General features: G+C 38.9%; 1 protein-coding gene across 4 annotated transcripts; it reads right to left on the bottom strand.

Annotated features, from left to right (window-relative positions):
• Positions 1 to 48,812: 48,812 nt before the first annotated feature.
• EPSTI1 (epithelial stromal interaction 1) lies at positions 48,813 to 139,836 on the bottom strand. 4 transcript variants are annotated; one of them, XM_082701375.1, is made up of 12 exons: positions 139,407 to 139,716; positions 122,447 to 122,505; positions 120,454 to 120,537; positions 116,707 to 116,780; positions 115,704 to 115,787; positions 105,783 to 105,856; positions 89,019 to 89,112; positions 79,151 to 79,183; positions 76,961 to 77,044; positions 63,133 to 63,206; positions 58,748 to 58,847; positions 48,813 to 52,671 (listed from the first exon to the last, which is right to left on the bottom strand). In XM_082701375.1, exons 1-12 carry the CDS (start codon positions 139,583 to 139,585, stop codon positions 52,663 to 52,665), a joined length of 948 nt encoding a protein of 315 aa, XP_082557501.1. In that variant the 5' UTR covers positions 139,586 to 139,716; the 3' UTR covers positions 48,813 to 52,662. The 4 variants fall into 4 exon arrangements, with proteins under 4 accessions (XP_082557501.1, XP_082557502.1, XP_082557503.1 ...); XM_082701376.1 differs by lacking the exon at positions 79,151 to 79,183 and having other exon boundaries at positions 139,407 to 139,836; XM_082701377.1 differs by lacking the exon at positions 115,704 to 115,787.
• Positions 139,837 to 144,179: the final 4,343 nt, after the last annotated feature.

The following is a 144,179-nucleotide window of genomic DNA, read 5'->3' as shown; positions in this document are numbered from 1 at the left end:
TTGTTGAACTCTTAAAAATTCTAGTATTTCTCTCTACATTTTATGGGTTTTTCTATAATAATTTCAACCACAAGTAACAAAATTTTTTTCCTGCTTTAATAATATTTACATCTATTATTTATTTTTCCTTATGAGTACTATTCCTGAAATTTTTAATGCAACATTGCACCTAAATTGTCATAGTGGGTGTCCTTGTCCTACTACTCTTTTTGAAGGAAAGGCTTTGTGCTTGACATTGAATTAGCTGTTGGTTTACTGTCTAATGTTTGGTATCTTAGATATCCTTTATCAGGTTAAGGAATTCATGTCTATTTCTACTTCCCTAACAGCATTTTACCAAATGCTTTTTATATATTTAATATTAAATCTGTTAATGTGGTAAAATAAATTAACTATTTTTCTAATGCTGAACTTTCCTTTTCTGATACAAACCCAACTTGATCATATATTAGCTTTTTGATGGATTCTTGAATTCAATTGCTAATATTTTAGTTGCTACTTTTTCATCTTTGCTCATAAATATACTTAGCCTACAGAGTTTCTTTCTCATACTCTCCTGGTCATGTTTTCATGCCAAGACTTTGCTAGAATAACAATTAGGTTCTGCTGCAAATAAAAGAAACCACTCTAATTATTTTAAGCAGAAAGAAGATTAGGTCCTTATAAATTTGTTAGAAGGGCTGTCAAAACAGGTTTTAGGCTGAGGCTCTAAGACAGACTTCTAGAGAAATCTTGCACAGGTGGTACAAGTTAATTGTTATTTCTGCTACAATAAAAATAACCCACAACAATAGAAGTGATAGTTAAATTTTATGTGTCAACTTGGCAAGGGTTTGGTGCCCAGGTGATTGGTCAAAACTAGTCTAGATGTTGCTGTGAAGTTGTTTTGTAGACATAACAACTACAATCAGCTGACTTTAAGATTACCCTCAGTAATATGGGTGAGCCGGACTCAATCAGTTAAATGCCTTAAGAAGAAACTGAAGCTTTCTAGACAATAATTCCATCTCAACACTGTACCATACATGTCCTGCCCTAGTTTCCAACACATCAAGTCTGCCCTACAGACTTCAGACACAAGATTAACCTCTGTCTGAGTCTCCAGCCTGCTGTCCTGATGTCCTACAAATTTTGGATTTGACAGCCCCAGATACTCACATGAGCTAACTTCTACCAAAAAAAAATACATATCTAATATATATCTAATAAATACTTACATATATCTTTATCATATATGTGTATATATATTATATATCATACATTGCACATATAATACACATATATTACCTTTTACATGTATGCATGCATACATATGTGTGTATATATGGGAATGCAAATGGTATAGTCACTTTGGAAGACATTAGGCAGCTTCTTATAAAACTAAATATACTCTTAGCATATAACACAGAACTGCATTTCTTGGTATTTATCCAAAGGAGTTGAAAACTTAATGTCCACATAAAATCCTATACACAGATGTATATAGCAGCTTTATTCATAGTTGCCCAAACTTGGAATCAACCAAGATGTTCTTCAGTAGGTAAGTGGATAAAGAAACTGCGGTACATCCAAACAATGGAATATTATTCAGCACTAAAAAGAAATGAATTATCAAGACAGTAAATGATATGGAATATTTTTGTATTCTTTGGGTAAGCATCTAGTAGTACAATTGCTGGATCATAGGGTAGTTCTATTTTTAACTTTTTGAAGAATCTCCTGCACCCCAATCTTGTAGCAGGATTATCTACAATAGCCAGATTATGGAAACAGCCCGAGTGTCTATCAATTGATGAATGGATAAAGAAGAGTTGGTAGACTCTGGAAAACAGCATGGAGTTCCTCAAAAAGTTGAAAATAGAGCTACCCTATGACCCAGCAATTGCACTACTGGGTATTTACCCGAAAGATGCAAATGTAGTGATCTGAAGGGGCACATGCACCTGAATGTTTATAGCAGCAATGTCCACAATAGCCAAACTATGGAAAGAACCTAGATGTCCATCAACAGATGAATGGATAAAGAAGATGTGGTATATATACAATGGAATACTATGCAGCCATCCAAAGAAATGAAATCTTGCCATTTGTGACGATGTGGATGGGACTAGAGGGTATTATGCTTAGCAAAGTAAGTCAATCAGAGAAAGACAATTATCATATGATCTCCCTGATATGTGGAAGTTGAGAGGCAACATGGGGGGTTTAAGGGGCAGGGAAAGAATAAATGAAACAAGATGGGATCGGGAAGGAGACAAACTATAAGAGACTCTTAATCTCACAAAACAAACTGAGGGTTGCTGGGGGTAGGGGTGTAGGGAGAGGGTGGTGGGGTTATGGACATTGGGGAAGGTATGTGCTATGGTGAATGCTGTGAAGTGTGTTAACCTGGCGATTCACAGACCTGTACCCCTGGGGTTAATAATACATTTTATGTTAATAAAAAATATTTTTAAATTTTTTTAAAAAAAGAAGAGTTCATAGACACACACATACACACAAACACACACACAATGGAGTATTACTCAGCCATAAAAAATAAAATCTTGCCATTTGCAATGACATGGATGGAGCTAGAAAGTATAATACTAAGTGAAATAAGTCAGTCAAAGAAAGACAAATACCATATGATTTTATTCATACGTGGAATTTAAGAAACAAGAACAAATAAGCAAATGGGGGGAAAAAAAGAAAGGTAAACCAAGAAACGGCACTTTACTATAAAGAATAAACTGATGATTACCAGAGGGAGGTGGGTAGGAGGATGTATGAAAGTATTGAATAGCTATTGAAACCAATATCAGATTATATGTTAACTGGAATTTAAATAAAAACTTAAAGAAAAAGAAAAAGCAATATAGCTTCCACCAAACTCTCCTTTTGGGATACTCACCCTTGAAATATAATTTAATATTATATAATATAATAAATTATAATAAATATAATATAATATATAATAAATTATAATAAATATAATTTAATTATATGAAATGATTGTATTTTTTCTCTTTTATTTAAATTCTATAGTAAAATTGGTTTCAGTTGTAGAATTTAGTGATTCATCACTTGCATACAACACCCAGTGCTCATCACAAGTGCCTTCCTTAATGCCCATCACCCACTTAGCCCATCCCCCACCCACCTCCTTCCATCAACCCCCAGTTTGTTCTCTATAGTTAAGAGTCTCTTATGGGATCTCCCAGGTGGTTCAATCAGTTGGGGGTCTGCCTTTAGCTCAGATCATAATCCCAGTATCCTGGGATCCCTGCTTGTTTAACAACCTGCTTCTCCCTCTCGTTCTGCTGCTCCCCTTGCTTGGGCATGCTCACTCTCTTTCTGTCAAATAATTAAATAAAATCTTTTTTAAAAAAAGTCTCTTGGGGCGCCTGGGTGGCCCAGTGGGTTAAAGCCTCTGCCTTTGGCTCAGGTCATGATCCCAGGGCCCTGGGATTGAGCCCCGCATCAGGTTCTCTGCACAGTGGGGAGCCTGCTTCCTCCTCTCTCTCTCTCTCTCTGTCTACTTGTGATCTCTGTCAAATAAATAAATAAAATCTTAAAAAAAAAAAAGTCTCTTAAGGTTTGCTTTCTTCTCTTTTTTTTCTGATATTACATTAATTTTTAATTAATAAATATATTTGCTCATTGCCATCCCCCAAAAAAAGAAGACATGAGGAGTCTTAAACGCATATTACTAAGCAAATGTAGCCAGTCTGAAGAGACTACATACTATGCAATTTCAACTATATGACATTCTGGAAAACTCTTCCACAGAGACAGTAAAAAGATCAGTGGTGCCAGGGATGGCAGGAGACAGAGATGAACAGGCAGAGCTTAGAAGACTTTTAAGGCAATATTCTGTGTGAAATATACTCTATCTGATACCATAACGATGGACAAATATCATCATACATTTGTCCAAACCCACAGAATGTATACCACCAAGAGTGAACTCTGAAGTAAACTCAGAACTTTGAATGATTATGTATCAGTGTAACTTCACTGACTGTAACAAATGTACCATTCTGGAGGTGGGTGTTAAGAGCGGAGGAGACCACGCATGTGAGTGGGGTTATGCATGGGAAATCTCTGTACTTTCCTCCCAGTTCTGCTGTGAACTTGAAAGTGTTCTGAAAAAATTAAGTCTTTAAAAAGAAAAAGAAGTCACAGACTCACCAATCAGGGCAAGAGACTGAATTTTTGTCATAGAAAGGAAAGCCATCTCTCTCATCAGAATGAAGATACGTGATGAGATGAACCAGTAGTATGAACTTGGATAAGACACTTATTCTCTCTAATCCTCGGTTTCTTACTATTTAAAATGAGGACAAATGTACCTAAATCATAAGAATTAATTATATTCAAGCCTCTTGCATTGAACTAATAAAGTGAACTGAACTCAATTAAGCTAAGGTGAAGCTATTCTCAGCAGATAGAGGACCACAGAATTATCCTAGTTGGCATGTTATGTTCTCCTTGTTATTCCTGTACAGGGTCATGAGGCAAGGCTGCTTATACTTCTATGGGACATGCTGCACACATACTACCTCTGGTTAGATTCACTCGATGTCAAGATCAGCCACTATCAGATGCTTCACACAATTGCTGAATGATCAGAAAAGCTAATTTTAAATACACACACCTTTACAGTCTTGTCATGCACTCAGTGATACTCCCTCCTCCAAAGGCTGAGTGCAAAGCCACCATCCCTACCACTTCCTCCACTGGGCCAGCTGACATCTGGAACATCCAGGCAAAATGAGATTCTATGCTATTAAATATTTTCCAAGACAAAAAGCCTTCGGGGCTAGATAAAAACAAAACACAACAAAAAAAAGGAAAAAACAGAATCTAGAAAAAAATACATGAGAAACTGGTTTCTCTCTCTCTCTCTCTCACACACACACACACCCCTTTAAGCCTTTGGGATTTGGTTACCTTCTCAGCTGTACAGAACCTATTTCTGAATTGAGCACTTTCTCCAATACTGATCAGAGGCAGATAGCATGCCTTATATCCTGCATATGCCAAGGGCAATGTCAGCACTCAACAAATAAGAAAAATGATGATAAAAACGAGAGGCTAAAACCCTATGCAACCTTTTGCCAATTCTTGCTTTTGAAATTCTAAATTGCATGCTGAACCATATGGTTCCACATACTAGTGGCTTCTCTGGGGAAATGACTCAAGCATACATTTGTCTTTCTGGGGAAGGCTGAGTTTTCTACAAGCCCTCTGTCTTCATAAGCCTACACACTTTTTGTTGAAGGAAAATCTTGTGAAAAGCAGAACATTCAAGAGTCATTAGTAGTCACACTCATAAGCTTTCATACTTACCCACAACCCTCCAAACAGGCCTCCCCGTGGTTACTAAATTTTTCCTCTTGCTGAGATCTCCCAGCATGCCCTAGGTTTATCAAGTAAAGCCAAATATTAAGAGGAAAATCTTGAAAATCCTTCAGTGCCTGGGGTGGAATCAAATCAGACAAGCTCTCCACTCTGGCACCAGCCAGCTGAGCTACAAACACTGACCCAGCCCACGCTGAGAAGACTCATCATGAGTAGAAACCCATAATGTAGCCAGAATACGTTGTAGACTCACAAATGGGGGAAATGAAGTATATAAAACAGTGGGAAAGTTTGCAGAAATAACAGTTAATATTTATTTCAGGCATTCATCTGTACATAGCAAGGTTGAAATGTGTTTTTCCCCCAGCATTTCTTTCTACCCTCAAGGCCTAATACTGGATAAAGATTCCGAAATCCTTAATCATGGCAGCTACACACCATGTCTCAATTTGTAACTAAATGTGCTTTTGCCAAAGTGAGCACTGGACCCCAAAAAAAGTTGACATTAAAAATGAAAAGAAAAAAAGTACTGAGCTGGAGACAAAAATATGGAAGCCCATATTCCTGGTCAAACGAATTTTATTATGCCACGTTTTTAGTGTCTTCTTTATGTATTCTACTTGGTTGCTCAGATTGTGAAGATTACAAAATAAAAATTAAGTGGCTGTGTAATGTCTGACTTGTCAGTTTTTCCACCTGGCATTTCTTTCTTTTGGAGCATTAACCCTGTCTCACAGAGAGGATGCATGAAATATGGAAAGCCACCTGTCTCATTTAGCTAAATGGGAAGGGTAGAGGGCGGGAAGTTTAGGGGGCTGATTTCTAAGCCCACACCTGCTGTTTTATGCTATGTGTCCTTAAGTAAATTGCTATATGACTCCCTGAACCTTACCTGTGTTTAGGCTTTTACAGAAAATGGCATTCTCAATTAAAAAGAAGATTATCTCTGCGATTGCTGTCTCTGAAGGAGAATCTCTGGACATGTCTGCCGAATACCCAAGTCTGAATAAAATGAATGACCACGAGTCTGCCAAATAAAAATGGTGTTCTTGGGAAATGCTACTAGTTCAGCTCAGAACTCAACCACACAAGTAGGGTTTTGTTTTGTTTTGGTATTTTTGTATGTGACAGAAGGATTTATTTGTACTCCCATGTCATCACAGAAAATGCTAAAACAAGACATGTTGTCAAGAATTAAGATTTAACAAAATAAATAAGTTGGCTTCTTCACCAAAGGTCATTCTTTTCCTAAAAAATCAATTAATTAGCATATAGCATATTATAGGTACAGTTTAGTGATTCATTAGTTGCATGTAATACCATCAAGTGCCCTTCTTAATGCCCATCATCCACTTACCCCATCCCCCCATCCAACTCCCCTCCAGCAACCGTCAATTTGTTTCCCCATAGTTACTAGCTTCTTACAGTTTGTCTCCCTCTCTGAATTTATCTTATTTTATTTTTCCCTCCCTTCCCCTATGTTCATCTGTTTTGTTCCTTAAATTCCATGATGAGTCTTTCTCTGACTGACTTACCTCACTTAGCATAATACCCTCTAGTTCCATTCACATCATTGCAAATAGCAAGATTTCATATTTTTGATGGCTAAGTAATATTCCATTATTTATATTTAAACACACGCACAACACAAACACACACACACATATACCCACACACACCACATCTTTATGCATTCATCTGTGAATGGACATCTGGGCTCTTTCCCTAGTTTGGCTATTGTGGACATTGCTGCCATAAACATTGGGGTATAGGTGCCCCTTCAGATCACTACATTTTTATCTTTTGGGTAAAAACCTAGTAGTGCATTTGCTGGGTCATAGGGTAACTCTATTTTAAACTTCTTAAGAAACTCCAAACTATTTTCCAGAATGCTACACGAGCTTACCAACAGTGTAAAAGGATTCCTCTTTCTCCACATCCTTGCCAAAATCTGTTCTTTCCTGACTTATAATTTTGGCCATTCTGACTGGTTTGAGGTAGTATCTCATTGTGGTTTTGATTTGTATTTCCTTGATGCCAAGTGATGAGAAGCTTTTTTTATGTTTCTTGGCCATTTGTAGGGCTTCTTTGGAGAAATATCTGTTCCTATCTTCTGCCCATTTCTTGACTAAATTACTTATTTTGGGGGTGTTGAGTTTGATAAGTTCTTAAAGATCTTGGATACCAGTTATTTATCTAATAAGCCCATTTGCAAATATCTTCTCCCATTCTGTAGGTTGTCTTAGTTTTGTTGACTGTTTCCTTTGCTGTGCTGAAACTTTTTATCTCAGTGAAGTCCCTATAGTTTGTTTTTACTTTTGTTTCACTTGCCTTTGGAGGCAGATTCCTGACTCACATTTAGGTCTTTCATCCATTTGAGTTTATCTTTGTGTATGTGTAAGAAAATGGTCCAGTTTCATTCTTCTACATGTGGCTGTCCAGTTTTCCCAGCACCATTTGTTGAAGAGACTGTCTTTTTTCCACCAGATAGTCTTTCCTGCTTTGTTCAAGATGAGTTGACCATAGAGTTGGGTGTCCATTTCTGGGTTCTCTGTTCTGTTCCAGTGACCCACATGTCTGTTTTTGTGTCAGTACCATACTGTCTTGATGATTACAGCTTTGTAATAGAGCTTGAAGTCCAGAACTGTCATGCCACCTGCTATGATTTTCTTTTTTCAACATTCCTCAGGGTCTTTTCTGGTTCCATACACATTTTAGGATGATGCGTTCTAGCTCTGTAAAAAATGTCAATGGTATTTTGATAGGGATTGCTTTGAATGTGTAGATTGCTCTGGGTAGCATAGACACTTTAACAATATTTGTTCTTCCAATTCATGAACATGGATTTCTTTCCCTCAATTTCTTTCATAAGTGTTTTGTAGTGTTCAGAGCATACCTCCTTTACCTCCTTTGTTAGGTTTATTCTTAGGTGTCTTATGGTTTTTGGTGCAATTGTAAATGGGGTCAATTCCTTGAATTCTCTTTCCTCTGTCTCATTGTTAGTGTATAGAAATGCAACAGACTTCTGTGCATTGATTTTATATCCTGCCACATTGCTGAATTCCTATACAAGTACTAGCAATTTGGGAGTAGAATATTTTTTAAGATTTTATTTATTTAGGGACCCCTGGGTGGCTCAGTTGGTTAAGCAGGTCATGGTCCTTTGGCTCAGGTCATGGTCCCAGCGTCCTGGGATCGAGTCCCACATCGGGCTCCTTGCTCGTCAGAGAGCCTGCTTCTCCCTCTGCCTCTGCCTGCCATTCTGTCTGCCTGTGCTCGCTCTCTCTCTCTCTCTGATAAATAAATAAAATCTTTAAAAAAAAAGATTTTATTTAAATAAAATCTTTAAAAAAAAGATTTTATTTAAATAAAATCTTTAAAAAAAAGATTTTATTTAAATAAAATCTTTAAAAAAAAAAAAGATTTTATTTATTTATTAGACAGACAGAGAGCACAAGTAGGCAGAGCAGTAGGAAGAGGGAGAGAGAGAAGCAGGATCTCCGCTAAGCAGGGAGCCCAATGCAGGATTTAACTCCAGGACCGTGGGAATCACAAACGAAACTGAAGGCAGATGCTCAACTAAGTGAGCCACCCAGATGCCCCTGGGAGTGGAAACTTGTGGGTTTTCCACATAGAGTATCATGTCATCTGTGAAGAGTGAAAGTTTGACATCTTCTTTGCCAATCTGGATGCCTTTTATTTCTTTTTGTTGTCTGATTGCTGAGGTTAGGACTTCTAGTACTATGTTGAGCAATAGTTCAGTTCACCAAGGTCATTCTTAAATGATTTTTTTTTCCCTGCCAGTGCATGTGGATAAAGAATACAATTTGTCCCAGTGCAGCTGATGGTACCCCCTTAATCCACCCTAAATTGTCTGCAGTTTCAACAACCACCACTGCTTCTGTAGTGTCACTGCAAATGTCAACACAGTGAAAGAAGCAAAACTGAAAGTGGTCTGATCTCACAGATCCCCTGGGAGTGTCTCCAGATTACCAAGCATACATGGATAATACTTCGATGTCCACTGTGGTCACATATTAATATAAAGACATGACAACAGCATATTTGGTTTCAGGACAAAGCAGAGAGAAACAAGGAGAGAACAAAAGGGTAGGGATCCATTTTTTAAAACACAAAGTTTCATTCCAGGCCCTAGCATTCAGACATCTGGTTCTATAATATAGATACCTGTATTTTCCCCTTGTTAACAACTTTTTAAAAAATTAGAGTATACTAGCTAATGAAAACATATTACTATATGTCAGTTTCCAAGGGATGATGTAACAAAGAACACCACTGGTATTTCAAAACAACAGACTTATTCTCTAACAGTTCTACAGATCAGACCTCTTAAGTCAAGGTGACAGTAAGACCTTATACCCCTTGAAAGCTCTCAGGAAGAATCCTTCCTTGCCCCTTTCTAGCTTCTGGTAGCTCCCCCAAATCCTTGGTGGTACTTGGCTTGTAACTATATCACTCTAAGCTCTGCGTCCATCTACACATGGCATTCTCTTCTGTGTATTGGTCTGTGCATCCTTTCTTATAAAAACACAATCATTATATGTAAGACCTATCCTAATCCAGTAAAGCCTCATCTGAACTCAGTCACATCTGCAAAGTCCCTTTTTCCAAATAACATCACATTCACAGGTACTGGGGGGTTAGGACTGAATATATTTGGGGGGGGGGAGCAAAATGAGCTGTGTGAATTGCTATTAATTTATTATCACTATGTGGTATAATACATTTGTGTCCCTTATTCCCTCTACACTGCATAATAATAATGAATTAACAGAAATTAATGCTTCTCATTTGCTTTTGATCTTCAAACAGAAATATTGGGCAACAGGGCACCTGGGCGGCTCAGTGGGTTAAAGCCTCTGCCTTCGGCTCAGGTTATGATCTCAGGGTCTTGGGATCAAGTTCTGCATCGGGCTCTCTGCTCGGCAGCGAGCCTGCTTCCCCCTTTCTCTCTCTGCTTGTGATCTCTGCCTGTCAGGTAAATAAATAAAATTTTTTAAAAAATATATTGGGCAAGAAATTTTACCTTTTGAAACCATTTAATTGAGGTATAACTGATATGCAATAAACCACATTTTACAGTGTATAAATTTAGTAAGTTTTGACATATGTTTATCCCCAGGAAACTATAACAAGTCAAGATAGTATACATATCCTCACCCTCAAAAGTTGCTATGTGCTCCTCTGTAATTCTTCCCTCTTATCCCTGCCCACCCCTACCTCATGTCCCCAGGCAACAACTGATTCACTTTTTATCACTATTGCTACTTTACATTTGTAGAGTTTATGTAACAGAAACATGGAGTATGTACTCTTTTTTTTTTGTTTGTTTGTGGGGTTTTTTAATATTTTTTAAATTTTTATAAACATATCTTTTTATCCCCAGGGGTACAGGTCTGTGAATCGCCAGGTTTACACACTTCACAGCACTCACCAAAGCACATACCCCCCCAATGTCCATAACCCCACCCCCCTCTCCCAAACCCTCTCCCCCCAGCAACCCTCAGTTTGTTTTGTGAGATTAAGAGTCACTTATGGTTTGTCTCCCTCCCAATCCCATCTTGTTTCATTGATTCTTCTCCTACCCACTTAAGCCCCTATGTTGCATCACCACTTCCTCATATCAGGGAGATCATATGATAGCTGTCTTCCTCCACTTGACTTATTTCGCTAAGCATGATACGCTCTAGTTCCATCCACGTTGTCGCAAATGGCAAGATTTCATTTCTTTTGATGGCTGCATAGTATTCCATTATGTATCTATACCACATCTTCTTTATCCATTCATCTGTTGATGGACATCTAGGTTCTTTCCATAGTTTGGCTATTGTGGACATTGCTGCTATAAACATTCGGGTGCACGTGCTTTTTTGGATCACTTCGCTTGTATCTTTAGGGTAAATATCCAGTAGTGCAATTGCTGGGTCATAGGGCAGTTCTATTTTCAACATTTTGAGGAACCCCCCATGCTGTTTTCCAGAGTGGTTGCACCAGCTTGCATTCCCATCAACAAGGTAGGAGGGTTCCCCTTTCTCCACATCCTCACCAGCATCTATCATTTCCTGACTTGTTAATTTTAGCCATTCTGACTGGTGTGAGGTGATATCTCATTGTGGTTTTGATTTGTATTTCCCTGATGCCGAGTGATATGGAGCACTTTTTCATGTGTCTATTGGCCATCCGGATGTCTTCTTTGCAGAAATGTCTGTTCATGTCCTCTGCCCATTTCTTGATTGGATTATTTGTTCTTTGGGTGTTGAGTTTTCTAAGTTCTTTATAGATTTTGGACACTAGTCCTTTATCTGATATGTCGTTTGCAAGTATCTTCTCCCATTCTGTCACTTGTGTTTTGGTTTTGTTAACTGTTTCCTTTGCTGTGCAAAAGCTTTTGATCCTTGATAAAATCCCAATAGTTCATTTTTGCCCTTGCTTCCCTTGTCTTTGGCGATGTTCCTAGGAAGATGTTGCTGTGGTTGAGGTCGAAGAGGTTGCTGCCTGTGTTCTCCTCAAGGATTTTGATGGATTCCTTTCTCACATTGAGGTACTTCATCCATTTTGAGTCTATTTTCGTGTGTGGTGTAAGGAAATGGTCCAATTTCATTTTTCTCCATGTGGCTGTCCAATTTTCCCAACACCATTTATTGAAGAGGCTGTCTTTTTTCCATTGGACATTCTTTCCTGCTTTGTCGAAGATTAGTTGAACATAGAGTTGAGGGTCTATTTCTGGGCTTTCTATTCTGTTCCATTGATCTATGTGTCTGTTTTTGTGCCAGTACCATGCTGTCTTGATGATGACAGCTTTGTGATAGAGCTTGAAGTCCGGAATTGTGATGCCACCAACGTTGGCTTTCTTTTTCAATATTCCTTTGGCTATTCAAGGTCTTTTCTGGTTCCATATAAATTTCAGGATTATTTGTTCCATTTCTTTGAAAAAGATGGATGGCACTTTGATAGGAATTGCATTAAATGTGTAGATTGCTTAGGTAGCATAACATTTTCACAATATTTATTCTTCCAATCCAGGAGCATGGAACATTTTTCCATTTCTTTGTGTCTTCCTCAATTTCTTTCATGAGTACTTTATAGTTTTCTGAGTATAGATTCTTTGCCTCTTTGGTTAGGTTTATTCCTAGGTATCTTATGGTTTTGGGTGCAATTGTAAATAGGATTGACTCCTTAATTTCTCTTTCTTCTGTCTTGTTGTTGGTGTAGAGAAATGCAACTGATTTCTGTGCACTGATTTTATATCCTGACACTTTACTGAATTCCTGTACAAGTTCTAGCAGTTTTGGAGTGGAGCCTTTTGGGTTTTCCACATATAGTATCATATCATCTGTGAAGAATGATAGTTTGACTTCTTCTTTGCCGATTTGGATGCCTTTAATTTCCTTTTGTTGTCTGATTGCTGAGGCTAGGACTTCTAGTACTATGTTTAATAGCAGTGGTGATAATGGACATCCCTGCCGTGTTCCTGACCTTAGTGGAAAAGCTTTCAGTTTTTCTCTATTGAGGATGATATTTGCAGTGGGTTTTTCATAAATGGCTTTGATAATATTGAGGTATGTGCCCTCTATCCCTACACTTTGAAGAGTTTTGATCAGGAAGGGATGCTGTACTTTGTCAAATGCTTTCATCTATTGAGAGTATATGGTTCTTGTTCTTTCTTTTATTGATGTGTTGTATCACACTGATTGATTTGCAGATGTTGAACCAACCTTGCAGCCCTGGAATAAATCCCACTTGGTCGTGGTGAATAATCCTTTTAATGTACTGTTGAATCCTATTGGCTAGTATTTTGGTGAGAATTTTCGCATCTGTGTTCATCAAGGATATTGGTCTAGAGCTCTCCTTTTTGATGGGATCCTTGTCTGGTTTGGGGATCAAGGTGATGCTGGCCTCATAAAGCGAGTTTGGAAGTTTTCCTTCCATTTCTATTTTTTGGAACAATTTCAGGAGAATAGGAATTAGTTCTTCTTTAAATGTTTGATAGAATTCCCCTGGGAAGCCATCTGGCCCTGGGCTTTTGTTTGTTTGGAGATTTTTAATGACTGTTTCAATCTCCTTACTGGTTATGGGTCTGTTCAGGTTTTCTATTTCTTCCTGGTTCAGTTGTGGTAGTTTATATTTTCTAGGAATGCATCCATTTCTTCTAGATTGTCAAATTTGTTGGCGTAGAGTTGCTCATAGTATGTTCTTATAATTGTTTGTATTTCTTTGGTGTTAGTTGTGATCTCTCCTCTTTCATTCATGATTTTATTTATTTGGGTCCTTTCTCTTTCCTTTTTAATAAGTCTGGCCAGGGGTTTATCAATTTTATTAATTCTTTCAAAGAACCAGCTCCTAGTTTCGTTGATTTGTTCTATTGTTTTTTTCGTTTCAATTTCATTGATTTCTGCTCTGATCTTTATGATTTCTCTTCTCCTGCTGGGTTTAGAGTTTCTTTCTTGTTCTTTCTCCAGCTCCTTTAGGTGTAGGTTTAGGTTGTGTACCTGAGACCTTTCTTGTTTCTTGAGAAAGGCTTGTATCGCTATATATTTTCCTCTCAGGACTGCCTTTGTTGTGTCCCACAGATTTTGAACCGTTGTGTTTTCATTATCATTTGTTTCCATGAGTATGTACTTTTTTTTTTATCTGGCTTCTTTTACTCAGCATAATTATTTTGTTATTTGTCCATGTTGCCACATGTATCTGTGGTTCCTTCCTTTTAAGTGCTAAATGGTATTTCATTGTTGGATGTACCACAATTTGTCTGTTGACCTACTAATAAAAATCTGGGTTGCTTCTTGATTTGACTATTACAAATACAGCTAAGAAAAGAACTTTCAAATCTCTGAAATGCAGGAATTTTTTTTTTTACAATATGCTATGAATTTTATTTATTATGGGTCTAACAAAATATTTGTTGTTCTAAGTAAAACTAAGCCTTTGTGGTTTCCAAGAAGCTTGGGTTTTCCACTGGTATGGACTGGTAAGCTTTTTGTAAAGGAAGAGCATGATAAATTAAGAGCCAAAAGAAGCTAATTTTCTCTTTAATAATCCTACTGTTAAGAACTTAGGCTAAAGAATCAATTTAAAAAAGAGAGAAAAAGAAAAGATAAGCTGATGAAGATAAGTTATTCAGACCTCTCTAGAACAGTAAAACTCAGCAATGATCTAAACATATAATAAGGAAATATTGAAAAAACATGAGAGTGTTTTAAATATAACATCTATTCAAAAAAGCACAATATAAAATTATGTCTGGATTATGATTATAACCATATAAAATTCATATATGTTTGTGGATGAGGGAACTTAAATTATTAATGTGTTATAGTTACATAATTGTGAATAATTTTTTACAGTCTTTATTTTTGTCATAAAACTTGTATAATAATAAACATCAGGAGGAAACAGTTGGCTGCTCTTAAATCACTAAACCTATAAGCTTCCTCTCCTTGCTGATATGCAAAGCTGGGTGTATCCATCTGACCCATTCTCTATCATCAGTGAAACAAAGCAGGATATTGTCAGAGGCCCAGTCTAATCTACCTCAGATGTATTGCTACACTCAGACAGAACCGGAGGCTTGATTTAGAAAGTCCTCTCTAGGGACGCCTGGGTGGCTCAGTCCTTAAGCATCTGCCTTCAGCTCAGATCATGATCCCAGGGTCCTGGGATCGAGCCCTACATCAAGCCCCATGTTGGGCTCCCTGCTCGGCGGGAGGCCTGCTTCTCCCTCTCCCATTCCTCCCGCTTGTGTTCTCTCTCTCACTGTGTGTCTCTCTGTCAAATAAATATATAAATTCTTAAAAAAAAAAAAAGAAAGAAAGAAAGTCTTCTCTATTCTGGGAATCTTCTTTCAACTGAAAGCATATACATATAAATGAAAAAGATGGAAAATACCAAGTTGTGATGAGGTCTTATCTACCTGCTGGTGGCTGTATGATTTGGTTCTACTGCTTTGGAAAATTGTTTTGTATTTTCTCATAAAGAACCTACTGTACACATTATGGCCATAAATCCCCCTTCAAATGCATATATATGTTCAACAAAGATATGTACTGGTATGTTGACAGCAACAGTATTTGTATAGCCCCAAACTGGAAACTATTCCAGTGCTCATCAACAGAGAGTGGATGAAAAAAATTATGGTAGAGACACACATCAGACACATAAGAATCCCTAATGACAAGTGAATGAACAATTTACAATTACATATATTCATATAACTGAATGTCACAAATGTTGAGAAATAAGCCAGATGCAAAAGTATAAATACTATACAATTCCGTTTAATAAGTACAAAGCCAGGCAAAATTAATCCATGCTTTTAGGAATTAGGATAATAGTTGTCTTTAGAGGTAGAAGGGGAGATACTGAAAGGAGCATAAAGAGACTTCTGGGGTGCTTAGCATGTGCATCTGCTATTCATTGATCTAAATGCTGGTGACATCAAGTGTGTTCAGTTTGTAGAAATTCATCAAGCTATATATTTATATGTACTTTTCTGCAATGTATATTATACTATAATAAAAGTTCTTCTGTAAAGTCAATAAGTATTATCAAAAGCTTTAAAAGTGTTACCAGGAGCTTTCTTTTTTATGTAGATACTGAAAAGAGGCCAGTTGGCAGAGTTAGGATAGTGTTGTGAATTTACAATGAACTAGAATATCAGGGTTATATAGCACAGTGCATCTGGGGAACTTTGTAACCAGCCAGGAATGGTTATTGCTAGTCACAGAGCTGAAAGCTCTCAATAAATTTTGTTTCCTCCATTGCACACTGTCTGATGATTGGCAAAGAAATAAAATATAGAATCAAGGAGGCCAGAATACCCTCTGTGAGAATAAAATCTATTGCCAATATGGCACACAGCTGCACCTCCATCCAAAGTTGTACAGTGCTGATGAGAGGTCCAAGCTGCTATATGAATTGGAAAGCTAGTGTACATCCCTTTGCCAGAAGCACAGTTAGAAAAGGCAAACAGAAAACATGCTTTCACTAAGTTTCCCAAAAGAAGGAAGGAAAACTCTTCTCCAACCAAGAGAGGAGAGGAGGGAGGAAGGGTATCAGCTTCTCATCTGGCTAAAGATCAGCTCCAGGAAGCACAGGAGAAATTGTCTATCTGCTTGAAGAAGTGTTATTTTTCCTTAGTCCTACTGAATGTCCAAGAACTACTGGGTTCTTGGAAGTTTATATAGGGGAAGTAATGTTGACCACACCTTAAGTTACTGATCAATTTCAGCATCACTTAAAGTAGGCTTACCAATGTTCTATTCTTCCTAATGTGATGCAGCAAGAAGCAGCCCACCACCAGCTGTTTGGTATTCTTACTCCAAGAAATGAACCTGAATCTAGTCAATTCTTTATATTCAAGCATCTGAAGGAAACACAGGGTAGGAAAAGGGTGTTAAATGACATTATAAAGATACCGTAAACCAAATCTAGAAGGTGGGAAATTCTACAAGGAAATTAACCTGGTTTTCTCAATAAATAGAGGCATTAAAGGGGAAGGGGAAACTTGCAAATTTAAAAGATATTTATAAGCCATATCAGGAAAATGTAAGGCTTGGCATTTGAATCCTCATTCAAACAAGCCAACCATAAAAAAGACATCTTTGAGGAAATCAGGGGGATTGAACATAAGCTGAATATAAGGTAAATTTAATGAACTATTATAAATTTTATTTTAAGTGATAATGATTATAACGGTTATGTTTTTTAAACATCTCTATTAGTGACTCATACTAAAGTGTTTATCTGATAAAAATAACACAAAGTGTAGCTTTCCTTAAAAATATTCCAGCAAGGGGCACCTGGGTGACTCAGTGGGTTAAAGCCTCTGCCTTTGGCTCAGGTCATGATCCCAGGGTCCTGGGATCGAGCTCCACATTGGGCTCTCTGCTCAGTGGGGAGCCTGCTTTCTCCTCTCTCTCTCTCTCTGCCCACTTGTAATCTCTGTCAAATAAAATTTTTTTTAATATTTCAGCAAAAAATAAATGAAACTACTTTAAAGTCAGGAAGAAATATAAAATAAAATAAATTGGCAATAATTGTTGAAGCCAGGTGATGGGCAGTGGAGATTCATTATATTATTTTCTCCATGTTTGTGTATATCTTAAATTTCCCATTTTTAATTTAAAAAATAATAAAGGAATAAATTAGAGTTCTGACAATTGGCCTGGAGTAATTTTCATGATTTCTTATTGAGTGAAAAGAGCAAGAGGAAGTAAACTGCATATAGCAATATAATAAACAACCCATTTCTGGAAAATGATGACCTGTTTTGTAATAGATACACATGCGTATTTTACATACATGTTATATAAATACACACATAAACACATATGTATATATAAACATGTACGTATATATAAACACATATATGTATGTTTACATGTGACGTTATAAGATGAGTACTGAGAATTATTTGCAAGGGCACAAGCTAAATTATAAACATGGAGTAGCTGGGGGTAGAGGCTGTTATGGGTTGGGAAAGAGTAGAGAAAGCTAGATGAAGAAAAATACTTCACTTTTAAAAAAAAGGCATTATGGGGGCACCTGGGTGGCTCAGTCATTACATGTCTGCCTTCGGCTCAGGTCATGATTCCAGCGTCCCGGGATTGAGCCCCATATTGGGCTCCCTGCTCAGCAGGGAGCCTGTTTCTCCCTCTGTAGCTCCCTCATGCTTGTGTTCCCACTCTCGTTATCTCTATCACAAATAAATAAAATCTTAAAAAAAAAGTCATTATGCAGTATTACCTTGGTACCCAAACCAAAGACCCCACCCAAAAAGAGAATTACAGATATCCCTGATGAACATGGACGCAAAAATTCTCACCAAGACACTAGCCAATAGGATCCAACAGTAATTCAAAGGGATTATTCACCACAACCAGCTGGGATTTATTCCTGGGCTTCAAGGGTGGTTCAATATCTGCAGATCAATCAACATGACACATGACATTCATAAAAGAAAGGACAAGAACCATATGATCCTCTCAATTGATGCAGAAAACCATTTGATAAAATATAACATCCTTTCTTGATTAAAACTCTCTATAGTGTAGGGAGAGAGGGCATATACCTCAATATCATAAAAGTAATCTATGAAAAGCCCATAGTGAATATCATTCTCCATGGGGAAAAACTGAGAGCTTCTCCCCTAAGGTCAGGAGCATAACAGGGATGTCCACTCTCACTGCTGTTTGTTCAACATAGTACTAGAAGTCCTAGCCTCAGCAATCAGATAGCAAAAAGAAATAAAGGCATCCAAACTGGTAAAGAAGAAGTCAACTCTGGCTCTTCACAGATGATATGATCCTCTATGTGCAAAACCCAAAGGATTCCACCCCTATATTGCTAGAACTCATACAGGAATTCATCAATGTGGCAGGATATAAAATCAATGCCCAGAAGTCAGTTGCATTTCTCTACACTAACAATGAGACAGAGGAAAGAGAATTCAAAGAATTGACCCCATTTATAATTTCACCAAAAACCTTAAGAAACCTAAGAATAAACCTAACCAAGGAGGTAAAGGATCTATGCTCTGAAAGCTACAAAACACTTATGAAAGAAATTGAGGAAGACACAAAGAAATGGAAAAACATTGCATGCTCATGGATTGGAAGAAAAAATACTGTTAAAATGTCTATGCTACCCAGAGCAATCTACACATTCAAAGCAATCCCCATCAAAATATCATTGACATTTTTTACAGAGCTGGAACACATCATCCTAAAATGTGTATGGAACCAGAAAAGACCCTGAGGAATGTTGAAAAAAGAAAATCATAGCAGGTGGCATGACAGTTCTGGACTTCAAGCTCTATTACAAAGCTGTAATCATCAAGACAGTATGGTACTGACACAAAAACAGACATGTGGGTCACTGGAAGAGAACAGAGAACCCAGAAATGGACGCCCAATTCTATGGTCAACTCATCTTGGACAAAGCTTGGACCGATGGAAAAAAGACAGTCTCTTCAACAAATGGTTCTGGGAAAACTGGACAGCCACATGCAGAAGAATGAAACTGAACAATTTTCTTACATATACACAAAGATAAACTCAAATGGATGAAAGACTTAAATATGAAAAAGGAATCCATGAAAATCCTAGAGGAGAACACAGGCAACAATGTCTTCGACTTCAGCTGCAGCAACTTCTGGCTAGACATGTATCCAAAGGCAAGCAAAACAATAGCAAAAAAAGACTTCAAGATAAAAAGCTTCTGCAGAGCAAAGGAAACAGTCAACAAAACTAAAAGACAACCTGCAGAATAGGAGAAGATATTTGCAAATGGGCTTATCAGATAAAGGGCTAGTATCCAAGATCTAAAAAGAACATATCAAACTCAACACCCTAAAAATAAATAATCCAGTCAAGAACTGGAGAGAAGAAAGGAAAAGACTTTTCTCCAAAGAACACATACAAATGGCCAATAGATAATTGAAAAGAATGCTCCACATCACTTGGGATCAAGGAACTACAAATCAAAACCACAATGAGATATAACCTCACACCAGTCAGAATGGCTAAAATGAACAAGTCAGGGAACAACAGATGTTGTTTGTGTGTGTGTGTCTGTGTGTGCATCTCTGTGTGTATATGTATAAAAACACAATGAAGTACTGCTCAACCATTAAAAAGGATGAAATCTTACCATTTACAACAATGTGGATGGAACTGAAGGGCATTATACTGAGCGAAATAATCAGAGAAAGACAATTATCACATGGTTTCACTCATATGTGGAATCTGAGAAACAGCACAGGGATCATAGGGGAAGGGAGGGAAAACAGAATGGGAAGAAATCAGGGAGGGAGACAAACCATGAAAGACTCTTAACTACAGGAAACAAACTGAGGGCTTCTGGAGGGGAGAGGTGTGGGGGGCTGGGGTAACTGGGTGATGGGCATTAAGGAGGGCATGTGATAGAATGAGCACTGGGTGTTTTATGCAACTGATGATTAACTGAACTCTACAGCTGAAACTAACAATGTACTATATGTTGGCTAACTGAATTTAAATTTAAAAAAGACATTATGCTATGACTCAGTGCATGGGTTTGTATGAAGTAATATAAATGAATGTACTTCTACATGTACAAAGAAAGTTGTTTTTAACTTAAAAAAATACCAAAATCTGCTCATATTTCTGGAACTCAGTTCTGGCACTGGAGCCTAGTGGCTCTAGTGAAACTCTGCAAGTCTGCATGTAAACTAGGCGAGAACAAACCATGAGCTCTCACGGCGATGTGCAGTGAGCTGAAGAGAAGCAAATAGAAATGGGTGTGTGGTAGGGTGCTTGGGACGGGGGCTGACTGGAAATCAATACTTCAAAAATACACCGAAACACTCACCACTGTGGTGTAGTCATGGATGGCAAGGAAACAAAATGAAATGTCAGTTGAGCATACAAGAGAGAAGGAATATCTTTTTCAGAGCCCAAGTGTCAGGCAGAATGGGCACTAGCATGAGGTAGTATTAGGGCAGAGGGAAAGCACTGCCCTAGGAATCAGGGGCCCATTGTTTACACTTCATCTTGCCTCATATGCATACCAACTACATGACCTTGGAAAAGAAACTTGACTTATTGGCCCAATTTCTACACATGTAAAAATAAGAATAAAAAGAACACCTCACCTGTGATGATCAGATGACAGAATATGCATCTAGTTTACTTTAAAAAGGGCTGTACATTTGGAAGTGCCAAAAAGATTGCACACATATGTACACACCTCACCATTCATACATACATTCCCATAAATATACACAACTGACATATATAAATGCTGTATATATATATAAGTGTGACAGCAACAAAATGTTCCTCCCCACTTACAGATGGGAAGGCCATGGCTTAAAGGCCTCAAAAAGCTAAAGGTTATGTAGTAACCAATTATAATGCTACTGGGATCTAACATGAGATAATCAGACTTTTTAAGTAGTCTCTTTCATAGTTATTAAATATTATTTCTGATCTGAAAAGGGGTCTGTAATCCTTGACCTGAAAAACTTCTAAACCCAGCTGCTGTGGACTAAATTATGTCCACCCCTAAAATTCCTATGTTGAAGCCCTAACCTACAACATGATGGTATCTGGAGATAGAGCCTTTGGGAGGTAACTAGATTCAGATGAGGTCACGAGGAGGGGGCCCTCATGAGGACTAGTGTCCCCATAAGAAGACAGCCCAGGGAGCTTGCTCTTTCACTCTCTGCTATGTGAGGACACAATGAGAAGGCAGCAATTTGCAAGCCAGAAAGAAAGAATGGGAACCCAAACACCTTGATCTTGGACTTGCCAGCCTCCAGAACTCTGAGAAAATAAGGGTCTGTTGTTTAAGCCACACAGGCTGTGCCATTTTGTTACAACAGCCCAAGAAGTCTAAGACACCAGGTCAGGTTCTCTAAATGAGCCTTTCACAATATTCTGAACTTCCCACATCACGACTCTGTCACATTGTATGGTTAGTGCCACTTCTAGCTGTGTGGCCTTGGGCAAGTGACTTAAAGCTTCCTTGTGCATCTGTTTCCTTTTCCGTGGGATAATAATGGAAGCGAGCTCAGAGCTCCCTCGTTGTGTTGTCATGATTCTGTGATAAAATACATGACCTCACCTAAAAAAGTATCTGGCAAGTAGTCAACCCTGAGAAAACATGAGAAGCTGTCATTGTTACTGTTATTTTTTATTGTTGCCTGTCTACTTGGCTGAATTAGAAACTTCATAAGGGCCTAGGGACCTTAATTATCTTGCTCTCAATTGTTACCCTAAGAACAAAGATGGTAACTCAGCCATAAATAAAAATTTGCTAAATGAACAACTAAAGGATGAGAAAAGAGAGAATGAGTCAGTGCGAGGGAAAACACTTCCAGGAATTACATACTGCACCTATAAATAGAAACAAAAGCTATTTTCTCAGAGATTTTAAGCAGAAATTTATAAGTTGCAATTTAATTGATTCAACACACAGCCAAAAAGATGAGGAAAGAACAGTATAATATTCTTGTGCATAATAAAATACCCACCACAGAATGGTTGGGGGTGTGCTCCGTCCCAAAGCCCATTAAAGCTGCTTGAACAACTGCCATGTGGATTTTGGTTTTTCATTTAATTTTAATAAAATATTTTACTGGAGGAAGTTTGGGGTATAATAGCAATGAAGTGTGTCTACTGCTTTAGGTGACATTTCATTTCATTTCTGGACACGTATGGAGATGAATGTACTAATCTTAATGCCTGGGAATTTGGGCTGCTGGTTATCCAAAAGTGAAATGTCATGTACAAAAACTTATTTTTTATTGTTTAATATCCAACCGTCTGCCCAGCAAATCAGAATGACAAAAACAATAGCGATTTCAGGACAGAGCCCCCGCATGCATTATACAAAATGCATCTCATTTGGAACTTCGGTCCTACTCTTGATGAAAGATCAATGAAAGTGTGAACTTTAAAATATTCCTCATTGCTTCCTGAACAAGGGTGATTATGAGCCTTTAATTTTGTTTTGACTGAAATCATAAAGCAAAGGCAGGAATATATTGCAGAGCTGAAGCCACACCATCTGCATAAACAAGCCATATCTCTAGGCAAACCTTTTATAGCCTAAATAAGTCTAGAAGACAATGAGAGCAGTAAGTAAGTTAGATTTAAAAGCGAGATGGTGATCTGTGGCTCAAGGAAGTCGGAGCAGACAGCCTGTTCGTTCTATTACCAGGACCATGGTTGACAATTTTTCAACCTTATCACATATCTCCAAACCTCAGAGCATAATTCCCACCCTGGACTAAATTGCTTAAAGAAATTTAGCAACATCACTCTCCTCTGAAGGACAAATAAGTTGCTCAAATGCATAACTTAGTCTCCCCAAAATAAGGAGGGAAGAAAATGCTCTTCTGGCCCATTCTCGATAGCCTTCGATGAGACAGCCAAGATGAAGCTCCCCAGAGATTTCTTACATGACTGTTTATTTTGGACAATACCTACCTGTCATCTCTGTCAGACACCCCCCACCCTGCCCCACACCAATCCTTATGGAAAAGGATAAAAGAACACATTCATGAAATCTTCAAGCACATGTGCTTGGGGAGGTCAAGTCACATTGGAGGGAGAGTCCCAAAAGTTTATTACTCCTCCTCTGAAAATCCACAGTGGCTATTCCCTGGTGGTTCCAGTATCAAACTTCTGAGCTAAGCTAATTAGATAACATTTTGATCATTCCGCTTAATTTCCTTATGAAAAGGCACTCCTGCATTTTGCATATATTTGTTCAACAGTATTACCTTGAAGCTCTGGCCATGCCACATTGGGGATCATTTCAAAAGATGTATTACCTTCTCTCTTCTAGTGACACTTCAGGTCTCCCCTTGGTACCACCATTTAGACACCTGGCTTTAAATAATATCTATATGCTGATGACACCCAAATGCATATCTCTCTCCATCCCTGACTTCTGCTTCAGTTCCAGACTTTTATACCAAATTTCCCATTTGATGTCTCCATTAGGATGAAGAGCAGGAATTGCAAACACAAGGAATCACAAACATAAAAACAGCACTCTTGATTTCCATCTTACACTTGTTTCTCTTACAGAAGTCTGCTCACTTGCATTTAGGATTCATCCTTGATTATGCCTTTCTTTCTCCATCAGCAATCCCTGATAGCTGTTCTCTCCAAAATAAAGAGTAAACAAGCAAAACATAAATCAATGTGAATTAACCAAGTGGTAAGTGTCATAAAAGACTAAGAAATAGACTGATATGAGCGGAAGGAGTAAGGTCCTACTTTTGATAGGCAGCAAGGAATACCTTTTAAGGAAGGTGACAATTCCACCATCTGGATTTCTGGTTGCAGATGTGCATGGAAAGATCTCAGGACCAGCCATTCCAGCAGAAAGAAGAATGATACTAAGGCAAGAAGGAAGGCTGGTTTGGCTAAGGGGAGATGGGGAAAGTACCGTGAGCTCTGGTGGCAAAGGGAGATGGGAATCAATTTATATAGGTATTTTAAGCCAAAATCAGAAGTCTGGAGTTATCTAAATCCAGTATCAAGTCATCAGCAGGCTTTAACTTGGAAGGTGACTTGATTTATTTCATTTTTAAAAGATCACCCACGATCCTTGGGCAACATGAACCGAGTTCTTCCTCACCCCTCCACTGCCATTACCACCATAAGAATGCCAAGTAAAAGGACAGAACAATAGTACAGAATACATACTCAACTCAGAAGAAGGAAGAAAGGAAGGGAAGTGGGGGAAAGAAGGAAGGAAGAGAGCAAAGACAAGAGGAAAACCTTAAGAAAGCAGGATGAAAAGAAAACCCAAAAGCAGAGTAGTAATTGTGACTACTGATTAGAGAAGAGCCCACAGGAGGCTGGGTCTGCAGAGCCCGCCAAGAAGCTATGGGTAGAGGCTTTACCTTGCATCGGGAAAAGGAGATAATGTCCTAGGGCAGGGAGAGGCAGGAAGCTAAAGAAAATAAGAATTCTGCATAAAGCAAAGTCCTAGGAAGGACTTCCTTCTCTGGAGAGAGAGGACTAGAAAAATTCTACCCATCAGCTCAGTAAAGGGAAAAAAAGCTTACAAATTGCTGGGAATCTGGGTGGAAAACAAACAAAATCTTCCATGAAATTGAAACCCAACACCAGATATGGTATTAGAAGTTATAATGCCCAAGGAATATAATAAATTCAAAAAGGAGAATATTATCAAAACCACTCTAGTACTAGGGATCCCCTGAAGCCCAAGCAAAAGTAAATGCAAAATTGAGCCACAAGGGAGTACGTGACTTACATGGGAAAAGCAATCCCAGTTTAAAAGAAGCTTGCAGTAAAAATTTACAAAACCCCCCAAGAAATGACATTACTTGAAGGAGAACAGCAGACACAACCATTAGTAGATTTAACACCACATGTTCTACAGTAGCTGACAAAATACTCTGAAAGAGATCATAAGAACCAAAACTAAACTGGAAGAGCTGAGAACTAAGAAAAAAGAGACGAGTCAAAAACAAACAAAACACATATTACCTTTAACTTAAAAAAAAAAATAGCTTTCCCAGAACAATCCACAAAACAATGCTAGAGGCCTCAGACTTCCTGACTTCAAAACGTATTACAAAGCCAATAATTGAAATAGTGTGGTAGTGGCATAGAGATGACATACAGACCAATGGAACAGAATGGCCCCTAAACAAACCCACACATACAAAATGCTAACTGATCTTTGACAAGGGTGCCATCACTATACAATGGGGAACGGACAGTCTCTTCAAAAAATGGCACTAGGAAAACTGGATATCTACAAGCAAAAGAATAAAATTGGATTCTTATCCTATACCATACACAATAATCACTCAAAATGGATTAAAGATTTACATGTAAGGGCCTGAAACTATAAATAAAACTCCTAGAATAAAATATAGGGGAAAGCTTTGTAACATTGGTCTTGCCGATGATTTTTTGGATATGACAACAAAAGAACAAATAAACAAGTGGGAATACACAAAGGAAATAACCAACAAAGTAAAAAGGCAACAGCCCACAGAATGGAAGAAAATATGTGTAAGCCACATATATGATAAGGGGCTAATATTAAAAATATATAAGGGACTCCTACAACTCTAGCAAAAAAGACATTAACCCAATTATAAAAATGGATGAAGGACCTGAATAAGCATTTTTCAAAGATGGCCAACAGGTATATGAAAAGATTCTCAACATCACTAACCATCAGGAAAATGCATTCAAAAATCACAATGAGAGTACCTCACATCTGTTAAGATGGCCATTCTCAAAAATCAAAACAGAATAACAAAAAATAACAAGCACTGGTGAGGTTATGGAGAAGTTGGAATTTCTGTGTGCTATTAGAAGAAATGTAAAACAGTACAGCTGCTGTAGAAAACAGTATGGAGGGTCCCCCAAACACTAAAGACAGACCCACTATATGACCCAGCAATCCTATTCCAGGGTATTTATCCAAAGAATTGAAATCAGGATCTCAAAGAGATTATCTGCACTCCCATGTTCATAGCAGCATTATTTACGACATATAAGAGGTGGAAACACCCTAGTGGCTGGGAACAGATGAATGGATAAAGAAAATATGGTATATACAAAAAAAAAAATGGAGAATTATTCAGCTTTTCAAGAGAAAGAAATCCTGTTATATGCACCAAGGAAGTAGAAACAATCATCAGAAGTTATTATCAACAGTTATATGCCAATAAGCTAAGCAACCTAGATGAAATGGATGCATTCCTGGAAAACTATAAACTCCCAAAATTGAACCAGGAAGAAATTGACAACATGAATAGACCGATATCTAGTAACGAGATTGAAGCAGTGATCAAAAACCTCCCAAAAAACAAGAGCCCAGGACCTGACGGATTCCCTGGGGAATTCTACCAAACTTTCAAAGAAGAAATAGCACCTATTTTCCTGAAGCTGTTTCAAAAAATTGAAGCAGAAGGAAAACTTCCAGACTCTTTCTATGAAACCAGCATTACCCTGACCCCAAACCAGGCAAAGACCCTACCAAAAAGGAGAATTTCAGACCAGTATCACTGATGAATATGGATGCTAAGATTCTCAACAAGATCCTAGCAAACAGGATCCAACAGCACATTAAAAAGATTATCCACCATGATCAGGTGGGATTCATCCCTGGGCTACAAGGATGGTTCAACATTTGCAAATCAATCAATGTGATACAACAAATTAATATGAGGAGAGAGAAGAACCACATGGTCCTCTCAATTGATGCAGAAAAAGCATTTGACAAAATCCAGCATCCGTTCCTGATTAAAACGCTTCAAAGTTTAGGGATAGCGGGAACATTCCTGAACCTCATCAAATCTATCTATGAAAGACCCACGGCAAATATCATCCTCAATGGGAAAAAGCTTGCAGCCTTCCCGTTGAGATCAGGAACAAGACAAGGATGCCCACTTTCACCACTCTTGTTCAACATAGTATTAGAAGTCCTAGCAACAGCAATCAGACAACAAAGAGAAATAAAAGGTATGCTTCAAACGGATTAACTCTGAGGACAAAATGCTGAGTGAGATAAGTCAGGCATAGAAGGACAAATACTGCATAATTCTACTTCTAGGAAGTACCTAAAACAGTCAAACTCACAGAAGCAGACAGGAGAATGGTGGTTGCCAGTGGCTGGGGGAGGGAGGAAGGGGGAGTTACCATTCAGTGGTTATAGCGTTTCAATCATGCAAGATGACAAAGTTCTTGGACGTTTTCCATACAACACTGTGCCCATAACAGACAATATAGTGCTAGGCACTTAAAATTTTGCTAGGAGGGTAGATTTCATGTTACATGTTTTTTAACCACAATAAAAGGTATCAGAGGGAAGTTTACATTTTAATAAGCTGTTGTATTTCAAAAAAATTGTTACAATTAAAAAACTCTATGAACAGATTATAGCAGATGAGAACCAGCTCAAGAGAAAATCAGGAAACCCCAAATATATGAGGAAATGACACAAACTGCAGCACAAATACATAGGAATATAAGGACATTGGAAAGGGTATGTGCTTTGGTGAGTGCTGTGAAGTATGTAAACCTGGTGATTCACAGACCTGTACCCCTGGGGAGAAAAATATATGTTTATAAAAAATAAAAAATTATATTTAAAAAATAAATAAATAAATAAATAAATAAAATCTTTAAAAAATATATATGCAGGAGGGATTAAGAAACATAGAACATGAGGAAAAGCTGGATATATATCTAGTAAAATAACAAGAGAGAATGGTGAAAAAGCAGTATTTCGATCTGACTAATCACAGAATTCTGTTCTCCTGGACATAAAGTGTGCTCCAAGGGTGAGCACACACTGACAATTCCAAATATTGATAGGGTAGATAGATGAGGTTGGGAGACATCTTTTCAGTGGGCTGCAAGATACAATGTCAGGAGCAGGTACTGTGTGACTTGGGTGGTGGTAGAAGAATGTGCAGCAAAGGATCACAACCTTTTAACTCCTTAGCTTTTTTCCACACCTATCTTTCTTTATATAAGCAATATGCAGGGCTGGGGAGCTCTAAAACCAAAAGCACACACATAGGAGCACCCACTGTGACCGAGATGCTTTCCTAGGCAGTGGGAATAGAGTGAGTAAGACCTGATCCGTAGAGAATCAGAATGTCAGCACCTGAGAAGGGCTGGGACCCACGCCTCTTGATGTCTAGTTCAGAGCTCCTTCTGCTCTGTCTTGCTCCCTCATATTTCTGCAGCACTGTGTGCCAGCCATGACAATGATTGAGAGCTAAATAAAGGTATTTTAACCTCCTCTCGACCCTGGTTTGAGTTCCTAAGGAAACGAAATACACCAGCCTCCCTCCAGTAGGGAGGGAGCGCTCACCGCATTCTTTTGGCAGAAGCTTCTCATTTGGAACGGCTTGGGGGTCCCTGGACTCTTTGAAAGGATTGGTGGGGATGAGTGTCTGTGTTTTATGCTTGTTGTGAAAAATCCTCTGCTCACAGCCTAAGGGGAAGTAAGGCTGTGTGCAGAGTGGGGGTCAAACAGTGCAGGCACCTGGGCGTGCTGGACCCTGCTGCCAGGCAGCCCTGGACGGTGGCAGGGCAGCAGACAGAAAGATCACAAAGGGGGTGGCAGAAAATGGAAGGAAACACTGCAAAATAAAGAAGCCCTGCCACCCTCCACCCTTGACAAAAGGCAGAAATAATCTGTGTAAACCCTTCTGCATTTAAGGGAAACCTGAATGAAAATTCAAGCAAATCAGCTCAAAAGATTTCTGATCGGGCAGTTCCCCCTCCAAGGCTGTGAAAAGAAGTCCTCCTTTCTCCTGGCAACCATGCCTTCAGCTCCACTAGAGCCAGGGTAGGTGACTCCCCATGGACTGAGGGACAGCCTTCATTTAGAGCTGCGGTCTGGGATGCTCCCTCTTGCAGCATTTGTGTAGGATCTTGCAAGTGAGTGGTAGTGCTGGTAGCAACAGCAAGAATCATGGTGGCATAAACTAGCCAGAACGGGCTCGGTACACTTCCAGGGGGATGACCCACGGGGGGGGGGGGGGGGGGGAATCCCTCAAAGGCCCTGTCAGGACTGCAGGACTATCCCTGCAGCTGCCCCAGCTGTCAGCCAAATCAGAATTGCTTCAGATGAAAAGTGGCATCTCAACATGATCACGTCCTCTTCCCAGGGCCCCATGTCCAGTGACTTGTTTTTGTGGAGAAGCAGAAAGGCCTGGGCCAGCTTCAGAGCTCCCCATGGGGTTGGTCTGCATCGAGGCTGCCTTCTCCTTCCACCCTGCTGCCTCCCTTCCTTCTTCTCCCAGAGCTTGTGGTCTCAAGAGCACTCCCTACAAAGTCTTGCACATCAATCTCCTCCTCAGACGTGGCTTTCCGAGCAGCTCATGGCCTCCAACCAGTGCCATTTGGTGCTTTCACTTTTGACATTAATACATCTGGTGATCCATGAGACACATAGGTAGTGAATGAAGTTCTTACTTGATTAGATCAGAGGGTGCCCAGAGGTAATCTAACTGGCTTCGCCCAGTCTCATCTAGACACCATGTGTGCCAGATTCTGTGATGCCCCAATGCCTCTTTGAGGGAGGACTTGCTTCCCAGATGTGGGCAGCACAAGGAACAGCCAGCCTCTACCTGTCAGCTCCTTCAGGGTCTGCTCAGCTGTAGAGAAGGTCATGCACCTTCCAGGACAGCCCACACTGAGTAAGTGGGTGTGAAAGCCCAGCTACTTGGCCCAACACAAGACACCGCTGAGGGGCCACCCTTGCTCTCGAACTCCCAGCCAGGTTAGCCAAGGTTTTGTCAAACCTGAATCACAGTTGGGCATCTTCTTCCCAGTCCTGCTCTTGCCCCTTCTTTTCCTCTTGATCCCCCCAAAAAACATCACAGACCCCAAACTTCTTCTCAGTGTCTTCTTCTAGATAATTCGACCTGAAGTACCACATAACACCTCCCTTTTGAGGACAGCTTGTGAGGTGCTCACTTGACAAAGAAAGTACCAGAACACGAGCAGCTGGGAAGAGCTCTCATCCATCTGGGATGATGATGAGAAGATTTGGTGCTGCTGCCTCTGCTGGCCTCTTGATACACCAGCCAGTTGTAGGGTGATCCTTGTCTTAATTTGAGAGATGCCTAAAGTCAGCAGGCCATCATTTCAGGGAAGTCAGTGGAAAACCAGGGAAGTTTTAGTCTAGATGTACATGAAATACGGGTACATGTATTTCATGAGCTCCTTCTGAAAGGAAGAGGTTGGGAGATAACCTCTCTGCTCTCTCTGAGCAGTCCTATCACATATTGTATGGAAACAAATCTAAATGCTCTTGCTACAGTGGTTTTAACATTAATGGTATATTGTATGCATCTATAATATTAAATTTTGTTATTATTTGGTAACACTTTAAAAAATGGCAACAAATATTTTGGCATTAATTTGTTCAAAAAAATCAAAGGGATTATATAATGGAAAATTAAATACTCTATTTGTGAGAAAGTTGATGACAAACCTATCAATTCCAAATGCTGATTGACACTTTTCATCTACTATGGGGCCCATATATCACTGATCCCACAAAAACCAGAAGATGAAAATCTGCTTAAGTATCTGTATTAGCTCCCTAGACTATGCTGGAATACAGTGCAGTTGTGGAAAATAAGCGGGAAAGAGAGATTTTCATTTAGGTCAAATAACTGCTGTTCTAAATCAACTTTATTCTATTAATTACTATCATTAATTTATTGATTTCTATTTACTCTATTTATTAATCAATTTAATAAATTAATTTCATTCTATTTTTCTTGTGCACACACAAAAAGTATAGACAGATATTAACATGCTGGCTCCACTGGCAGAAAATCATTTTAAGTAATTAAATGATGCCATTTTTATATAAATGTAATCAGATGCCACCAACTGAAAAACAGTTATTTTCAATAATGATTCCTTTTTTCACATTTTAATTCATGGTACCAAAGTAAAGCACTTGGGATTTTATTCTGTTGAAGGTAAACATCTGACATTACTAAAAGTGAGATGCCATTATAAATTCAGTTAAATGGGGTGTCTGGGTGGCTCAGTTGGTTAAGTGTCTGACTTCAGCTCACATCATGACCCCAGAATCCTGGTATCAAGCCCCACATCAGGCACCCCACTTACAGGGAGCCTGCTTCTCCCTCTGTACCTCTCCCTGCTCATGCTCTCTCTCTTTCAAATAATAAAATCTTTAATATAAGAAAAATAAACTCAGTTAAATGAATCCCTGCTGCTGTAAATTCAGTTCTTAGTCCAAACTAAAGATAAGCTCCCCTTGCATAATAATTCAAGCACATTTTTTCTTTTAAGAGAGAACATACACGCATGCATACACAGGGGTAGGAGCAGAAGGAGGGAGAGAGAGAATGCTCAAGCAGACTCCCTCTTGCAGAGCATGGAGCCCATCATGGGGTTGGACCCCACATCCCATGAGATCATGACCTGAGCCTAAACCAAGAGCCCGATGCTTAACCAAATGAGCCACCCAGGCACCCCAAGTACAAATTCTGATGGAACACAGTACCATGGTAAAACTACATTTTCTCTAAAAAAAAAAAAAAAAAACCAACAATTTATGGAGTAGAAATGTGCTCGGAATTGGGTGTAATACAATGTAAGCTACACTTGCATTCATCATTCATTTCAAAAGAGTAGCACTGGCTACAAGAGTCTATAAATATTACTGTGTGTGTCTACTTAGAATAACTTAACTATACATTTTTTTGTGAAGAGTCTGCTTCTGAATACAAAGCAGTATGTATTTTCTCTTTTTGAAAGAGGATTTTTGAAAAATTTGAGCCTTCGTGTATCTGATGATGGTGTTGAACTCTTGTAACTCTCATAACTGATGATGGTGTTGAACGCTTTATAAACGAGCCTTCTAAATTTGGGTCATATTTCTCCAAATCAGTTTTGGAAAATTTGTTATCAACATTTTCAGTGAATGGAAGATCGAACTTCAGTTTCTCAGAATCTCAGCAAACTGGCATTATTGGTAACAAGGTTTAATAACAGCAAGACACTAAAATTAGTTCCCACAAAAGCAAGAAAAGAGTGAACAAATTAAATAATGACAACCAAATGATGTGTAAGATTCAATTATTAAATTCTGTAATTACATTTGGAATATCCCAATTTGTAGAAAGAATTTTTTTTATTGAGTTCCTATCTTTCATTGTACCAGACTAGGATAAAATCAAGAATTAAATTTTTGCAAAATATAAACTTGGCAAAATAGCGACAGCTAACTTGACAAGCTCTGCCTTGCAAAAATATTTTTTGAAGAAAGGTACTCTTAATGAAAGCAAAAGTACCCTTGAAACTACAATAGAATTAAGAATATCACCCACTTAAAATTAATTCTGATCTTATTAAGTATGGTACAGAAAGTACAGTCTCCAACATAATATAGTCTACAGAAAGGTTAATTGAAAGTTCAACTCAAATTTGTTAGCCATAAAATGCAAATTTAAAGAAAAATTCAGGTAATTTTTTTTTGTAGTTTAAATAGCAAGATCATATGGGAGGAAAAAAGCCCACATCTTCAGAAAAATACAGTGCCATGGTATGTGAGATAAATGTGTTTTAAGGAACTAATTTAAAGGGGTGAATAATGATTCTGATTTTTTTATGTTAACTTTTCAATATAAAGCAGTTTTAAAGTTTATTCTAATGTACACACAAAGAGGTTATATATTTCAGGAAAAATTATATTTAAGTAGTTCTTGAATGTAACTTTTACAGTTCCATCAACATAATGAAACCACTTTATCAGTCATTAAATAAACATTTCAAAAATATGTAGTTATTTTTAGTACCTCCTTTCACTCTCAAGAGAGTGTTCTGGTTTGAATGGTAAGTTCTACCATCACCTTAATTACAAAGACATCAGGCTCTTCACACTTCAAAGAAAATGAGTGTTCTCTAGCTCCCCCTTCTAAGGTCTTCTTCTAAGATCAAAGGTTCCCAAGATGTGAAGTCCTCTCAAAAAAAATATTAACTCTCTTCCCTAAAGTTTTCAATGTACATAAGGATTTCTTTGGAAACCTATTACAAAGCAGATGCCTGCCCCTGCTCACAAAGCCCAGGATGGAGCGCTGGAGTATTTTACCCAAGACCTCCTGTATTTTACCCAAGACCTCCTCATCTCCCCAACAGATTCCTGGAGATCCAAACCACACTTTGAAAAATATACCTGGCCAATTCTCAAATCAACTTCTAGAAGCTTTTATTGGCTTGGAGTTGAAATCTACTCTCTGAAGTCCCCCCCCCCCCCGCCCACTAGTAAGAATAGCCACAGAGAAGGAAAATGGAGCTTTCTTCCTTGTGATGGACCTTCAGATATGGGGAGACAACTATCATCCATTTCTGGACATATCTCTTCTCCAACCTAATTACTTTAGTTATTTCAACTCTTCTTCAAAACTTAAAACCTACACAACATAAATTCATATAATGTTATTGAGAATACAAGCTATTCCAAATAATAAAGATAAGGGTGATATGGCTCAAAAATAAAGTGAGTGGAAACAAAGATTTTAGCTAATGGTAAACTCAACAGGAGGCCACTGTATTAATCATTACAAGAAGAAAGAGCAGGAAGATAAATAGGTTGGAAGAAGAAGGAAAAAGAGGAAAAGGAAAAAAAAAAATCCCTCCCTCTAGCTGTTGGTATCAAATGAAACGATGCTGATTACTCAGACATTCCCCTAACACATTCCAGTTTCTATTTATACTTCTTTGATCAAATATCTCCCACTTCCTGGAATATGAGCTGTATTCCTCCCCCAAAGCAACTATTTTCAAAACCATTCATCTTTCAAAATTCAACTCATGGATTAGGTCCTCAAGCACCCAAGGAGAATTTACTCCTCCTCCCTCTGTGCACCCACTGTCCCCAAAGAGCCTTACACGTCACCATACCCATCTGTTGACACATCTCTTATGGCATGTATACCTTCGAGTATGCTATATAACTTAGATATTATGTTCATTGCTAGTCATCTGTCTGTACTCTACTATAAGCTTCAAGAGGGCATGGCTTTGGTTTTAAGACCCTATCGCCAGTACCTGAAAGAGTGCCAAGCAGACATTGGACCACTTAATATTTGTTGAATAAACAAAGAACTAAATTCATGTTTTTCCCTCTACCTGTAAGAACTATAGGGCAAGAACTATGTCATATTTATCTCCCTAGATAATATAACATAGTATGCACTAAACAAATTTTTATGGAAAGAGAAAAGAAAGGAAAAAAAGAATAGATTATTTGACAACTGTAAAATGACGACAACATTAAGGACTTATAGTGCTAAAGAAAGGGATCACATACCAGACATATAAGCTTGGTCTATCAAAGGCATTCTTGAATGTTCATAAAATACCTACTTATACATGTAATAATGCATTGGATATGGATTAAACTAAGTATCTAGGTCCTTTCTAAATCTGGATTCCATAGTTCCCAGGTGTTAGAATTAACCTATCTCCAGCCAGTTTGCTTTTCTCCCTTTTTCCACCCTCAAAGCTCCCCCTCCTTAGGTGGTAAACTCACTAGCATGTTTTCTCCAAGCCCTGCACTATGATTCATTCAGAGCCAGAAACCTGGGCTCATTTACAGCCAATGCATGCTTTTGCAGAATCTCTTCATCCACTTTGTTTTTTTTTTTTTTTTTTTTAATTTATTTATTTTTTTCAGCGTAACAGTATTCATTGTTTTTGCATGCAATCCATGCCCTCTCTAATACCCACCACCTGGTTCCCCCAACCTCCCACCCCCCCGCCCCTTCAAAACCCTCATATTGTTTTTCAAAGTCCATAGTATCTCATGGTTCACCTCCCCTTCCAATTTCCCTCAACTCCCTTCTCCTCTCCATCTCCCCTTGTCCTCCATGCTATTTGCTATGCTCCTTGGGTTTTAATTCTTCTCTTAACACTGCTCATTCACCCTGCTTAGTCCAAAGACAGCTCTCCTTAACAGAGAAGACAAGAGAAATGGGAGGAAAGGAGTTCTGCTTTCTTCACATTATCCATCAACATCACACTATTGGCCTGAAGCAACCAGCCTCTTCCTTCTTGTTCTTACTCCAAAGTTAAAAGCCCTCCATTATCTGCCCTTCTCTTTTTTTTCCTCAAAGGCCTCAGAATACTCTGGCCTTTGTTCCTTCTGTTCTCTGTTACTGGATCTTGCCTTTCTTTCACATAATCTTTGGTAACAGGCCTCTCTTTCCATTTTTTTCACACATGCCCTTTCCAAATGTGAGTTTCTCAGAAGAGAGTGCTGCCATGTTAGCTCTAGAGGCCTTCACTTTTCATCCTCAATATGAACAACATGTGTAATTGCAAGGATAGACTATAATTCTGACAGCTCACTCACCCCTTTGAATCCCCCCCTTCAATAGAATTATAATCATCTTTTCCTGAATTCATTGAAATCTGCTTTCTCTAAGAGTTGAGTAGTTGTCTTAGCATTCCAAGCCTTCTTTCTGCTCAGCTAGCAGAAATTCTAAAATGATAGTTACTTCCTCACAAGAGTCCCATCACTTCCATGCTACCACAGGAGGGCGGTATAGGGAGCCAGAAAACCAGGTACTTCTATCTAACAATGGTCTCTTTACAATATACCAAGGGACCAAAGTAGATGGCAGTAAATAAAGTGGATTGCGGTAAACTGAAAGAAAGAGGACAACTGCTAAGATACTGTGAAAATATGACAAGTCCTACCAGTAAGTTCTGTGAGGATGAGCAAAGACTATTGAGTCATACAAGAGTTGATGGTATTCTAGTCAGAGGTGTTCTATAAAATGGTGATTAAGTAGGGAGGAGGAAGAGTCAACATTTTCAAGGAAAGAAGACCAAGAGCATTCCAACTGTTGTAGTGAATGGTAGAGCCCAGTAACCTAGTGGTTCTCCTTCCTTTACAAGATGCTACAGCTGAAGGCATTGCTGGTGATCAGCAGGCATTAAAAGACAGGTTTGACAACATCATTTGCCAGCCATTTGGTTTGTGCCAGCAGCAAGTTTACCTGGTCTATCCTGACTGCTCCGTCCCCTGAGGACAGAAACTATACCACTTATCTCTATGTCTCTACAGACTAGAATATAAATACTGTGTCTAAATTTATTTCTGATTTTTCCCAATTCATAATGTCCAATTTCAAATATCCCTCTTCTCTGTCTCTGTCATCTCAATACTAAAGCACAATTTCCGCTCCATTTTGGCACCATTATGGTTTCTAAAATATAAAAATTAAAATGTCTAACCAGTTCATAATACAGGGTTGACCACTTCTGTAGCATTTTGTAGAGAACAAAACAGTCCTCCCTCTGAGGACTGACTGAAAAATTCCTACAGGTTGGCTGTAGCAGTGTTCTTTGGGGAACAAAAGAAGGGCGGCCCTGAGCACATGCACACAATTCTGAGTGGCAAAGCAAAGGGGTGGTAAGCAGCTTGCTGGGGGATGTGAGTGTTGCAGCACCAGTACCTCTGTATCCTCTGCTCCAGAAACTGGCACAATGACTTGGCAATCAATGTAATGAAAATGGTCCTCCATTTGCCCTTATTCGCCTTTAAAAACCCTCACTGTGGAGCATATAATTCCGTGAGGAAAAAAAATATCTTTTTTTTTTTTTAAATCCCTTTTAAGCTCTACTGTTAAAGGGTGGACTATTCAAAAAGGAAAGGATTCCAACACAGAGCTTCCTCCTGAAAAAAATGCCTAACATGTACTTATTCTCCCTGTAATCCCTGTGGTAACTTGAAAGACATAATTTTTCTTCCTCTTGTAAATGTACCAGACTGCATCCCAATCTTATTTCATGCACATCTGTACAAAGCTAGCTTCTATATGCACTAGTTCACAGGGTTAAAAAACAAAAAATCCATAACCTCTTTATGATTTCCTTCTACCTGCTACGGTTCTAACACAATGCCTGCTACGCCTTTGGCAACCTCTTCCGTAGGTCCAGCTAATCATCTGTTTAATATCCTGAAAGTTAAAATTAAGCCTCTAGGCACTATCAATATGATTATGGGTTAAACTAAAATCAATACAAATTTTCAGTTAGTTCCCAAAACTTTGAATTTTAACTTAAGGTCTTCGTTGTCTTATAAATGCCAAGAATTTTATTTTGGAGGAATGTATGTCCACATTATACATACAATGCAATTTCCCCCAAGATGTTTTCTGAAGGACAACCAAGCCTTCAAGTTAAAAATAAGCTGACCGAAAAAAAATAAAAATAAAAATAAAAAATAAAAATAAGCTGACCGAATTTTGTAACATCTAACAAAATCAATGTGAAGAAAAAAATGTTGTTAGGTTTTCTACTTCAAGTGTTCAGGGAATATAGGAAAATTCTCGCTACTGGGAAAGTCCATAAAACAAATGTGAGGGTCTATGCTAGGAATGGAATAAATCACCTGCCCCATATCGTCAGTAACCATTCCCGGCAGTTTTCCATTTTCCTAGGATGAGTCACCGGGTGGGCGGCAGCTTTGCGCGTTTTCAAACCTACCCTCACAGAACCTGCTTCTCGGTTCCGGTTCAAGATGGCGGCGAGGAAGAGCCGGCCCTGGCCTCCTCCGCGGAGCACACCACACTACACCCGCGCAGAGAACCACCGGTCCTGAAGTGGAACGGAGAGCACACGGAACGCCATGGAACAGCCGCAGAGAGAACAGCCCGAGAGATGGAGACCTGGTAAGGAAGGGAACCTCCATTCCCACTCTGCCAGCGGCACTGGGGAGGGAAAGTGGTGGGGGGGGGGGTGCGCAGAGAATCAGGAAAAGAAAAAGCTGGAGTTTAAAAGAACTAGCAGAGAAAAGAGAAAAGCTACATCTCTGCCAAGCGGTGGAGGAGCAATAGGAAAGCCGCTCCAGCTCAGAGGGACCGGAGAAGGACACCATTTACCTTTGCCAACCTACCATACAAGCCCAGGCCGGGGACACAGCGAGCAGCCAGTCGGACTTCCCTGTCCCCAGGGTCGGAAGCCCACCCCCGCCTGGTCATGACGAGGCACAGATGAAGACGGCGGGGTTTTAAAGGGCTCAGGAGCTGTTGGAAAGCTCCCTCGCCCTCCACTTTAAAAGCCCGGACCCAAGCAGCATCTGGGTGCTGCAAGGGGTGCCCTCGGGCACCATAATTAGTGGGTCCCCGTGCCATAACTGGCGGGTCAGATCTCTAAAAAAGCTTGCAGCCTTCCGCAAGCCCAGGGTGTGCGGGCCCACACCTGCCCCGGTTGCGCTGTGGCATAGAAAAAAGGCCAGTGTTTAAAAGGGCCAAGGAAGGGGCACCTGGGTGGCTCAGTGGGTTAAGGCCTCTGCCTTCGGCTCAGGTCATGATCCCAGGGTCCTGGGATCAAGCCCCGCATCGGGCTCTCTGCTCCGTGGATAAGCCTGCTTCCGCCTCTCTCTCTCTCTGCCTGCCTCTCTGCCTGCTTGTGATATCTCTCTCTGTCAAAAAATAAATAAATAAAATCTTTAAAAAAAAAAAAAAAAAAGGGCCAAGGAAGTATGGCAGTGCTCCCCTCTCCCCACGGGAAGAACTCAGAATGGAGCTGGGTGTGACCACCATAGAGGGTGGGCCATTATTAGAGGGTGGGCCATTATTAGAGGGTCTAGTAGTCCCAGGGACCTTGGCAACTTCAGCAAGTTCAGGGCCCTCAAGCCCATACCAGCTCCGTTGCGCTGGAGCTTGGGGGAAAAGGCCACAGTTTAAAAGGGCTGAAGAACTGTGCAAATATTCTCTCCCCTTCCGACTTAGAGGCCCAGAGCCGAGCAGGATTCAGCTCATTGTGAGCTTGGGACCTCAGTGTGCCCACGGCCCACAAGCCCACACCAGCTTCCCTGTGATGCTAGGGCACAAAAAAGCAAGCAGTGATTTTGTTGGGGGGGGGGAGGGGTTAAATTTTACCTTATTTTATTTTACTTTTTAAAGTTTGTCTTTTTATTGTTTGGGTATGGGGGGGGGGTGTTCTGGTTCTCTTTCTTCTTTTTTTTTTTTTTTTTTCTGTTACTATTTTTTCTTTATTCTTTCTGTTAAAAAGCCACAGTTTAAAGGAGTAAGTAGCGTATACAGTCATAGGTGCAGCCAGGCAGCAAAAATCACAAAGCACGCACAGTCTACAGGGGGGACATCATACACAACATCACTTCTTCACCTGTAAAAGAAGTAGCCATTTTGCCTAGTCCATAGAGCCAAATACAGAAAGTGGAGCAAAATAAGAGGCAGGGTAATATACTCCAAATGGAAGAATAAGGAGGGGGAAAAAACCTCAGAAAAGTAACTAAATGAAACAGATAAGCAATATGCCTGATAAACAATTTAAAATGATAATCATAAAGATACTCATTGGGCTGGAGAAAAGAGTGGAAGAACTCCTAGAGACCTTCAGTAAAGAGGTAAAAAATATTTAAAAGAACCAATCAGAATTGAATAACAAATTAAGAAACAAAAACCACTAGAAAGAATCAGCAGTAGATTAGAGAATGTAGAAGAATGTGTCAGTGATCTGGAAGATAGGGAATTGTAAAGCACACAAGCTGAACAGCAAAAAGAGGAAGGAGGAAAAAGAGGAACACTAAAAATTGAGGACCGATTAAAAAATCTCTTGGACACCATGAAGTGAACAAACATTCACATTACAGGGGTCCCAGAAAAAGAAGAGAGAATGGTGTAGAAAAGTCATCTGAAAGAAATAATAGCTGAAAACTTCCCAACCTGGGGAAGGAAACAGACACCCAAGTCCAAAAATCACATAGTTCCAAACAAGATGAACCCAAGGAAGTCTGCACCATGGCACATCATAATTAAAATGTCAAAGGTTAAAGATAAAAAGAAAAATCTCAAAAGCAGCAAGAGAAAAAGAAAAAGTTACCTACTAGGAAACACCTATAAGACTACTATTAGCTGTTTTTTCAGCAGAAACTTTGCAAACCAGAACACAGTGGTGTGATATCACACCATATATTTAAAGTGCTAAAGGAAAAAAACCTACAACCAAGAATACCTGGCAAGATTATCATTCTAATTGGAAGGAGAGAAGAGTTTCCCAGACAAACAAAAGATATAGGGGTTTATCACCACTAAACCAGCCTTACAGGAAAGGGACTTCTTTAAGTGGAAAAATAATTGGCCATAATTATAAGAAAAGGGGATATAAAATATGATAACATATGCATAAAATGTGGAGAAGGGAGTAAAAAGGAAGAGAAAGGAAAAAAAATTTTTAACTTTATTTTCTTTTTTTAATGTGTTTGAATTTAAATGACCATCAAACTAATGTGGACTGCTATTTGCTTAGGATGTTATATATAAATTTCATGGTAACCACAAACCCAAAACCTGTGATAGATACACACACACACACACACACACACACACACACACACACACATACACATATAAGAAAGTGAAACAAAACACTGTAGATACTCATCTGTCACAAAGAAAGACAGAGAATAAGAAAGCGACAAAGAAGAATCATAGAAACAGAAAACAAATTTTTTAAATGGCAATAAGTATATACCTATCAGTAATTACTTTAAATGTATATGGACTAAAAGCACCAATCAAAAGACACAGAGTGGCAGAATTGGTTAAAAAAAAAAAAGACCCATCTAAATGGTGCCTATGAGAGACTTACCTAGACCTAAAAATGCATATATCCTGAAAGTGAAAGGATAGGAAAACATTTACCATGTAAGAGGATGTGAGGGGGGAAAAGGCAGGGTAGGAATACTTATGTTAGACAAAATAGACTTTAAAACAAAGACTGTAATAAAAGTCAAAGGGATTACAATGATAAAGGGATCAATCCAACAAGAAATTCTGGAGCACCTAAATATAAAGCACATAAAGCAAATATTAACAGACATAAAGAGAGGAACTGATGATAATACAATAATGATAGGGAACTTTAACACTCCTCTTACATCAATAAATAGATCATCCAGACAGAAAATCAGTAAGGAAGCAATGTCTTCGACACAATAGCCCAGATGGACATAGAAGATATATATAGAACTTTCCATCCAAAAATGACCAAATATAGATTCAAGTGCACATGAACCATTTTCCAGAATAGATCGCATATTATGCCATAAAACACACCTCAATAAATTGAGACTGAGATCATACCATGCATCTTTTCCAAAAACAACAGTATGAAAATAGAAATAAATCACAAGGAAAAAAACTAGAAAAAACTAACATGTGGAGACAAAACAATATACTAAACAACCAGTGGGTCATTGAAACAATCATAGAAGGAAAAAAATACATGGAGACAAATGAGAATGAAAATGGTTCAGAATCTCTGGAATAGAGCAAAAGCCATCCTAAGAGGGAGGTATATAGTAATACAGACCTCCCCCAAGAAATAAGAAAAACTTAATCTAATCTTACTCCTAAAGGAACTACAAAAAGAAGAACAAATCCCAAGATAAGTAGAAGAAATAATAAAAATCAGAGCAGGTATAAACGACGTAGAGACTAAAAACACAATAGGAAAAAAAAATCAATGAAACCAAGAACTGGTTTTTTGAAAAGATAAAACTGACAAAGCCTGAGCCAGACAAATCAAGAAAAAAAGAGAAAGGCTTATGATAATACTATGAAAAATTATATGCCAACCAAGTGGACAACCTAGAAGAAATGAGTAAATTCCTAGAAACATACCATCTTCTTCCAAAACTGAACCAAGAAGAAATATAAAATCTGAACAGACTGATTACGTGTAACAAAATTGAACTGGTAATTAACTACCAAAAAATAAAAGTCCAGGAGTAGAGGGATTTACAAGTGAATTCTACCAGGCATTTAAGCAAAAATTAATACCTGTTCTTCCTGGACTATTCTAAAAAGTAAAAGGAATTCTTCCAAATACATTCTATGAGGCTAGCTTTACACTGATATCAAAATCTAAGACACCACATACACAAACAAAAACCACAGACTAATATCCTTTATGAACATAGATGCAAAAATCCGCAATAATATTAGTAAACCTCATACAACAATACACTAAAAAGATCATTGACCATGATCAGGAAGGATTTATTCCTAGGGTGCAAGGATGGTTCCATGTTCACATATCAACATGATATATCACATTAACAAAACAAATGATAAAAATTATATGATCATCTCAATAGATGCAGAAAAAGCATTTGACCAAATATGACATCCATTCATGATAAAAACAACTGTCAACAAATTGGGGTTAGAGGGAACATACCTCAACCTAGTGAAGGCCGTATACAAAAACCACGACTCGGGACACCTGGATGGCTCAGTGGGTTAAAGCCTCTGCCTTCGGCTTAGGTCATGATCTCAGGGTCTTGGGATCAAGCCCCGCATCGGGCTCTCTGCACAGCAGGGAGCCTGCTTCCCTTCCTCTCTCTCTGCCTGCCTCTCTGCCTACTTGTGATCTCTGCCAAATGAATAACTAAAAAAAATCTTAAAAAAAGAAAAATGCAACTAATGTCATCCTAAATGATGAAAAACTGAGAGCTTTCCCTCTAAGGTCAGGAACAAGGCAAAAATGTACACTCTTCCCACTTTTATTCAGCACAGTACTAGAAGTCCTAACCACAGCAATCAGACAAGAAAAAGAAGAAAAAGAAAAGAATCAGACATATTGCTAAAGAAGTTAAACTCTTTAACATTTGCAAACAACATAATACTATACATAGTATCCTAAAGATTCCACAAAAAAAACTACTAGAGTAATAAATCCATAGAATGACAGGATACAAAATTAATAACTCGAATTCATACTATGTCTATACATTAACAACAAAGTTGCAGAAAGAGAAATTTTTTAAAAAACTACTTAAAATTACACCAAAAATAATAAAATACCTAGGAATAAACTTAACCAAAGAGGTGAAAGAGCTGTTCTTGAAAACTAGAAAACACTGATGAAAGAAATTGAAGGTGACAAAAGTGGGAAGATATTCCATGCTCAGACTAGAATTAATGTTATCAAAATGTCCATATTACCCAAATCAACCTATAGACTCAGTGCAATCCCTATCAAATACCAATAGCATTTCTTCACAAAACTAGAACAAATAATACTAAAATTTGTATGGAACCACAGAAGACCTTGAATAGCCAAAACAATTTTGCAAAACAAGAACAAAGCTGGAGGTATCATAATTCCACATTTCAAGATATACTACAAAGTTATAGTAATCAAAACAGCATGATACTGGCACAAAAATAAACATATGGACTAATAGAATAGAATGGAGAGCCCAGAAATAAACCCATATTTATATGGCCAATTAATCTCTGACAAAGGAAACAAGAATGCATAATGGGGAAGAGACAGTCTTTTTAATAAATGATGCTGCAAAAACTGGATAGCTACATATAGAAGAATGAAACTGGACTACTTTCTAATACCATACACAAAAATACACTCAAAATGGATTAAAGACCTAAACATGAGACCTGAAACCATAAGAATTCTAGAAGAAAACACAGGCAATAATTTCTCTGACAATAGACACAGCAACATTTTTCTAGATCTATCTCCCAAGGCAAGGGAAACAAAAGCGAAAATAAACTATTGGAACTACATCAAAATAAAAAGCTTTTTCATGGTAAGGAAATTACCAGCAAAACAAAAAGACATCTTAATGAATGAGAGAAGATATTTACAGATGACATATCTACTAAGAGGTTAGTATCCAAAACATATAAAGAGCTTATACAATTCAACACCAAAAAAGCAAAACCAGACCAAAACAAAACCAAGCAATCCAATTTAAGAAATGGGCAGAGGACCTGAGGAGATATTTTTCCAAAGCAGATATATAGCTGGTCAACAGATACATGAAAAGATGCTAAGCACTATTCATTATCCAGGAAATGCAAATCAAAAATTAGATACCACCTCACACTTGTTAGAGTGGCTAAAATCAAAACACGGGGCACCTGGGTGGCTCAGTCAGTTAAGCATCTGCCTTCAGCTCAGGTCATGATCCCGGGGCCCTGAGATCAAGCCCTGTGTCAGGCTCCCTGCTCAGGGGGAAGCCTGCTTCTCCCTCTCGTGCTCTCTCAGTCTCTGTCACATACATACATACATAAATTTTTTTTAAAGATTTTGTTTATTTGTTTGACAGAGAAATCATAGGTAGGGAGAGAGGGGGAAGCAGGCTCCTCACTGAGCAGGGAGCCTGATGCGGGGCTGGATCCCAGGACCCTGAGATCATGACCCGGGCTGAAGGCAGAGGCTTAACCCACTGAGCCACCCAGGTGCCCCCATAAATAAATTCTTTAAAAAATAAAATAAAAATACAAGAAACAACAAGTGTTGGTGAGGATGTAGAGAGAAAGAAATCCTTAAGGAGTGTTGGTGAGAATGTAAATGCAGCAGTCACTGTGGGAAATAGTACCAAGTTTCTTAAAAAAAATTAAAAATAGAAATACCATATAATCCAATAATTCCATTATTGGGTATTTACCCAGGGAAAACAGAAACACTAACTTTGAAAGATATATGTATGTCTGTGTTCACTGCAGCATTATTTACAATAGCCAAGACATGGAAGCTAGCTAAGTGTCCATCAATAGACAAATGGATGAGGAAAATGTGATGTCTATGTGTATACACACACTATGGAATACACATATATGTACATATACATACATATACTATACAACACACACATACGCATACTGTGGGATATTACACAGCTATAAAAAAGGATGAGATTATGCCATTTGAGAGCAATGATAGACCTAGAGGGTTTTATGTTAAGTGAACGAAGTCAGACTGAGAAAGACAAATACCATATAATTCTACTGATAAATGGAATCTTTAAAAAAAAAAAAAAAGTGAAGGGGGTGCCTAGGTGGCTTGGTTGGTTGGCTGAATGGCTCTTGATTTCAGCTCAGGTCATGACCTCTGGGTCATGGAATCAGACCCCAGATCAGTCTGATCATGGGATCAGACTCCTTGTCTGGCTTCATGCTCAGTGGGGAGTCTGCTTCTCTTCCCCTGCCTCTACCCCTTCCCCTTCTCACTCTCTCTCTTTCTTAATAAATAAATAAATCTTGTTTAAAAAGTGAATCAACAAAAATCAGAATCAGAACTATAAATACAGAGAACTGATGGTTGCCAAAGGATAGGGGTATGGAGTTGGGCAAATGGGTGAAGGGGAGAAGGAGATGCAGGCCTCCAGTAAGGAAACTGAATAAGTCACTTAAGTTACATTTTTAAAAATTAAAAAATCTGTCAACATAATACCAAAAGGAAACCACAAAGGACAAAGATTGTTAGATCCAAATACATAAATGTTTAAAACTCTCAATACTAAGTTAAATAATGCTGTATTAAAAGGTATATAAAAATTAGAGTATTTACAACACAATATCTTTACATAGACCTTTTACAAGTCAACTGTACACACACACACACACAAGAAGATAAAGAATGACCAATAAATCTATTAAAAAAGGATTAAGCTCTCAAATGACATTTTTCACTTAGCATATAAGCAGTGATTTACAAAGCATGGACAGTATTAAGTATAGGGAATGCTTTTGGTGGTAATAAATATTTGTGCCACCTTTTGGGAAAGTAATTCAACTATATATATATTAAAACCTCTATAAATTCTAATTCAAGGTGTTTGTCCTTATCCAATCATTAGACAAGTAACTATAAGGATTTTTATTGCAGGGATTTTGATATACATACAGATAGAAAAATATCTAGAATGGGTGCCTGGGTGGCTCAGTGGGTTAAAGCCTCTGCCTTTGGCTTGGGTCATGGTCCCAGGGTCCTGGGATCGAGCCCCACGTAGGGCTCTCTGCTCAGTGAGGAGCCTGCTTTCTCCTCTCTCTCTCTGCCTGCCTCTGCCTACTTGTGATCTCTGTCAAATAAATAAATAAAATCTTAAAAAAAATATTTGGAAGGGTGCATACCAAAATAACTGTGGTTGTCTATAAATAACACCTGAAAAATCACTGGTTTTGCCTTTTTATTACTCATCTGTATGTCTAAATTTTCTATAACACCTATTTTGTAAGAATTTGTCTCATGTATATTCTCTTTTTCAAGAAGAAAGCAGTTCTAAAGCATAGACATTGTGATGGAAACTTTGAGATTCCTATCCAAAGTTATCTACAAGTCAAAATTTTATTCCAATTGATTCAACAGGACAGATTAAATGTGAAAAGCAAACAGTAGGCTCCCTTACACAGCAACTCTTGCTTCTTTTCTGCATCCTTTCACCCACATAGAGAATTGTTCAAGAAAGATGTTTACAACACCATACATATTCTAGATAATTTTAGCCATAGTCACAATTTTCCATACCTGTACTGTGATTTTTTTCCTTTTTTAAAGAGACCAGATACCTAAACAAAATCTTTGGGGGGACGTGGGTGGCTCCTGGGTTAAACCTCTGCCTTCGGCTCAGTTCATGATCTCAGGGTCCTGGTATCAAGTCGCACATCAGGCTCTCTGCTCAGCAGGGAGCCTGCTTCCCCCTCTCTCTCTGCTTGTCTCTCTTCCTACTTGTGATCTCTGTGTGTGTGTGTAATAAATAAATAACTTTTAAAAAAATCTTTTTTTGGGGGGGAAGCAGGATGTGGTAGGCAGTGGAAGGGAAATTAATGCCAGTTGTCCTGAGATCCACCAATGTAAAAAGACATCCCTTTACCCTGTATCAGCTCCTGATTACACACTGGGAAATAGCAGCAAGTGAGGAATGCTGGGCCTACACACAAAAAAACAGAATATGACTGTGGCCTCTGAGGTAGCCAGAGTGGCAGGTGTAAGGCTGAAATGGCTGCATGCCACAGCAGTAAAATGCCCACAACATTCACACATTTATGATTTTGGTGATGCTTCCAATCCAGGCTGAGGATTTGGAACGAAGATTTCAACAACAAAGATTTCAAATGGACCAAACATATTAGTGTCAACAGCACTAACACAGCTTCAGCTGGCAGGAGAGAGGAAAACCAAGCGTATCTGCATTTTATTTACTCCAGAGAAGCTAGCTGAGTGCCATCTGTTCTCAGCTACCCACCCCCACCCAATGCAGCCCTATCTGTCCTACACCTTTGTCCTGCTTCTGTGAGCCCCCTCAGTCTCGGCCCCAGAACCTAAAGTCCCAAGGCTTCCCTGAATACACATTTGGAAAGTTCACTTCAACAATGACTGGGAACACAGAAGATCTCTTAATGCTGCAAAGTATTGAGTTTGGAGGAGAGTTCCACAGGAAGGTGGCATAGCAAGATCCTGACCCCACTTTCTCCCAAGGACCCACCAAATATACAGCTACATATGGATTGTTTTTCTCAGAAAAAGATGAGCACTAGATGAACAGCCTCACTACAACAAGAGATTAGAAGACCAACACTTGAGATGGGTAGAAGTAGAGGCACAATCTCAATGAAAACTCCACCCCCAGCTTGAAACACAACATGGATCTCATCAGTCTGGCACTTCTGCTGGAAAGAGAGGTTGGTGCTCATGTCAGTCACCCCAACCCCTGGGACCTGCACCAGAGTGATGAGCTCCCCGCCCCAGCCAACATCTGACTTAGAAAGTCAACAGGGCTGACATCCAAGGGACCCAAAATGCTGTAGGAACCTGAGACTCTCCTTTCAAAGGACTTGACAGAGTCTCATCTGTCCCAAGACCCAGCAGAAAAGCAGCAGTTTGATAAGCACCTAAACTATATGTAAAGGACATTCATTTACTAATCTAGAAGCATCCACTAGAGGGGTAGAGGACAGCTGAAACTAGCCCCTGGAGATGGAGGTACTACCAGATGCCATTTTTGCACACTTCATCTACCCTGCTAGCAGAGGTGGGTGAGCCTGGACACAGAGCCCTCCTACCCCTTTGCTATGACAGGGGCCAGGGTAGTAGCACTATCTTGCTGCCTTGCTGAAGGATAGGTGGCTGTAGCATTCCCCTACTCCCTGAATGAGGCAGGCAAACTTGAACAGTGGAAGCACTTTCCTGCTTCCTAGCTTAAACCTCTGAAGTGTGGAAAGTTGCAATACTTTCCCCATTCCCTGGCTAGGGCTAGCAAGTGTAGCAGTCATGGCATTCTCCATCTCCCAAAATAAAGCTGGTACACTCTGTTGCTGCATTTCTGAAGCTCCTGGGCACTTCCAGTTAAGATATTTTCCTGCTGCTTTACTGAAGCCAGAGAGTATGCCCCACCCCCTATATTTTCTACCTAGCTAAAGCCAATGGGGGCACCCCAGAATGCCCCTTAATCACCTGGCCCTGGTGTCCAAGGAGGATTGCATTTGTGAGCTTCACAGGAATGTAACAATCAGAAAGACAGTTCTTGGAAGGCCACCAAAGCCCAGGGCACTGTATGGACAGAAGACTAAAAAAATAAATAAATAAATAAATAAATAAAAGACACGACTGTAGTCTTCCAGTGAAAAGGTTTATTTACTTAACCTGGAGCTTCAGCCTGAGGGACAGGCTTCCAAAATAATTTGAGAGAATGTTTCCAAACTCATTTTATGAGGTCAGTATTACCCTGATACCAAAACCAGACAAGGACACCACAAAAAAGCAAAATTACAGACCAACATCCCTGATAAACACAGATGCAAAACTTACCAACAAAGAATTAACAAACCAAATCCAATGATACATTAAAAGGATCATACATCATGGTTAACTGGGATTTATTGCAGCATGCAACGGTGGCACAACATCCACAAATAAATTGCAATATACCACATTAATATAAGATTAAAATATGACCATTTCAATAGATGCAGAAAAAACATTTGCTGTAATTCAACATCCATTCATGATAAAAACTGATGAAAGTGGGGACAGAGGGAATATATATAACCTTAGCTAATATCAAACTCAATGGGGAAATACTTAGAGCTTTTCCTCTAAGACCCAAGACAGGAAAAGGATGTGTACTCTCCCCACTCTTAGTACTAAAATAATAACTAAAGTCCTGTCCGGAGACTCTAGGCAAGAAAAAGAAAGAAAAGACATCCAAATTGCAAAGGAAAAAGTAAAACTGTTACTAATTTGCAGATGATTTAATACTATAAATGGAAAACCCTAAAGATGTTACCAAAAAAAAAAACTATTCTAATACATGAATTCAGTAAAGTTGCAGGATACAAAATTAATACATAAAAATATGTTGCATTTCTGTACACTAATGATCAACTAACTATAAGAGAAATCAAAAAAGCAATTCTGTTTACAATCACATCAAAAAGAATAAAATGCCTAGAAATAAATTTAACCAAGGAGGTGAAAGACCTATACATCGAAAACTATAAGATACTGATGAAAGAAATTGAAGGTGATACAAATAATCAGAAAGATACTCTGTACTCTCAGCTGAGAAGAATTAATATTATTAAAATGTCATACTACCCAAGAATCTACAGATTCAGTGCAATCCCTGTAAAAATCCCAATGGCATTTTTCACAGAAAACAAATAATTCTAAAATTTATATGGAGCCACAAAAGACTCCAAATAGTTGAAACAATCTTGAGAAAGAACAAGCCAAGAATATCATGCTCCCTGATTTCAATTTATATTACAAAGCTATACTAATCAAAACAGTATGGTATCAGCATTAAAAACAGACACATAGATCAATGGAACAGAATAGAGAACCCAAAAATAAACCCACATATATATGACCAATTAATTTATGACAGAGGAGGTAAGAATACACAATGGGTAAAGGACTGTCTGTTCAATAAATGGTTCTGGGAAAACTGGGGAGCTACGTGCAAAAAAAAGAAAAAAAGAAACCACTATCTTATAGCATACACAAAAATTAACACAAAATCAATTAAAGGCTTGACTATAAAACCTGAAACCACAAAACTCTGAGAAGAAACTTCTTTACAGTAAACTCCTTAACATCAGTCTTAGAGATTTTTTTTTTTAATCTGACTCCAAAGATAAGGGAAACAAAAGCAAAAATAAATGGGACTGCATCACACTAAAAATCTTCTGAACAGTAAAGGAAACTAACAGAATAAAAATGCAATCTAGTGAATAGGAGAAGATATTGCAAATCATGTATCCAATAAGGGGTTAATACCAATATATATGTAAAGAACTACAAGTCAAAAAAACAGTCAAGTTAAGAAACTAGCAAAAGGGGGCACCTTAGTGGCTCAGTTGGGTAAGTGACTGCTTCAGCTCAGATCATGATCCCAGAGTCTCAGGATCAAGTCCCTCATTGGGTTCCCAGCTCAGCCGGGAGTCTGTTTCTCCCTCTGCCCCTCTCGCCTCTCATGCTGTCTTGCACACTTTCTCTCTTTCAAATAAATAAATAACAGAAAAAAAAAGGAAAAAGTGGGCAAAAGATCTGAAGAGACATTTTTTCAATGAAGACATACAGATGGCTGACAGGCATATGAAAAGAGGCTCAATATCACTAATCATTAGGGACATGCTAATCAAAACAGCAAGAGATAATCACATTACACCCATCAGGCCATTACCAAAAGACCAGAAATTTGTGTTGGCAAGGATGTGAGGATAAGAGACCTTTGTTGGTAGTAGTGATGTAAATTAGCTCATCCACTATGGAAGACAATGTGGAGTTTCCTCAAAATTTTAAAAATAAAACCACCATATGATCAATTCCACTACAGGGATTCTAACTGAAGAAAACAAAAACGCCAATTTGGAAAGATATAGGTACCCCTCTGTTCATTGCAGTGTTATTCACCATTGCCAAGATATGCAAACAATGCCTAAATGTCCATCAGTGAATGAATGGCTAAAGACAATGTGGTAGATATGTATAGTGGAATACTACTGAGCCATAAAAAGAATGAAAACTTGCCATTTGTGAAAACATGAATGGAACTTATGGTAGTATTCTAAGAGAAATAAGTCACACAGAGGAAGACAAATACTGCATGGTTTCACTTATATGTGGAATCTAAATACAAACAAAACCCAAGCACACAGATACAGAAAACAGAATAAGAGTTGGCAGAGAGGTTTTAGAGAAGTAGGGGACTGGGTGAAGGGGATGAAGGAACACAAACTTTCTATTATAAAATGAGTAAGTTATGGGGATATAATGCACAGCATGGGGAATATACCAAGTATTATTATTTTAACTTGCAAGATGATAGATGGTAACTAGGCTTACATTGTGATCTGTTTGCAATGTATACAAATGTCAAATCACTGTGGTATACACCTGAAACTAATATAACATTGCATGTCAGTTAAATGCCATTTTAAATAATAGTATTAAGTTTCTTAGCTGCAAAACTATTTGCTCTTCCAGCCTTCATTCTAAGACTAAATGTAATGCTCTTCTATATAACATGGAGTTGGGACTAGAACATAAAGCATGGGAAAACCAACCTCTTGCACTCTCAGGTCTATAACCAGGTAAGGGCCTAAAAGTAGAACAGGAAAGCCTGCTGAATTAGCTATAGGACATAGGGTGCATAGAGAAAAGACAAGTTTCCAAAACACCTAAAAACCACATTGTATCTATATTTCCATTTAGTTGATTTTTATACAAACCATGTCCTTTCAGGCGATTAACTGGCCCACTATGAAAATCCAGAGGAATAGTATTAGTAAGTAAATCAATACCAAAGGCAGATCTAATAGTGATTGCGGTCCTACATTTGATCTACATAGACTATAAAGAATATAAAAATGAGACCCATCAAAAGAGAACAACCCAAGAGCTTTTCATTGAAAATAAAAACCATTTATACAGAAGTATTTCAAAAGGTATTTATGAATGTATTTAAAAGAGTATAAAAGATTTATTTTTTTCTTTTGTTCAAGTTTGTACCCTGGATTAAGTAGAGCTTAATCTAAAAAATGCCAAAGCTTCCCCAAGCGTTATCTGGGAATTACATAAGAATTAGCTGCTTTGAGAGATAAGCATGTAGCACCCATAACTCTTGCAAACCCAAAACTATCGAATTATTCCCTCCTTTTTTATCTTACTAACATTGCTGTAATTAGGCTTCCAATAAGATGTGAAATCAGTGATAGAAACAGTGTAACATTTCACTGGCAGTAGAAATTACATCTGAGCTCAGCAATCAGATTCTACAAACATGCATCAATAACAACAGGGGAAAACTGGTCATCCCCAATATTTGTTCAGCTGAGTGGATGGGAAACTGAAGTCAAGGTAAAAACAGTGAAGATAAATAAAGGAGTTTTAAGGAAAATCATCAAGTGAGGTCCTTCAAGGTCAGGTGACAAAGGACAGATGAAGTAAATATTTCTCATACATCCTGGAAAAAAAAAAAGAACAAAAATGAGTATAAGCAGCAAAACAAATTCAGAGCCTCTATAAGTACAAAATGAAGTTCCCTCAGAGAACACCCTTTACTATACTGGGCTTAAATGTCTATTTTGTATTTAATGATTTGTCCCAGTGACATGTTTTAATTTTTAAGTCCCATTGCATTTGATTCACAAAATAGTCTCTGTCAACAATGTAATGGCTTGTTGAGTGACAGCTCATCAGCTGTGTTCTTAGAGAGAGGTTAACATAGGTCACAAACAATAGTATTCACAAATACTGTCACCTACCTCCATAGTTACAGCAAGGACAGGACAACACAGTGTGAAGCAGAGCAATCTAAATGGAAATGCATGGCGTAGAATGGCATTGTATTATGCAGCAGAAAGGTGACTTCTAAGGGGACCTCCAGGAAGGGAACTAGACTAAATGAGTCCCCTGCACCCCCACCCTGTGCAAAGGGTCAAGAAGTCTCCATCAAACCTCCCAGAATGCTGTGCAACATTACACTTGGGATTCAGACTATTGCTGCTCTAACATTCCAGGAAACTAAAATCTCAGGTTGCCTCATAGGTCATGTTGAAAGTGCAAATGCCCTTGAAGACACAGGATTTAGAGTTTCCACAGCATTTAAGGAGTCTCACCTATTGGTATCAGAGAAAACAGAACTTGAAGTGATTCTTTCAAAGTCCTACCCTAGTTCTATCAAAAAAGAGTAGCAGAGGAGGCTAGAAATCCAAAAAAATTTTAATGTAAAAATAATTTTTAATTATATATAAAGGAATATGCAATTAATGTGATTTAATTTTTAAAAGATTGAAAGATGAAGATCAGTCTGTCTACACAAATACACTTATCAAAGACCTATTTAAGTGTTCATATGATGTTCCAAGAAACAAGGTTTTTTTTTCTCTTTGTCTTTCATCATTGTTGTACTTTCTGCCTTCCTCCTTTTCTGCTTCCTCAGCTTTTTACTGATTCCAGTAGTTCCTCCAAGCCCCCTCTGTGAACTCTCTCGTTCCTGGGGGAGCTCAGGTGTCATCTGTCAACTTCTAAATAAATGACACAGTCTAAATACATTCTGTGTATTAAACTTTTGTCCACTTGTTCTTTACAAAACATGTCCAGGGTAAAAATCTTCATATGTGGCTTCTTTCTTTTGTATGGTGTCCTTCATTGAATAGATATTTCATTTTAATGTATATTTATCATTTCCTTTTGGTTTATACTTTGGATCTTACAAAGTATAGATCCAAAGTATATTGCCCTAGCTCAATTTTATAAATAGTCTGTTTTCTTCTAAAATTTGAAAAGTCTTCTTTTCTCCTAATAAGGCTTAATCCACCTGGAGTTGATTGGTTATGATTTCATGTGGGTATTCAACTGTCCCAGTAATATTTGTTGAAGAGTATACTTTCCCCACTGATATGCTTTGCCTTCTGTCATATGTCAGAATTCCAAAAATGGTTGGATCTGCTTGTGCCAGTTCCAGATTGTATTAAATGTTTAAACAAGTCTCCATACATACTTCTTTATTTTTAGTAGTGAATTGGTTATTCTTGGTTCTTTGATCATAATTTAATGAAATCTGTAGATTATTTGAGAGCTCATTCCTATTCCCATCCCTTAATAAGGTATAACTTCATTCATTTATTCCTTAAGATCTTTCTATAAAACTTTATATATTTTTTAAAGGTCATGGCATTTTTGGTTTTATCTTTTTATTAATTTTTTGTTTATTTGCAATTTATAGAAGTTTTTATATATTGATCCTAAATTTACCAAATTTGTAGTCTTCTTATTTATTCTGATAACATAAATATCAATTCTTTTTGATTTTCCAAGTAGGTAATTGTATCATCTGTGATTTATAAATGTTTCTTTTCCTTTCAGCCTTCACATATGATTTAAAGGAAATGCCTTTAATATATTTCTATTATAAATTTTGCTCCCTTTATTAGCTAAAGAAATGTTTTTTCTATTTCTCCTTTCCAAGTAGCTTTTATTACAAATGAGTACTGAAAATTTTCAAATGTTTTCTCTGTATCTACTGAGATGATCATATGGTGTTTCTCCTATAATTTAGGAGGTAAATCATCTCAGTTTTTTGGTCTTGTTTTGTTTATTCATTTGTGATAAATCAAGCTTCCATCTGAGATAAGTCCAATTTGATAAGGATATATTATGCTTTTTAAAGAAACTTATTATTGAATCTGTCAAAATTTTGTGATTTTTTTAAGTCTGAATGAGCCTATATTCATAAATTTTTTTTCTGTGTGTGATCATGATTCAGGTTATAGTTACTTGTTTAATTCTTTGGAGATTATTTTCTCTTTTTTCATTTATCTGGAAAGCTTTCTAGACCTCTAGAATAATCTGTTTTTCAAATATTTAGTGAGCTTTTTTCCAGAGATCATGTTTTTTTCTTCCTTGAAGTTCTGGGTTTTTTTTTGTTTTTTTTTTTTTCAAATCTTCTTGGTTGTCTTTGTCACTTGTTTTTACTCATTGTTTCAAATCCAAAATTTATTACATCATATGTTTTATACATAGCTATTTTAAATTTAGTATCAAAGCATTTCAGTATATCAAATCATTTGGTTCTAAATCTTTGTTGTTTTGCCATCCCTCAGTCACAGCCACCTGTTTCCTTGTGCCTGTGCTAAGTTCCAACCACTGTTGTATGCTTGGGATAGATCAATGAATAAAACAATCAAAGGGCCCTGACTGATGCAATATGGAATGTGTATTACACCTTAGAGAGAGATTAAGAGTAAACAGAAAATAATACATACAAGCAAATAATGTTAGAAAGGTATGTTAGAAGTTGTGGAGTGCCACAGAAAAAGAAGTGAAGCCCAGAAAAAGGATGGCTAGAGCCAGGGATAAGGGCACAAGTGGCAGCATTAAATAGATGGCCACAGAAACCTCATTGAGGTGAGATTCAAGAAAAATCTTCTAGAAAAAAATCATATTAAGAAGTATAGAGGGAGCAACCAGTGCTAAGTCCATAAGGTGAAAGTAACCAGTTCCTTACGTTTTCAAAGAGCAGCAAGACAGCTGATGTGGCTGGGAGGAATGAGGAAGAAGGAAGGGCAGTGTGGTAAGAGAACACCAAAGGGATAAAGTGGGGTCTAGATCAAGGAAGCACCTGGTAGGCTACAGTATGGACTTTGGTTTTTACTCCATGTGATTTGAGAGTCACAAGAGCCACTGGAAGACTTTAAGCAAGGAAGTGACAGGATCTGGCTTCTGTTTCAAAGGGATCATTCATATTGAGAATAGGCTGTAGGTGGGTAAGTGTAGAAGCAAGGAAACCATCTAGAAGACTATCTCAAGAATCTAGATGAGCACTAACAGAGATTGGAAGTAGAATAATAGTGGTAGAGGTAGTGAGAAGCTGCTAGTTTGTACATATTTGGAGGAGAAGTCAAGAAGATTTGCTGATGGATGGGTGCCTGGGTGGCTCAGGTGGTTAAGCAACTGCCTTCAGCTCAGGTCATGATCCTGGAGTCCCAGGATCGAGTTCCACGTTAGGCTCCCTGCTCAGTGGGGAGTCTGCTTCTCCCTCTGACCCTCCCCCCTCTCATGCTCTCTGTCTCCCTCTCTCTCAAATAAATAAATGGATAAATAAATTTTAAAAAAGAAGATTTGCTGATGAATCAATTGTGAGTGATATGAGATGGGCTATACCAATATATAAAAGGATAAAGTGTGGATGGAGCACTCAGGTAGAAGGAATCAAAGGTCAACTTTTAGACATGTTAAGGTTGAGATGTCCATTAGACATGCAAGTAGAGACGTTGAGTGGATAAATGGATATGCAAGTCTAGAGTCAACGAAGAGGTCAAGGCTGGAATTAGAAATGTATGAGTAATAAACATGTAAGTGGAATTTAAATTCATGAGAACAAATGAGGCCACCAAGGTGTTAAGTGAACATAAAGTTCAGAAGGTGATCCAAGGTGGATCTCTGAGGTGCTCCAATGTTGAGATGGAGGGGATGCAGGGGATTCAGCAAAGGAGAATGAAAAGGAGTAGCCACTGGGATTGGTGGAAACCCAAGAAAGAATAATTCCCCAGAAGCCAAGTAAATAGTTTCAGAGAGGAGGAAGTGATTCACCATGACAAATGATGCTGATGGATAACCACTGAACTTTGTAATATGGACATCATTAGTGACCATGACAAGAGCATTATGGTTGGACTGATAAAATCTAGATCACGATTTAAATGAGTTTAAGAGAAATGGAAAGAAAGAAATTACAGACAACTAAAGGATATAAACCTCTTAAGTTTTGCTTGAAAGAGGAACAAAGAAACAGGACAGTAGCAAGAGGGAAGGGGTATCAATATAATTTATATTTATATTTTATGCTGATGGGAATTTTCTAGTTCAGGTGAATTCAGGAGAGAGAAGAATATCATTAGAACAAAGTCCCCCAGTAGGTAGATAAGAGAGAATCTGGTCCCCAAGGAGAAGCAGACATAGAAGTAAGGATGTCCATAGGGATGTAGAGGTGGGGGCCTGAGGACCTTTATGTCACTGCTTCTTTCAAGTAAGGGAAGAGCTGATAACCACTTTGGCCAAGACTGTCCTACTAAGGAAACTTTAGCAACCTTCACTCATATCACAAGAAAATGATACTCCTTTCTTTTTATCCATGAAGAATCTAAGCAGAGATTACAGCTCACTCCCATAAGGCCTATCAATAGTCAGGGGTGAACCAGCTTTCCAAACCCTCATTCCCTTAACAGCAGCCCATGTGGTATTCATTTACTCTCTCCCATCATCTTCCCCTCAATCCCAGGTTATTTTTCTAAGTACTCTCTAAATTTTGAGAGTTGGTAAGTAGAGGAGAAAATACACAGTTTCCAAGTCCTGCCCAAAATCCAAGTTTCAATCATGTCTCACAACTTATAAATTCCATGAATGTGAATGTCTTCAAGTCACAATGCCCCATTTTCCACAGGACTCCTACTCATATATTCTTAAGTCAATAATTTATAAATTGTAACTCCTGATACAAAAATCCTGTGTTTTTATTCTTTTCTCTCTCTTACATGTTGTCCCTATTCTGAATTCCATAGTGATACACAAGAGCATACATTATGGATACATATCCAGTAAAATTCTTTGCAAACTTCCCTACATTCAATTATCTTCAGTATATATACATTTGTGAGATCTATTCATCAATTTTAACTACTAAATGCCTTTCAAGAAAACATGCATAAGATTTCCAACAGACTTTCTCAAAAATTATCTTTTGCCCATGAAGTATTTATTTAAGGGTGATCTCTAGAGTTTCCAGCAAGCACTTGATTATTTTGTTGTATTTTACCAGTTTAAAGATTTCTATCTGCCCCATTTTTTTAGTAGGTATGTATGCACTTGGGTCTCAATTAAATTATGAAACCCAGTAGTAGTTTTGATTCTGTACACATTGCAAAGCCTGCAATTATATACATTCCGAAGATTCAGTGCTGGTTCAATGATATATTGTGCACACAAAACACATTAAACACATATTATGACACAGTTGCAAGGTTTTCTTCACAGAAATCCATAAGGACATTTCATTTCCAAAAAGTGCCTTTTGCTGTAGGGTTTTTTAAAAATCATTTTGTAGTGAAAAATTATATACTGGTTTCTTTGATGTGCTAGTTTCACTGAAAGAATATATTACTAGAGAATGCTTACTATTTATATAACTGTATTGCACTTAAAATCCTCTTGAAAAAAATTTTTTCATTTGTTTTTGTTGTAGTTCTGGGCAAGGGGTGATAAAAAATCTTTACAGTCCAGGCAATCATATTGAGAACAAAGGGCAGGTGTCATTTTTTATTGTGATTGGCCAGCACTGAAACCAGGACTTTTTCCCTCTCTCTAGAAACTATTGTGGAATTTACAGTAATCATCCTGGCTGACTGCCCATCATACAGCTGAACAGCACAACAAAAAAATAATATCTTGGGAGAAAGCCACAACATATTTTTAAAATTCTCATTGTTTTTACTGTTCAACTTTGAAAGATTTTTTTTTTAAGAGAAAAGAAAAAAACTCACCCAGCTGTTACCACTATTCGTATTCCAATGGCCTCCAAAGTGCTCAAAGCCACCTGGTTGACTTTTGCCTTGGAGCCGGTCCAGGAAAACATTATTTACCCTTTAAACAATGAAAAATATGTGTAAGTGGAAAGCTTGCTACAGGGTTAAGAGATTTTTGAGAACCTAACATGCTGTATGAACTGTGAGGATTGCTTCCCTCCCTCCAGCTTAGAAGTAATCTGTAGAGACTTCTTTTCACATTAGCCATATGACATGCTTTTAACAGCCCTTCGCCAGTTGTGACTCCAGCAAGAGGGGACACAGTTCTGAACTCAGAACTTCATTCCTTCATCTTCTACCAGTTCTGCAAGAGCCTTATTCCCCAGAAACCATACCCCTCCAAGACCTGCCAGGTGCGAAATCTAGAGGCTGAGAAGAGATGGAAGCTTCGGAAAGACCTGAAACATGAAGGGGAACTAAAAAAAGCTCTGTGGTACTATTGTTGCAATGGAGATGTCCCTCCCAAATGACCTGTACCCCACTGCCAGTCTTGCTAAAGTAAACCCCATAAGTGCAAATTAGAAGGAAAATGGGAAGAGATTCATATTAGAAATGGGAAATATTAAAAGAGGGAAACTCAAGCTCTCAAAAGAAAGAATGGATATATCCTTCCCTGATGTTTGGTCATACTTGCAGTAACCAATTTCAGAAATTAAGGTTAAGACATAGAAGGTAAAACCTTAAGGAAAGGCAAGAAAATGATTATCATAGAGGTCAGAATAAGGGTTAACAGTAGGGTGGTGGTTATATTCTGGAGCTGGCTACTTGAATGTTCACTCTCTAATTAATCATTCTAAATATTTATTTCATGGACTTTCCTATATGTTATAAAATATTAAAAAATTAAAACTTTCCATGGCCACCATTCTAGTCCAAATCACTATCCTCTCTCATCTTGCTTTCACTTCCACTCCCACCCTCTGTAATTCATTCTCCACACAACTACCTTACTAAATTATAAAAGGGATCATGCCTTCCTTTTGCTTAAAACCCTCCTATGATCTTCCATTAGTCTTTTTACTTTTTTATTTAAATTCACTTTAATTAACATATAGCATATTATTAATTTCAGAGTAGAATTTAGTGATTCATCAGTTGTGTATAACCACAAGTGCTCGTTCTATAAAGTGCCCTCCTTAATGCCCATCACCCAGTTATCCCATCCCCCAAACACCTCCCCTTCAACAACTGTCAGTTTATTTCCTATAGTTAAGAGTCTCTTATGATTTCCCATTAGTCTTAGAACAAAATACTGGCTTGTAAAATCTTGTATTTTCTGGCTCCTGCCAACCTCATTTTATCTTGTTCTCTTCCTCACCGTCTATAATCCAGCCACTTGAGACTCAGGTCCAAACTCATTCCCACTTGAGGGGCCTTTGCATTTTTTCCTACACCTAATAATAGGGGATATCTACAATGTGACTGGCTCTTGTCCTTTGATGTTACCTCTTCATGGGGACTACCACCTTCAATCTCTCTCCTCACAGTACATATCATTGTCTGAAATACTCTTGCTGTTAACTTGTTGACTTCTATTTCTCCTCTTCAGATTGTAATTTCCATGCAGTTAGGGATGTTCTCTGCTATTTTATGCCTATTCCCAATGCCTAGAACAAAACCATCACAGAGCCTTGTCCTGATAGGTAAGAAGAGAATGAATGAATCATCCAGGTGCGTGGTGGTCCCCATATCTGCCTGCTTCTGTGACTACAGCTGCATCAAGAAACCATCAATGGTGGTGAGTATAGGCTGCAGAATGGCCCAATGTCCACAGCTCTCAGTTCGTTCACACACTGTCTTATCATGGACACAGGTGGTACAATTCACTTTTGGCCGTCAGTTACTAGGAGGACAGCACAATGGGTCGACAAGAGCCCATAGGTGGTAAAGAGATTGTGTTTTTTCTCAATTCCTATTGAGAATTCAAAGACAAGAAAAAAGTACCAGCTTATAGGTTTGTTTACTAGTGTTAGAAAGATCATACATTTTATTGCTGTCAAATTACTGCTCTGGCTTTTCTTCTAAGAGTTAATATGGATAAAAACTACTATTTAAGGAGGATTCAAGGTTCAGTAAATCAGTTCAGTTCACTCCACTTTTCAACTCATAGCTCAGATCTTTTCAAGTCCTTGACCCCCGTGCTTTGTCTTTTCTCTCTGAAGTTTCAACTTTCTTCTCTCAGAAAGTTACCATGGGTCAGGTTCAGGTGCAGCCAGGCTCAATCAATATAGGATGCATTGAAAAGCTTGTGAGGAATTCCACAAGCTTTCCGTTACAAAACTCAGAGTTGGGTTTTCTGCTATGTCAACTTCTAAATGGTAGAATACATTTTGTCTTTTTGACTCTAATAAAATTATATCCCTGGAGAAAATCTAACTTATGGCCCTTTCACACACACACACACACATATGAGTGTGTGTGCATGCCCACACATACACACAGAGCTAGTGCTGTTGCCCTCCGCCAGAATAGTCACGGATTTTATTCGTTCAGAGGCTATTGAATGAGTATTTTCATTTAACATGCAAGAGCTTACTTTAAACTCTAAAGGGCAATATAAACATATGCTCTCCTCAAAAACTGACTGAGAACGTAAAATATGTGCTCAAAAACTTGATCAGCTACCTCAAAACTGGATACTGAGGTTATTACCCGGAGAGATTTCCTCTTAGATTAAATTTGCATCTATATTTAACTAGAATCAATAAAAAGAGAAAATAATGTGTAGAAAATAAATAACCCCACCAAGATTTAGGTATCCAGTATTATGGAAATAAAGAATGAGGGTCAAGTTTCCCACAAGGAATTAATCCTTTCTACCTCTTACCAAATAACTTGCATTTTTATTGGATGCCCACTGAACATGAATTTCTTAGCCAAGAGGGCCCATTAATGTAACATATCGCACTATCTTTAAGATGCTTAAACCTTTACAATCTAATCAATCCTCAATCCTCAGAAATCCAGAGAAATAACTGGCTACTACTAACAACCAGTGTTAAAGAAATGCACTATTGGTTTTTTTAGTAGAAAGAATTTTAAAGAGAAAATGAGAAGAACCAGGGGCGCTTGAGTGGCTCAGTCGGTTAAATGTCTGTCTTCGGCTCAGGTCATGATCCCAGGATCCTGGGATCAAGTCTCACATTGGGCTCCCTGCTCAGTAAGGAGCCTGCTTCTCCCTTTCCCTCTGCCTGCTGTCCCCCTGCTTGTGCTCTCTCTGTCAAATAAATAAAATCTTCAAAAAAAAAAAAAGTTTTTAGAAAATGAGAAAAACCATAAGAAAAAAAAAGGTAGCAGTAATTGCTACCCCTCACCCCCCAAAATAGCCTAACCAATGCATCAGAATTCTGATGTTTTCTTTTAGTCAGAGAAAACCACCTAAATTCACAATTGACATTTTAAAACTATTTTGATAGACTATGTAAGTAAAATAATCAGGTCAAAAAAATATGAGTACCCAACCATAGTTCACAGCTCCAGCAGAATTGGGAGCTTCCATTAACACTCTGTAAATTCTCAATTAAAAAATGAAACCACCACAACTAAAAAAATACACATTAGCAACAGTGGGAAGGTTAAACGTGTAAGTGACACCACTCAGTTTCAAAAGAATTTGCTCTCTTAGATCATGAAACCCTTTAAATTCTTCTGAGATTCTCAAGCACATTGCAATAAACTCAGATAAACCAAGCGCCCGCCCCTCCCCGGAAAATCCTAGAATAATGATAGATATGGAGGTTATTAGCAACGGCTGAACATCAACATGATATTTTACTGGGTACTCTTAATGTCTGATATTAGGAATAAGAGAGTACTTACAATGTTAAAAATTGTTTAATGGTTTCTATTTTAAGATATTTTTCCTAATATGTTAGTCAATATAAAATAGTTCTTGTCTGACCTTTCGTATTCAAGTATGAGTATCTCACCCTCTATACGAATTCAGTTATTACTCTAAAGTTGTGTACAAATAGTAAAAGATCATCTCAAAGTAATAAGATACTTTGTCCCATGGGAGGCAAATTAAGTGTCACCTAAATAAACACATAGCTTGACAGCATGATTCTGTTTTCTAGTATGAATTTTTGCCACCTCCCCAGAAAAGCTGGATATTTTATGTATATGTATGAAAAATCAGCTAGTGTATGTGTATGTATATGTGTATACATATGTAGCAGTTGTCATCCTCACATACATAACATGCCCCAATAATATAAAGTTAAAAAGGTAATATAGATTCCAAAACCATATTCAGTATGATTATAGTACTTTCTTAAAACATTGCAAAAACTTTACAGGTAGTTATTTTAATCAAGGATGCTTATTTTATTAGCCATTTATACCTCCTGTGTTCAGCTTGGTGAGTTTTGGTTCTTTCTTCCTCCTGTTGCTGTCGCTTAAATTCCAGTAATTCACTCTAAGAACAATAAAAATTTTAAAATATGGCTTTCAATTAACATCATTGTACAGAAGATACCCAAATCAATTACATATTTAACCTGAGCTGGTATACTATTTCATTTTTGAAACTTTTACTTAAGTACCATTTCCATGTGAAATTATGTTCTTATGTAATTAGGTAGCAAAAATAATTGTACCTTAGTCAAACAATAGCTCTGGGAATATAAAATTGTAAGATTAAAATGCCAATGTGCATGCTCAAGATATTAGACTAATAGGTACAACATACACAGAAGAAAATACAACATGAGTCAAACTCACCTATGTCTTCCAAAGAAAAATCAAATCAGTTCTTCAAGAAATGTCACACAATACTATTTCCTGGTATTTCTCTAGCATTTCTTTCCCAACAAATTTATAGCAGCTTACAAATAAATGCTGATCTCAATTCTGTAGTGAAATTCCCTTAGTAAAATATCCTCCCTCCTGGAGAATAATCAACTTACCTATTATTGACTAGTTACTTCTAATATCAGCGGAACTTTGGACTTCCTGGAGGGGATACGTTGCTTCGGTTAGATCATGTTACTACAACTAAATCTCTGCTTCTGACATTCAGATTATCTTCCTAGAAGACGCAACCTTCAACTTACTCTGTTTATGGTGTTAAGCCAAATTACTAGGTGCTAGCATTTCTCTAGTATTCAATTGCCTTCCTTGAAGCAGACTGATTTTTTAACCTCTTTTCAAAGACAGGAAAAGGCAGAGGGATGAGAATTATCAGAACCATGTCATAAATTAGGGCCTGAGTCAGAGAATTTTCTAGTGGAGAAAATACTGATAAACACATGCCAACACATGTCCTTGATAAAACGTATAAAATAGGGGCTCCTGGGTGGCTCAGTGGGTTAGGCCTCTGCCTTTGGCTCAGGTCATGGTCTCGGGGTCCTGGGATCAAGCCCTGCATCAGGCTCTCTGGTTGGCAGGGAGCCTGCTTCCTCCTCTCCCTCTGCCTGCCTCTCTGCCTACTTGTGATCTCTCTCTCTGTCAAATAAATAAATAAAATATTTTAAAAAAATAAAATAAAATTATAAAATAAATTCAAAGTTCAGATTGACATTTTATTTTTTAACTTTATTTAAAGGCCTTCTAACATTCCACCATCCCCAAAACAAAGAGACAGGTTTCATATCCTGTGGTATTACAAATATATTACTCATCAATCCCTAAAGCACATTATTTAATTCCAATTACTATCTAGCACCACCACCAAAGGAAAAAAATCAGCAAGTTTTCTAAATAAATTAATATTCACTCAATCATTGTATGGACATTTATGCAGTAGATGCCAAGCCTTGTGCTAGAGACTCACTTTCCTACAATGGCATAAAATACTTTTATTTTATTTTTTGTCACTAAAATATATGAACATAGTTTTTAAAAGGCTACCAAGTAAGAGAGCTACTTATTAGTACTACCAAACCTTACACTAAAATAAAAGAAGTTCCTATCCTCCCCCATTGATACCAAAATCACTTTCAGTTCCTGTGTGTGGTTTCATCTGTCAGTTACCTCTTTCTTAATAGTATGTATATTCTATTTCTTAACTTTGAAAAAATATACTATCTTTTGCCTTCCTACTGTGGAAGATTTGGGGCTCTATTACAACCCCCATCCCAACCCCAGCCTCCCTTCTCACTATATCACCATCCTCAGCCCTCATCCTTACAGTGTTTTCCAAAGTTCAGTGGCAAGGGAGGGGCTCCAAGGGTCCTACGGCTTTAGACTTCCAAGTCTTTAGACTTCCAAGTCATCCTTGTCTCTTCAATACCAGCCCTCAAAGTAGCTGGTACCCCAGTTAAAGAACTGCATTGGGACTGCTTCAACTCACAACTTACTACTTCTTGCAAATAAGCTTGGGCTTTCCCTAGCTCTGTGGTTCAGCTTCTGAAATTCTGATGGTTCCTTTTCTTTGCTGTAGTCTCCAACCTGTTATTTTGCTCTTATTGGGTTATGGCTTTAAAAAGAATTTTGGTGTGGGTGAGGAGGGGTTGCTCCTGGGTGGTGCAGTCTGTTAAGCTTCCAGCACTTGGTTTTAGTTCAGGTTGTGATCTCAGGGTTCTGAAATCGAGCCCTATTTGGGAGTCCAGGCTCAGTGTGGAGTCTGCCTGAGATTCTCTCTCCCTCTCCCTTCCCACTACTGCTCATGCGCTTCTCTCTCTCTCTCCCTCCCTCTAAAATAAATAAATAAATCTTTAAAAATTTTTAATATAAAAATAAATTTTATAGCGATCTGAGTTTTTTCTAAGATTTTATTTATTTATTTGACAGAAAGAGAGACAGCAAGAGAGAGAATACAAGCAGGGGGAGAGGGAGAAGCAGGCTTCCCACTGAGCAGGGAGCCCCCATGTGGGGCTCTATCCCAAGACCCTGAGATCATGGCATGAGCTGAAGGCAGATGTTTAATGACTAAGCCACCCAGGTGCTCCAAGGTCTAAGATTTTAACTTAAAAGATGGAGCCACAGGAATTTTCAAAGGAGGCATGAGTGTATTTATTTGTAGGTGTAGAGCAAGAAAAGTTCAGAAATCATAAAGGAAAATGATTGATAAATTTGGCTGCATGAAAATTCAAAGCTTCCATTGGGAAAAATAGCTTAATAGCTTAAAAAATTAGAAAAACAAACTTAAAAACTTTTTGTAACACATATAGACAAATTCAATTATTATTTCACTCATTCAACAACTTCTGACTGCTTATTATGAGCCAGGCTTGGATCTCTATGACAGAGATATAATAATGAACAAGATAGAGGAGAACCTTTCACCTTAAGAGTTTCTACTCTAGAAAAGAGGAAACCCAAAAACAAGTGAAAAATATATCCAGTTGTAATCCTATGTGGAGGATTAAACACACTGATGTCAGACTCAGTTGCTATTTTAGATGAAGATTCTGGGGAGGCCTGAGGAGGTGGTTAAGACCTCATATAAACTAGTGAAAAAAACAACCACCAAACAGAAAGGACCAAAGAAGAGGAAGGAAAAATTCACAAAGTACAGATTGCTTATAAATTCAAAATGTCCATGATATATTCACACACAATCAAAGAAATAAAAATCAGAACAATGAGATAAAATTTTTCAATCATAATGGAAAAAAACTAGAAAAGATCAACAGAAAAACAAGTATAGTCAAGCACTTTTGTGGCATAACTAAATTAGTGAAAACTGATTTCGTTTTTGGAGGACAATTTGGCAACAACCAGCAACATGTAAAATGTACATGTCTTTTGTAGAACTGTTCAGAGATACACATATAGGAATAGTTACAGTTGGATATATTATCATTATTATTATTATTATTGAATTATGTAAGTTCACTATTGAACTTACATAATTGAATTTTTGAAAAATGTAAGATCAAGAGTAAGTCTTAGTGTCCATTAATAAGGAACTATACCAGTAAGTTAAAGCATTTACACAATGGAATACTATGCAGGAGATACAAAGAATAAGGCAGATGGGAGAGAAGGGGAGGCACCAGTAGAGGGATCACTAAGATACATTAAGTAATAAAAGGTTCAGAGAACAAACTGAGCATTTGCCAGAGAGGAGGAGGGTGGTGGGTTGGGCAAAATGGGAGAAAGCTTCCAGTGATGGAATGAATAAGTCACAGGAATAAAAAACAAAGCATAAGGAATTCAGTCAATGATATTGTGATAGTGAAGTATCAGGACAGATGGTAGCCACGCCTGTGGTGAACCTAGCATGGGTATAAATTTGTTAATTTACTAAGTTGTACACTTGAAACTAATGTAACACTCTGTGTCAAATACACAAAAAACTTCCCCTGAGACAAATGGAAAAAAAAGGTAATTTCAGAGCAGTTTTCTTGGGACTATTCCATATAAATAGAAAAGATACATGCACATTGATTTCAACTTTTTTTTAAATTAATTAATTTATTTATTTGACAGACAGAGATCACAAGTAGGCAGAGAGGCCGGCAGAGAGAGAGAGAGGAGGAAGCAGGCTCCCCGCCGAGCAAAGAGCCCGATGCAGGACTCGATCCCAGGACCCTCAGATCATGACCTGAGCTGAAAGCAGAGGCTTTAACCCACTGAGCCACCCAGGCGCCCCTGATTTCAACTTTTATATACAGACGTGTATCATATTTAAAATAATTTTATAAAAAACATACACCAAAATGTTAACTGTAATTATCACTGGGGTAAGAAGCATGGAAGGTGGATAGGCAGGGCAAGCAGCTTTAACACCGCATGTAATTCTTGCTTTCTAACTTTTGATCCTTGTGCTCACATTACTTCCTCATACCATCAACAGAGGTTTCTCCACGTGGGAGACCATTTCTCATTCTTTATATTTTCCTCTTTTTTCACATGTAAAGATGTTAAAAAGCAAAACACTCCATTAGGAAGCCAAGAACTGCCCAGTGGGAAGAAAAGAGGACAGGGAGAGAGTGACACACATTATCCTATGACAGAGTAAGGACAGGGAGAGGAGAAAACCCAGAGCAGGACAGAAACCGGGACAGAGCTGATGAGGCATCACCATGCAGGAACATCACTCCAGATGGCAGAGGGGAGGCTCTGGCAATGCCGCACTCAGGATTATTATTCTGTATCTAGCAAAGCATATTTACTAGAGAGAGGCTGGTTTTCCTTTGGTAGCACGAAGGATAATTTCAACTAATTAATTTGTTCTGCTGAATTGACAGCCATTGCAGATGCGTCCGCATGCCTTATAAGCATATCCTTGGTTCATTTACTGGTTTTTCATCCAGAAGTGCAATATCTAGTTGGACAGATACAAATAAGTTGTTCTTGTTCCAAGGACTGAGCTTTGGACATTAAGGAAATCAAAACACTTTAAATAGGAGGAATAGGACGCATAGCGTCTGAGAAACCATCAAGCCTGTCCCACTCAACACGAATTTGTTAAGCACCAACTGTTTTCTAGACACCTGGATTCATGTGGAAGGTACAGATGGAAATAGACAGCTCCACTCTGACGGAAACCATAGTGTAATAAGGGAGACAGACGCAGGCACAACTCCAAGACGAAGCACAAAGAAATGTACTGCTGAACACCAGTTCAAACAACAGGATCTGAGGCTACAGTGGAAAGGGTGCAGAGAACCCAGGAGCAAATTGTTGTGCAACAGTATGCCTGGGTCATGAAGGCTCCCAGAGGACAGAAACCATGTCTTCTCGCTGCTTTCCACATCTCCCTCCATTCAGACAGAGCTGCCTTCAAAGAGGGCACTGAAGTAATAGGATAAAATAAGATAACATCCTGGAGATGCTAAGAGCAGAATCTTCTGTAAATACTGCCCAAAATGGGATCGGTAAATGCAGACAACAAGCAAACCGTGCCTCTGCCTTGGCTCACCCCTCGGTGGGGTTGCTGTCATTAGGAGACAGGCTGCTTGGCTGGAGAGCTAACAGGAGGTACCAAAGATCAGCACTGGGCCCCAAGCTAATAGCAACAAGTAGAGAGCTCACCATTTCCTGCCCGAGGTTGTAGAAGGCACTTCTCTGTGGTCCAGTGTGCCAAAGGGTCAACCACATGACAGCCAGGTCTGTGCAAGCAGGACACTGGAGAAACCTGGTGTGACCAGAGTGAAAGGGATGCCCCAGAGCATGGCTGTCATGCAGTCACTGAAGAGTAAGAGAGGGTCATTTTGAAATCATGTCTGAATCCCAGCGAGGGGTGTTCCCACATGGTTCAGCTTGACTGCTTCATGTAAACATTAAAGTGTCATCGCCTGGCTAGGATAAGCTTCTCCAAGGGGAGGATGGTCTCTCAACTCAAGAGGAAAGGATAGTGGAAGGAGAGTTGATGCCACAGATGTTAAAGCACCCCTTTCTTGGAATGCTTTTTAATACACGAGGGGAGCTTTATGGGAGGGGACAGTTGAGAGAAGTCCTGATTTGGGGGCTCCTCACAGCAATATCTTTGCCCAGAAGGACAAAGATGGATTCACTAAGGAAAAAAAGTAGAAAGCACTTCAAAAAATTAAGAGGAGACAACCAAGTCAAAAGAAGGAAATATTAATGGGTGAAGTAGGGGAGTAAAAAATAGCATTATTAATGTGTGTTCTCCATTCATTAATTATTTTAGTTCTACCATTTTAACATATAGAGAAATGGACTTCCAGCTATAATAATCATTGAATCCCCAGCTCTCTAGCTCCCAACCCAGAAATACATCCTATCAACTTTCTTCTTTTATCTTTTAAAGATTTTATTTATTTATTTGACAGAGAGAGAGAGATCACAAGTAGGCAGAGAGAGAGGGGGAAGCAGGCTCCCCACTGAGCAGAGAGCCCAATGCAGGGCTTGATCCCAGGACCCTGAGATTATGACCTGAGCCGAAGACAGAGTATTAACCACTGAGCCACTCAGGTACCCCAACTTGATTCTTTTAAAAAAGATTTCTCCTAAAAGTTACTTATTCATTGTGGAAAGTATAAAAAGTACAGAAACTATAAAGGAAGACATGGAGGCATCTGGGTGGCTCAGTTGGTTAAGCATCTACCTTTGGCTCAGGTCATGACCCAAGGGTCTTGGGATTGAGCCCCAAGGCAGAATCCCTCTTCTCCATCTCCTTCTCCCTCTCTGCCCTTTCCCCTGCTCATGCTCTCATTTTCTCTCTCTCAAATAAATAAAATCTTTTTAAAAAATAAAAAAGTAAAGGAAGACATAATAATCACACATAAAATCTCTCTACCCAGGAATAACATGTCAATTTCTTCATTTCTTGATTTTATACACACAGATTATAACTTCTTATCAGCAGCTCAGGTAACATTTGTAGGCTTACCACATGCCAGCCATTAAGATAAACTTTCTACAAGCTTTTCTCTCATTTGGTCCTAGAATCAGTATCATGAGGTAAATAACTATCATACACAATAAGGCTTAGAGGGATGAAGTAATTTCCACAGAGCACAATAAGAAGGGGCATGTTTCAGAACTTGCCTGGAGTCTATTTTATAATTTTTTTTCATTGTTATATAGGTGATCATATGCCTGTATCATTCAGACACAGTAGCCGTTGCTGCATGGTATTCCAAACTTCAAAATCCTCAATCCTCTATCCTTGAACAAACTGTTTCAAACCTTCCAGTAATATTTTTTTAAAAACCACAATGTTATATGTACATCTTATGTACATTTCTGATTTCTGATTATTTCTGCAGAACAAACTTAGACCTTTTATATCTAATACTTTCACATTTTGGAAACTCTCATTTGATGTTGTCAAAGAGTCCTTTTCAGTTCACTTCTTACAAACGGCAGTATGAGGGTGTTTGAGGTATTTTTTAATAGCTAATTCTGTATACTCTCCTTGCCCCAGCAAACACACAAATTATTATCCATATTTTTATAAAGCTTCTTATTTAATTTTGTGATTATTCTCATGGTTGAAATGTAGGAATAGTTTTTCAAACCACCTCATTCCCCTGAAAATCTTATTGGAATTGCACACATCTCACAAATTAATATGGATAGAACTATAGTCACTACAGTATCGAATATTACCACGCAGGAGCAACATCCATCTCTACATTATTCAAACTGACACTTACAGATAATAGGAGAGTTTGGGAGTTTTTTTGGCTTGTTTATTTTTTAAAAAATTGAACACTGTGTTTACATGGTTGCAAGTCACATATGCAAGTTACATATCTTTTTGATAAGGCCTTTTTATTCCATTTTATTTTTTAATTGATGTTTGCTAATATTTGAGAAAGTTCTTGATTCCTGCTGTATTTTGTAACTTTTTAATTTAATTCCATTTGTTCTAATCATTTTTCAGTTGATTCCCTCAGGTTGTGCAGGCAAATTGTTCTCACCCAAAAATAATTTTACTTATTTTCAGTAATTAGAAAAGCTCTGTTTTTTTGTTTGTTTTTTTTTTTTTTTGTCCTATCGAGTTGGTTAAGATAACTCCCAAATCTTGTTCCATACTGTATTAAGAGTTTTAAGTAAAAAAAAAAAGTTTTCCATCAAATAACTTTACAAACTAGGTTAGAATTTCCAGGTCCGGATACTGGTTGGTAGTAGGAGTTAAAGATGTCCTAATATTGTTCACTGCTATAGTATTTCACCATTGAGTTAATGTCGGTTATTGGTTTGGAAGATTGCATGTATCTTAACACAACCTTTTAAATTTCTAGTTGACCGTATTTGTTTTTGTTATTTTTAAATTAGTAACAGAGATTAAAATTTATCAATGCCTTTTTTTTTTAATAGCTAAAGAGGTGGTCCATGGGAATTTCTTTCATGACCTATCCTGTAGTGAAAAGATATAAAAAGTTATAATATATAGTCAGTCACCTTCACATTCCTAGAATAAATCTTACTTTGCCTTGGTAAATTAGTTAAGAGAAAAAATACCATTAACTAGAATTTTCTTTCAAATTTAACCTCTATAAGTTTCTATGTGTGTGTGTTCTCTTTATCAGGCAGTGACATCTTGGAGAGTACAGTTCAATATTAATTCTAAATTACTTCATCTTTTCCTTGCTCTGAAACAACCTTAAAGCAAGTTGTCCCTAAAGCATAGGAAAAAATACTGTTCCTTGAAAATCCCAATGAATTTTCTGTACAATTTTCCAAATTTAGCTTGTTAAGGGAGAATACTTTAGAAATCTCTTTAGAAAGAGAAAACTTTAGAAATCACTTGCATTTTCATTTGTCTTTATTTGTTTTAACTCTGAATCATTTTAGAGTTTTATATTTCCCTGTAAAATCATTCACTTAATCCCCATATTTGATTTATTAGCATAGCACTATCTACAATAATATAAGCTTAATCTTTTCCAAATCTATGGTTCTGGCTCCTCATTTCTAATGTTGTGTATTTGCATTTTTACTGATCTCTTCTTGATTAGACTTGCCATAGATTTGTTCATTTTGTTGACCTTATCAAAAAACAAGCTGTTGGATTTTTATAACAGCTGTTTCTTGAAGTTATTATTAATTTCTGTTCTTATCTTAATTACTGCCTTCACTATCCTTTATGGTTCATGTTCTAAGTTCTTAGATTGGATGCTTAATTCATTTCTTTCTTAATACTGATTGGATTTAAAAGTTATGATTCTTCTTTTCTGAGTACAATGTCTCAGAATACAATTTTGTATGCATTCCCCATAAAATGCTCTCATAATTTTTTATGTATTCTATAATAATTTTCTTTGTCACCCAATTATTTCAGTATTTTCTTATTTTTTGGCTTGTTTTTACTTTCCAAATGACTATAAAAAGTGAATAAACATGCAAAAAGTGCAACTGGCCTATTGGAAATCTATTTAAGTTTCTGAATAGTAGAAAAGAGACAGGATAAATTACACAGGGAAACAAATGTGCAGGATAAGCTGAGCTGAGTTAGCTGTGCCTCTGAAAGAGCTCTGAGAGGTAATACTGAGGTAGTCATTAAAAGGATGAGTTGGAGAAGTTCATTGAGAGCAGCTTGGCCGTGGGCCCTTTTTCCTCCCACACTTGCACTACACAGCAGACAGCCCAGACACGGGCCACTGGGTAACCAGTGAATGGAGGAGGGATATCTGGGCCCAGAGAAACAGGACAGTGTCCCAGGTACCGACTTGACTAGAGGAGAAAAAGAGGCTACTACTCCCAGATGACAAGCTCCTAAATACCTCATTTGGCAGCATGCCCAAAGAAACAAGATGACCAAGAATCATATAGTTGAGAAAGGAAATCACAGGAGATAAAACTTTAAATGGAAAGGAAAAAAAAGTTAAAATGGTAAACAGAAAACTTTAATGTTTGTGTAATTACCATCAATGAAGAAATCAGAAAGAAGATGGTGCTTATAAAGCATAATATTGCTGTGAAAAAGTCAGCAGTCTTGGTAAATAAATTCAATACAAGTGCCAAATAAGCAGAATGGAAACTTATGAAATAAATTAGTAAGCAGGGTGATCTAATTAAAGATTTCTCCCAGAATGTAATGAAAAAGGCCGAACAGATAGAAGTATAAGGAAAACAATATGAGATTTAAAGAACAGTTCTCAGACTCCAAAATCCATTTGAAATTAAATAGACCAAAGGTCATACAAGGTCAAAAACAAAACACTGAAATTTCTTACCACTAGGGAGGGGAGGAGAGAGGGAAAGACAGGAGAGAAAAGAAGGAGGAAAGGAAAAAAAAAAAAATTGAACAGAAAAAATTCAGAAAGTCAAAAAAAACAGAGAACAGAAAACAAGAAAGAAAATATAGCTAAAAAGCAAATTAAGCAGCGAGAATTTGTACAAATGCACTAGTCATCACAATAAGTGAGAATATATTAAATTAAAAGGAACCATGAAACTGGGTAAAAGGAAGAACAGCTACTTTTGTCACCAGAAATATAATTTAAGACAAAAGACACAGAGAGGTTAAATTAAGTGATGGAAAAGGAAATCGCTGTATAAATTCAGACAAAAAAGCTAAAAGAAAATATTAGAATCAGACAAAATAAAAAGGCAAAAAAAAATCAAGCTGAAAATTATTAAATGGGAAGACTAGTATATTTCATAATGGCAAAAATCTGTACTGAACAACAGACTTCCCTTAAGTCTCATTGGTTGGAACAATTTCCCGTGTCCATAGCTAAGTCAGTAACAGTTGAGAATGGAATACCCACGAGCAGTTAGACCCTTTGGGAATAGATCCCTGGGACTTGGATATGCCTGCCTTCTCTGAAACATGGGCTATGCTAAGTAGGATGTATACATGAGAGAAAAAAAAAAAAAAAAAACAGGGTTTTAGGAGAAAGGTAGGTAATCAACAGTATTCAATAAGCCACCCTGAAGTTATCACAATGTGCAATTTCCTTCTTTGCAGCATTAATTACTACAAAGTGATTGGTTGCCATAAATTAAAAATGCAGTTGTTTATTTCTTTGTCTCCTTTTAATTGTTTGTCTCCTCCATTAAGAAGCAAACTTTGTGAAGATCCCTGACGTCCTGTTCTTCATTGAACCTCTAGCATCTTGCAAAAGGCTCCAAATATAGTAGGAGTTCAATACATGTTTGTTGATAGGATGGAAGGTTGGATACTGGGACAGATTACTCTGAGATAGATCCACCAGGAAAAAAAAAGCTAGAAAAGGAAAACTTCAAACTGATATTAAATACTGTTACAGAGTTACAGGGAGATGGGGATTGCAAAATGACCACTGAATTGAATGATCAGAAGGAGTTTACCTTTGGAGAGGTTTCAGTATGAGCACTTCTAAATATAAATCAGAACATAAGGAAGAAAGGGCAAAATTAATAATAAAGATGTGATTATAGTAAAATTACCTTTGTCTTTTTTTTCCAGTAGAAACAGAAAAAATAGTATCTCTAAGGATAGCAGAATCAAGGAAGGGGTTATTTTAGAAAAGCAAGAGTGAATGTATTTGTTTGCCACCACAAAAATGTAGTCAGATGAGAAGAACATATTGAGTATATAAGAGAAAAGGGGAATTATAAATAAGTTTTTGTAAGAAAAGAAAACTGAATTAAATGTAAAATATATATAGGCTAACCTTAAGGAAGAACTTACTGTGTCCAGAGATCAGAGTAATGAAAGAGTGTGAAAGAGATACACAAAGCAAAATAAATGTGCTATCACCTCAACTTAACCTAGATTATCTGCTTATGAATCACTTCATCCTGGGTATTCACTAAGTATTTGTTGAATGACTGAAATAAATAAACACATGAATAGATGTGATGTTATACGTCTGGGTTTGTTTGTTTTTTTCTGTATCTTCTTAGCATAAACCTGATGCTTGTTTTCTTAAGCTAAATCTTAGAAGTGATATAGAATGAGAGACTCTACCAATCAGGAAATGCCTTCAGGGACATGTAAACAACAGACTGAACAAAAAGGAAGAGAAATAAAAATAAGGTAACTACCCTTCTCTATTCTACTGTTATTGAAAACTCTAATGATGGGATTATGTGTATGCCAAAATTATTCATTTTACTGAAAGCTACAGTAAGTAAAGGGAAATAATTTATGCAAAAAATATGCTCAATCAATAACCAGAAAATATGTATCAATATTTGTCTAACTCTAGAAGAAAAACAAGATTAAGAAATAAAAAGCTTGATTTTCACTGTTTAAAATAACTGCTCAACCTGAAAATTAAATCCCAGATCTGATTTTCTAATCTGTTGAGCATTCTCTTTGTGAAATGTTCTACTTTTAATGGTTTTTACATTGTAAATATTCCACCAAACCTTATAAAGTACTATTTAAAATTCACTAAAAGTTATTTTTATATAAGTATATCTTATACCAACTTCACAACATTCTCCTCAGTATCTAAGTACCTCAGGACTTGATATTAAGTTAAAAGGTCACAAAAATAGACTAACATTTACATGTCACTTCACAGACTTATTGAAAATATAACATGAGTGTATATTGGACTTAGCTTCTACATGCTAATTGCTTTAGAATCTTACTATATTAATTATTAAATTGTGGATTTCAATATGAGGCCTTTGGCAAAACAAAAAGATGTTTTAAAAAAACCATAAAGGAATAAAAATGTTTCTTGGTTTCTTCATTGTTTACATAGTAGCTCAGTAACTAAATGTACTACTTAAATTATTTCTTCCAGTGATTTAATTATTATCTGCTATGCACAAAGCAGTTGAGTGACACAAGTCCTCTATAAGATATGCTGATGGGAACAATGAGTAAGGGCTTGACCATTGCTGGAAGGAGGATAGCACTCAAAAGGGTCAAATTATAGCAGTGCCAATTAGTTACATACAGTCTATTTCATAAAGTGATTTTACACATAATTGCTATAATAAGTTAGGTTGTACAGCAAAGACATAAGGAAAATTTTTAAATCAACTCAAAAAAATCAAATGAGAGTTAGAATTCAAGTTAATTGTATAATAAAGAAATAAATTTGAGAGATATTCTGGAAGAAATGACAGGATTTATCAACCACCAATACGGCAAGAGGAGAAGTTGGAAAATGAGAATGATGGGGAAGATAATGGTGTCCAACTACCTAAATAATTTATTTTGTTCTTTAAAAAATATGGAATGAAGTAGCACCATAGAGCTAAGCACTGGTGTTCATTCTTATCCCATGCTGAGGAGCTTCTGGCCCCATCTGAGCAATGTATAAAAGGCAGGTGTGACCATCAAGTCACAACATTGAATGTTTTCAGTTCTCATGCCAGAAATTTTATATTCTAATGAGAATTGCCCTTTAAGCACTGTTCTTAGGAGGCTCTGCATTCATTTCACTCATTTCTATTCTCAAAACATTTGGAATACCTCATATATTTGTGTACATGTATAGAGTATCCTTGTTTTATGGGTATTTTTAGGTGAATATTTAAGCTAGTTTCATAACATTTTATGGCTATTTGTTATGCATTATAGTATTCTCTGAACACTATAGTTTCCTATGTCTTTGGGTTGAAAAATGACAGCAACATTGATATATTCTGTAGATCAGAAGTTCATGAGTATTCGGTTATCTTCTGAATTACTGGCCACCTATAGCAGATACACTCCAGCCCCCTTAGGAAGCTAAGTACCATGAGAGTTGACCACACCCCATCATATTCTTAAAATATGCCCAAATCTCACTTTTTATTTTTAATGCTTTTCTTTATAATTTTCATGTATGTAAATTTTTTTGTTCAGAAATACCTTCAAAATTATCTAGTACTACAAGCAGATAATTAGCAGTGACTAAAAGGTCTTATGAATACCTTCTGATGTTGTTCCTCCTTCATCTTTTGCAATTTTTTGTTTTCTTCTTCCTTTAGAGAATCCTTATAAGCCCGGCTTCTGGCCTGTAAATGTATAGGAGAAAAAAAAAAATCATAGGGAAAAGCATTGCCACAATATACTAGTCTGCCTACCACAGGACTGGTTCTAATAACTCAACCTCTACACCAAGCATACAGTAAGCTCTCCATACACACTTGCTTATGGAGTGATTTATGCATATGTCTGAAGATGTCCCAGGGGATATATAAAAACAAGGCTAGTATATGCATAATCATCCAGCACATTTTAAAGGATGATCTAAATGTTTGTTTAATTAAGCTTAGAAAATACCCCTCAGAGATAATCAACATAGTTTATTCTTCTAGTTGTAAGGATTTGAAAAACATATTTAACTTTCCTCTATTTCAAGTATATTCCAACTAACATCAATTCTAACTAGACTCTGGTAAGCAGAGAGCATGGCGATGAAACTGACTTAGAATAAGCCCATCAAGGAGGAGGAAAATCTATAGATTTTACCTCATTTATAACAGCGCCAATGCATTAAATCGCCAGGCATTTATTTTTAGTACTTTAACCCTTAAATTCTATGAAGTAGATTTTATCCTCATTTTGTGAATAAGGAAATGGACTTGGGTATGTGAACTAATTTGACCGGACCACAAGGCCACAGTGGAGTTTCAGTTGCAGCTTGTCAGACTCGGAAGCCCTGATTCTGTCATTCTCCTCCTTGCCTGGGCTGTCCCTCCTTCAGCCTTTCCCACTCCTTTGCTGCTCAGCTAAAATGCTGTTGTATTCAACATATAGGGAACTCAACTAATGCCTTACACATGTAAATTTTGGAAAGTGGGCCCTGCCTAGGAAAAATATTGCTCTCAAATAAAGCTATATTCTTCTGTAAATTATATAGACTCCAAGTAGCTGATCAGTTAATCTCAGAGACAAGCAATAAAGACAGTGACTTTCGAAGCACTGACATACCTACTGCTCATTAATGGTAGCCTATTAAATAGCCTGTCAGCTGGTGATTGATACCATAACATTCCAGAGATGCATTTATTTCTAAGTCTTTGCATCCTTCATCGGTACCTGAAGCTCATTTTTATTTCTGAGAAGGAAAACAAAGGCTGTTCAGAAGCACAAGGGTCATTACTTCTGGCTGAATTAGAGCCTCAAGGGGCCTTGTTGGGAGAAGCAGCACACACAGTAGGATGCCCTCTAGTCCCACTGACCTAGCACGACAGGGTTTCACACACTGGCATAGTGACCGTGCCTTCTGGAATTTATGAGATTTCAAGTATATTGTCTGTTCATTTGTCGTATACGTTCTTGGCTCACAGTGATTTGTAGCCCACCCTCTGTAAGGTAGAGAGGGCAGCCTGATAAGCTAATATGTAGGAAATGCCATTGTTCCCATAAAACTACCAGCAGCATCAGGGCAGCACACTACGTATTTCAGGCCTTGTTCTTTGGACTAATAACCCATAAAGCTTATGAAGGCTGCCCCCCACTGCCTTACTATAATTTTTCTTCAAGCACTTCTTAATTTATTCCCCCATTTTCTGTCACTATAAAAACCTACATTCCATCAAATAATAAGCACTTGCCAGGAAGGGAGAGGCCTTCTACAGCAGTACTACTACATCTGGAGTAGAACTCCAGATGTGTTCAGGAAGCCCTCACACATTCAAACCCTGCTTCATTAGATGAGCAAAAATATCCTAGGATTTTTTCTTATCTAAATCCTAAGCACAAGAGAACTGTGATAAGACACTGAAGGTGGAGAGTTGTTCTCTAATAAGTGGTTCTCTTCTTTTTACTTAGAGAAGGCTAGCCTTTATCACAGTTATTCCATATAAGACCCGAAAGAGGAAAATGGACCAGGGACACACATCTTCTACTCAAGAGATTAAAAGGAGTAATAAAATATTTAGTTAAAGCAGATATGATGGTTGAGTGAGAAATCTAAATTCTATTTGTATAATTTCCTTTTAACATAACCACTTTATTGGCCTTTTATCAGAATAGGGGTCCTAGTTTTTCACTCAGAAAAAAAAGACAGGGATTAGACACAAAGTGTCATTTATAAGGCCACAGAAACTGGGAAGTCACATGGCTCCTCAACTATGAAGAGTTTAAAGTTACTTGGAATCCTAATTCTTGCTTACCCAGCTGTGATTCCCAGGCAGGACAGGAAGTTTCTGTTCAAAAATAATGGGGGAGGGGGAACTTTTGATCACAATTTTTCTTAGTTCTAAATCCTGCAACTTCTGTCATTGTATTCACATGATTTTTCTATCACTAAGTATTAATATAATATCAATACTAAATTTTTGTTATTCAACCAAAATATACATTTTAACTCACCCTTCCCCAAAAGCTATGCTTATAATACCTATGTTCAATAAATAATATGTAAGCCACTATGTGTAATCACTTCATAAGACATGATATCAGACCTTAAGTGATCAGAGCCTGGTGTGGAAGTCAGACAAGATAACTGATGATTACAGTGCAGCATGATGGGTATTATGACAGAAGAAGCTAAAAGGACATTTAATTAAACTGGATCAGAACACCTTCTTGGGGCATCTAGGTGGTTCAGTAGCTTAAGTGTCTGCCTTCAGCTCAGGTCATGATTCCAGGGTTCTGGGATGGAGCTCCAAATAAGGCTTCCTGCTCAGCAGGGAGCCTAGCCTGCTTCACTCCCTGCCTCCTGCTCCCCCTGCTGGTGCTTTTTCTCTGTCAAATAAATCAATAAATAAAATCTTAAAAAAAAAAAAAGAAAGAAAGAAAGAAGGAAACAACAAACACCTTCTCAAAATGGGTTGACATTAAGTTGTGTTTTAAAGAGTGAGTAGGGGAGCACCTGGGTGGCTCAGTCAGTTAAGCGTCTGCCTTTGGCTCAGGTCATGACCCCAGGGTCCTGGGATTGAGCCCCACCTCAGGCTCCCTTCTCAGCATGGGAGTCTGCTTCTCCCTCTCCCTGCTTGTGCTTTCTTTCTCTCTCTGAAATAAATAAATACAATCTTAAAAAAGAAAAATAGCGAGTAGGAATCAGACGAAGCAGGGGGAAGTTTACTGTGTGAACAAATGAAAAATAGCATGGTATTTGTTTGTTAGGGCTGCCATAACAAAGTACACAGTCTGGGTGGCTTAAATACACAGAAATTTATTGTCTCACAGTTCTAGAGACTGGAAGTTCGAAAATTAAGGTATCTTTAATGTTGGTTCCTTCTGAAGTCTGGGAGAGAAGGATCTAGGCCTGTAGATAGCCATCTTCTCCCTGTCTTATCACATCATCTTCGTGGAATACACATTTGTCTCTGTGTCCAGATTCCCCTTTTATAAGGACACCTCTCCTGTTATATTACAGCCCACCCTAATGACCTCATTTTATTTTGATTATTTCTATAAAGACTCAATCTCAAATAGTCACATTGTGAGGTACAGAGGGTCAGGGCTAAATGAATTCTGGGGTGGGCAGGGAGACCACAGTTCAACCCGTGACAAGCATTAGTTTTCCATTTCAAGATGGTGGAATAAATATGTTTCTGCACCATCCTTCTCTCAAAAATTACCCCAAACAGAGGAAAAGATGAGTCAAACTCTACATTCAGAAACCAAGATACATCTGTATTCCCAGACAAAAACCTAGGAAGATGAAGAAACAATAAGCAAAAAGAGGAAAAGAGCGAAACAAAGGACATGCTGGCTGGGATGGAGGATACCCACAAGAAGCCGCTTTTCTCCACAGAGTAACACGAGGGCCCAAGAAGGATGCAACAGCTGGTGAGGACGACGGATGAAAGATAGGAAAGTGCCTCTGTCTGCTCCCACCCTGGAAATTCAGCCAGTAATTCTCCCAATTCTGACAGTAAATCAGAAGGGTATTCTCTGGATAAACTAAACCAGGCACACCTAGCATGGAAGCTCATGGTGGTCAAACCCCAGATGCAGAGTGAAAGGACTGTATAAAGTCCGGGATACTGAGTAGTGAGCTTCCAGACTCCCTTCTTCAAAGTTATCCTCTGCTCCCTGCTCTGGGTCCTCTGAGAGCCAGAGGTGATATTTTGTCCATGAAACAAGAACAGGCTGCTATTATTTTTTAAAGATTTTTATTTATTTGACAGACAGAGATCACAAGTAGGTAGAGAGGCAGGCAGAGAGAGGAGGAAGCAGGCTCCCCACCGAGCAGAGAGCCTGATGCGGGGCTTGATCCCAGGACCCCGGGATCATGACCTGAACCGAAGGCAGAGGCTTTAACCCACTGAGCTACCCAGGCGCCCCAAGGCTGCTATTTTTAAAAAGCAACAAAGAAGAGAGAAGCTCCTGGAAAATAAAAATATCTTCCCTCTCCACAAAGGCGGCCAGTAAAATATTTAGAAGATAGTTAAGAAAATGTGTGAGGGGGCACCTGGGTGGCTCAGTTGGTTGGGCGACTGCCTTCGGCTCAGGTCATGATCCTGGAGTCCCGGGATCGAGTCCCGCATCGGGCTCCCAGCTCCATGGGGGGCCTGCTTCTCTCTCTGACCTTCTCCTCACTCATACTCTCTCTCACTGTCTCTCTCTCAAATAAATAAATAAAATATTAAAAAAAGAAAGAAAGAAAGAAAAAGACTTTCTTTTAAAAAAAAAAAGAAAATGTGTGAGATAACAGAAAACATAAATGGATAAACACACACACACACACACACACACACATGCACACATACATCTCTGCCCCCATTCCTGGCACAGATATCAACAAAGGTTTTAACCTTTGTAACTTCCTAAGTGATAAGAGCATTAGGAGCATCTCTTGGGTTCATATTTCTTTGATTCCATCCCTTACACAGGGCTCCTAAACCCATATAAATTCCTAAGTGTTAAGAGCGTTATAGCATCTTTTGTTCCAGTGAGGCTTCCTGGATGGACTACTGGATGGGAAATGGTCACTAGAAAGACCAAGCCATGATTAGACACTTGGAATTTCCAGACCTGTCCCCTCCAAACCTCCAGAAAGGGGAGAGGGGGTGAATATGGGATTAATTATTGATCATGCCTATGTGATAAAGCCTTCACAAAATCCCAAAAATATGAGGGTTCTGGGAATTTCCAGGTAGATGAACACATCCACACTGGGAGGGTGACCATATCCCAACCCACAGGGACAAAAGCACCTGTAGCTCAGAACACTCCCAGACTTTACTCTTTGCATCTCTTCATCTGGCTGTTTGTTCATCTGTATCCTTCATCATATCCTTTAATAAACTGGTAAACGTATGTAAGTGTTTCCCTTAGTTCTGTGAGCCATTCTATAAAATTAAGGGAACCCAGGAAGGGGGCCATGGGAACCCGCAATTTGTAGCCATGCTGGACAGAAGTTATGTCCTACTACTTGCAGTTTGGCATCTGAAGGAGAGGGCAGTATTGTGGGACTGAGCCCTTAACCTGTGGGAACCTCCAGGTAGATAGTGTCCGAACTGAGTTAAACTATAGGACCCCCGACTGTTGTCACAGAATTAGTTGGTATGAGGCAAGCCCCCACACATCTGTTGTCAGATGTGTGTGTGTGGCAGTCATATGACAGGAAAGGAGACACTCAGGAGGGAAAGGACTGGGGATTTGTCTAACCCAATATGCCAAGGAGGAGAAAAAAAAAAGTCAAAGATAAATTAAAGGAGAAAAATATTTTTTTTTTTCCACAAAGAAGAAAATAAATCCAGGAGACCTAGAATTTCAATAATAAGAATTCCTTAAAGAAAATGAAGGGAAATGAATCAAAGAAATGACACAAGAAAATCTAGAAAACCTAGAACTAGAAATGAGTTTCCAGACTGAAAATGAATATAAATGACCCTCATACTAGACACATCATTACAAAATTACAGAATACCGATTGGGGGTGGAGAAGGAGATATTAAAACATTTCCAGGAGAAGCAGGGTAGAGCCTTTATATATAAGGATTGAAATTCAAATAGCCTTGGATTTCTCAGGAACCAATACTCAAACATAGAATAGCAATGCCTTCAGAATTCTGAAGGAAAATTATTTCTAATTTGGAATACTTACCAGAAAATTACATGCTAAGTGTGAGGACTGAATATAGTTTCAGAAATGCAATGACGTGAGCATGCTTCTTCTCTTGGGAGGCCACTAAATAATATGCTCCATCAAAACAAAGAAATAAAACAGGAAAATAGAAAATAGGCGACCCAGAAATCAGGGGACCCAACATAGGAAAACAAATAAGAGCAATTCCCTGGATGACCTTAAAACAGCGAGCCTTATCCTAGGCTACACGTTAGAATTACCTGGAGAGCTTTAAATGCCCTGAAGCCCAGGCCATAATACAAGAGGATCTCTGAGGTTATGACACAGGCATCAGTGAATTTTAAAGCCCCCCCAGGTGATTCCCATGTATAGATGAGGTTGAGGACCATTTTGTGAAAGGAAAGTCCCAGAACAACAGCTGTGTAGGAGGCCAAATGAACAACCAGTCCAGGTTAAGGCAGAAGAGTGCTGCAAAGGGGCTGGTTCCAGGAGGGAAAAAAACCCGAAATTGACAGGTTATCTCACAGGAACAAAATGGAAAATTGTGTGGAAATTTGCACCAGACACACTTGTTGGAACAGTCAAAAAATCTGAAGGAGGGCAGTCAGATGTTCAGAGGAAACTAAGCAAATGTTAAAACACAATTTTCGAGAAGTCGTAAAAGAAAGAAAATGCAAAGTATACTAACTGGATTGGCAGTGAGAAAAGAATTATGTAGCCACTGCCTCTTGATAAAGTGGGGTGGGTGATGATGGTGAGTAGTGATCCCAGAGCATCCATCTCCCTGGAGGTCAGAGATCTGGCTGGTGTATTTCCAGGGGTCCCACAGGCAAATTGACTTGACTCGCCAGTTAAAAGCAGAATTCCTCAGGTGGTGGTTGTTGTTAAGCTATCTATAAACTTTTTAAAGGAGACTTGTCTAATAAATAAAGAAATGAAAAAGTTGATTGTAAAAGAATGGAAAAAAGATATGCCAGGAATGCTGGACAAACCAAAGGACTACAGTCTTCAGTACAGGAAAACAGTACTAGGGTTAGAGAGGGTGAGTTCCTAATGATAGAGTTCCATTTTCCAGAAAGCTACACAATTTTAAAATGATATGCACCTATAAAATGAAAATGGTAAACAATAAGAAGAAATTGCCAAATTCACTATTATGCTAGTAAATCGCAAAACTCACTTCTTAAGATTATAAAATATTAAACTGTTGAATATTTGAATAACACAATAAACTTGGCTTAATGGACTTATAAAGCATCCTCTACCCAGTCATGTATTAAAAGGAGTCCAAATAAAACTCAAAGAAGCAACATCATACAGACCATGTTCTCATAATGCAATTACATTGTAAACCAATGACAAAAATAATTTTTGAAGAGCACATAAAATTCAAATTTTAAATTATGTGTAAGTAATAATGGATCAAAGGACAAATCAAATTTTTAATTTAAATATTCTTAAGAGATTATGCTGAGTGAAATGTCAAGGAGAGGGAGCCAATTATCATATGGTTTCACTTATTTGTGGGGCATAAGAAATAACACAGAAGACATGGGGAGATGGAGAGGAGAAAGGAGTTGGGGGAAATTGGAGGGGGAGGCAAACCTTGAGAGACTATGGACTCTGAAAAACAATCTGAGGGTTTTGGAGGGGCAGGGGTTGGGAGTTTGGGTGAGGCTGGTGGTGGGTATTATGGAGGGCATATATTGCATGGAGCACTGGGTGTGGTACATAAAGAATTCTGGAACACTGAAAAGAAATTTTAAAAATAAAATTAAAAATTAAAAAAAAAAAAAGAATTATGTAGCCATAGTAAGAGAAAGCATGAAATACTGAATTTTAGGAGAATGGAAGGGAAGGAATAAATTAACAAAATCTGAACTTAATTAGTCAAGCAATAGTAATCTATACATTACGAGATACATGAATCCAAATAACAAACAGCTAGGAGAGTATGATAGAATGAATAATGGTGCCCCAAAGATGTTCACATCCCAATGCCTAGAAGCTGTGAATGTCACCTTATAGCAAAAGGGACTTTGCAGAAATGGAGGATTCTGAGATAGAAGAGGATCCTGGATGATCCGGGTGAGCCCAGTGTAATCACAAGGGTCCTTACAGGAGGAAGGCAAGAAAGTCAAAGGGAACTGACATAAGATGAAAGCAGAGAGTAGATGCAGCCACGTGCTGAGCAGCCAGAGTGTCGGTAGCCAAAGGGAAGCTAGAAGAAGCAAGGAACGGATTCCTTGAGCCTGCCTCGAGCCTCCAGGAGAAGCTAATTTAGCCCCTTCATACTCATTGCTGACTTCTGACGTCCAGATCTGTAATGGAATAAATCTGTGCTGCCTTAAGCCACTAAGTTTGCAGTCATTTATTACAGCAGCAATGGGAAAAAAATTTTTTTGAGCCACAACTGACATTACATTATATTAGTTTCAGGTGTATAGCATAATGATTCAATGTTTGTGTATACTGCAAAATGATCACAATAAGTCTAGTTAATATCTGTCACCAAACATAGTTACAAAGTGTTTTCCTTATGACATGAACTTTTAAGATCTACTCTCTTAGCAACTTTCAAATACACAGCCCAGTGTTGTTAACTAGAATTACATACAAGGAGTTTAAAATATTGGGAGTGGGCATGAGATGGAAAAGGTGGAAGGGACACATGTCGTTCTTTAAGTGTTGACTTTTTAAAAACATGTGGCACATGAATAAAAGTTTAACCAAACTGCATTAGGACTTCCAAGGAGCGGAAGTGAAAGGAAATGGCTGGAAAGACATGAGTTATGGAGCAGTGCCCCCAAATGTTAATGTGTACACAAGCCACCACAGACTGTTAAAATGCAGCTTCCTATTCAGGTCTGGAGTGGGGCCTGAGATTCATCAAGGCCTCCATAGGCTCCCAGGTGATGTCCATGCTCCTGGTCCATACCCCACACCTGGAGTAGCAGAGACCTAGATTCTGTGCAGAGAAAGGTATCATGCAGGGAGGGAGGGGAGCAGAGGGCAGAAAAGGCTTTGTGTTTAAGCTAAAGAATTTTGACTTTATCTTTAATGATACAGGGAGCCACTGGGCAGTGGCTAAACAAAATGAGACTTTTTACATTATTATTCTCTATGGAGGAGGAGGCCTGAGACAACCAAGTGGAATGGAAACCATTTCTTGTATAACCAGAAACATTCAATGTTAATGTTTAGGGAAGGCATGTTGATGCTGGGACTTCTGACTACACACACACACACACACACACACACACACAGAGTACAGAGAACTGTATCAATCCATGTGTAAGTAAACACTGCATCTGTTGTCTGAAGTTCTTTTGTGTATCAAAGGAATTTTCTTGTGTCTTGATGGAATTATATAGTATTTATTAGATTCCCATCTGCCCATGGAAGATCCACATTTAAGGAAGTATGATTAGAATAATTTCCTCAGAAAAGTTGCATTATGTTAAAAAAAAAATTTTTTTTTAACTTGAAACCTTGCCGCTCATCACATCCCATATAAATGGGTACCACACAGTGCTCACATTCCATACACTGACCATAGGTGAGGCAAACTGCTGGTGTCTTCTCCCCATGTCACAAAAGTGCCCAGTGTACGTGCAGCTTTCCTAAAGTGTTAGAAAATTTTCTGCAGAGCGTCCTCAGAGGCATTCTATGCATATGGATTAGACAGAATGAGAAAAGTACAATATGGGTAAAAAAAAAAATCACTTAAAAATATATTGAACACTGGGGCGCCTGGGTGGCTCAGTGGGTTAAGCCTCTGCCTTCGGCTCAGGTCATGATCCCAGGGTCCTGGGATCGAGCCCCACATCAGGCTCTCTGCTCAGCCAGGAGCCTGCTTCCCCCTCTCTCTCTGCCTGCCTCTCTGCCTACTTGTGATCTCTCTGTGTCAAATAAATAAAATAAAATCTTTAAAAAAAAATATATATATATATATATTGAACACCAACAAATTATTAATAGTTTGTTGTTGAAAGGGGAGCAGCTATTGAATGCAGCTCATAAAGAACCATCCCGGGGGCACCTGGGTGGCTCAGTGGGTTAAGCCGCTGCCTTCGGCTCAGGTCATGTTCTCAGGGTCCTGGGATCGAGTCCCGCATCAGGCTCTCCGCTCAGCGGGGAGCCTGCTTCCCTCTCCCTCTCTCTCTCTGCCTACTTGTGATCTTTCTCTGTCAAATACATAAATAAAATCTTTGAAAAAAAGAAAAAAAAAAAGAACCATCCCAGGTCCAATGCTGCCCTATATTGTCTATTAATAGCTCTGAGGATCGTGTGACTAAGGCACTAATCAATCTACAGAAAACACAGCTCTGGGAGAGATGAGTCATGTTTTGGACAACAATATTAAAATTCAGGATGATCTTGTTAAATTGAAGAAACAAGCCAAAAAGCAATTGAGCAGGCACACACAGTTTTGCCAGGTGTTTCAAACCATAGGATTCGGGAAGCCCTCAAACAAAATCAAGACCATCCTGGCAGCCAAGCACCTAGTTGATAAAGCTATCCAGTTCCTGACTTCCCTTCCCTCCCTAACAGCCACAGGGTATCTGGATAGACATCAAGGACTGTCCCTACACAGGATTTAACTCTACTACCTACAGCTACTCAAGTCTCTCCTCTATGGCCCTGCAGTGAGGGAAGGAATGTGACAGGATTTGTGGCAAGTCTAGACTGGGAACACCATATTAGAAGTGGACCAAAAAAATAAGGAACATTTCAACTTTTGTAAGAGCATAATGACTTTTCCCAACAAGTGCCATAATGTGTTCTTGACATTCTAAAACATGATCACTAAAGGAGGATGGAGAAGATGAAGATCAGGTTTCTCTAACCTCTTATTTACGTATCCAAACTCTGGAAAAGTGAACACTCTAGAAAACTTAAATCCATCTTTTCTTTCAACTATAACCTCTTCCCAGAGGCATCCTTAATTACATTTACTTTCGTGTCCCCAGTTAGCTTGTCAATAACCAAGGCCCTGCCAACTTGACCTTGTAAGTGGTTTTCTGACCTATGCTCTATTATCTCCATCCTCCCACCCACTGACCTACTTCATGTCTTCATTATTCCTCACCTGGACTAATACAGAGCCTCTTAGAGGCCTCTTTATTCCTTTAGAGCCATCCTTCACATGGTTACCAGTATGATTCTGCCGAAATACAAATCTGACCTTGAACCTTCCCTGAAAATTTTTAGTATCTTTAGCACTCAAAGAATGAGATCCAAGTTTTCCAAAGCATCATACAAATGTTTCACTGGGAGCACCACAGGATTCCCAGGTGAGGCATTTCTGGATGGTCTTGATGTCTAGAGGATGCTACTAGCATTTTGTGCTCAGGGGTAAGGGATGCCACACATCCTGCAGTACCCAAGACACCCTAGAGAATGAACTACCCCCACCCAAACTGCCACCTGACTCCCCTCATGATTCCTGCATCCTTCTTCAGCCTTCTCTAGAAGAGTGAGCTACACAACTCTTATTCCCTAACATAAGCTGTGCATTTTCTTGCCATTATGCCTTAATTCTTGCTTTTATGTTCTACTTCCTGACACCCGGAATGACTCCTCATGTTACTGACTCATCCTTTAAGCTCTAACTTTCTGTTATATGCTCTACACTCACCTGTCCACTTTATAACTATGGTTTTCTCTTTCACTTAATAAAAGTCCCTCCAGGCAGAGACTGTATGCACTTGGTAGACCCTATGTAAACATAAAAATCTGAAGGACAGAAAAATAGATGGATGACTAGGTGAGCTCAAAGGCTTTTCGGAGGCTGAAAGGTGCCCATAATGTAGATAACAAGTGGGCATTGTTTTATAGTTTGAAGGAAGCAACAGTTGAAGTCAAAGTTTCAGATCAGGTCATCTGCCTTTAGTCCCAACAATCTATGATAAGGATATTCTATGCCCTTAGTCCTCATTCCCTAAATGCCTCTTTACAAAGTACCAGATGGCAACCCTGCATGGCATCCCACTTACCCAAGTTGAAGACTGTGGGTCATGAAGAGCAATTTGATGGGTACTTCTGTCTGGCAACTCTGCAGCCAGTCTGCTCAGGAACTCAGCAGTTTTGCTAGAAGAAATACAAATAGATATTAGTGCTTTCATGAAAATAGAAATATTATTTATTGTGCCTTTGGATACTAGCATAGACTTTTATTGGGTGATGACTGAAAATCTCCTGAGTAGAACAAAAGGTGAGTTTGAGTACAAGGTAGTATAGAAAACCAAAACAAAATGCTATTGCAAGATCACATTATTGAACAACGTTAGTCTGAAAAAATATAAAATTAGGTTTGTGGAATATGAACCTATGATTTCATATTTTCTACTTCAAGTACCCTGACATGGAGATAAATGCTCTCTCAGATTCCACAGCGTGGGGTTCTAATTTCCCTTCTGAGCATTAAAGCTTGACCCTCAGACTTCACGAAAGAGCTGTGATACAATGGGTCCCCTGTGACTCTCATTCCACACTGGTTTTACATGGCCCTTGATTCACTGTCTCCTCTCATTTCCCTCATGGCTTTGACTACTCTCAGGACACATAGTCCCTCCAATTCAGTAACTCTTTTTTTTTTTTTTTGAAGATTTTATTTATCTATTTGACAGACAGAGATCACAAGTAGGCAGAGAGGTGGGATGGGGGGAGGCAGGCTCCCTGTGGAGCAGAGAGCCCGATGCAGGGCTTGACCCCAGGACCCTGGGACCATGACCTGAGCCGAAAGCAGAGGCTTTAACCCACTGAGCCACCCAGGCGCCCCTCCAATTCAGTAACTCTTAACCAAATATGGATCATGGACCACCTCCCTTTGGGATTCTGAAAGCAAGGACGAACACTCTCTCTCTCCATACACACACATACACGTGCATGCATGTGTGTGCATGCGCGCGCGCGCACACACACACACACACCCTTCACATTGATTTGTACCTCCCGTGGAACTTAAGAAGTGCTGCTGGTCTAGCCTGCATTTCTGATATCTCTTTTTAGCTCAGAAAGATTGGCCTAGAAATATTATCATCAGTTTTAATAAGAAGTTCTTTGATTCCCCCCCCCAATCCCAAACCATTGGAGGCACCTGGGTGGCTCAGTCAGTTAAACATCTGACACTTGCTTTTGGCTAAGGTCATGATCTCAAGGTCATGAGATGGAGCCCCAGGTCAGGCTCTACACTCATCGGGGAGTCTGCTTGAGATTCTCTCTCCATCTCTCTTTTCCCTCTCCTGCTCTCCTTTTTTTCTCTCTCTCAAAAAATAAATAAATCTTGGGGGGCCTGGGTGGCTCAGTGGGTTGAAGCCTCTACCTTCGGCTCGGGTCATGGTCCTAGGGTCCTGGGACCAAGCCCCGCGTCGGGCTCTCTGCTCAGCGGGGAGCCTGCTTCCTCCCCTCTCTCTCTCTACCTGCCTCTCTACCTACTTGTGATCTTGGTCTGTCAAATAAATAAATAAAATCTTTTAAATAAATAAATCTTTTAAAAAAAGAAAAAACCCATCATCCCAATCCCTCCACTCCCCTATGTCAGGCAAAGCACACTAGAATTATTTCCTAGCCCTTACCTCAGTGACTTTCCCATGCTGCCTACCATTGATTTCTATTCCTTTGTCCTTTCCTATTGTAATTTATGGGATTTTTGCTACCATATTTCACATTCACATCCAAATACCTCATAGAGGCCTAATTTATATTACATCTGCCTTCCTCCTTCTCTCAGTTATCCCTCTTCTTCCCCCTAATATTTTAGTCCTACTGCTACGATCCAGTTCATCAAGCCCTTAAGATGTGGTCATCAAAGGAAACACAACTGGTCTGGTAAAAATAAATGGCATCCAGTGGAAGGAAAAGTCAAAACAAGGAATTCAAAAGTAAACAGAAATGCCCACCTCACTTCAAATAATTACTTAGATAGAACATGGCATTTGAACAAGGTCAGAAGCTTAAGCTAGGAAAGGAAGAGCATAAAGTTAAGCGACGTACATAACCCTGAGGAACATAAGGCTTCGGCAGTTGAGACAAACAGCTTCTCCATTTGTCTAGGATTGCTTATCTTGCCCAGAATAGACAAGGAGACTAATGAAGTCGCAGAATCTGGAAGCTGCCCTACTGTCTCGGGGCTTTATGAAGTCATCAGTCAAAAGTGTTAAAAGAAGAGAGTTGCCAGAAGTTTGGATGAGATTTCTGAATATCCTTAGCTGAATTCAGACATAGGAAAAGCAGTAAAAAAGAAACACTGTGATAAACAACGAAGGAACTTCAGGCCAAGTTGACTGGCCGCCCTGCATTGTGTACTAATGGTTGCATCTTAACTGCTAGTGCCAAGTACTTAACTGCAGAGCCAATCACTAGCCATGGCCTCTCTGCCAATTATGACTGCCCCACTTATACCACAGGATTAAATCATAATGACAGGGCCACAGGACTGTCACAGGAATGCAAGTTGGGGTCTGTGCAGAATGCAGATTATTCCCAAAGATTAACTGTATAAGCAAGCCAAGTTCCAAGCTACTTATTTCTCTACTATTAGTACCATGCCTACATATATAATTTAATTACCATATATTGGCCAAAACTAAATTGGGATCCTGGTAGGCAATTGTGGTCATATTTAATAAAAATAAAATATACAACCTCCTTGAAGGCAAAAGTAGGAGAATCTCCTGGTGGGAAGTCTAACAAGACTAAGAACCCCAGACTGCAGCACTGAGTTACATTTCTCTTGGTGTTTCTTGCCCTTTGTCATTCGTGTGACTCTGCCACCTATCAAGGGGAATGACCCTCTTTTGCTTTATCACTCTAACCCAAGCATAAATAGATCACTCCTTTCATTTATTCTCTACAGAACTGATGGAAGGATTACCAATAACTCAGACTTAGAAGATTTTGTCCACTCATGTCCAACTTAAGATCTTCAAGGGTCATTTCTGCTTGTTTTTAGGGTGATTCCTCTGGCTTATCCTAAAAGGTATCTTCAGGATAACCTCACTTCAACATAACCCAGTTGCAGTAGAGAATGCTAAATGTCCAAACTCATGTTCTCCTCTTCTAGTCACACAACTTGACGACATTTCCTGGTCTCCCTTGCAGTTAATTTTGGGCACAGGGTTGAGTCTTGACCAATAGAACATGAAAGGGCATGATGCATACCCTTTCCAGGATTAACTAATTACAAACTTCTTACACATGCCCCTCCATACATTTCTCTCCTTCTGGCTGGCTGGAGTAAAGATAAATCCCAGCACAAGCTTGAAAATTGTATGTAGAAGGCAGGAAAGCCTATATTGGCTCAGTGCCTGACTATATGAGTAAAGAGGGCCTCCACTCAAACTTGTTCACCCATGCCTTAAATGAGCAAGAAAAAAAACCCATATTACTCAATCTATATATACTTTAAAGTCTATTACATCCCCTAGAATACCCTTATAACACAAAATAAAGAAATATACAAGAGAATCATTTCTTAATTCAGGTGATCAACTCCAAAAGTATAAGTTAGTATAAGAGCTGAGGAAAAAGAGGGGGAAAAAAAAGATTTTGAAGGATTCAGCTAGGCAGCTTAGGTATTTCAGAACCTTAGTTGGGGGAGGAAAAGGTGGGAAAGGGGAAGAATCTATTCATCCTTGAGCTTTGTCTTCTTGTCAGTTCTAGAAGCTACTACCTAGGCCCAGAGTATATAAAAGTATGATAACCTTCCAGATGCTAGGGAGGGTGTCTTGCAAAACACATCCCTTTATAAATTGTTAATGGAAGGGAAAATCAGTGTTACCACTTCGGAAAGTAATTTGACAATACTTAGTAGAGTTGAGTATATGTGTCATGTCTAAATGCCTACTCTAGAGAAACTCTTATATAGGTATTTAAAGACACCTGAACAGCATCATTTGTAAAAGTCTCAGAGATAGAGAGAAGGAAGATAGATTGAGCCAGGTGTGGGATGGGGTGGGAGAGATGAGAATGGAAAGGAAAAGGGAAATGAACTGGATCTACATCAAGAATCAATATGGTTCAGTTCCAAAAAACAGCATCCAGTGGGGGAGAGGGGGAATTGTGAAAGTATGATACAGTGATCAAAATATCTGAAGGACGCAAAACAATATTCTGAATATATGAGTGGAGGGGGCTCTGTGTTTTCATATATATGTAATAAAATTGGAAAAATACACATGATGAGAAAAAGAAAAGCAGCTCAAAACATCTGGGAACTGTTCTAACACATCTACAACTCAATGTTATTACAAACTAATCTGACTAAACTATGTTGTTCTACTAATGGACAAAAATGGTCCCACAGAGCATCCATTTCACACAAGTATATCTCACAAATTACCAAATATCCCCCATCTTGATAAATGAATGGCAACTTCCTCACCAGTTACAGCTTTATACTCATCTAGCCTGTCCTTCCTATAGGTAAGATTTACCGAGACACCCATAGAATCATCCCCACGTGCTGACAACACATAACCCAGATCAATCCCCTGCTTCTTTTTTTTTTAAGATTTTATTTATTTATTTGACAAACAGAGACACAGTAAGAGAGGGAACACAAGCAGCAGGAGTGGGAGAGGGAGAAGCATGCTTCCTGCTGAGCATGGAGCCCGATATGGGGCTCGATCCCAGGACCCTGGGATCATGACCTCAGCCGAAGGCAGATCTTAATGACTGAGCCACTCAGGCGCCTCTATCCCCTGCTTCTTTAGACCCTTCCCAAAATTACCCAATCAAAACCTAAATCCTAATCAGTTATTCCTGGCAGCCTTACTGAGATATCCCACCATTTCTTATGTTGTGTGTTTTCTTTACCTACAACAAGTAATAAACCTAGCATGTTCAACTACAGGTGTATCCCTGGTGGTCTTTGGCTGAAGGGCACTGACAAATGTTACATACCAGAACAGCTGTTAATGCTACCAGAATGATGGAGGGATGGGGGGAAGAGTGAAAGGTTTCATCAGTGTCTATGCCATTTAAATTTCTTTTTAAAAACGAACCACATGGGGCACCTGGGTAGCTCAGTGGGTTAAGCCTCTGCCTTTGGCTTGGGTCATGGTCTCGGGGTCCTGGGATTGAGCCCCTCATCAGCTCTCTGCTCAGCAGGGAGCCTGCTTCCCCACCCCCCATCCCTGCCTGTCTGTCTGCCTACTTGTGATCTCTGTCTGTCAAATACATTAAAAAAATCTTTTTTAAAAAATGAACCACATGTAAGCAAAATCTTAGGTATGACTTTAGTGGTTGGTACCTATTCTCTGTGATTTTGAAATGTTTCTCAAAAAGAGAAAAAGCATACATACCATTGTGGTGCTTTTTGGGGAAAAGCTTTACAGTGCCATTCTAGGTTCCTCAGAACAATAATTTCCAAAGTGCCAATAGGAAGACCTGTGTGAGACTAGCATTGTGAGAATCACCTGTCTTGCTTCTTGGAACTTACTGGATGCAAGACTTGGACTTTCTAATTCAGCATGCCTGGAGCAGGATCTGAGTTTGTTTCTCAAAAGCACCCCTGGTGATCTTGAGAACTACTATAGCCATACAGATAGATATTTAATATGCATAATTCTGTTAGGTCCATGTGATTCTGACTTAAGATTAAATCATGCTATAACACACATTTGAAAACAAAACCTCAGTGTGTCTTAGAAGCCATTCTATAGGAGTAGTATCTAATAATACATTCTTCCTATCTTTCACAATAGTTTCACAAACCTGAACTTCCCCACCATGAGGTTTAGGTGAGCAAGTAATCATTGTTGCATTCACATCGCCTGCATTTGTGCAGACAACAGATATTTCTTTAGTCTCTGCTTTGTGCTTAGTAATATGGGTTATCAGATAAACTAAACAGATACTGTTTTGCCTGAGTCAGTTTCATGTAAGTGGGTAAGAACAAAAAGCAATCATATAAGCACTCAGAGCTAAATCAGTGGGGACATTTTTGAGGATAACAGGATATTAGAATAGTCCTAAAGAATCTCCCCCAGTTACAAAGGGAAAAAATAACTTTACAGTGGAGATTACCACAACCAAGTATTGAGAGTTAATATCACCAATAATGAGGACCTCAACAGCACATACCCTCTGGTATGATGCTCTGAGGACACGGCATCACTTCTTAGTTTTCTGAAAATTAAAACCTCAATCTGATCATAAAAAAAAATTAGATAAACCCAAATTTGAGGTACATTCTACAAATTATCTAACCAATACTGACTGAAAGTGTCAGTGTCTTGAAATGTAAGGCAAAAATGAGGCACTGTCACAGATTGGAGGAAACTAAATAGTCATGACCGATAATTATATTATGTGATCCTGAATCAGATACTAAAACAGAAAAAGAACACTAGAGTGAAATTCTGATAAAGCCTGTAGTTTGTAGTGCTATATCAATGTTAATTTCCTAGTTTGATCATTGTACTATGGTTTTATAAGATATTAACATTAGGGGAAGCTAGAAGATCTTACTCAAAACGCTGTATTATTTTTGTAACTTTCTCTTCACTGAAAACTATTTCTTTTTAAAGATTTTATTTATTTATTTGACAGATAAAGATCACAAATAGGCAGAGAGGCAGGCAGAGAGAGAGAGAGAGAGGAGGAGGCAGGCTCCCTGCTGAGCAGAGAGCCTGACATGGGGCTCCATCCCATGACCCTTTCCTTTACAAATGCCTTTAATTCTCTCCCTCCTCTTTCTCAAATAAAGTCAACCATCTGCTTTCTCTGCATGTGTACCAGAACAAGTGAATCAAACTTGAGGAAAAATAACATATCAGGTGTTTGGGGATGGTAGGCATGGAGGAGGATGGAAGAGCGGTGGGACAGATTGGCTTCACTTGAAATTCACAAACACTGACGTCACTCTAAACTGAGCCCACACCAGCTCCTGCCTGGACTCCAGCAGTGATGTTGTCTCTAGCTTCTCCATCTCTATTCTTGCCTCCTCACATCTATTCTGGACACAGCAAATGATAATCACCTCTTAAAAAGAATAAAAAAGCTTCTGAAGGTTTGACCCCAATAGCTTAAATAAAACCCAGACTGTATGCCATGATGTGCATGATCTGTCTGGTTCCTGCCATCTTGGCAACTTCAGGATCTGTTGTTCCCCATTTCAACCCCAATATACCTGCTTCCTTTCAGGTTATGGTATACGCTGTGTGCTTTTCGCTCAGCCTTGGGCCTTCTTCCCTGGTTTTCAGCAGAGCTCATTCTTTCTCGTGCTTCCATCTTCGGTTCAAATGTCATTTTCTCAGAGATTCATGCCTTCCTGATCATGCTAAGGAGATTCTCCCCTCCCAGTCCCAGTATTCTTTTTTTTTTTTTTTTTTAATTTATTTGAGAGAGAGAGTGAGAAAGAGAGAGAGAGAGAGCATGAGAGGGGAGAAGGTCAGAGGGAGAAGCAGACTCCCCATGGAGCTGGGAGCCCGATGCGGGACTCGATCCCGGGACTCCGGGATCATGACCTGAGCCGAAGGCAGTCGCTTAACCAACTGAGCCACCCAGGCGCCCCCAGTCCCAGTATTCTTGATCACTTCACCACTATGTTCTGTCATAGGAATTATAGTCTGTTGTCCTATATATTTCTTGGCGAGCTTGTTTATCATCTGAATTTCCACATTTGATCATGGGGCTTTATTTGTTTTATTCATGATACATACCTAGAACCTAGTAACCTAGTAACCTGGTATAGGGCTTTGCCAATTTTTCTAGAGTTGCTTATTCTTATTGAGTTGCTTTTCTTATTACTTTGTGGAGTTCTTTGTGAAGTTAATACTTTGTCCATTACTCTTTGAGGCAAATATTTTCTCCTAGACTCACTTGTAATGTTCTTCACTGTGTCTCCTACCATAAATATGTTCTGTAGTTAAATCTGTACTTTTCCTTATAGCTTTTGAGTTATGTGCTTGACTTAAAATTTCTAAGAACATTCTTCATTACATTCTAGTTTTGTTGGTTCAATACAATTTGTCAAAAATTGTCTTTTTGACACTGATTTGAAAGAATACTTTTATCAATCGCTGAAGTCCTAAATACTAAATGCCCATATATTCATGGGTCTACTTGTAAATTCTTTCATTAAGTAGATTTATTTATTACAATGCCAATAACACCTTATTACTACCATACTTTTTTATTACATATATGATACCTGGTACAATAAGCCTCTCCCAAGTCCCTTCAATTTTTCATTTTTAAGTTTATCTACTTTTTTAGTATTTTCTCTTTAAACTTGGTCTATCAAATTCCATAAAAGCCCTGTTCAGGAGAAATATTATCTTTATAATATTGATTTTTTTTCCTTTTATCATAAATGGTCTATATTTATTTTCATCTTCCTTTAAGTATTTCATTTATATAGTATCTATTTATTAGACTTATAACTACCTGTTTTACAGTTTAGATGATTATTTTAAGTGGGGCTTTTCTTTCAATCATATTTTATAATGAGCTTTTGATTGTGTATAAGAAGACAAATACTGGGGTACCTGGATGGCTCAGTGGGTTAAGCTGCTGCCTTCAGCTCAGGTTGTGATCTCAGGGTCCTGGGATCGAGCACCACATTGGACTCTCTCCTCAGCGGGGAGCCTGCTTCCCCCTCTCTCTCTCTGCCTGCCTCTCTGCCTACTTGTGATCTTTGTCTGTCAAATAAATAAATAAAATCTTAAAAAAAAAAAAAAAAGACAAATACTTGCCTATTGGCTTTAGAGCCATTCGTTTTCGTTGAACTATTTGTACCAGTTCTAGTAATTTTTTAGTTGATCTGTCTGGGATGTTTTAGACAATCAGAGACACTTACCCCTTTCTAAAGAGCCAACATTTAGGCTCTTTATTTCTTTGTTAGAAATAGAAAAGGTCTCTAGTTGCAGGTCAGTAATAAACAAGGACTCTCATCATCCTGTTCCAGACTTCACTAGGGGAAGCTGGCTTTCTTCCTAGAATTTCAAACGAAATCTAACAACTTCTTTGAAGGTTTAGTAGAACTCACTGGAAAAAACCCAGCTGGGTCTAGGGTCTTTTGTAGGTCAAAGTCAAACTACCTTTTCCCTTCCATTTATAGTTTTTATTCTATTCAGGCTTTAAGCCTAGTTGTACATATTTGCCCAGGAAAGACTTTTTTTCACCGATTTCCTCATTTAACAATTAGAAGTAGGACATAGTATTTTGCTCCTCCAGAATTTTGGTTATACTTCCTTTCTTATCCTTGTAGTTCTTTTTTTTTTTTCTTTTAAAATCAGACAAGTTCAAAATTTGTATGAAGTTTTATCAGAATTTTAAAAACTTTAGTGTTTGGGTTAATTTAATAAATTAACCCAACCCAGATGATAAATTCCTCCTCTACCTTATTAAAAATCTTTTTCCATATTATCCTTCCATCTCTTCTATCACTTTGTATTTATTTATTTTATGGTTATAATACTATCTTAATAAAATGCTTTGGATTATTTTACTTCGATTTTTACTAAGAGCTTTTAAAACTACATTTTTTAAATAATTTTGTTGCCACATTCTATAGGTTTTAACACAGGATACTTTAGAATTTGTATTCCTTTATCCCTAAGTAATTTATAATTTCAGTTTGGGTTTCAATTTGTAGGTCATTTAGATAAATGATAAGAAAAAAAGTTAAAGCTTCTTATTGCTTAATTTCTAACTTCATTAGATTTTTCTTAGGAATGGTGCTTTCTAGGATTTGGGAGTATTTGGGGGGCCTGAGAAACTTTGAAATCTTAGTCATAGCCAATTGTAGTTACAAATGTCAGTATTTGTAAAGAATATGTTTTGCTTTGTTTTGTTTTGTTTCAAGTAGGCTCCAGTGTGGAGCCCAACATGGGGCTTGAACTCATTACTCTGAGATCAATACCTGAGCTGAAATCAAGAGTCAGACACTTAACTAACTGAGCCACCCAGGCACCCCAAGAATATATATTTTCATAAACTATGTACAGCACTTTATAACTGTCTATATAATCATACTGAGCCACTGTTATTCAAATCTTCTATTCCTTTATTTTCAACTCTTGTTTTGCAGCATCTCTTGTGGTAACATATAGCCAGAGTTTCATCTTTTTATGCAATCCAAGAGCACTTCTTTTAACAAGGAGATTTGGCCTATATACCTTTTCTGTGATTGCTGACTTATTTATAAAACTTCTGCTCTCTTTTCTGCCTTCTGTTATAATGATCAAATTTTCATTGTATTTCATTGTTGTATTTTTCTCCTAATGTTTTTATGTTATATAGCCTATATATCCTGTTATATATCCCATCATCCAGTTATATATCCTATATCCTATCCTATTTGTACATCTAATTAAACACATAAAACACGTATTACTTAGTCTTCCATCAATATGTAGAATTCATAAGCCTTTCCTCATGCAAAGAAAAAAAAATACTTACGTTACTTCCTGTCCCCCTCTCTTCCTTGTGCCTTTTCTAGCACTAACATCCTCTTGATGTTAATTTGATCACACTGATTCTTAATTAAAAAAGATAACAATCCATCATATTTTTGACTATAAATGTCACTATCTTCTTTGTTCACAATTATTCTGATATCTTCTCTCTTCCTTTTTCTTGGATTCATTATTTGTTTGACAGGAGCTGGTTTTGTGGTAATTTTTTTTCAGGAATGATCTTAGAACTCAAAGGAAAGTGATAAAGTTGGCTCTGCAGCCAGCTTGTCTCTAAGGTTGAAGTGGGGCACATATGCCCCCAGGTACAGTATAATTTCCAGAAGCACTTCCTGGGCTCCACAGCCTTAGTAAATCTCTTCTGTCAAAAAAAAGTTCTTGGGCTCTATTCTGGGAACAAAGGCCCAATCAGCTGGTCCCTCTCTTCTTCCTGTGCTGTCTTTATTTCAGTTCCATTAGACTCTGTCTAGTTTCTTCCTCCAAGCACAATACTAGATGTCTTATATGGTTATATTGATTAATCTTCTTTTGATTTAGCAACTTTTACTAGTCCCACCCCATGCTCTTCCTGAGGAAAAAAAGGCTAAAAGAGTTAAATAATGCTCAAGCTAGTTAGCAGGTGGGTTATAGTTTGAGCCCAAGTAGTCTCACCCCAAATCTGCCCTCACAAGAAGAAAACCTTTGAGAGTACCAGCTTTCAATGACAAGATAATTTAGTGAAACTAGTTTATAAATAAGACAATAGTCAACTTTCATCTTTTACCAAGCATTAATTACATATTGAGAAGGCTAGAAGCTGTCCCTGACATCCAGGAGCTGGCATGGCACTCAGAGTTAGGACTTGGTATGCTCCTTTTGGAAGCAGCTTCACGTAATATCAACATCAAAAAGGTCATTCTGGGGTGGCTGGGTGGCTCAGTGGGTTGAGCCGCTGCCTTTGGCTCAGGTCATGATCTCAGGGTCCTGGGATCGAGTCCCGCATCGGGCTCTCTGCTCAGCAGGGAGCCTGCTTCCTCCTCTCTCTCTCTCTGCCTGCCTCTCTGCCTACTTGTGATCTCTCTCTGTCAAATAAATAAATAAAATCTTTTAAAATAAATAAATAAATAAATAAATAAATAAATAAAAAGGTCATTCTGCAACTGTGATGGATCCTGACCAAAAGAAGAGCACTCCTTAATATGTCTGAGCAGACACAAGAACCTCCTCTAAACTAATGTGACCAGATACCCCCAATTCCTAGCAAATTTTTGTGACTGCCACTTCTTTATTGCTTACCATTACAATTAATTGCTCAGGTCTTGCTCCTTTTAGGTAAGATTAAGATACCTGCCTCCTGATAACATTGAACCCAGAACAGAGCCCTACTTCTTCAAAGCCTCATCCTGTCACCTGATACAGACCCAAATCCTAGCATGGTCTGGTGTCTTCTTACCAATGGGGCCCAAAGTTTTTCCCACAGAGTGGCTAGGCAGTTTGGAATTCACCTAATAAGAAAGGGGAAATAATTGAGGCTTTTAGAATAGGGTAGAGACATGATTAAAGTTGTGTTTTAGGAAACGGAATCTGATAAAACATGTAAGGCAACCAAAAGAAAAAGACAGTGGGCAAAGACGGTAATGAAGCCATTCCAGTAGTCCAGGGGACCACAAGGAGACAGAAGCCATAATGCAGGTGGCACGTGATAAATACCTATATTTAGGAAATATATTGGGGAAATGAAAATGAATTAACATGCACTAGGACATCTATAGGAAGAATCAATAGTGGGTAGAGATTTTGACACGGTATTAACCATCAGCACTAGGCAGGGATCCTCTCAGATCAGATCTCCCATTAAATATTCAGTCTTATTCTGAACAAAATAGATAGGAGCTTTTTGTATCTATAAGTTCACTTCATTAACATAAGATAGAAAGTTATGAATAGGATGACTTTGGATTCACCTTACTTGGATTATAAAATGTGAAGTTGGATTTAAGCCTACCATATGGATAAGGGATCGATTTAGCCCTTAAGTGTCTTTTGGAAGCTCCCATGAAGGGCATTAGAAGTTTTGTGAGCATATTAGAAGGCAAACTTGGGGCCTAAGTGTGCATATTCAGCAGACCTGCCTGGATCCTCCACTCTAGGAAACTAAAATAGACGAAGATGTGCCTCCTAGGAGTTAATCATACTATTATTCAAATGGAAATAAAAGAGATGCATGGCTCTAGTGGTGGAAATGAAGTAAACTTCCCAACATTGCAACAGACAGGCTAAGCTCAGGGTGGTGCTTGACACTTTAGGAACAGGAACGTCCTGTTTTGGAATGAACTTGGTTCCAAGAGCTTTTTCAACTGGGGTTTTAAGAACTGAGTGCCTTCTCCCCTACAAATATTAGAAATAGTATCTAGGAATAGAGTACAGCCCAGAGAGGTCATGAAAGCCCACGGACCCTATAGTAAATTTAACTGTGATACTAAACCCACTGTTGGACCTGGAAGAGGATGGCATTCAGATATGATGAAAATCAGAGGAAGCTAACATACTTCCTCAGTTTTTTGGCTTTTTTTTTTTTTTCATCTACTATAGGCAAAATTTAGATCTTGGTGGGAAGAAACATATTCATTTACTCCCATCCTACGTGAGCCCCTATCACTGATTAAATAGGCTGATAATTCAAACCTATCTCTACATCTATCCAAAAGACATTATTAGAAAGATGATTACCACCCTCAAAATAAGCTACCATTCAAAATTATAAATGCTGAGATTTTACTCAAGTGTTTTAAATCATTTAAATCCCAACATCCTCCCTTTGATATTTTTTTTTAAAGGACAGCCAAAGGCTTATTAACTATTACTTCAAATGCTCAAATCCACCAGTAATATTGATTAATAGAAAAGGCCATCCTGAAAAGTGCCACATTTGACTTTTTATAAATAAGTAATTAGAGAGAGTAAAAATAGTGGTGAAAAGTACACCAGGGTTAGACACCTATTTCTACCCTCTGCTTTCATGCTCAAGAATCCTAGAACTAATTCTAAATTGTGAAATGAATCTGTCCCCAGCCAGTGTAGCAGACTTAATGCACCATTAATCTGGTCTGCTCTCAGCTGCCAATTGAAATAGTCACAGTCATTCGATTTTTAAGGAAAAGACAGTACTGCAGAAGTACATTCCAGAGGTCTTTTCATAAAAGCCATCCTGTGTGCTCCATCTGCACACGCAATCTGCTTGTGTATTTCCAGCCAGCTTGCATGGGCAGATTAATGCGTACAATTAGAAAGCAACCTCACAGGCATTCAATAAACTGCCTTCATTATTACACTCAGGAGAGTCCCTTTGGATGTCAATAAAAGCCTAGTTTTCTGCCTGTTAGCTAAATAATTGACAACACTAAAAATAATCAGAAGCAAATGAACAAAGTCAGGAATAAGGTGTTAAAAAAGAGCACATTAAGATTCTCATGGTGGTGCCCCAGGATGCTATCAGGAGCTTTTTCTCCAGCAGCCTGGATTTACAGTCTGCTCAAGTCCATGGATGCACTTCTGTACAAAAAAAAAAAAAAAAAAAAAACACCCACTGTTCCTGGTCTGCTACTTGAACCACATATCACAGCATGCTGAAACTAGCAAGGACATGAGATATTGACTAGTTTGAAAGAATTTCTTACCTGTGTTTCTATGTTGTGTTGCTTGGTTTGACAGCTTCAGGAGAATCTAATTCTTTTGGTGGTGGAAGGGGACATTGGGGAATGGGGAATAGCCTGGTGGGTCTGGTGAAATTTTTGTGTTATTAGAATTCAAACAGCTCCCCTAGACAATTTTTGAACCATTAACCGATTATAAGAAGGTATGATAGAGGTTTGTGATACAGAGAGTAACCATGTTTTCCAAGAAGTCCCTTTCATATTCCTAGCTATGTAATGATCATTCATTTCATGAGTTATTAGTCTTTCAATTTCAAAAATAGTTCAATACAAAATATTCTTTAAAAAAATCACAAATTGTTTTTTTTTTTTTAAGTTTCTCAGTAGGCTTTAAAAATCAATTTGAGATACTTCTCACTTTTAGTTAACTTCTTTTTTCCGGTTAACTGGGACTTCATGATAAGCAGAAGAAAGAGCATGAGTGAAATGTGCGTGTAATTGAATTCAGCTCCACTGATGGTATAGGAGGTGGTTGAGGGTAAAACTTTTTTTTTTTTCCTTCAGAGAAAAAGAGTGATTGATCTCTAGTATTTAGTAAAACACAACTCAAGAAGGTGGAGACTATGAAAGAAAGGTGATTGGGTGACATAATGTCCCATTTCCTTTAGATTATAACAATCTCTCATCCTTCAACTTACCATGTTTAAAACTCTCCAGAGAATGGGCTTGTTCAAATTCCTGGTCCTGTACCTGGGACCCCCTCATTGGTAAGCAGCTCTTCCCTTCTCCAGTGAAACTGGGATGATGTAGGATAAATACATTTGTCTTTATTGTCTCTCTAGCCTACAGCCACCCTCATGGCATCCCCTTATCTCTTTCAACTCCTCCGGTTGACCTAGAAATACTCTCATTAACCCTCTACCAATGAATAGAAAGGAAATAATATATTAACAGCCTTGATCTACTACCTCCCTCCTGCCATCTCTCTCTAAGACAATTTCTCCTGGTGGGTAGATTCCTACCAGTTCCCTCACCCCCATACAAGTTTTAGAAGAACAGTGGGGAAAAACAAGCTATGGATTTTATGACTCAAATAAGGGCAATGTATATTTTAACTTAAAAAAGATAATGTCGGGACGCCTGGGTGGCTCAGTTGGTTAAGCAGCTGCCTTCGGCTCAGGTCATGATCCCAGCGTACTGGGATCGAGTCCCACATCGGGCTCCTTGCTCCGCAGGGAGCCTGCTTCTCCCTCTGACTCTGCCTTCCACTCTGTCTGCCTGTGCTCGCTCTCACTCTCTTACAAATAAATAAATAAAATCTTTAAAAAAAAAAAAAAAAAAGATAATGTCAAAAAAAAAAAAAAAAGATAATGTCACTCATTGGCATTTCTACCCAACCCATTCCGTCTCCCATTTTCTGGCCTGTGTAGCAGAGGCCCAAGTACCTTTGTGCTAAGACACAAAGTAAAGCATTGAGAAACTTCTTCCCACTCCTCCCTTGGAAACTTAAAGCAAGAAAGAGCTGCTTAGGATAGAGACAGAATAATTGCAGTGGAAAACCAGAGGATGTGACATACATTAGGTTGTCATATATGCTCACCCCAACATTAGGATGATCTTAAATTCTGAAAATGAGGTACAACAATGGGAAAAGAGAATAGGACAGTCAGATAATCTATCCGAAAGTGGAGGCCAACTGCCACTTCTGGGTGGGACCAGAATGGTCTCTACATAACAGTCACTACAAAATAGAAACTGTCTGATCCACTCAACAAGGATCTCTGCACAAAGTTTCATTTCTGTCTCCACAAAATTCAGGCACTTGTATATGCCATTTATGTAAAATATTTTATTTAATCCTTATAAATGGTCTATGGGAGAGATACTGTCATCCCTATTTAAAAAAAAAAAAAATGAGGTTCCATACACTGTCCAAGGTCACAGCTGGGGAATGGAGCTAGGACTTTGAATCCAGATATGCTTGGTTTTAATGCTACCACATTTGGAATTAACCTATGTTAATTTCTAGGGGGTGTATGTATATAGTCTAAAGTTATAATAAAAAATACAGGTTTTGGCTTTTTCTGTTCTTTTAAGCACCTTACAGGTCATCTAGCTACTTAGAGTTAGGACAGGAGCTTATCTTTAAAGCCTGTATAATGGAGTAGATTACCTACATCATATAGCACATTTTGCCCTATACATAGTAGCTGTTGATATTCACAAGTCTTACTAGAAAAAGTACCTTTGTGGATGACCACCAATTGGAAATTTTGCCAATAATTGCTAAATTATTCCTCAATTTTTGTCTACAAAAATACAAGTGTGACTAGTCCTCAGTACATTAGATAAACCCCTGGTTAGTTTCAATTCTGCTTGGGTACTTCTTCTCAAATATCATCTTCCTTATATGAGTGTTTTGAAAGTCAGTATTATCAGAAGTACCTTGGATCACCAAAGAATAAGCCATCCTAGTTATTTACAGTGGGGAATTTCTCAAATTTAGCAGTAGTATTTCAAATCGACTGACTACTGAAGAATACTCTGTGAACCTCAGAATCTCACTTACATAATGACAGAATTTAATTACATAATATAATAGCCAATAATCCAATATCAGAGGTCCTAAAAATCAGCTAGAATTTAAAAGCAGAATAAGCATTATTCTTACAAAGGTACAAAGTTCTGAAAGACACAAACTTACTATTGCCGGTGCTCTCTAAATGCTTCTCTTCTGAGGTTTTCTTGAAGCCTTTTTTTCTCCTCTAGTTTATTGCTCTGAAATTGCAAATATCAAAATGCCACCTGTTAGGGAAGCTTTAAGCAGAATCATGGTGTTAAAGTTACCCAAGGTCCAAAATCCTAAGGTTCAAGTGGCCCCAGCAGTCCAAGATGGTACCTACCAGGGCTTCCAAGATGTGACCTCTCAACCCATGGGCACTGTTTACTGGAAGCCAGGAGTCCCCAGATTCCTGCCATGGCTCCCTCTCCCAACTTGACTGGATAATCACAGAATCATTATTCACATTTTTATTCTGTAGTTCAAATGATGGCAACGTTTATATTTTAAGAAGTGTTTTCAAGATGGTTTAAGGGAAACATGAAATTTCCACAGCAAGTATGTTAAATGAAAATTATAAGAAATTATAAGAAATGGCTAAGTAGTTCATAAAAAACACATTCCACTAAAGCATTCAGAAAGATTTTCAATAAGCCAACTCAACTCCCTCCTGACTTAGAATCAGATATTTAAACCTATTGAGAGACTGAACAGCAAATGTCATAAAAAATGGAATGGAAAGAGTTATTTTTTTTAATTCATTGTTTGGTGAATCTAGAAACAAAGGACTTCATATTTGATATTACTGTCACCAAGGACCTGGCATATTTTAATCCAATGCAAATAACCCTGGAGCTTTTTGTTCACTATGACATAACTGTCATTTTTTTAAAAAAAAAAAAAACTTGCCTATGGAAAACAAGTGAAGTTCCTAGAAAGCAAGTTTAATGTGGAGCTGAAACAACACAGGGGAGACTTGAAGTTTTAAATGAATCCGAGGGAGACAGCAAGCGGCTGGGTTTGCTTTAATAAAAAGAGTTGGATTTGCCTCGCAGGAAGACCTGTGAAAAGGGAATAATGGAAAGCTTCACTTCTAAACCCTGACGTAAGTTTGGCTCCATCTTTTAAAGAAGGGGAAAAACTGTTGATGTTGTTCATTTAAAAGTCTCCATTCACACAGAACCACTTACTAGTCCCATTTTGAAAAGTAAAATGGAGGTTTCAGTTTCAGAAAAAAAAAAAACAAAGAAAATTTACTACAAAAAGAATCAATTATAATACAAAGCAATTGGATTTTTAATGAAACAAGTTCTAGGAAGCAAACTAACAGAGAATTATAAAGCCAAATCAACTGGCTCTCAACCTAGAAAAAAAATTCCTGATTCATGAGGCCAAAATGATCAATTGTGATGAGCCCCTACATCTCTGGAAAAAAGCAGGGGGCAATAAAATGCAGCAAGCAAGCAGGAAGGATTCATTAAACCACTATTAGGAATGCTACTTTGAAAATGGTGAGAAAACCACACAAGCATCTGGAGACCAGGGCCGGGTTCCTTTAGCAAGGTCAAAAATTGGAAACCCAGTTTTGATCTCTTCACTAAAAGATTATCATTGAATTCAACTCAGTAGCTAAATTCTGTCCAGAAAGGTTTATCAGTTAGAAGGTGATGGAGAAGTATTTTGCAAAATAACCAGCATAGTTAAAAAATTATATTCAATACCTATTAATGTAGGAGCTATTTATTATACTAATCTGAATACTTACATTTAGTCATACTGTTTCTTTCTTTCCATTTAATAGAGAATTAAGGAGTCATCCAACCCCCCGCCCCCCCACACACACACATGCAAAATATAAAATATCTAGGGGCACCTGGGTGGCTCAGTTGGTTAAGTGTTCAACTCTTGGTTATGGCTCAGGGCATGATCTCAGGGTCATGAGACTGAACCCCACATGGGGCTCCGTGCTGGGCATGGAGCCTGCTGAAGATTCTCTCTCTCTTCTGCCTGTCCCCACGGTGCATATATGCACATATACTCTAATTAAAATATTTAAGAGCATGGGGTCTAAAAGTAAAAATTATGTAACCAGCTCCATATCCACCATCACTTGAATAACCTTCATCAAATCATTTAATATTACTAAATCTCATTTGTTAAACATTTATCAAATGTCTGCTTGGTACTGTGGTAAATGCTGAGAATACAGATATGGACAGAACAGTGCCTCCTCTGGAAAATTTCAGAGGCTACTTGGGAACACAGACAAGAAAGCAATGATGGCAGTATATAAAATATGTTGGAGGATAGAGGTTTGCAAATAATATGAACAGAGAAAAAGTACAGAAGTAGGTCATCAGACACATTAATTTAGTGTCCACTAAGTGGCAGACCCCATCCTGGGCACAGGAGCCAAGTTGATTAATATTCAGAACGTGGTTTCTAACTTCGGGTTCATGAGTGAACTCTATGTTAAAAGTAGGCTAATTTGGGGGCACCTGGGTGGCTCAGTGGGTTAAGCCTCAGCCTTTTCTCAGGGTCCTGATCACAATCTCAGGGTCCTGGGATGGAGCCCCATGTCGGCCTCTCTGCACAGCAGGGAGGCTACTTCCCCCTCTCACTCTGTCTACTTGTGATCTCTCTCTCTCTCTGTCAAATAAATAAACAAAATCTTAAAAAAAAAAAAAAAAAGTATGCTCATTTTTACAGAGAGTGGGTTCATCCACAGCTTTCTTCAGATTCACCAAGCGGCTGGTGACCAAATTGAAGGATAAGAACCATGGACTAATGAGAGGTAGAAATCCAAGACAGAGAATAATCTTAGCAAGTTTTCCAGGAAGAGGAGCTGATGGGAGCAGGGCTACTCCACTCCATTACACAGGTTGCTCATTACTCGGTGGGGTGAGGTTGGCGGGGGGCGGGGGGGGGGGGGCAGCAAAGGAATTGCAGAGGCTAAAAGAGGGCTGGCATTCAGCTCACCAAGCCCTAAATCCCAGCACAGGGTGCTTCAGCACAGTGTGGGCCTTTTTCTATGAACCACAAAAGTACTATCAGTCACCAACCTGAGCACCCACAAAACTGACTGGATGAAGAATCCACTTCTAATTTGCACCACGGCAGTGATGAGCAAGTAGGGGCCCTGGGTAGGAAAGGGATGTTCCCATAACTTGCAATATTTTCAGTAAACAAAGGCATGAGAGAATAAAGCTGTTTAGGGAACCCTAAGAAGCTACTGAATAAATTGAAAGGTGTTTGTAGTGACATGATGGAAGATAAGGTCGAGAAAATGGGAAGGGGTGGTTATAGAGGAATTTATATGCCAAGTAAAGGAGTTTGGACTTCATTAAAGGCCATGATGAGACACTATGTTATTCTAAGCAGGAGAGTAAGCAGCTCACTCCAAAAGCAATGTGGAGAATAAACTGCAGGAAGGACCACAAATATAAAAACCAATGGAGTGGTTCTCAGAGTAATCCAGGCCATAAATTATGAGTCCCAGATTAAGGCAACAGGGACAGAGAAGGATCAGCAAACTCTCAAAAAAATGCAGGGAACAGAAATAATAGGAGAGGGGAAAAAAGATAATAGGAGATAGACTATATCAATGAAGGATGAGTGAGGAGGCAAGCAGGACTAGGACAGGAGGATGGCCATTAGGAGCAACAGAATGAACAGAAGTTTAGTTTTGAACCTACTGGATTTGGGATCTACTTGTGGTACATCTTAGAGAGAAGTATCAAGCATACAGTAGAATGCATGGTTCTGGGATTCAGGAATATAGGCTAGAGATACAGATTTCAGAAATCACCAGCACAAGCAATAACTAACCCTTAAATGTGGAAATGTGAGGACTTTCACCTAAGACTATGGTTGGACAGGTACAGGGATAAGAGAAGACCAACAGATAGGACTGGGACGGAACATCCATAGTAAAAAACATGTGGGATGGGAGAGGATCTGGAATTCCAGAGGGTGGACTTCGAAGGACAGAGTACTTAACAGCTCCAATATTACAAAAGAGTTTAAGCAAGCTAGAAATTAGAGTCTCCATTAGTTGGTTTTTTTTTTTTAAGATTTTATTTATTTATTTGACAGACAGAGATCACAAGTAGGCAGAGAGGCAGGCAGAGAGAGAGGAGGAAGCAGGCTCCCCGCTGAGCAGAGAGCCCGATGTGGGGCTCGATCCCAGGACCCTGAGATCATGACCTGAGCCGAAGGCAGAGGCTTAACCCACTGAGCCACCCAGGTGCGCCCCCCCCACATTGGGTTTTTTAAATTAAATCAGTCAGCCCACCAAGGAACAAATAGAGGTGAGAACTCAAAGGCTGGGCAGGTGTCTAAGCCAGCTGCACCCAGCATCACCTAAGGGGCATTTTTAAATACAAGAGATTCTTTGGTTCAGATGACTTCCACCAGTTGGTCCATAGACCGGCATTTGGGAACCAAATGTGGTAGAGAGGCTTTTGAGCAGTTAAGCCAGGATACTTGGCAGGGAGGAGTTGAAAGCAAGCCAGAACAGAGGGAGACATTTTGTTTTTAAGAGAACTGAGTAGGATCATATTCCAAGAGACAGAACGGTTGGGGGGCAGGAGAGTAACAAGAAAAAAGGGAGCTTAATGGTTGGAGCAAGAAGGTTGCTAAGGAGATGGAAGGGAAGAAGAGATAATAAACACAAGTGGAAGAATCCATCGTAGCAATGAACACAAGCACTTTCTTATTCCTCCTGAGATGGGGTGGGGGGTAGAAAGAGCAAAGGAACAGTACAGAAACAGAAAAATAAAGGTTCTTATGGCCTGACACTTTTTTCCCCAGAAGGTAAGAGAAGAGATCATGACCTGAAAAATGAAAGAAGAGGGTAAGAGGTGAGGGGAGGAAGATCTCGGTAATTAGAGGTGGGCCGGGCCTACAAAGTGAAGCACTACACTGAGGGCATCGTTAGAGACCCAGCTGAGAGGGAAGCCCACGATCTGCTAGGGCAAAAAAAAGAAAACCCACAAAAGCACATGTGTTTGCTTTCTCTAGCAATCTCATTCAGAAGGGTTTAGTAAAAATGAAATAATTGAACTTATTCGTGTGTAAAATAATTCTTTGCCTTCCACGCACCAGCTTGATACAATAAAGTCAAATGAGATAGTGTTAAAGCACTTCGCTACATCTATAATTAATTAGGTTAGGACACCCCAACTCAGTGATTACTACGTGCTGGGCATTGTAGGAAGGCCTCTGCACATATTGTATCCCTTAAGCTTTCTGTTCCATTATATTATTATTATTACACCCTTTTTACAGATAAGGAAATGGACATTTTTCCTAGTTTCTAAAAACAATATTGCAATAAATAATAATAATAATGCAATAAATGTGGTTTTACCCTGTAATCTTTCTTAAACTGTTAGCCCTGGCTGCTACTTGCTTCCTAGAAACAACAAATGTGATTCCTTAAAAAATATGTATATGTATGCATCTCTGTATATGCGTACATTCTTTTCTACTGGTTAGTTCCTACTTCACTACATTGCATTAAAACTAACTAACAGGGCCGCCTGTGTGGCTCAGTTGGTTAAGCGTCTGCCTTCAGCTCAAGTCATGATTCCAAGGCTCTGAGATTGAGCCCATGTGGGGCTTCTTGCTCAGCAGGGAGCCTGTTTCTCCCTCTACCTGCCACTCCCCCTACTTCTGCCCTCTATTCTCTCTCAAATAAATAAATAAAATCTTAAAAAAAAAAAAAAAAGGACTTTAACAGTGCTTCTCAATGTCTGCATAAAATACCGTGACCTCCAGTGTTCCAAATAACTATCAGCTTTATGACTTTATAGTTTACTAGAAAAAAAGAAGGAAAGATCCCTGGCTGGTTTCCTGCCCTTTCTGAGGTCAAAAGGTTCTGAGTATTAAATGAAAGTATTTATAAACTATATGCCACTGTATAATATTATTTCGAGCATAAGTAGATCAAAAACAGAGTAAGAGGAATCCAGGAGGTAGGGAGTTCTTTAACATGGAATCATAAGATTTTCAGGTTTCAAGTGTGTGGGTATTATGAAAGCCTAGGGAGGGATATCGAATTATTACCTAATCCACCAATGTGATTATGAGGGAAATCATGGTGGAGGTTTACTCCCACAGCACAAAATCCAGATAAAAAGCTTGTTGTGAGGATTTGTGAAAACCTGTGTACTTATCCTGCAAGATCCAGCCAGCAAAGAAAGTGCTTGTACCTGGTAGGCTGCCTTTGTTTAACTACTTTCTTTCACTCTGATGTTCTAATATTTTAGAGATATTTTCTCTGTTTTATAGCTTTCCAGAAATAGAAGCTAATACATGATCATAAAACAGCATAAGTTGTATTAGTTTCCTATGGTTGCTGTAACAAATAACCACAACTTAGTGGCTTCAAATGATATAAGTTTACTCTAGTCATCTTACACCTCTGGAAGTCAGAAGTGCAAGACAGTTTCTCTGGATTAAAATCAAGGTGTCAGGAGGATGACTTTTCTTCTGGAGGCTCCAGGGGAGACTCTTTTTTTGCCTTTTCTAGCTTCCAGAAGCCACCTACATTCCTTGGCTCATGGTCCCTTCCTCCATCTTAAAACCAGCACTGGTGGCCCGGAACTTTCTCCTGTTGCCATCTCTTTCTCCTGCAGCCATCTCCTGCTCCATCTGCCACCTCCCTCTTTCATTGTGATTACAGTAGAGCCCCCTGGATAACGAGGGGTTCTCTAGTTGAAGGTAAGTTGATTGGCAACCTTAATTCCACCTGCAAGTGTAATCCCCCGACCTTTGCCAGGTAGCATAATATATTCCTCGGTTCCAGGGATTAGAATATGGAGGGGCAGGAAAGGTCATGACTCTGCCTACTACATGGATTATAATCTAGATTTAAATCAATAAGCATCAGACATAATATATGCCAGATACTTCATGAAATCTTTGCCTGTCTTAGCCCTCAGAGGCTTGGCTTTGGAATGTGTGTTGTACGGGAAGGTGAGGGAGGCCCTCTTTCACTTAGGATTGAAGCAGCGGTGTGCTGATAAACTTAGAAGGGGGAGGTTGGTTTGTAGCATTTACTGATTTCTGTGGTGAAAATACTCCCACAATGGTCGGTTTGAAGTTACCAAGATGAAGTCCGGGAGCACATATAAATAATGTCAACATATCCTAGTACAGGAAATAAAAGTTTGGTGGAGTATCCAAGCACCCTTTCCAAATTTCCCCTTGACCTATAGGACTGACTTGTCCTGAACCCATCAACGTGACCAGATGCTAAAGAGCTTGCTGCCTTTCACACCCTTGTTCTTATTAAAAATCAAAGACCACTCACATGTGCTAGCAGGGAATACAGTTTACTCTCCCCTCACTCACATACAGGTTGTGACTAATTAAAGACCTGCGTTCCGTGGTGACTCCCCCTGGGAGAGGAAAAACTGAAGGGCAAGGGGGGTTAAGACCACAGACCAAGCTAGGGACTCTCGGGTGGCAGTAGGCTGCTTGGTTTCTACTTGACCCAGAGTTCCTGGACAGTAGCCATTTGCCTGGGGAGGAGGGTGGTACTTTGCAGGCTGCTGTCCACATGTGTGTCTGCTGTGCACTTTAAGGAATCAGTGCTCCATAAGTACTGCTATTATTGCTTCCCTTGGCCATTTCCACACTGGCAATGTGAAGGATGCCATTTCTAGATGGCTAATGTCCATTTTTCTTTTATCTGACACAAGCTACTAGATAGGCTCACACTCAGTAGGAAAAGCCACAGATTTATATTCAACAGGAAGAACTAGGTCCTGGTGGCAGCACAGGGCAATTAACCAGAGAAATCAAGTCCGTGGAAGGACCAGGGTAGGCTGCTCCTTATCTTGTTAGGAAGCTTATATTAATACTCCTCGACTTTTCTGTGCACAAGAATCAACTGGGGAGCTTATTAAAATGCAGGTTCTGGTTTAAAAGGTCTCAGGTGGGGTCTCAAAATTCTGCATTTCTGACAAGTGATGCCAATGCTGCTGGCTTAAGGAACACATTTTGAATGGGAAGGACCAACATATCCATGTTCTCTCCCCATCTTTCACTTTTGGATAAAATTATGCCAATAATCATTACAGTTATCACATTAGAAAAGCCAACCCAATTAAGATTCTGTAGTTAATGATTGCAATACATCTAGTGTTATGGTACAACTTGGAAAGAGGACAATGTTGCTTTTACTTAACGTGAAAGAAAGCCACGTCGGCCACGAACATTTCTGAATAGTGTACATTATTTGACCCTGGGAAGAAATGAGCTATTAATAACCCACAAGCCAGCCAATTATGGTATTAAATGACCACTAATACGTGGCTCGTAGAAGAAGTTGCAACACAATAATTCTTCAGGATCTGCAAGCCTCTTAATTCAATTCCTGGTGATGACTGGATGACTTTCTTAGTTCCATCTAAAATGTAGACAGACTACATAAAAATAGGACACCTCTTCTACAATCACAAGACCAAAGTGTGAGGCTTCCTTTGAATAAAAAGAAATGAGGGGGGGAACTGGATGAAAAAGGATGGCGAATAGGGAAGTAGAAAGACCAATACAAATGCATTAAAGGTTAAAAACAAATTATTGTAATAAAAATCTTTTCAGGGAAGGTATAGTAGCTGATCAATTGGAAACAGATTGCCAAATCAGATTTTGTAAGCAGAAGTTCTTACACTCTTTTGTCTTACACTTCCAGCATTACATTAGAGTTCCTCCCATAGAAGTCCAGTCTAATCTCCGCACCAGCGCACACATCTCCCTCTACAGATGCTCCCAGCCATGAGAGAATGGGATGAGGTAGGGCTTAGTGTAGGGGCATGGCAGGGAGCTGCCCAAGATCATACAACATAACTGAATACCTTATAAGAAAGGTGGTCTGCTTATCAGCGAGGTGGACAGCAGAAAAGACTCATCCACTCGCATGTGTCTTATAAGCCATCACCTTCTGGCTTCATTAACTCCAACTGGTAAAAACATCTATTGCTTGGTAACCAGGCTTAAATTTTGACCAACACTCGGTCTTTAAATTTTTTTAAAGATTTTACTTATTTATTTGACAGAGAGAAGGCGAGAGAGTGAACATGGGGGCAGGGGGAGCAGGAGGCAGAGGAAGAGGATGAAGCAGATTCCCTGCTGAGCAGGGAGCCCAACATGGGACTGGACCCCAGGACCCTGGGATCATGACCCGAGCCGAAGGCAGATGCTTAATGACTGAGCCACACAGGTGCCCCCAACACTCAGTCTTTAAAAGAGAAAAAGAAAGGAAAGGAGGGAAAGAGAAAGAGACAGGCAGACAGGCAGGCAGACAGACAGCAAGAATGTGTTTCCATGACTTAAACTTGTTTCCATGACTTAAACTTGCAGCAGATGCCACTCTCAGTGGGAAGTATCATGAACCAATGTCCATGCCTCCCATACTCAAAACCTACTACAGCTCAGGACTTCGCAGGGAATGGGAAAAGGAAGAGAGGTGGGGGTAGAACAACACGACATTCTTGTTCTTCTGCAGCAGAAAAGCATTTTTAAGAGATTTTTTCGCCAAACCCCAGAAAGAGTATCAAAACTAAAAACATCACTTTCACTCTGAGGTTTAGCATAGATCCTATTAGTAATACTGAAATACAAATGCACACTTTTTCTTTTAACAGGAAGAGAGGTAGGCTCACCTATTGAATTCTCACCCCAGAAAATTCCAAATTTAGATATAAACATGGCAGTGCACTGACTGCTTTGTTATTAACTGCTTTGTCTTCTGGTCAAATACACAGCCCCTACCTGGATTGCTTGCTTGGAAGGTGTTCACTAAGAACTCGAGCCCTGAGGCCAGTCTGCCAGATTTGAATCCTACTTCTGTTTATTGGCCAGGAGCCCTTGGGCAAGTTATATATCCTGTCTGCCAGTTTCCTCATTTGTAAACTTAGGTAATAAGAATAACATATACTCATAAAGTTGTTGTGAGAATTAAATGAATTTGTATATGGGCAGTGTGGAGAAGAGAACCTGGCAAGCAGAAAGCCTTCCATAAACGGCAGCTCATCATCCTTTCTACCATCTTACCTTCTCTCTCTGAATTGCCTTCATCTTTTGCATTTCGGCTTCTTCTGCTTCCTTCTTGATTCTTACAGATTCTTCTCTTTTTAGCTAAATTGTATTGAAATTACAGAAGACAAAAAACAGTTACTATTTTTCAGTCTGAACCTCTGGAACACAAAATTATGATGAAAGGCAAATTACAGTATTGTTTGGGCTCTACCTCGCCATGATTATAGGCTGGTGCTTCCAGCTCCTTAGATCACAGAGAATGGTCAGGCTGCATCCCCTGCCTGTGAAATTAATCTCTTGTGTTTCTTCCTTGGTCTCTGTCTGTCATCCCACCCCTCACACAGGTTGGGGGGAGGAAAGATCAGATAATATTTCCTTATTATAAAACTCATAGAGTTCCTTATTTAAAAAAAAAAAAAAGGTCACTAGCATCTTAAATCTTTCTATGCTACTTTCATGACTGGTATTGGTTAAACAAATCCATGTCCTTGGAATAAAACATCAAAAAACAGGGATGCCTGGGTAGCTCAGTTGGTTAAGCAACTGCCTTTGGCTCAGGTCATGATCCTAGAGTCTGGGGATCAAGTCCTGCATTTGGGCTCCCTGCTCAGCAGGGAGTCTGCTTCTCCCTCTGACCCTCTCCCCTCTCGTGCTCTCTCTCTCTCTCACTCTCTCTGTCTCTCAAATAAATCTTTAAATCTTTAAAAATAAAATAAATAAATAAATAATAAATCCTAAAATCTTTTAAAAAAATATTCAAATCATGGTAGAGTTAAGCTATAAACAACAAATCCCTTTATCAAAGGTCCTGCTGGCTGATACCTATGGCTTGGATAAGAATTCTAGATATTTTTCTCTTCACTTCTCACTTCTTGATTTCTTTGATTGTGAGAGTTTCCTCCTGCAATCGACTTTAAGGTTTTGTTTTTGGTAAAGGTACTATATTGTTCCATGGCTATCAAAAGTGCTGGTACTCAAATTCCTTGCCAAAATTAAACTAAAGGAGATGGAATCTGACCTTTTGCTGGTATTTAGATTGCATCAGTTGGAGTTGTTGTTTCTGTCTGACTTCAGCCTCTGATTGGCTTCCACCTATGGGGAAAAAGTCACAAAGGTGAAACACGAATATTAAGCTAAAATGTCAGCCTTCAAAGACTAATTAATACATGATAAGTCTACAGCGTGAATTTCTTTAACATTTCCATGTCCCTGGAAATAAGGACATAACCAGTTTTCTTCCTAAGACATTAGAGAATGGTAATTTCTTAAAAGAGAAACAGAGCTGCTCAGCCTATGGTGCCAAATTCCTGAAAGAAGAGGACATTCTCACCAAGGTTTTAAATCATATATGTATTCAAGTCTTCACTTACACTGAAATTACACCTGAAGGCCCATGCTAAATAATAAGAAATAGTGCCTACCTTAGAAATTCTAGAACATTCGTCCTGCTTGAGTACGACCATTCCTTAACTTACTAAGGATGATGATCAGTGATGCTTTGTTTTTCTTTTTCTGACTCTACTGCCCCATATTCTAGTAGCAAAGTATAGGAAATCTTCAGGGGTCTTGCCACTAGGCAAATACATAGTCTTTATAATCCAGTTTTTAAAACTATAATGGGAATATTTTAGTTAGTAATTGATTATCAATCCATACTATTTATTATTGTTTCTTTAGGTATTCAAGAGAAAAAATAGATATTAGATTATCTGCCTGTTCTCTCCTAAACCTCAAATAATTTGGGGACAGAAATTCTTGCAGCTTGACAATCATCTAAGAATTGCTGCTAAGGGATTTCTTAGTGTTTATGCAAGCTTGGCATGTGTATTATAAAGATTCCTTTGAAATAATTCTCTGGTGCTTTGGTCACTAAAAGTGTCAGTTCTCTGAAAGATTCATTCACACAGAAGAAGCATTAAAACAATTTGCATTCACTGTAGTTTTTGTAATTGAACTGATAAAAACACCATAGAGACACTTCTTCTGAGTTCCAAAAGAGATATAAGGTCTGTTTGGTTTGGGCCCTTCAGTCTCTGTTGTGGGGGACTGGGGAATGGGAAAGAAACAGCAAGGGCTATTGAAGCTTTTATCTAACGTTACAACCACCATCAGCCTCTCCCAGAACTATTCCAATATTCTAAATGGTAAAGGAATAGGGGAGGAGTTGATGCCTAAGTCAGATGCCTAAGAATTTGAAGGTTTTGTTCAAAACTCGTCTCAAAGTTTGATACATTCTAGACTTTTTTTTTTTTTAAACCCAGCCTCCTTCCACGCATATAGCCTTGATCATTCCTAGATGTATCATTAACATAAAGCTGCAGTGAGACTCACATTGCCTAAGGCCCCAAGATAATAGACACCAACTGCTACAAATTCTAAAGTGAGGGACCTGGCTCTCTGCAGGGGGGTAACTGAAAAACAGTTTGGAGAAACTTAACTAGCAACTGCCTTCAGCCTATAAAAGAGGTTGGATAGGTCAAAGGGAGGTAGAAATCAGAAGAAAGAGGTTTTTCTGAGTTCCACTTTGTCTGTGTGTGTATTTGGGGAAGAAGGAATATTCACACCAAGACAAGCAAGAAAGGTTTAATGGAAATTACTTGGGGGAACTCAATCTGCGTCTCCAAGAGACTGAAGTACCTAGTGGCCCTTTACCTAGAAAAGTCAAAGTCTACATGCACCTGGCTGCTGTTAGGTGGCTCCTTAAGTCATCAAGAAGAGGTGGCTACATTGCAAATGGTCTGCAGTCCCAGAGTTTGGGGGAAGAAAGGATGCACAAGTGTTTCCTATGCTCCCAATCTGGGATGTCATGAAAGAGACCACCAATCTAAAACTTTCTTAAAGGACTTGCCCACTTGGGCCACCTGGAGGAATACTGGAGCCCTACAAAGACAGTCTCCCTACTAAGAGCCAATGGTGAAGCCAAGCAAACCAGCAGGAAAGTATGCCATGTCTATCAGGGAAATCCAGGTAAGAGATAGATGGCAGGCAAAGGGGCTCTGAAGAACCCCAAGAACCCCCGGGGTGAGAATCCCAGTAAGGATTCACCAAGACATTCAGAAACCAGGATCTGTACAGTACACATCCTACCTCTCATCTCTCTCTCTCTCCTCCTTTGACCCAGGAGGGGTCAGAATCTGGGAGCACGGGAGTCAATAGAGGAAAATTCAGCCATGTCCTGTTTTCTTTGCTAGTTTTCTTTCTTTTTTTTTTTAAATATTATTTATTTATTTGTCAGAGAGAGAGAGAGGGAGAGAGAGCGAGCACAAGCAGACAGAATGGCAGGCAGAGGTAGAGGGAGAAACAGGCTCCCTGCCCAGCAAGGAGCCCAACGTGGGACTCGATCCCAGGGCCCTGGGATCATGACCTGAGCCGAAGGCAGCTGCCTAACCAACTGAGCCACCCAGGTGCCCCTCTTTGCTAGTTTTCTAACCAGAATAGTCCTAAGCTGGAGCAGGGAAGAAGCTTTAATCTCCATTAGTAACCATTTTTAGTACTACCTAAGACTGAACATTAATTACTAAACGACACTGTTTAATGCCTAGAATTAGCTGGACAGCTTTCATTTGAGAAAGACCAATAAGATCTAATTTCTTCCAGACAGCATGGGAAAAACTAGTCCCATGCCAGGTTGAGGGAGTCCATTAGGAAGGATAAAGTTGTTTCTTGTGGTGCCCCTCAAATGTGGCTTACTCAGCATAAAGGTGACACTTGAGATTAACCATTTCATGAAATACAGTGGAATGATGGTAATAATACCACTATATTCACCCACTAAACAATTTCCAAATTGGCTTATTTTAACCTACATCCTGCAAAAACTACTTTTCTAAAACTCTTGCAACAAGTAGCCCCTGACTTTAAGGCATTTGTATTCACTAAATCTCTGGGAGCGGTGTATCCAGCGCCTTTCAGTTCTCAGATGCTGCCAGAAGAGAAAAGAGAAGAAAGCACATGAGTGATTCCCTTTAGGTGGCATCCCTGTCGAATGATTCAACCACCAGGCAAAGGCAGCCCACACAATTCATCACACTGGCATACACTCCAGAGTCCCAAAGGTCTCTCTACCTGTACAATGAAAAAACAGCTAGTCTCTTTATACCCACCACCGGGTCCCCAGTTCATTCTCATCTTCCTTTTAGAATTGAATCGCCATTCATTTTTTTTTCCCATTAGCATTCAATACTGCCAGGATTAATATGCGTGTGCTAGCTTTTACTCCCATCCTGACTAGTGCTATGACAAGGCATATGCAGCGCCCCAGGTAAGCTTTCTTCAGAGCTGATCATCTAAGAGGCTCTAAATTATTCAGCAATTAAGCCATCACTTTATTCCCACATAACTGTGGCATCATACGTTTGCTTCTTGCAGAAAATCAGAAACAATAACATACCAGTATACCTAAGAGTTTCGGTTTTTTTTTTTTTTTTTTTTTAAGATTTTGTTTATTTGACAGACAGAGATCACAAGTAGGCAGAGAGGCAGACAGAGAGAGAGGGGGAAGCAGGCTCCCCGCTGAGCAGAGAGCCCGATGTGGGGCTCGATCCCAGGACCCTGAGATCATGACCTGAGCGAAAGGCAGAGGCTTTAACCCACTGAGCCACCCAGGTGCCCCAAGAGTTTCGGTTTTAAATGCATTTCCATTCCAAGCAGCATAGTGACCCCAAAACCTGTAACGTGCATCCAAAGACAGGTGTAGGCAAGGCGCTAACAGGATCCCTGGGTGGCCTGCTCCTACCCAACTCAGGCACCTGGTTTGCTGGCTTACCTAACCGCCGTGGTGCCAGGTTAACGGGCTTCGCTCTGTGTTGCTCCTTCCACTTCTCAAGACTCTCCAGCTCTTGCTCAGCAACTAAGCCAGGTGAGAAATATCAAATCATCAATTATTAGAATGTGAAAAGGAAACAGGTCTCTTGAAAGCCCAAGGAACAAACAACAGAGGGCAATTAACTACATGTAAGCACAAGAGGACAAAATATCCAGAAAAGGAAGCCACCCCTTGGAGTCACCCTGCCCCCACACCCCCTCACACCACCCTGCCGGTACTTTCTCTCCATGAAAATAAACTGAAGGTTCAAATTTGAAAAAGAAAAAAAAAAACCTGAACTCCTACTAAAATAAAGGAGTTTAGTTTTTCCTCTCATTCTGGCAATTTTAAAACCCTATATCAAATTAAATTTAATTTCCTCTAGAGAATGTGTGCAAAATGAGAACCTCCTTATATCGATAAGAACTCTTCACACCTAGTAAACATATCTCCAGAGAATCTGATGCCCATACTACCTTTATTTTAAATGTCCCCCATGCTTACTGCAACTAGGAGGAGTGAGGGTTTATGGGTTCCTTGGGCTGGAAAGCTGCCTCGCTTGATGGAGCGGTGCTATTTCCCCAATATACCCGCTGTGTGACAGCAGGGGGCACCAGAGAAACTAATTCCGTTCTTCAGGGCACGTCTGACTCTACCCCTTAGACCTGATTGTCTCAAATGTCCATATATGGTAATTTTTAAACATTAGAGGGAAAAAAATACCAAAAAACTTCTGAAACATCCCCAAATTCCAGACCACACTAAGTCTTAAATTCCTGGAAAGTATTGAAATCAAAAGCTTGTAAAATGCCAAAACCTTTAAGGAATCCATTGGTCACCTGCTGGCAGTACCCACAATTACTCTGCATAGTTGTGATTATTGTATTTGGCGCTGATGCAGGTGTACGACCTAGGGTGCTACCTGTCTGGCGGAGACCCAAGTCTCTAATTTAGAGACCTGCTTTCTTGTTTTGCCTGTAGACCCATTCCCAGCCACAATATTAAATTTCTTACCAAGATCTAATGAAAGAGAGCACAGAACATCAAGGCTAGCCCCACAGCTTGACTTGAACAAGCCTCCTAACTTCTTTGTGAACTAGCGGAACTTTAGCTCTCCATTTACCTCTAAGACATAATGCTGTAACTTTTAATGACAGCATTTATTTTACCGTAAAACTTCAGTCAAATATGTGACACACCCAGTAGGTACAAGGAGCACAAAAATGAGTACAGTGTAACCCCTTCCCTCAAAGAGATTGTAATCTAGACAAGGAAACTAAGGTACACCAATAAAAACAGCTGAGGGTACACAGTGGTTAAAGAAAAATTCCATTAAGAAGGGATGGGACAAGACAGATAAAGACAGGGACACTGAGGGTTGCTGGGGGGAGGGGGTTTGGGAGAAGGGGATGGGATTATGGACATTGGGGAGGGTATGTGCTTTGGTGAGTGCTGTGAAGTGTGTAAACCTGGTGATTCACAGACCTGTACCCCTGGGGATAAAAATATATGTTTATAAAAAATAAAAAGTTAAAAAAAAAAAAAAAAAAAGACAGGGACAAATTAGGTCATGGTGCATTTTATATATGATTCCTCTGCTCCACAGTGTTCATAGTCCTGTAAGAGTATCTGTAGTCAGCCCAATTTCCTGGGAACTAGGTAGATTTATTGGCAAAAGATGTGGAAAAGTTTAAGCCCCATGGAAATCTAAGGTTTATGATTGCACTATAAGTTCTGCTATTAACACAGAGAAACAAATTTAGAAACACTAATAATAGAATAATTTAAAAAGGTGTAATTAAAGCAGTTAAGTTAAAAAAAGAAAAAACTTGATAAGATCTAGTGAGTCTGTGTCTATACAAATGAGAAAAATACTACAAACCTAAGTAAACCAATCCTACTCTATTCAGAAGACGGGAAGCATTCTGAATGTTGACTGAATAAATATACGTACTCCTTTTTATCTGATTTCTTCGGTTTTCATTTGGTACTATCATGGTATATGCACCTGGGCTGGAACGAAGAGAAAAAACATTGATTACCATGAGAAAATACTAATGCAACATGGGGGCTTAAGTGGGTAGAAGAAGAATCAATGAAACAAGATGGAATTGGGAGGGAGACAAACCATAAGTGACTCTTAATCTCACAAAACAAACTGAGGGTTGCTGGGGGGAGGGCGTTGGGAGAAGGGGGGTGGGGTTATGGACATTGGGGAGGGTATGTGCTTTGGTGAGTGCTGTGAAGTGTGTAAACCTGGTGATTCACAGACCTGTACCGCTGGGGATAAAAATATATGTTTATAAAAAATAAAAAATTTAAAAAAATAAAATAAAATAAAATAAAAAACACATAAAAAAAAAAAAAAGAAAGTAACAGCATAAAATGTTTAGAACAGGGGTACCTGGGTGGCTCAGTGGGTTAAAGCTTCTGCCTTTGGCTCAGGTCATGATCCCAGGGTCCTGGGATCGAGCCCCACATCGGGGCTCTCTGCTCAGTGGGGAGCCTGCTTCCCTTCTCTCTCTGCCTACCTCTCTGCCTACCTGTGATCTCTGTCTGTCAAATAAATAAATAAAATCTTAAAAATAAAGAAAATACTAATGCATATAAACCTCTAGACATTCTTCCTGCTCATATATTTATGATCCTCACCACCAAATAGGTACCGTGGAAGATAATCTTCTTAAGGCCCAGCTCTGTTCTCTGGAAGCTTAGGAACTAGTTGTCAAAGTAAAACGAACACATATGTCCAAATACGGAAATACAAAGCAGCCCGTGAAGTCGGGCAAGTGACTGCCTCACAGCTGGCTCCTGGTAAACTGTCCATGTAGGGATCCATTGTTCTTCCAGGTGGCACTTGTGGGCAAGTCCCTTTGAAAGGGGTTGAGATGGGCATTCTCTGCCACTCTGACCCACACTGGGGGTACAGAAAACATTCCCACATCCTTTGACCAACTGGAAACACAGGCCGTTTGTAATGCAGCCACCTTCTCTTCATGACCCTTCTGATTGGCTCTCTGGCCACAATCTTGTGCTTTGGAGCTTTGACTCTTCCAGGCATGGGTCCACTAGGTCCCTGCTTCTCCTGAGGTCACAGGTAGAACATAATCAGAGAAGGATCCCTGAAGCATTTTAATTCATGGGGTGGGGATCGGGGAAGACTTCACTTAAGGAAAAATACGCAACACTGAGATACCAGGAAGCTGTTAAACTTGAGGACAGAAACTTGACTGATCTGTACACACCCAGCCTCGGGCACAATGCCTGGCACGAAGTAGCTGCTTGATGAATGTGGGCTGAACTAAAATGAAATGATGCCACAGATTCAGTCTGTACCTCTGTGGAGATTGGGGGGGGGCTCTTCTTTGAGATGATGCCTGGGGTCCCACAAGAACACAAATACTTCACAGAGCAGAAATCCAGCGTGGCAACAGACTGCAGCATACGTGTGAATCCAGTTTTAGGGGAAATGCTACAGATAAACACAATCAGCTTATAAATGTAGGGTTTTGTTTGTTTGTTTTTTAAAACGGACACTTCGAATTCTCTCTCTTCAACACAGAATATACCATTTCAAAGGACAAATTAGCAAAGATTGACCAGCAGAGGCCGAAGTGCTGATTAACAGAAGTCATTTCTTCCTTATCTCATTATTTTCCTAGCTGCAAGACTTTAGCCTGCTTCAAACTGGGCTTTAATTTTAGACTTGTAAATGGGGACGTGTAAAACCACCTTTGCATGCAAATGGGGCTGCAAGATGTCCAATTATTTAATGTATATCAGCAGACATTGCATTTGTAGCCTCACATGCATACGACGTTATGAATACAAAATTAGGAGGCTGCTACTGGAAATGAATCCCTTGTCCACTGCAAATTCTTTGTTCACCCTAAGAAAGATTTTTCACTTCTCAATTGCCAGCACTTCATAGGATCTTGGGAGCTGCAATTCTGTGGGTAATAGCTGCACACTTGAATATGATGCAGGGGTGAACCGTTGTACAGAGCCTTAAAGATGAAGCACAAGATACTGGATTTAAATGTCAGCCATGACATGACTACACAGTCCTCAGTGTCCACTAACATTCGCCATTCCAGGGATTTGACTCTACAAAGATCAGTCGTTCTCAAACTTTAGCATCCCTCAGAATCACCTGGGGGTTCTTGCTGAAGGGCAGAGTTCCTGATTCAGGAGGTCTGGGGTGGGGTTTGAGAACTTGCATTAACAGTTCCCAGGTGATGTCCATGTTCTTGATCTAGGGACCACACTATGAGAACCATTTATCTAGATCAAGTTATCCTTGAACATTTGGATTTAAGGGAACTTAGGGATTAAATCCCTGTTAAAGGCAGACATTAAATCATCTACCAAAGGTCATGGGGTCAATTAAGTGATGATGCTTAGACTCAAACCCTGGACTTTTGTCTTAGACGTGTTGGGCATCTGTAGCTAACTCTTCAGCTCAACACAGAAAGCATACAGTAATAATTGTCATTTAACTCCACCCTCTTGATAGACTTCCAAAGTAATCTATTTAACTGAGCACCTATTTACGGACTTGTGTTAAGGGGCTTTCGAAGAATGAGGGGAAATACAAAAAAAAAAAAAAACCAGACAGCAACCACTTTAACAGAGCTTAGACCTTAATTTGGAACAATTTATGAAGCCACAGGAGCACAGCACAAGAATGCCCAAAGAAGTGTCAAAGTAGGATGATGTTAAGTAGAGATCCAGGGTCAGGGAGAGTCACAGAGGCCCCAAAGGGGTAGAAATTTTCAGAGAAGGATAGCAAGCTGAAGTTTAAAAGACGGGATCCAAAATGGCAAAAGAAGTGTTTCTTCAGAGGCACTTTACTAACAGCTGCTTCAAAGAGAATTTTCCAAATTCCATAGGCCTCGGGTATGCAAATTTTGTGAAAGATTTGGAAAGAAAAATCAATCCATTTGTAAAAGATATTACTCTACAATATCTAATCTGGATAAGTTTAAGTCTGATAACAACATACTAGAATCTTTCGTTTTAGGATGAGAACTGCAGTCAAACTATTGCAATACACATAGTCTATAAGTTCCCAGACACAGGGCAAGACCATGAAAAGAGGGACAGAATTACCCAACCCTAAATTCAGAGCCTTTTAATTGAAAGCATTTTAACATAACCCCAGGCTCAGTGACAGAAGTCCCATTAATAAGTGTTTCATATTAGAGAATTCCTTAGCAACCATCTCAGCAACACTTTCTTGGCTGAACATGCCAAATCTGAAACAATAGTTAGAAGAAAGCATGGCAAGTAATGGAGATTCTATTCCTCTTACTTGCTATAGAAGGAGGAGCCTACATCAGAGGATCTTTTTTTTTTTCTTTAATCATGTGTCAGAATGTAACGCGCTGGTAGATCCAAATATTCGTCCCTTCTCTCCTTGCTTTTTCTTGACATGAATAACAAGTATAATTTATTCATGTTTTCAGCCAATTAGTTTCCACCCACAGCAAGGGCCTCTGCTGTTTTAACCTGCATGTCTTCCCTTTCAACAATCTGACTCTCAAAGATGCTGATCTAGACAAGCCCAACCTATCTATATTTAGTATTCTCGGCATTTTCTGATAAAGCAACATTCAAGTCACTGAAATAAATGTATATCTTTGAAAATTAGTTTCCTTAATTACCTCATTGAAATTTAATGAAATATCACAATTTGTAAGATTATTTTCATTTTCCAACAGCACACATCCAGGAGAAATACTGAGAGAGAACATATAAAGAATAGCACAAGACAAGAGGAAAATGTGTTCCTGCACCATAATATATATATATATATGAAAAATACATTTAAGGAATGTTTTTCCTGTGAGGTCTCTCCTGAGCTACACAACTGTTTCTCTTGTGTCCATTCTTGCACAATTTTTATAATGTCTCATCAATAAGCACTCTATGAAAAAATGTTATGCTGAAGTTATGAAAAATATCTTGGCTGGCTACAAGTATTACATAAATATATCCCCTGGTGTGTACAAACTACAGCAGATGTAATTTAAATTTCTAATTAGGAACAACACTGGTTTGACTGAAAAAGAAACATAGTCAAGAGCAAAAATTCAGAAAGAGGTAGGAGATTGAGTAACAAACACATCTTTCCAGGCAGAATAATAGACATGTAGTCTACCATCCTACAAAAAAAAATTAGTTTCAGATTTTCATAGTTCAAGAAAATCTTAACCTTGCGTGAACTTGAAAAAACAAGGATTTTTTTGATTAATCAAAAGCACTGGATAGAGAATTATTTTCTAGCTATGTCTTTCCACACTGGTTTTTGTCTTATGACCTTAATATGAGCATCTGAAGTTTACTGTTTTTAGCCAAAATGAGTCAAAACTTTTGAGCCATTCAGGTTGCCAAAAGTTCTTTATTAAATAGACCACATTTCCTAGAAAAACAAAAACAGGCAAGATCAGGCTGAGCAAATCATCCTTAACCACTAAACCTATTCCACCAACCCTGATCCAGCACTCCACAACTCCAGTGTAGAAGGGCTCATGAATTCTTTGGTCTCACAACCTGCAGAGCCCAAAACATTGTGTACACATCCAAGAGGCTGATGTGAAGCAGGTCAGTTTTTAATTCACAGCTTCTGTTGGACAGTTCAGTAGATCCCCAGAGGGCTGAACAGACACCCAGTGGAAAAGATAAACAAGAGATTACAGGTCATCAGCACCTTTGTTCATAGGATAACTTCATGGAAAGTCAAAAGAGGTATATACATGCACACATCTATCCATCCCAGCACTCATATGTAGGCTTATGACTTAATGAGATGTGGTAAACTTATGCAAATTAGAAAAATGTGTCCCTTCTTTCAAGTGGAGGTAACCATACACTAGGCCACACAATTTGGTATATATTTCAGCTCCAAATTATTCCCTTAGCTAGGCAAGTTTGTATGGTTACCAACCTGCACAACCATACAGGGTAGACCTTAAAGATGTCATACTTCATCACGTAAAACACTATCTATACACATAAATGATAAAAGCTGTGAAGATAGCAGGAAGGATTCACTCTAAGGATACAAAGAATATATATGAAGCGTAGTATTATGGAGACCATCTTTAAAAGGCCAAAAATCAATGATGGGAGTAGAGATGGGTGGGGACCAATTGTTAGGTATACTAGCAAAAATGCATAAAGTTGCTACTTTGGTAAAAATAACCACAAGGAATACCTATTTTCAGAACATAGAGATATCACATCTGGGATTTCTTTTGAGCCTACTTTCAAACTAACCTTAACCTAACAAGCTAACCTTAGCCTACTAGTGAGCTATTACTCACTAGTATTACTATTAGTATATATCACTATATTACTATTAGTATTACTATTCACAGATGCTGGCAAAAGACATGAGATTCCTGGGCCAGAGACTAGTAAGATTTTATTACTCATGCCACAGCACAGAGCCTGAGCATCAGCATATTTATGTCTATTCTCTCTGGCTCCTGGGGGCAACACGACAGATGCTGCACATGCAGCGTGTTTGCATGGCAGGTGAGGAACACAGCAGAGCAATCCACCGTTTTTACAACAGACGGTAAGCAAGACTGGATTCCATTCTGGGGAAAGCTTACCTCATCTCTCAACATTCCCAGCTATATAGCAACCTTGAGGAATAGTCCACATGAAAAAATGGTCTGGTGTGGTGCCTTGGCACACCCCTGAAGACATATAAAGGTGGAAGAGGCCCTAGCAGGGCTGTCTTTTCCAACAAGAGAATATTCAGGATAAATGCTCTTTTAAGAATGGCTTTGTGATAAGGAAATTTTCGTTTGCATATTTACCAAATGGTTGTACATTTTCTATTATTATTATTATTATTAACAGACTAAGATCTGGTTATGTCCCCATGTCTTAAGCATTGCTCCTCAAGATGATCTATAACTTAAAAGACAAAACCAGAAATGCAAGACATGAGGGATTTATATCTAAATTTCTGCATAGCACATTTGAAAAAATTCACTTTTTATTTGATCCTGAAAGAAACATGCTTATAGATGAAAATGTACAAAAATATATTTTTAAATATTGAAAAGTCACTTATAATCCTATCCCTCAGAAATAACAATTGCTGTTTTGGGGGGGGGGGGGGGTTAAGATTTTATTTATTTATTTGACAGAGAAAAAGCCCAGCAGGGGGAGCAGCAGGCAGAGGGAGAGAGAGAAGCAGGCTCCCTGCAGAGCAGGGATCCTGAGGCAGACTTGATCCCAGGACCCTGGGATCATGACCTGAGCTGAAGGCAGATACTTAACCAACTAAGCCACCCCCAATTACTTTTTTTGAGTGAATTTCAGTCCAGTCTATATTCTGTACCTATTACTACACAGCTGCAATCATATCTTAAGTCCAATTTTATGTCTTCAGTTATAAATGATTTTCCCAACTATTCATGTAACAAGCTTAATTTTAAACGGCTACGTAATACTTCACAACATGGATGCAGCATAATTCAACCTCTCACCTAACTATTTCAGTTGTTTCAGTTGTTCCCTATTACAAATAATCCTGCAGGATATACAAAGCATAAAAATAAAGCTTGCACACAATATTATCCAGAAGATAACTCTAATAGTCCTCTTAAATCAATACTCTGAACAGTAATGTGGACTATATTTAAATTTTTCTTCCTTACATATCCCATTTGCATTTCTGAAATCCCAGAAACAGTTTGATGAATGATTAATGTCTGCTCCTATTTTTGACTCTCCTCAATTCTCAAACTAGGAAAGATGCTGGTTCTATCCAGCCACTCATTTTCACCTTCTCCTCCTAATGGCTGGCACCTTTATACTGTTCAGATTGACAATGCACCCAATCAAAAGACTATCATCCACAACCTTTTTTAAAGCTAGGTATGACCCTGTTATTAAGTTTGGGAAATTGAAATGTAAGTGGAAGCTATTGAGAAGGATTTCTAGGAAATCTCCCTCAAATGGAGACAAACAGGAAATGGCTTTTCTGTTGCATTCCACTTCCTGGAAGACTAAAGTGGTAGCTGGTGCTGAAGCAGCTATCTTGGTCAATGAGGCATTGAATGCAGAAGACATGCATCAGAAATGGCAGAACAGAAAGACAAAAGCTATCTGGTGCCCTGTGACTATAAAACCACTGTATTAGTGGTAATCTGTTACCAAACTGCCTGGTTTTTTTTTTTTTTTAAAGATTTTATTTACTTATTTGACAGAGAATGAGATCACAAGTAGGCAGAGAGGCAAGCAGAGAGAGAGAGTGGGAAGCAGGCTCCCTGCTGAGCAGAGAGCCTGATGCAAGGTTCAATCTCAGGATGCCAAGATCATGACTGGAGCCAAAGGCAGAGGCCTGAGCCACCCAGGCACCCCACCAAGTTGCCTGGTTTTAAACCTTAATTCTATTACTTTCTAACTACAATTTTGAGCAACTTACTAAGTTTTTCTATTTTTTCACCTGTGAAATGGGGATGACAGCTATGTATGTCTTAGAGTACAGATATAAAGTCCTTAGAAGAATGCTAGGTGATAAATGTTCTATTATGGTTGCCTGCTATTTTTATAAACCCTAAACTAACTACCCTCACACCTATTTCATAGGTGAGAAACAAAGCCATCTATGCTTAACATATCTATTATATGTAATTGTAATATAAGAGTTATGTATAACATATATATGATCCCTCTTTCACCATATGTAATATAACCTAACCCTAAATCACAATACAACTCCTTTTTCATGCTGTGACTGAATTTCTTCTTTGTTCCATCTTCCACAATGTACGTGATTTAGTTTTTCTAATTGTCTTTTTACAACCCTGTTTCTCACATTTGTCTCTAACATCTGTATCCTAGTTCCTGATCCTTTTCTTTGATCTGTGTCTTAGGAGTAATAAGAACCACTGCATGAAACAAAGTGTTGTTGATAAATAGCTCATTAAAGATTAGCAAATAGTCTTCTGTAAAAGATAGCATGGTTCTGAGCCCAGGTTTTTTTCCCTAAATTATTTATTGAGCTAGAATATACTTAGGACAAACTGTACATATCTTAAGCACACAGCTCCATGACAAACTTCCTTTTAATTTCTCCAGATTCCAAAAGAAAAAAGGAAAAAAAAGAGAGGGGCATAATGAACTTTAGAATATAATCTGAAATTACTTTTTCCCCAATTTTTTATCTTAAATTTTAAGCCTACAAGTAAAATTCAAATATTAATAAAATGAAAACTCATATACTATTTACCTATATTTACCAATTGCTCATGGTTGGTCACATTTCTTTCACTTTCCTTGTCTTTATTTTTTTCTGAATCATATGAAAGTAAGCTGCAGAGTCAGTAACATAACCCTGAATACCTCAGCATGTATGTCCTAAGAACAAAAACATTCCCCTACTTACAGGTTAAAAAAAAAAAAAAACAAAACTATCACACCCAATTAATATAATATTTACTCTATATTCAAATTTCTAAGTTGTTCCAATGTTCAGAATATTTCTCCCTCCCCTCCCACCGCATCCAATCACAGATCACAATGCCTGTTGTTTGACACGTCTCTTTAGTGGATCCAGGATCATCTCCTTGACTTTTTCCTGCCTTTCGTGACTAATATTTCTAAAGAGTCCAGATATGGCGGTTGATTTTCTGCGTCAGCTTCCTCCAACAGGATACCCTGGTATCTAGCTAAAGGTGATTTCTAGGTGCATCTGTGGGAATGTTTCAGAAAAAGGGAAGCATTGGAATCCATGGTCTGAGTAAAGCAAGTGGCCCTTCCTGTTGTGGTTGGGCATCATGCAATCCACTGAGGGCCTCAACAGAACAAGGAAGGCAGAGGAAGGTTAAAATCAGGTTAAAACCTGATTGGCTGAGCTGCGACATCGATCTTCTGCCCTTGGTACTCCTGGTCCTTGGGCCTTCACACTTAGAAGGGAATGTACACCATACACTCTCCTGCTTTTAGGATTTGGAGATACACACTGGCTTTCCTAAGTCTCCAGCTTGCAGATGAGAGATGATGGGACTTCTCAGCCTTCATAATAATGGGACCCAATACCTTATAGCCTTATAATAAATTTCTTTATATATATATGAAATAATCTTATATATAAAAATATGTATAATATATATTATATATTTATATAATTCTCAAATGTTTTATAACATATATTATAAAATATTATATATAATGTTTATTATAATAATCTCTTTATAATATGAACATATCTTCTCCTGCCTGTCACCTTCTATTGGCATAATGGCCCTAAGACTTTCTACTTGGCATAAAGAATCAAAGATCACAACTTAACACCTTAAATATAAAGATGTCTTCATATCAAACTATTTGAAGTGGTCATTTCTAAGGATTATAATCACAGGGGACTTTTACTGTCTATATTATTTTTGTAATGTTTCAGTTTTTATAGCAAGCAGATATAACTTTACTTTTACAATCAGGGGTAAATATTCCAAAGATTTCTTTTAATGAGGAAATATTTAACATAAAGACTTCAAGCAGGGGCTCAGATTTTCTTACAAGAGATTAGGTAGCTCCGGATTTCCATTCTCTGATGCCACAGTAAAACAAACACGGGGCCATTGAGGTTTTTTGTTTTTGTTTTAAGATTTTATTTATTTATTTATTTGACAGAGAGAGATCACAAGTAGGCAGAGAGGCAGGCAGAGAGAGAGGAGAAAGCAGGCTCCCTGCCAACCAGAGAGTCCAATGCGGGGCTTGATCCCAGGACCCTGGGATCATGACCTGAGCCTGAGAGGAAGGCAGAGCCTTAACCCACTGAGCCAGGAAGGGACCCCAAAACAAACACTGGGCCATACTAGCCCTTGAGTTTTAATGATGATAAATGCCTTTAATTTTTCTATAGAACTTTAATGGATTGCCTTTTAAGTGTTCATATTTGGGGGGGAAATTACAAACATTACAGAACAAAGGAAGATCATCATTAGCTGACTCTCTGATACAGAACACCCTTCAAATGCAGTCTTCTCCCTTTGATGATTTTTTTCCTGTTAAGCTTTTGTTTCAGATTCAAATAGACTCTGAATAGATGCAATTAACCTTAACAATATGTATAACCTTATAGCACTCTACTGACTTTGAATTAAATAACCTTACTGTGTAATTGAACTAAGTCTCTTTTTTCTCATTTCTGCTATGCTTCTACTGATTATTATAGGTATTATGAGTTTTCGTGCTTTCATCATCCTGTTGATTTTATTGTTTCACTGTTTCAGCTGTCAAAGACTTTTTGAGAAATGCCCACTCGTTTTTAATATTGTATTTGAGCAAAAATGATTGCTCCCTAAGACTTGGCAGACTGCAAATGCATTCCATACGGAGGAGTGAACTCTACTGCAGAAAAGTTGGAAATTTGTTCTAAACAGAACCATAATTTCTATCCTCCTGTATAAACAGGAAGGTAAATTGGATCTAAGCAAACCAAAATGTCTTTTCTTTCCATCCACTTCAGCAATCTCTTCTGCCATGCACAGAACTATGTTTTCACACCACACAGGTAACCCACTAACGGGTCATGAAACCAATATCTTGGGTTTATTTTTAATGAACGAGAGTGGAAAATGTCAGCATGCATCACATACAGTAAGGGTGAGAGTTGTGGAATATTTTTCACCTGTATATAAGCTCATATAGACCCAAACATGTCCTAGATCATGAATATCAAATGAATTGCTTACTCTGACCCACGTTCAGAAGTCTGAAAGACCACCAGAAGGCAGGATTTGTTTAGGTTGCTCATAACCAGGGATGATGAGAGAACTGTCTGAATGCAAGCCCGCCAAACTATCCTTTAAGAAAAGCAGCAGAGGGACACCTGGGTGGCTCAGTCATTAAGCCGCTGTCTTTGGCTCAGGTCCTGATCCCAGGATCCTGGGATTGAGTCCTGCATTGGGATTCTCGCTTAGCGGGAAGCTGGCTTCTCCCTCTCCCACTCCCCTGCTTGTGTTCCCTGTCTTGCTGTGTCTCTCTCTGTCAAATAAATAAATAAAATCTTAAAAAAAAAAAAGAAAGAAAGAAAGAAAAGCAGCAGAGACAAGAGTCCCCACAGAAACTGGACTCTTATAAATGACTTCTCTATCCAAAGACTTTTAAAGCTGTAAATGTCACATTACTGTTTCTATAGTATCACTCCCTTTAGCCTATGGAATTTCTATTTTCTTGATGTGAAAATATGATGATTGATGGGAACTTAGCCAGATGTACACCACTTCCTCCTTCAACTCCATCTCATGTTCAGAATCTAGACTTTGCTGGATAGACTCAAGTTGGAGTGCTGGTTCTATCACTTAAAAAAAAAAAAAAAGAAAGCCATGAGACCTTAGGAAATCATTTAATCTATCAAGACTCAGTTTCTTCATCTGTAAAGTGGCAGTGTTTATTGTGACAAGAAAAAGGAATTACATGACATGTGTAGTATGAGGTCTAGCACATGGTTAAGAGTCCAAGATGTAGGAGTTCAAGCTATTTATTGATTGTTACTTTGGTTTTTATTCTCTCTGGGTACCCAGTTTGATTATTGTAGGTCACAAGTAATTTACTTCAAAATAACTATAGTATTCACGTGCTCTGCCACATTTTTCATTTCAAAAATAAGTCAAATAGGCAGAGTTCTACTGATCAGGTTGCTAGGAGAATACAGTAATCATTGAGACACCTAACAAGCTTTTCAAGCCATATAATTATCACTAAGAGTTAAACACTATCTGTTGTTTTACAAACTTTCTGAATACCTGTGAACCTTGTCTGAAAATTGAGTTACAGTCATCTAACAAATAGCCATGTATATTAAGCTGTCAAGATTATCCATCAGAATCAATCATAGATTTTCTCTTCCTATGTACTATTATTTCATAGTACTAAAAGGAATTTCATCATTATTTAGCTCTCCATCCCCAGGGAGGAGTAATACCTTAATGCTTTCATGCCATTTAACATCTATAGGCAAAAACTTATTTTCTCACACTCATGTGAGGATTCAGCAGAGAAATCTGGGGCACTGCAGTGAAGAAGAAGTAGTGAAAGCAGTTCTTATAGGCTCTCATAAGTTTGTAAAAACTTGCACTTAATTTAAGACTATTTTTATGTGGCTAGTTCTGATTGAAATGAGGTGACTCAAGAATGACGTAAGAAGGGGCGCCTGGGTGGCTCAGTGGGTTAAGCTGCTGCCTTCAGCTCAGGTCATGATCTCAGGGTCCTGGGATCGAGTCCTGCATCGGACTCTCTGCTCAGCAGGGAGCCTGCTTCCCTCTCTCTCTCTTTCTCTGCCTGCCTCTCCATCTACTTGTGATCTCTCTCTGTCAAATAAATAAATAAAATCCTAAAAAAAAAAAAAAAAAAGAATGACGTAAGAAGTTTTGATGATCTGTCTTGGACAGAAGACATTTTTACTTCAGGATTCAGAATACACTCAACAATTATTAGATAGTGATGTTCATGAAAACTGATCCCTATAACTTAATGGTTGTATTATCATATATTCCACTTTATATCCTACCTTCTATTTACAAACTACTTAATACTAATGTAACATGTGCTCTTAAAGAGGAAGAGAGAGAGAAACCAGGAATTGGCCATTAATAACGGGTCCATACCAACCCATCCTTTATTCTCCCTTCACTGTCCTGTGAGACTTCAAGGATGAAGGGAAAGAAAAGTATCAGTTACCCGGGTTATTCCCTTCCTTGGAGTACAGCGAACTGGGAAAAGTTTCGAAGTTTGAGTAAGGAAATGAGGAAACTGGAGCCCCAAAAGGAGGAAATAAGAAGGAGGAGTGGGTTTCCCCAGTACAATTATACAGCACTTCAACAGACGTAGTATCTAAGCTATTGTAATCAGGGATATGGTGTATCTAAGAGGCTGTGTTGTTTAGGTCCTCCGAAACGAAGACATCAAGACAGCATTAGATATGTAAGGGGTTTTTTGGGAAGAATGCTTGTGAAGGACCAAAGAGGAATGAGCGGGGGTAGGCTGTGAAAGCCTTAAGAACAAGAGCAGATTTGATACCTGTGAAAGCAGAGAGGGGAGGGAGGTTGAGTGGGAAAAGCCTCAGACCACTGTACAGGTCTGAGAAAATCCTAAGATAGTTCAATGTGGAGCTTTCTGGTGAAAGTTGCCCAATAGAGAAGTTTCACCTGGGCCAGGAATGGGCTGACTCTAGTACCCTAGAATGTTCAGACACTGGCTGGAAGAATGCAGAATCAGTGTGCTCTCAGAACAAAGGGTATAACGGACAAACGGCTTACCGCTGGGGCTGTCAGTGGACTGGGCTTCCCACAGTAAGTTCTTTTGAAGGAGATCTGTGATAGCAAGTTTCCCTGGGCACCACAGAGGCTATATAAACTTCTATGGTATAATAAAATATAAAAACTTAGTCTTTGTCCCTGGTTCCTGGCACAGAAATCCAAAAACCCTTGGGATTCCAAGTGATAAGAGTGTTAATTATATGTTAATGAGATAACCCCAGAATGTTTCAGGAGCCAAGCTATTTGCCAGAAAAATCAACCCTATGATTAAAGGGTTAGAACTTTCAGGTCTACCCTTCTAACATCTCTGGGGAGGGGGGAGAGGAGCTAGAGACCTAGTTCAGTGAAGAACTCAGTGGCCAGTGCTTTAATCAATTATGCCTGTGTAAATGGGCTAGAATAAATATTCTTCAATAAGGACTGAGTATTGGTGAGCACCTCAAAGTTCTGAGAGGATGGCCCACCCAGATAGGGTATGGCGGTTCTGTGCAACACCCCACCCCAATATCTTGCCCTGTGCATCTCTTCCACTTGGCTGTTCCTAAGCTGTACTCTTTATAATAAAGCTGCAATCATAAGTAGAGCGGTTTCCATGATTTCTGTGATTCATTCTCGTGAATTATCAAACTAGGGGAGGAGAGGTCATGGAAACACCCACATCTGCAGTCAGCCAGGCAGAAGCGCGGGTAGTCTGGGGACCCCCATTTGTGGCTGGTGTCTGAAACAGGGGCAGTCTTGTGAGACTGGGCCCTAACCCACGGGGTCTGTACTAACTCTGAGTAGTGTCAGAACTGCACTGAAGTCAGTTGGTGTTGGAATAATGTACGACCGTCAGCAAAAACCCCACCCAGCTCCTAACTATCCTGTAGACTGCAGCTCGAGCATCACTTCTTGGCAAGCCTTCTGCTCCCAGGGCTAGCTCCAACCCTGGCTTCTCCTTGTAGGGCAGATGAAGAGTCACTCCCGTAATTACCTAATCACTGTCTGCCCCATCGATTTAGACTCTAAGCTACATTAGGGCTTATCTTCTGTTGAGTAGTTACTTGTTCCTCAATTTTTAATTAAATATCCAGGGCTGGAGATCCTCTTACAGGTTTGTTGGGAGGTCTGAAAGAGAATATATATAACACACTTCCACATACTGAGCATTACATGTGTTTGCTATTATTGTTGCTCATCTTTAAGTCTCTTCAGTTCTTAGTATAAAGTAGGTTACAAATATGTTCATTTATATATGAATTCAATTCATCTGATGTAAATTTAACTGTATAGCAGAATTCCACATTATAGGCTCATTTTCAGAGTATCTTTTTATTGCCTGTAAACAGCATCAAGTAAAAGGGCCACTTCTAGGCATGATTATAGACTGGCCTCTGAATGAAGTGAACCCTGTGTTGCTCTCACAAAGAAGAGCCTATTGCCCAGAATTGAGTAAAGTCAGGTGAAATCCCCCTTCCAGAAAAACCCACGCTTTAATCTTTTATTTATCTGGATATCATAGAAGTCAGTTGTGAGATACTTACCAAAAAAAGCAAAATATTGAAAGGGAAAGTGTTACTTTGGATTTGAAGTATATATGAGCTTCTTTCTCTTTAAATCTGTGTAGATGGCTTATGATATTGAGGGCCAAGAGAAAATCACCCACTAAAAATAACTGGGAGAGCCGATATGAATTAGCACTTATAATTACTTAAATCCAAATATAGTCAAGAACACAGCCTTTGCCTTAGAGTCTATTAGAGATTCTCATAAATCATTTAGAATTTTAAAAGATTGCCTTAAAAATCTCTATTTATATTTATATGTAAGTAGGTGTTTTAAATCAGTGTATTTTTTCAAGGTACAAACACTCCACTTCAGGATGACAGCATGGTAGTTGATCAATAAACATTTGTTAAATGAATTCAAGGCTATCAGCATCCAAAGACATTTCCTTTCCACCAGGCATAACCTTACTCTTTATTCATACACACACAAAAATACAAAGAAACCCTCAGAGGTTGGTATTATCTCATTTTAAATAATGAGGAAACTGAGACATAAAGTAGTTAAGCACCCTGTTGATGTTCAGAGAAAAATAATGGCAGAATCAGAATGTGGACCCAATATTATGCCTAGCAAAATAAGTCAATCAGAGAAAGACAACTATCATATGATCTCCCTGATATGAGGAAGTGGAGATGCAATATGGGGGGTTTGGGAGGTAGGAAAAAAATAAATGAAACAAGATGGCATCGGGAGGGTGACAAACCAAAGAGACTCTTAATCTCACAAAACAAACTGAGGGTGGTGGGAGGAGGGGGGTTGGGAGAGGGTGGTGAGGTTATGGACATTGGGGAGGGTATATGCTATGGTGAGTGCTGTGAAGTGTGTAAACCTGGCGATTCACAGACCTGTACTCCTGGGGCTAATAATACATTATATGTTTATTTTTAAAATATAAATAAATAAATAAATAAATAAATAAATAAATAAAAGAATGTGGACCCAAGTGCCTTGGTCCTTAAAGCCGAAGCTGAAGCTGATGCTCCCACACCTACACTAGTACTTCCTAATGAATGAATGGAGGGATGCATACAATAGAAGGTTAAATCTCAATCCTTTAGCATGTAAATAAACTCATATTGAAAGTGAGTAAATGAAGGCTAAGCACTTTTTACTTCCTTTTTCACTTCCCATCAGAAAAATGCTGTAATTCCTCTCCAAAAATTAAAAAAAAAAATGAATAAATCGAGAGACCTGGGTGGCTCAGGTGGTTAAGCCCCTGCCTTCAGCTCAAGGTCACGATCCCAGGATTCTGGGATGGAGTCCCACATCAAGTCTCCTTCGCTCTCTGCCTCTGCCACTCTGCCTGCTTGTGCTCATGCTCTCTCTCTCTCTCTCTGACAAATAAATAAATAAAATCTTTTAAAAATGAATAAATTAAACTCCCTTTAAAAGAAAAAGATTTGGGGCGTCTGGGTGGCTCAGTGGGTTAAGTCTCTGCCTTCGGCTCAGGTCATGGTCTCAGGGTCCTGGGATCAAGCCCCACAACCCGCTCCACACTGTAAGTAAGGGTTCTTGCATACAGCACCTAACCCAGGACAGGACTCCAAACCTTACAGTCACTCTGGACCTCACCAGGTCTCACTCCTACCAAGTGGTTTATCTGGGAACTTTGTAGAGATGCAAAAGTGCTCCCAGAGGCAGCATTTGGACTTCTATCCCCTAACACATTCCCTCTCTACTCCTACCCTGGCATCATTTAGAGCCCTGATTTTTGAAACCAGGAGGGGTAAAAATTCTCATACTAAAGAGTCTGAGTTCTGGAGATACCTGGAAAGTTAGTAGGAAGTGCAGGCGATTTCTACACACGTCATTTCAATACTGTAGCCAGCCACAAAAATCAGAAAAGCAGAGTTCTTGAAAGGAATCAGAGCTCAGATATTTAGTAAAGACCCGCAGACTGGCACACTCAATTTATAAGGCAATTTCTGAGTGCTTTTTGTGTAGGCAAATAAGGTTACCTTCATTCACCCAAAAACCCTGCCACTGGGCCCCTGTGGTTTCAAACTCCAGGGATTCAGAAAGTGCTTGTAGGTTTGAGGTCTGGGCTCCCGCCCCCAAAACCGGTTAAGTACTTACACCCGCTGGCTCTGGAGCCCCCGGCTTTCCCGCGCAGGGCTCTGGGGCGCCACCTCCAAACCGGGTCTGGGACCTTGCAGCCGGCCTGGCTCCGGGGGCCGCCCAGGGAGGTCCCGGGTCAGGCGGGGGGCGGGAGAGGCGCCGAGCCCAGAGCCCACCACCCGAGTGCGGGTGAACATAGCTCTGGGTCCGCGGATCCCCGGCGCCCACTGTGGGAGGGACGCTTAGGGAGTCTCGAGATGCGATTCCGAAGGGCAAGGCAGCGGTTTTAACAGCTAGAGTTTCGATTTCCCGCTACCAGCTGCAGCTGCGCCCGCCCCTAGGGACTTCCCCACTGAAGCTCTATCTGGCGCCCTCCGACCTTACCGCAGGGCACAGCTCCCGAGGCGCCACCCTCGCCGGGTGGGGAGTGCCCCTGGCTGGGTTTGAGGTCCCAGGACCACCTCAGAGCACAGTAAAGAGAACCGTCATCAGCCACCGACACCTCGTGAGCAAGTGGCCACAAGGGAATGAGAATCCTGAAAGAATTAGGGACTGTTTGACAGGTAACCCTAATTTGTGGTTACTGCTGGATATCCGAGGCCGTGAACAATATATTAAACTTTGGACTCCAGAGATCAGGTGAATAAATAAAATCAAACAAAATTTTGCCTTTTATCAGTAATGACTGCTGTTTGGTTATTGTGCAAAATACTTTGAAGTTAAAGGAAGCTGTAAAGTGAAGTCAAAAGTCAAAGGAAACCCATAAGAGGAGAAGCAAGCCCCTGTTATTTCTCCTGTTACCATGGCGGCATTAGCATTTGTTTACGTATCTCCAGCAATACAGGTCAAGGGAGGTGAGAGATGTCTCTCATTTTTGTATAGCAGGCATTAGGACACTCAGGATCAACCCAATACACACTGGAATCATGGGAGAAATTTTTACAAATATGGATGCTGAGTCTTACCTCCAGACCTACAGATACAGAGTCTTGCAAATCCATATTTGAGAAAGTGCCCATACCCTAGTTGAATGTCTTGCACAGACCAGGTATGTAATCAATATTTCTTGAATGTCTGATCGATTACTTAGCAAGGCTGCCTGGAGAATCTTTTCTGCCTATCCCTTAGCTTGCCCAAGGATTTGCATATCTAACAAGTTGCCTGGAGATAACCAATGCTGCTGGTCTTGGGACCACCCTTTGAACTTTGAGAGGGACCCTGTGGGCAATGTGGAAGGCACAGAAGGTTTTTCAATAAGGCAGTTATGTAATAAGATGTTTGAGAATCTTCTGCCAGCAATGTGAAAAGGAGACTGAAAAATGAAGGGACTGAAATCCCAGGGAGAAATTAAGAGCCTGGTTGTTATAATCTAGGAAGGAAACACAGATCTGAATGAAGGGGATAGCAAGTGAAACAGGAAGCAGGGAGCAAAATCAAGGCATTCCGAATGAAAGGTTAACATGGTTAGATAAAAAACTAGATGCACAGGTGTCTGGCTGGCTCAGTCAGAGGAACAGGCGACTCTTGATCTTGGGGTTGTGAGTTTGAGCCTCACATTGGGTGTAGAGATTACTAAAAAAAAAAATAATAATAATCTTGAGGCTCCTGGGTGGCTCAGTGGGTTAAGCCTCTACCTCATGATCTCAGGGTCCTAGAATCAAGTCCCTGCTATGCTCAGCAGAGAGCCTGCTTCCTTCTCTCTCTCTCTGCCTGCCTCTCTGCCTACTTGTGATCTCTCTCTGTCAAATAAATAAATAAAATCTTTAAATAAAGTAATAATAATAATAATAATCTTTAAAAAAAATACTTAACTAAAAACAACTACATGCAAAAAGGAACTGAGCTCCAGAGGTAACAAAGACAGATGGGAGACAGCTTTTACAGTATCCTTAAACTCAGCTCTGCTACATACCTGCCCCATGACCAAGGACAAGTTAATGATTTCCCCAAAGGTTCATTTTCCTGATCTACACCATGTGGAATGAAGCTACAATACTTAGCTTGTGGGATACTGCAAAGAATAAAGAGATAGTCCACACCAGTGTTTCTCAATTGGAGTTGGAGTTGATTTTGCTTCCAGCAGACTTTTGGCAGTGCCTGGAAACACCTTTTATTGTGAAGCCCAAGGTCAGGATGTGTCTCATGGTATCTAGAGGGTAGAGGCCAGGAATGCTGCTAAATACCCTGTAATGGACAGGACAGCCTCCCAGAGGAGAGAATCATCCTGCCCAAGTTGTCAATAGCACTGAGGTTGAAAAATCCTAATTTCCATAATTTGCTTAGCTTAGAGTCCCAGTAATTTAATGGTACTGATTGATGGTAACTATAAGGTTTTAGCTTTGTGTGGTTGGAAGGCAGAAGTGTTGATCTTAGCCAGGAGGAGAGACAGGTTTTTGGCAAAAGTGAAAGACTTTGATTTGGAAACTGTTGGGTTGCAGGTGCCTGAAGGGTAAGAAAGGGTAAGAAAGGCAGTTGGCCAGCCCACCAAAAAGTGGATCTAGCTAGTTTCTCTGGAGGCCAGAATGCATCAGAATGTCATCTGGGGAAAATACCACTGGAACTTTTGTTTCAGAGGAAAAAACAATTGTCTTGGTGATTGGATTCAATAGAGAGTTTGAATAAGGGAAATCCAGTTCTTCTAAAGGAGCTAGTAATAGTAATGCTGACCTCTGGAATACACTTAGTTGACTTATTTATTTTGCAACCCAACCATGGAGCACACCAAAGTTTCAAACATGAGATAGAAATAGAGGATAATAGGCCAAATCTAAACTGCTTTATCTGTTCATTTCATTTTGCTACACTCTCAGAGTGTTAAAAAAAAAAAATGTGACGGGCGCCTGGGTGGCTCAGTGGGTTAAGCCGCTGCCTTCGGCTCAGGTCATGATCTCAGAGTCCTGGGATCGAGTCCCGTATCGGGCTCTCTGCTCAGCGGAGAGCTTGCTTCCCTCTCTCTCTCTCTTCCTGCCTCTCCATCTACTTGTGATTTCTCTCTGTCAAATAAATAAATAAAATCTTAAAAAAAAAATGTGACTATGGTTTATTACTGCAACAGACGTCTGTAGGCTCCTTTAGGATACTTGAGAGTGGGTCATCTACTTGTGTATCATGTATGCTCTTATGTGGTGTGTGTGTTTGTGTGAACATATGGACTGACCTTTTACTTGGGCTGCTCAGAGTCATGTGCCTCTGCAGCAATGGCTGGTGGAGTGAAGCATGGTGAGTGGAGAAGGTTCTGAATCCACCACTGCCTCAGCCAGAGTACTGGAGCCCTTATCTCTTCCATGTACCAGATTGCTGCCTGATTTTGTTTGCACAAGAGTTCCGTGGCTTAAAGTTTGACGAACCATTGTACTAGACAATTACCTGTATGTTTCCCTTTTTGGCGGGAGGCGGGGGTTGGATCATTCTTGGTTGTAGCCTGTCCAAAGCATCCTGGGATGTCCAGCAGCATCCTTAGCCTTACTGGATGTCAGCATTACCTGCATGTCTCGAGGGCTATGGGGGAATCTCTGAAATCCAGTGAGACTGCTAAATTGCCTGAAGTTTGGCTGATTAGAGATTCCTTTAGGAAATGGTTTTCTTTTAAAATGTAACTGCCTCCAGGAAATAATCATTTATTTATTCCTTCCTTTAGGTAAAGAAGTTTAATCTAAGCAAAAGACATTTTGGTTGGAGGAAAGGAAACCTGAGTGGAAAGAAAAGGAGGATTCAAAAGGCTGTACACAGGAAAATGTAAAATGATATTGATAGGAAATAGCAATTTGGGACTACAATGAGCCCAACACACTAGGATAAGATTAAAGATAAGATGAAATGAAAAAGAAACGCCACCAGTTTGGGCTAATGCTAACATATCCAAGTACGTCCTTTATCTTCCAAGGAAATAAGTGAAAACAGGGCGCCTGGTGGCTCAGTGGGTTAAGCCTCTGCCTTCAGTTCAGGTCATGGTCTCAGGGTCCTGGGACTGAGCCCCACATCGGGCTCTTGGCTCAGCAGGGAGCCTGCTTCCCCGTCTTTCTCTGCCTGCCTCTCTGCCTCCTTGCAATTTTTCTCAAATTTATTTTATCAAATAAATAAATAAATCTTTAAAAAAATGAAAACATATATCTGATTTTAAGATTAGTTGCCTTCTATTACTCTTACATTATTGTGAATAAATATATAGAGACGTAGCATCTCAGCTGTTTCTTGATATAAAGTGTCTCAATGAAAATATTAGTTTCTGAAAATTCAAAAAATGTCATGCTTCCTTAAGTATGAGTCTGCAGTGTAAGGTTAAATTAATCCAAGACATTGAGGAGAGCAGTTATTTTAAAGCTTTGATTTCTCTCTTCATCAAAGGAACTATGTAAACCCCACCTGCTACTAAGCATCTCCTCACTTTAAGCATATGTGGGGTGGGGGCTGACTTGTGTTATGACAATTTCATATTCTTTAGAAATTCTTTAAACTTATGCGATAAAATCATGGAATGGTACAATTATAAGTCACCTTAAGTTCGTGTAATAGATGTTTATTGAATGATAAGCATAGACTGCTCACTCTGTCAGACCAAGGAGCTACAGTGGGGGACACACTGTACACAGGAAAATGTAAAATGATATTGATAGGAACCTTGGAACCTTGTTATGCTAACTCCATGTTTAAGGTCATTTAGCCACCTCATTTTAGATGGGAGGAAATGGAGACTTAGAGAAGTCAAGTGCTTGCTAGTATTGTGGGACAATTTAGTGGGAGAACTCAGAATTTGAATTTAGGTCTTCTCAGTCTATGTCTAGCTTTCCACAT

Source organism: Mustela nivalis (genome assembly GCF_964662115.1).
Source record: "Mustela nivalis genome assembly, chromosome: 15".
Taxonomy (NCBI): Eukaryota; Metazoa; Chordata; class Mammalia; order Carnivora; family Mustelidae; genus Mustela; species Mustela nivalis.
Note: the sequence above shows the minus strand (reverse complement) of the source record. Positions and strands in the feature narration are given on the sequence as shown.

Coding starts and splice junctions, on each gene's coding strand:
- EPSTI1 (XM_082701375.1), bottom strand. CDS start 139,585: ATGTTCACCCGCACTCGGGTGGTGGGCTCTGGGCTCGGCGCCTCTCCC. Junction 120,538..122,446: donor AAGAAATCAGATAAAAAGGA/GTACGTATATTT, acceptor CACCTGGCTTAG/TTGCTGAGCAAGAGCTGGAG. Junction 116,781..120,453: donor CCTGGCACCACGGCGGTTAG/GTAAGCCAGCAA, acceptor TTTTCCCCATAG/GTGGAAGCCAATCAGAGGCT.